The sequence below is a fragment of the Panulirus ornatus genome, chromosome 16 (assembly GCF_036320965.1).
Source record: "Panulirus ornatus isolate Po-2019 chromosome 16, ASM3632096v1, whole genome shotgun sequence".
NCBI classification, from domain to species: Eukaryota; Metazoa; Arthropoda; class Malacostraca; order Decapoda; family Palinuridae; genus Panulirus; species Panulirus ornatus.
This window is the reverse complement of record NC_092239.1, coordinates 35,114,698-35,258,876: the sequence shown is the minus strand read 5'-3', so window position 1 is coordinate 35,258,876 and position 144,179 is coordinate 35,114,698. Positions and strand designations below refer to the sequence as shown.

The following is a 144,179-nucleotide window of genomic DNA, read 5'->3' as shown; positions in this document are numbered from 1 at the left end:
CTCTCTTACCATTTCATTACTTACTCGATCAAACCACCTCACACCACACCTTGTCCTCAAACATTTCACTTCCAAAACATCCACCCTCCTCCGTACAACCCTATCTATAGCCCGTGCCTCACAGCCATTTAACATTGTTGGAACTACTATTACTTCAAGCATACCCATTTTTGCTCACCTAGATAACGTTCTCTCCTTCCACACATTCTTCTTCGCTCCCAAAACTTTCACCCCCTTTCCACCTCATCAGAGTTCCAATGGTTCAGCAAGAACATAGCGTTTTAGCTGGAGGTGGACTGCATCTTGGGATATCATGTAATGGATAATAATGAAGCAGAAAATTCTTAAAGCAACTAATATACACAGACAACATGCACTAAAAAATACTGATACAGTTTAAGACAGCGAGCTGCAAATGTTACAGTTAAGCTGTTAATATATTAGGGAGGTATATTACCAGTACAACCTCCCTGATGTTCCCATCCACTACTTCTATCAAATGCTTTTATCATACTGCTAAAATGCAGGCTAGAGCATTGCACTCACCGAAGGACAATCTTGAGTCATGAAGAATGAATTGTGTCAGTTAAATTTTGTACAGTGTCAATCGTCACAAAGAGAGATTGCATCTTTGTGGGCAGAATGCCAGCAGTCCATGTGTGGGTGAGGTATAAAGAAAAGACAGCTACCTGGGTTGAGGGAGTGTAACTTACAGCCACTTGAAGTGTTGGCTCACTATGCAGCTGTCACTAACCCTCCTGACACCCAGGCAGGTAGTACCAGTAATAAACCTCCCTGGCTGGTGACTGTCTAACAACTGCAGCTTCACAATTAGTAATTACAATTACCATTTATGCTCAGCTGACTGCAGGCTGTATGTGCTAGTTTACCTTGGGGGTACCAGGAGGATAACTCCCTCCTGCAAAAAATCTTCAATAAATATTTTTCTGGACCCAATACTGAAAACTGAACTAGCTGCCATTTACTTTCAGCAGCACAAATGTAAAAAAAAAAAAAAAAAAAAAAAAAAAAAAAAAAATATCTTAGGTTAAGGTGTGTGTGTGATATTCACAAAAACCTTCACAAATATTTTAATGAACATTTCAATAACCAGAATGAATAATCATACATACCGGAGACTATCAACATCTGCCTGAATCTTAGTTTCTTGTTCTTCAAACTCTTCCTTCTTTTTCAAAGTAGCTTTACGTTCCTCCTCAACTACATTTAACAGCTTGAGTAACGCTGATTCAGCTTGCTCATCCTTAAAATCATCTACTCCCATAAATTCTGAAAATATCAATTATCCACTTAATTCCTCTTCCTTGAGCCTGTGGCGCTGATTCTAAAAGCCACTAATCAAAATTTAAAATAAGTACCCATTTTTGTGCCTTACCACAGCATTTTGTTCTAAAGCTAATATATCAGCATCAACTTTTTACCCACTTGACAAGGATGATAGAGATGTTTTATGGGAAGAATTTCTATTGTATGGTGAGGAAGTAACATAATTGAAGCAGTCAGTTTTTCTCATGTGAGTAAGGCATGTGTATGAGTAGAAAAGACAAAGGTGAAGATGTGTCTGTGGCAGGGGTTTGTGATGTCATACTACTGGATTGGGGTAATGAGGGATGTAAATGCAAGTCTTTAAAAGGCAAGTCTACAGTCTGTTGGGGAAGAGAGAAGGCCTTGGAGGTGAGTCAGTTATTGCTTGCTGTTAACACAGCTCGGTGGCATACACTGCAGAAGCTGGTTTCTGAGTAAGGAAAAGAATGTAAGGGTAGAAAGCTGAGTCAATGTGAATAAATGTAAGGTTATTAGGTTTAGAAGTGAAGAGAAACAGGTCGGTACGAGTTTTGGTTTGAATGGAGAAAATCTGGAGAAATTAGAGAGCTATAGACACCAAAGAGATTGCAATGGATGGAACCATGGGAGCTGAAATGAGGTAAAGCACTTGAGGGGGATAAGCTCTTGGGTGCCTTGTATGGATGAAGTCTTTTTCTGTTAACAGCTTTTCTAGATATCACAATGAATTTCATAACATCTTCCCCATTTCATCTCCTTGGTGGTGGAGCTATTATGTCTTTCACAGTGAAAATACTTTTGAACTTGTTATTGAATTCCTTAAACATCCTTACATCAACCTCTCTCCAAATCCCGTATCCTGATTAGTCGCTCCTTTAATTTATGGAAATGTTTTTCATTTTCTTATGCCTTGTCCATAATGTTCTTTTCTATGTTTCTTTCTTCCTCTTTTCTCATTCTTTGCCCTCTTATACCTTGCAACTGCTGGCTCACTAGAGTGCCATTGGTATCTTCACCACCAGACATCTCTAAGCTCCTTTGCTTTTTGACATCTTTTATAAAAACACTCTTTTATCTTTAACCAATTCCTCTGTACTAAAAGCTTGAGGTACCTATGACTTACTAAAGTGTAAATTTCACAGAAACTCTCATCTCAAAGCCCTGGTTCCTAGCTACTAAACTGCATTTCCCAATCTACATTAACACAGAAACTACAAGGGTTTGTGAAGTTTTCACGATTATATCTCGTCTGTTTGTTATCTCAGTTCAACTCCACTTCATTGATGAGCATTACTGGATCACTCTAAAAGGGGTCACAACACAAGTGAAAAACCCCTCTTAGATGAGACTATTTCACTGTCAAAGGATGGGATGGAGTCCAATCTCGAAAAACTACTCACACCAAAATAGTTAATCCTTTTATTGTAGTACTTAAAAGCTGTAAAAGCACTGTAACAGGGGTCAGGGCGTTATGTGCATACAACTTCTGATATCACCAACGCAAATCTTCAATTCATGCCCAGTGCGCTGAAGTGAAACATGGACTTCACAAATATGAAGTGCTTCTTACTTTTCCACATCAGGAGGTTTCAGGGGGGAATGAGTTTGGATGGCAAGAATACATGATGTGTGAAGTAAATGGTTAAGCATTCAAACTGTTGGATGAGGAAAAGTGGCAACAGCCAAGATGAAAAGTAATATGTGTACAGATTGAGGAAAAAGAGGCAGAGCTTGGAAAAATTAAGATTTAGGAAGTTTCTTAAGAAAGTTTAAGAAAACTTAAAGCTTATGAAAGAAGGGAAATCACACTATTTGGATAGAAAAACTCGTTCTTTCATCAAATGGTGATGAATTGGAAGAGAGAGTAAAGAATATAAATTCCTGAACAAAGAAGTCAGAAGAATGGTACATATAGGTTTCAAAAAGAAAATCAAATGAATATTACATCAGAAAAAATGATAATCATCAGAGAACAAAATGTTCTTAATGAAGGTACAGAAAAGGAGAGAGGTATGTCTATGAAGCAAAGTGTATCAGACAAGTTTGGGAAAATGCTGCTAACAAAGGATGAAGTTTGTAAAACAATGAGTATCATAAAGAACGACTTGGAAATGGACTGAGGTAACTTAAATAGAGAATAGAAGGCCTCTTGATCTGTTTTAATTATAGTTGTCTAATTCTAATTCAAAGTATGATAGACAGCTGAGTCATATGAAATAGCAGGAAGGCTCCATTTCAGCCCTCAACATTCTAAAAAAAATGAGAAAGTAATGCAAGCATGGAAATTTATATGAAATATAATGGAAAGGCTAGTTCTTACTGTCAAAGCTATACAACTACAGTGAAATGAATGATATACACTGCAGTGTGCTATGCTATGCAATGGCATGGTTTCAGTTATATGAGTTACTTATACATGTCCATCTAATCAAAGTTTACCATACCTTGGAATGTATATTCTTCAACTATTCCATTCAACATGGCACTTCTTTTTTGTATCTCATTCTTGTGTCTATTATGAGCAGCTTCTAACTCCCCCTGTTGCCTTACAGCTTTTGAAACCTCTCCCTGCTTTTGCTGCACCCCCCTCTCTGCTTCATACATCTGAGATTCCACCTGATGAGTAAATTTACATTAATGTCTAAGTTAATAATAACTGCAACTGTATTTGGACGGGATCAGCATGGTAACTGCAACTGTGCCTAGACTGGTTGCTTCTTCCTGTCCCCATTTAAATTTGAAAATGTGTTTTTTGGTAAGCAGAGATGTCTTATGTTAAATGCAACTATAATCAGCATTGGGAAAAATCCAACTGCGCAAGTTCCACAATAAAGACAATGAAAACATACTCCTTAATTGCCCTGTGCTCTCCCAAAATAATCACACACACATCACCAAAATTGTATGATCCATTATCCTGCCTGCTGGATGTAATGGCTTTCTGTATTGCAGGGACCCCAATGATGAGATTTCTAGAGCAGAAAGGTAAAGTTAAAATACCCCTGGGGAAGAAGGAGAATGAATCCTGCCTATATACTTCTTGCATGACAAAGGAGACTCAGAAAGTAGTGTGTGAGCACTCGCAAATGGGGTTATTACTATTGGATGGATAAAACTGTATTAATACAAAGGTAAGGAAACTAAACATGAGTCAATCTATCTCTGTATAAAAAACAATAAGAATATTTCACAGAAAATATAATTTTTTTTTTTTTTTTTTTTTTTTATACTTTGTCGCTGTCTCCCGCGTTTGCGAGGTAGCGCAAGGAAACAGACGAAAGAAATGGCCCAACCCCCATACACACGTACATACACACGTCCACACACGCAAATATACATACCTACACAGCTTTCCATGGTTTACCCCAGACGCTTCACATGCCTTGATTCAATCCACTGACAGCACGTCAACCCCTGTATACCACATCGCTCCAATTCACTCTATTTCTTGCCCTCCTTTCACCCTCCTGCATGTTCAGGCCCCGATCACACAAAATCTTTTTCACTCCATCTTTCCACCTCCAATTTGGTCTCCCTCTTCTCCTCGTTCCCTCCACCTCCGACACATATATCCTCTTGGTCAATCTTTCCTCACTCATTCTCTCCATGTGCCCAAATCATTTCAAAACACCCTCTTCTGCTCTCTCAACCACGCTCTTTTTATTTCCACACATCTCTCTTACCCTTACGTTACTTACTCGATCAAACCACCTCACACCACACATTGTCCTCAAACATCTCATTTCCAGCACATCCATCCTCCTGCGCACAACTCTATCCATAGCCCACGCCTCGCAACCATACAACATTGTTGGAACCACTATTCCTTCAAACATACCCATTTTTGCTTTCCGAGATAATGTTCTCGACTTCCACACATTTTTCAAGGCTCCCAAAATTTTCGCCCCCTCCCCCACCCTATGATCCACTTCCGCTTCCATGGTTCCATCCGCTGACAGATCCACTCCCAGATATCTAAAACACTTCACTTCCTCCAGTTTTTCTCCATTCAAACTCACCTCCCAATTGACTTGACCCTCAACCCTACTGTACCTAATAACCTTGCTCTTATTCACATTTACTCTTAACTTTCTTCTTCCACACACTTTACCAAACTCAGTCACCAGCTTCTGCAGTTTCTCACATGAATCAGCCACCAGCGCTGTATCATCAGCGAACAACAACTGACTCACTTCCCAAGCTCTCTCATCCCCAACAGACTTCATACTTGCCCCTCTTTCCAGGACTCTTGCATTTACCTCCCTAACAACCCCATCCATAAACAAATTAAACAACCATTGTGCAATAAGATGCAGGCACTTCAACAGCACATTATCATTGCTTTTAATATCATATCCTTCAAGATAATATGAAATTACTATTAATCAGAGTATCTTTAAAACAAAAGCAACAGAATCTTACCCTCTTTTGTTCTGCTTCTTTAAGTGCAAGGTCTCTCTGGAAATCTTCAATCATATGGAAAAGCTCCTCATCTGAACATGATAAATGTTCTGTCAGTGTTGCTCTCAACTCTTCCTGAGTTTTTCTCAGTGAATCTAGCTCATGTTTTTTACCACCTGAAATAGTTGAAAGGAAATCTCTTCTTTCATACTTGTTTGTCATTTCATGCATTAGCAAGGTAGTGCCAGAGAAAGACAATGACACTTGCTCACATCCATTCTCTTGCTTTTAGGTGTAATGCTCCCAACAGAACCTTTTCATGATTTCCCTCAGCTGTGTTAAATGCCCTAGTTCAATCCACTGACAGCAAATCATCTCCTGTGTTATAAAAACTGGTAAAATCATCAAATCCATTTAAAATAACCCTCCACTCAAAGAAACAAAATGGCACCAAAGTGGATGGTAACCATGAATATCCATTACTTTAGACAAGAGCAGTTAAGCACAAAACTTTCAGTACTTTTCCTATCTATCAAATAACGATACTAAAACTATTATGGTAAATATATTGGAAGTAAAATGTTTCAGGGCATTGTGTAGAGTGAGGAAAGTTGATCAAGTAAGAAAGGATATGGTGAGAGATGTCATCATACCACAAATGTGTATGAGAGCTGAAGAGGGTAAGGTGAAATAGTGAACAAACTGCAAGAATGAGTAGGAAGAGGTTAACAAGCAGGATGTATGTGTCAGAGGAGAAGGAACAAAAAAAAAAAAGGAACACCAAACTGGAGATGAAAAAAATGGGGTGACTGTTTTCAGTCCTCATTGCCTAAACATGCAGAAGGGTGAAAGGTGTGCACAGAAAGTTGGATCAAGGTGGTATAGAGGGTGAAATGTGAAGTCAGTCAACTGAATCACAGCAAATGAAGAAGCCTGAGAAAACCACAGAAAGGTCTATGGTGCCTCTTTGTGGATAGAGGGCTATGTTTTCAGAGCATTAAACGTGACAGCAAGAGAATGGAATTGACCAAATGAGGCCCTTGCTTCTCTGTTCCTGACACAATCTCACATAAGCATGCTTCTCTGTTCCTGACACTATCTCACAAAAGCAGGAAACAGTGAAATAGCATGAAAGATAATTCTATGATACAAATCACTATCTACAAAAAAAATGTAGCTAACCTTTTGAAAAGAACAAAATCTGTTGAACAGAATATGTATTATATTAGTCTATATTAACAAGAAACAGGATGTGCTAAAAAACTCACTAAGCTCTCCTCTTATCTGTCCTATATCATCTTCTATATTACATATTTCTTTCAAGCGCTGCAAAATTGGTTCCATTTCTGCTTTCAATTTTTGTTTCTCATTTTTGATATCCGTCTGCTGCCCTTCAGAACTTCTCAAGTCAGATCGTTTACGATTTGCTTCATCTTTCCACTTCTTTAGCTCTACCAAGATATCTTGCATATTTTTTACCTCTGAAAAAAAATGCATCACAAATCTACTTCAGTTTGACATAAAATGGACTGCAATGGTCATAAAAAATATATAGTCTATGCAATCTACATAAAAAGGATAACGTAAGAAAAAAATATGAGTTCTGAAAACTGAAAACCTTTTCTCTCTGAGGTGGTGTCCCATGAACTTGTGATACATTGCCTGGGAATGTGTGGGTCATGACTCCTCCTACCCTTATGATTAGGTAAAGAAGCACTAGCCTCTGCTCACCCTTTACAAATGACCCAAAGGCATTCACAGCAACTAACTCATTGTATGAGCCCAACCTCAGCCATTTAGCTACTGCTATCAGGAGGACAATACTGACCCACCTCCAACCAGCTGCTTGGAGCTCAAAATTCACAAACAGCAGGCATAAACCATAAGCAGTCAAAGTTGATATGGAGAAAAGTTTTCTTTGAAAGATGGGGAAACGCAGAGCAGGGTGGAACAAAAAAAAAATGCCATTGAGCCAACAACTCAAAAGGTAAAAGGTTTTCAATTTCAAAACTTACATTTCTCTCCTCTGCAGTTTATCTTGTCAGCAAGAGAGCATACTCAAATGAGGAATGAGATTTAGAGGAAAACTTTCAGATAAAATCAACTCAAAGGGATAAATATATAGCTTCAGTGATAAATCTGAGGAACACTGAAATCAGATCCTCCTGAAGGAATCCTAAGAGCCACAAAAGGTTCATGCAGAATGCCAGATCTAAGTGCCATTTGACAAAAGATGAAAAATAATTCAATGTTTCCAAATTTTCACCCTCTCAGGAGGGGGCCATCCGAATTTACCTAAGTGTACTAGATTATCTTTTTTTTCTAATTTGACAGATATTTTGTGAAATTTTTTTCAGAACTCATGGATATAATTACTACTTTTCTTCCATTAAACAGACACATGTACATCTATAAATTCGAAATGAAGATTTCTAATAACAACATAAAAGACAAGCACTAAAATTCATGATAAAACATCATATGAAAAGTGTCTGATGTCTGTGAGATAGCAAAAGCTGTACAATATTCATCATTCCACTCTAATCATCAGGGACACACATGGGAATAATGTGTCTACTCTATTTATAAGGGATGCACTCCTACGGAAAATATATCTGTCAATTCTACACACAATAAACCTAAGAGTAACTGGAAAAAATTGGTATTAATTCCAAAAGCCTCCAAAAATTCCCCCTTTTTCACTAAAGTCATTGAAAAAGAAAGAGGTCTCACTAATTTTGCAGACAAAATTTATGCTGGAGCCTTTGTATGGATTACAACTGATCTCTAAGGGGTTTCCTTCTAATTCTTATCTTCCTCCCAATCATAAAGAATACCATAATGCAAATATATAATCCTGAGAGAGCTTTTCTCATTACAGTAATAAAAATAGTAGAATCCCATTACTAAACACGTAAAAGTAAAGTACTCATATGAACAGAATTCTTAGCTGGATTGAAACTTGCAAAATACCTATCATTTTTCTGATGTGGCTTGCAACTTGGCTCTTTATTCCTATGAGTCCACAGGAAGATGAAACACGGTAAGTTCCCAAATGCACTTTCGTTTAATAATCACGTCACCAGTGGAAATACAAGAAATAAATATAACAGTCACTTGATATACAACCAAGAGACATAGCTAGGATGCCATTTGGTAAACAAGTGATTATCCAAATGGAGGTCAGGTGCATTCGAGTCTGGCATCATGCGTATCATAAACTTATTATGTGGACAAGGAAAACTGTTAATAAACTTTATCAACAATAACTAACTGATTCTCCCAAGCTTGTCAGGTAGTGTTAAGTGAAAAATAGCCTCATTTGCACACACTCACTCACTAGCTATCGTGAACTTACAATCCACAGCCATGTTGAACTGAATTACTTTTACATACATCTGCCTCTCCCTCCTCAGGAAAGTAGCAATTCACACTCTTACTTCCTTTTCTCTCAAGGCCCAAAACTTACATCCATACAACACTGCTGAAACTCCTATACTTTCAAAATACCTACTTTGTTCTACAGGTACTGACTTCTCTTCCACATGCTCCCCAATCACCAAGAAATTTATCATTATCATCAAAATGATAACATGAAGGATACAAGAAATAATGAAATGACAATATGCATTCATAGGGTGTAAAGAAGTTTTGTACATACGATAATCTTATCAGATTTCTAATAAATTAGTTCAACTCTACAGAAAAATGGTTTCACTCACTCCCTTTCAAAAGTACTTACTGGCTTTCATTTCTAAGCGTAGTTTCCGTATGGTTTCTAAACATTTAGTGTACTTCGTAGCATTGAATATGGCATCAAACTTTTCTTTCACCTTTTTCCCCTCGTCCAGAGGCCTTAAAAACGAAAAGACATATAACTGTGAATGCTTTCATAACCTGTCAAGAAGCAATCACCAAATTAGAAGCTCCACCACAAGACTACTCATGTCATTTACTATAATGAACAATCTCAGTGAAGGTGTCTTTTTACTGCTTGGTATTACAGGACCAGCATCATCTCATACCATAAATATTCCTGACCAATCAATCATCTACCATACTTTCTACTGGACTGCATCATCTTAAAAGATCTTCATCTGCTGTATGCACTTTTCTAATAATTTCAAACCACATATAATTTTCAACTCTTCATTCTTCGTCTGTTCTTTCAAGTCCTACTAAACAAGATATGTGATAACATTTTACAGCTCTTATTTCTTGCCTATCCTGACTAATATTATCTTAGGTTTCACACCACTCATTTCAGCAGGCTTTGTAAACCCCCATCAATTGTTTCCATTATACACAGCTTTCAGCTTGGCTAGACTTTTTCTCCCTTGCAAGATTCTAATCTTAATTCAGCTTTCCCATTAGCCTTACTGATCTTCATTGCTAATTATATAAACTTATCTATAACTTCCAGTTCATCATCATTCAAACCAACTTTATATACTAAGAGCCCATCTCTTTCAAGGATGAAAAGTTAATTTACATTCACCATTAGCATCCTTTACTTATACAAAATATCAAAGGTAATCATAATTCTCTCCCAATTCATACTCTTATTCAAATAAGAGTAGTATATCCACATGCAACAACTGTAGTACCTTCCACAGTTCAGCAATTTATCATACTTCACCCAACTTCCCTCTCTTCTCAGATATGCCCAATCCATCAAAACATTAAAAAACATTATAGCATTACAAAACCTTGGGAAACACCTACAATTACTTTAAACCATTCACTTATACCAAGATTTTTTTCTCCTATATGCACTACTTCCTTGATAAAAGTATTTAACAGGATTTAACCATCTGTAAAGCACAACTTAAAGAATCAAAACTTTCCAAAAAGCATACCCTTAAGAACCCTCATCTTTCTCATAAAACTTTATCCACTACTTGCTCAGGTACAAAAGACTGGTCTACACATAATTTTCCCCTTCCTAAATTCCCAAGTTCCTCACCACCAAGGGTTCTCTGATCCTCTATATAAGATCAATTACAACCCTACCATACACCTTGGCAACTATGCTACAAAGCCTTATACCTCTATAATTCAATCACTTTTACTTCCTTTACTTCTATGTTATCAAAACAAATAATGCACTTATGCAGTCATCAGGTACAGTCACATTTTCATGCTTCTATGCTCACTTTACAAATCCATTAAAGAGCTCATTCACTTCTATTCTTCATCTGAAATGCCTTTCCCTTTATTACATCTATTCTGCTCTCTCCTGACCTCTAGTCCTATTGTACTAGCAGCCAACATCAATTTCAATATCATCTCCAATTAGTTCTTTAAAATACTCTCGACTTCTTTCTGTGTCCTAAGCATACTTCCAAGCTTGAATTGTGCATATACGGACACAAACAGGAATTTAAAAACGTCAAACAAGGTGTTGTAATGTACATATTTGTGTTATTGTTTTCCACTGCTACCAACCAAGTGCTTCAATGTTACCCTTGGGATATTAGAGAAAGCACTATAACATCATTGCTGCTGTGGCTGTGCATAAAATCCATGGAATTTTTAGAAAATTTCAAGTACAAACTTTTTTGTACTTAATTGCTATTTCCTGTGTTAGTGGGGTTGCACCAAGAACAGATGAAGAAAGGTCACATCTGCTCATATCCATTCTCTAGCTGTCAAGTGCAATGAACCAAAACCACAGCCCCAATCCACAACCAGGCCGTATGCATTTTTCCATGGTTTACATGGCCACTTATCATGCTCTGGTTCAATCCACTGATGGCACATTGAGCTCTATACACCACATCATTCCAATTCAATTTTTCCTGTGCACATCTTTCACTCTCTTGCATGATCAGACCTTGATCACTCAAATCTTTTCACTCCATCCTTCCATCTCCAATTTGGTCTCTCCCTTATTCTTGTTCCCCATCACTTCTGGCACATATATTCTCTTTGTCATCCATTACTCATTCTCTCCATATGTCCTAACCATTTCAGCACACACTATATCAAACCACTTCACACCACATACTGTCATCCAAAATCTTGTTTCCAATACATCCATCCTCCTCTGCACATTCTCATCAAATATGTACAAATTATACATCTACATAAAGTGATATGAATTAACACAAACTTTGATATATAATCGGAGTGTGCTTCTCAGGTCTGGTCAATACACTTACAGAAACAAAAAGAGGCATGCTGTCCAACAGGTTGAATAAGGGTGTGTGAAGCAGTTAAGATAAACTGTGGAGTAGTCTGTAAGGATAAACTGTGGATGGGAAGCTTTAGATTTGGTAATATATACATATCAACTAGAATGCGAATGCTTTTATTTTGTTCCTGATGCCAACTCATTAAAGCAAAAAATGCTATTAGATATAAAAACATAGGTATACCTACAGACAGACACACAAGTAAACACAAATAGTAAATCAATTCATATTCTAATACATAAATAATTTTCTGCAGTTACCTACCAATTTGAATCTTCTTGGTGGCAGAATATGACATTATTCAAGATAGGTTTAGAGACACCCAGTGATGAAACCATCAGTGCCTCAAAGTCTGAGCATTTACTGTGGAGAAAATTAAAGAATAATCAGCTCTTCCAAACAATAAACCACTATATCAGGTTACTTTAAAACATCCAGTAAATCAAGAATTAATGTAAAACAAGCTTTTCAAATAGGCTGTGGTATTGGTGCATTGCACATGACAGCAAGAGGATGGAGGTGAGCAAATGTGGCCTTTCTTCGTCTGTTCCTGGCACTACCTCGCTATCACAGGAAATGGCAGACAAGTATGAAAGGATAAAGTATCTAGTAAAAATATAATACAAAACAGATAACATTACTACACACACACACATACACAAAGGAGACAAACTGCCTGTTGACAAATATTACAATAACATTCAGTTATATGGATAAGAAAATATCAACAAGCTGTTTAAATCCTACAACAAGATAACACCATATTATGCTTCTTAAGTTTGGTTACCAAACTTAAAAAACTTAGTACAAAAAAGAGAGGGTACAGAGAAAGATCCAAAAAGTAATCAAACATCCTATCAGCTGCACCCCACAGCTCATTTACATCCAAAATTCTCTCTCTTAATATGTCTATCAGTTGGTACATAAGCCAGTAACACCTGCTCATCATTAACTCCGGTCAATAACAAATACTCATGTATGTCCTTTTTTCTAAATCAGGTATTCCTAATCACCACTCTTTTTCCAGCACAAAACTCCACAAGCTGTTCATTTTCATTCAAATTGGGTACCCCAGCCCCCCAATGATACCTTCAACTGTAACACCATCTACTCATGTATTCAAATCACCCATCAGTAATACCCACTTGCTCATATAAAAATTGCTAATGCATGCACTTAGTTCCAAAACATTTGCTTCCTTTGCTCACTCCTCTTGCTACCAAGTGCATAAACACTAAGTCATCCACTTCTCAAAATCAATTCTCATTTTCATCCACATCAGTCTGAGGTTTACTTCCTTACACAATTTCCCATTTTTTTGCAACTCCTTTGAGAAAAGAGCTACTCCATCCTTTGCTCTCACCCTCACACTAACTCCAGACTTTACCACAAAGGGCATTCCTACACCATTCTTCTCTGTCCCTTGAGTCTAGTTGCATGCAAAGCCAGAACATCCAGCTTCTTCTCCCCTAACATACAACCTATCCCTCCTCATCCTGATTACATCCACCACCTACAAGTGAACCTAAACAGATTCTAAAGTTGGTCTGATACATGGTGAAATTCAGCCCATGTAAATGAAAAGTGATGAGGGTGAGGCAGACTGAAAAAGGGCTTCAATATCATCACTGAGCAGGAAGTTGACATCATCTCTAACCTGTCTCCCACATAAGAATATATAATTTGTAAAATAATTAGTTATAAACAGCTAGGGAATGAATTGTGGAGTGATATCTTGAGTGAAATATAATACTTTAAGGTTGTTTGGGCATGTGAAAAGAATGCACAACAGGGAGTTTATAGAGAGCATGACAGTTTGATTAAAGAGGTTAGTGAGACCATCTGTGATATAGGGATATAAAGTGGAGGAGTACTGGAAGGAGAGAAATGGGAGAAAATGCTTGGAATGGTACATGCAAGGAAGGCTTGTAAGAAAGATTAAAGGGGTTGGTATGAGAAGATCACCAGAGATATAAGGATATAAAGTGGAAGAGTACTGGATGGAGAAAAAAGGGAGAAAATGCATGGAATGGTACATGCAAGGGATGTTTGTAAGAAAAGGGATAAGTGGAGACTTTTGCCATGCCCACAAACATATACTCATATACATCACCTTGATAAAGTAATTTTACTTCCATCTGAATCAAGCTTTTGGAGAGTAGCATCTAAGGTCCTGCATTCCGGTCTCTTTGCCTTCTGTGTGGCTTCTATAGATCGAGTTGTTACTAATTCTTGTCCTCGAATATCACGAAAAAGCAGCTTGATTTGTCCACGTACCTGGATAAAATGAAAAACATGAGACATACTTTCAGCTTTAACAATATACTTTTCTTTTTAAATTTTATCATCATTTCCTACATTTGTGAGGTAGTGCCGAGAACAGACGAAAAAAGGCTACATTTGCTAACATCCATCCTCTACTGTCATGTGTAATACACTAAAACCATTGCTCCCTATTCACAACATGCTTTATAGACCTTTCTATGGTTTCCCTGGCTGCTTCACATTGCCCTGGTTCAGTCCACTAACAGCATGTTGACCCATGCACCTCATTGTTCCAATTTACTCTATCTTGTGCAAGCCTTTCAGCCTCTTGAATGTTTCATCCCCAGTCTCTCATAACCTTTTTCATTACATCCTTCTATCTACAATTTGGTCTCCCCCTTCTCCTTATTCTCTCCACTTCTTAAACTTATATTCTCTTTGTCAACCTCCCTTCACTCATGCTCTCCGTGTTAAACCTATTCAGCACATCCTCTTCAGTTCTCTCAAACTCACCCTTTTCATTACCATACCTCTTACATTTTTATTACTTACTTGATCAAACCACCTCACACCACATACTGTCATCAAATAATTAATTTCCAGCACATAAACCCTCCTCCACTAATCCTAATCTATAGCTCATGCCTCATACTCACATAACATTGTTGGAAGTACTATGCCTTTAAACATACTAATTTTTGCTCTCTCAGATAACAATCTCTGATACTACCCATTCTTCATTGTTCCCAGAGCCTTCACCTCCTCAACCATCCTATGTATTATCAGACACATGAAACTCTTTATGCCTGGAAAAATTACAAGGTAATCTATTTCCCACAAGGAAATTACAAAATGATATGTAATCATCAATGCTGAATTCAAGTGGTCATCAAATAAAAGCATTAGACTCATAAATCAAATTTACATCGTCCTATGATATACTCACAGTAGCTTCCTTTGCTAACTTTGGGTCATGCACAAAGGAACCTCCTCGACCACATCCTGGAGGCATGTCCCCCGTTGCTATGTATTTAAGTGCTTCAATTATGGTCTGGAAAAACATCAATTATGATGTAAGTAATTTTGGTAAAAGAAAAAAAGGTTTCTGACCCAACACAATTATTTCTAAGCCTAAATCAAGCAACTTAAGGACATTAATATCACACCCTAATCCAGAACTCCACCAACTGAAAATCCTCTATACAAACAAGTGCATCAACCATTTCATTAAAAATGAAAAAAAATATGAACACAAAATAAAGCAGTATCACTTAGTTCAGGCACCACCCCTCCACAGGAAACAGCATTGCCACCCCCAGTGTCAGAGAGGTGCTAGGAAACAGACAAAGAAAGGCCACATCCGCTTACATCCATACATGAAGCTCACGAGCTGTCATGTGTAATGCACCAAAACACCTAATCACATAACATAATTCATGTTTCTTTATCAATTTATTTGCCAGTGATTACTCATGCAAATCTTTGCTCCAACAAGACCATTAGCTCAAATCCTCATTTGTGGCTAGAACTAAGTCTAACATGTTAATATCCTAAGCATGCTTCTCAACAAGCTGTTTTCAAGCATACTTGTGTGGATGAGCTAAATATTGTTCAAAACCATTCATTGTCTATTAGGGACTCTTCAAATGATAAATCATAACTTACTGTCTTTCCACAACCATTCTGACCAAGAATGAGAGTAAGTGGAGAGCAAAATTCAATTCGACGTTTTTCTTCAGGTCCAAAGCTCCGTATACCTTGGATGGACAATTTCTCTATTCGCGACATTTTACTCTTTTTGTGACTTCAGTCTGAAAGGTAAATGCAAGTGGTCAACCTCAAGTTTTTAAACTCAGTGAAATACTGTCGGATTTAAAAGGTATGGTCAATAAAAATAAATAAAGGAGGGCTATGGCAAAGCAACAGCTACTAAATAGAAGCTAGACATACATACATTCCCTTCATTGTACACAGGCATTCAATTGCAGTCTAACTTTATTTGTTATTGAATGGCTGGCATGTGTAGGGACGATAATGAAGGTTTTCTTTCTTGTTTCACTCTACTCATATTTCATACACAGGTATAGCATTTGTGATGAGTAAAAAATGCCCCTAAGAATATCGCAACGCTCACACTAAAAATGGGTTAGAGGGAAACTGGCCAGAATGTGTGGGGAAGTTAATGGTGTTTTAACATTTGGAGATATCCTAGTTCATAACATATCTAATTACCTAACTCCTCCATCACTCAAGAATCATATATACAAAAGATTTGGCACAGCTGCTTAACAGTTTCTTCCATGTAAGTAAAGATCAAACCGAGGGTGGTAAGGAATGGCCTCCAATTTCTGCACATTTCTGATGCTTTTCTTCTTCACTTTCCAAACGTGCATTATGATGATAGTCTTCCACCTCTTTCTCTCCCTCCTTAAGCCATGCTCTTCAACTAAATAATTCTATACATCTACTTACTTATACTTTGAAGGCAAAGAAATGTAGAATATTTTGACAGAACATCTATAAGCAATGAAAAATTCATTTTCTGTACACATTTTTTGTACAGCTGAATTCTAAGATTTCTATGCTTCAAAGCACAATAATAAATGCTAAAATTTCAGCAACTGACAAATTCAGATAGGTAAAATATGCACAATGAATATTGCCGATATCTCTTACTTATCTCTTCCCTAAATAAGAATTAAAGAACTGGCAACCTACTTTCCAAGTGAATGTTTTACAACAACGGATTGCAGTTTGGAAAATAAAACAAGAAAGGTAATACAAGTTTGGCCTATCACTCTTATTCCAATGAGGCGAATGTCAGCAGAGTTTTGAAGCTCTGGAAATAAGTGAGCTTAATTAATGACAAAGCAGGAGAATCACTTGTAGACACTTGACCAATTAGCAGAATGTGTACTTATTCTCCATGTTATTTGAAAGCAATATCAACCTAATTACTTTTAACACATGTGCAGAAACATTTGTTGAATCTGTTGGCATAACCGCTACATAAAGTTTAAAGGTAAGATTTCAGTTGTATCATCAATTCATAACACAGCTTCTACATAAAATTATGAAGCCAAAAAACAGAAAATTTCTTCAAAAGAATGGATCCAAATGCTATTCCACCTGTTTTATATTTTGCAAATAGTAAATCATTAATTCAAAACAAATCTATTATTTTTTTCATAAAAATGTAACTAAAGTATTCTACCTTAAAATGAACCAATTCTGGAACACTTGTTTAACTTTGGAAATACCTCCATGGTATATATCTGGGTTACAAATTAGAAGTTATTACAATTGCCAAAACATTATTTGGAGCATTGCCTTCATCCTAAAATAAAACACAAAGGAAGTTATATACATGATTCTTTTTTAAGATGAAATCAGGGAAACTGCGGAAGTAACAAAAAAAGTAATATAGCCATAGAAATAACCAAAATCTAATACCCTTCACCTAACAGTCTAGACATCTATATTACAATGTTATTGTTGAAATAAACCAGGTACCCCCATGATTTCAATGATATAAGAACTCTCAAATCACTGCAGCCAACACATGATGGCTAGTTGCTCATAACCCACAAGTTCTTAAATGTCGTCCCCAAAAGCTCACTAAGTTAAGCGCTACATTTGCATGATAAATATCAGTGGCTAAAAGTAAGGTGAAGGTTTTCACAGGTTCTGCCAACTTCTTATGTTTTTCATCTCCACATTTTCCCTGACCTTCAATGCACCCCCCCCCCCTATAACTTACTGATCATGTAATAAAACCATGTATTGGTTATTGTACAATAATCTTTCTGTGCAAGAGCATTATCATTGCTTATGCTGGGTGAATTATGGATACATTTCAGGTTAAGGAATAACATACATTACTGATGGCAATCTTTGTACTTTCTACGAAATTAGGCAGGGGATGGGATCTGTGTTTAATATACAGATCCAACACCTGCTGCCTAATAATTAAAGCTCACTATACTGTGTCGCCAGTCTAAATTGCTCCTAAAAGAAAGAAAACCCTTAAAAATGGGTGTCTCCCCAAATACAACTTTTTTTTTTTCTAGTGCCCCTAAATTCAATCATTATCAAAAGTACTCCAGATGCAAAAACAGGCTAATTCTCAAGCATCAACTCGCTTATCATTGCCGTTTAAACATTAGTAAATAAAAGATGTTTTCCTAAATTACACTTTTTGGGAAACATTGTAAAAGGTCTTCTATCACGCCAATCTCAATCTACAGTTTTGCGAAGCTTCAAGGCATTTTCCTCAATGACATTCGACCTAATGGCTTTAAACTACTGAGAGGTCTATAAAACGCAAATGACAACATAAGACATAAAAAGATAAATGTAAAATCTTTTCTTTTTCTCTTACACATCTCGTTCCCTGACTTGTCTTAACGTATATTATCAGGGCCTTACTATGTTTTGCTTTGTTCGGGCATATACACCAGTTTAACAACCCCCAGTGCTAGGAGTCTAAGCCAGGTACCTTGAGTTACCTATTTAACAACCAATATAAATAAAGTACCCCATCCTAACTATTCTAATTGTAAGTAAACAGCAGATATACTTATTAAAGCAACGTCACGTTCCTCAATGTACCACCTGACTTCCCGCCCCAGCAGGGAGACCGACCATTGCCATGTAATGTTTTTTAAATTGTGTTTTGCTAGCTGTGGTCATATCTTTTCATTATTTCACCTCATTCAGCATATCACTTAGTTGATAGAATCATTTTGTATCGCACGGTGCCTTCAGTTATATTACTAAAGTCATTTAAATGAATGATTTGCTTTATTTGGATACATAAAGTTTCCAGTTTGCCATTAAGTCCACGTGCTCCTACTATTGGTTTTTGACGAGTCTAGTACAGACCCTAGCAAATAGCATTTTAATATACCTTATTTATAATCTTACTTTGTCATTTATATCCTATGAAATATACGACTTTAGTAAGAAAATGAGAATTAATCCCACTCTCGTAACTATATTGATATTTTAAGCTCTAACGTGTAAAATATTGATATTTACGGAACAATCATATTTCATCTCAACCCATTAACCTGTGAAACAAGTTTATTTCCCAATAACATTATATGAGGACTGATAGACAAAAACCGAATAGACAGATGCCTGATACCCTGAAATCTTTTAACAGCAGCCTCTTTTTCAAACCATACCTCAAACCATCTCAAATCATTGATAGATACATGCGTGGCCCACATCATTTACATGAGAAATGTTTAACGCACAATAGTAATAATGCCAATGAAAAAATGAGTCTTAGGACGTTGCCTTCTTCATGACAAGTGCTTAAAAAAGAAAGTGTACATCCTTGATATCAAAGTAAGTGGTACCCAAAATTTGCCTGAAAATATCTTTGATTGTAAACTGGACAGAAACATGAGCACAAACATCAACTTATATCATTTTTGTTTAAACTCCCCCCCAACCCCATCTCCTTCCACTGAACTTATGTCATTCATAATTTATTTTGTTCCTGCATGGTCTTCAGAGTACATTCCACCTCCAAGTGGAATAGAAGTAAACCTCAATGGCATCCTATAACTTTCCTCAGGCCATAAAGGACTATGCCTCTCATCAAGCAATGATCCTTCTTGCATATTTTGCTTCCCATTAAAAACCCATACTTTTCCTTAGAAGCATGCCTTAGTATAGCCCATCTAAAAGGGAAACTGGTTAAATCCTTGGAACTATCGGCTCAATGTTCTCACCCCTGCTATCTCGAAAGTCATTAAACTTCAACTGACACTTACAACCCATTCCCTTTTTTCTGATCTTTGATATGGTTTCCCATAGCAAAGTGACTTACCTTTAATCTCCTTTCACAGGAATTTTTGTGAAACCTCCAAAGACTTTTGACAGGATATGGCATATCTTTGTTTTCTAAACTTCCTTAAAGGGAAAGGGGAATCTTATCTCAAGCTTCTTTTAACCTCACACCTAATATACAAATTCAAAATCCATCTGGGTACCAACAGGACTCTGAAACCTTAACGGAAGGCGAGGTTCTTTAAAGTTGAAGAGCTTTTTGATCAAGGAAACATCGCAGCCGAATCAAAAACTACTTTGCTTTAGCCACAACTACAATATCAACCTAAACTAACACTTACTTTGAAACAAACTAAAATTCTGTTGCATTTTATCCAAGTTATTGCATTTGGCTAAATACGAAACCTCTTACATCCAGTTAATGAATCAAGCTAAAGTTCTTTTAATGGTTTAACGCAAGTTGGTAAAGGCAATTGGCAGCTAAACTTTGGGCAGTGAAAAGGACATTATCTTTGGCCTGATCTCATACAGGCCTATACAATGTAGCTAATGTGCACTTCTTTTATCTTTCAACCAAAGATGAATATAGTGCATGGAGTATGTAAGCAGATCACAACACCTAGACATATCCCCAATACCAACGAGAATGGTTAATCATAAAATCAAGATATGTCCCCAACACCAGTGAGAATGGTTGAGGAATAAAAAGAAAATGGGTGACAAGTAGAGGAAAACTATTGGCTTATGTGTAAGTATACAGTTATTACTCAATCTGGAGGTCCAACACCATGAGGATTAGCTAGAAAAAGCACAGAATAATTGCTACTGCTCAAAGACTAAGACAACGGAAACCTTTATAAGGCCTTGTTTCAATCATGTGACTCTACTAATGGCATTTTTAACAACATATACAACTGACAAATGTTTCATACAATATTGTATTTTTTAAAAAAGACTTTTTGTGTCCACTTTTAGCATGATTTTGCTTTGTGAAATCTTACTTTGTGGAATATATCATATCTTAAAAAGAACAAAAAGACAAAGGGATTCAGTAGAATATTAGCATAAAGGAAGAAAAATTATATTAACAATGTTTATTTCAAAAATAATCTTAATGAATACACTCTGTAGGCAATGAATTTTCAATACAACATACACTCTCACTATTAAACATGAGATCGTTTGAGAAAATGTTTGACGTCCTGTATCATTATACAACCTATACCATGTAAAATAAAATTAAATCTGACTTGGTATAGTACATTTATAAATGTTAATGTCAAATAATTTCACAAATAATTCTGAAAGATGTAAACAGTCTACACAGTATAGATCATAATAAAATACGAGTTGGCACATTTATAAATTTCAACATCCAATAATAACAAAAAAAAAAATTCCAGTCTTTTGGATTAACAGTCTTATTGGCCTAATAGCCAGCTGAGTTAGAAGTGAGGTAAAAATACCAATGTATACATGTTTCACATCTAAACTTATGGAAACTTCCCCTGCTTTTGAATACACACAACACTCATATTATGCATGACTCAGAACAAAGTAAACTTTGTATTCTACCACTCAGACAAATCTTAGCTAATGAGCTTCTAACAGATCTTTTTTCATAAAACCCAGATCTGATGTCAATCTTACAAAAGTACGCAGTAATAATGTGCTTCATATAAATGTGGCTGTTACTTTTTCCGTGCGCCCTCATCCTTATCCTTGTCCTTTTGGAGGTTGACATACAACTTTGTAATGTTTTCCTCTGCTTTAAGCCTACCTTGGAATTCTAAACAGCGTCGGGATTGTTCTGAAGCTACTTTGTTCTCCCATAGAGTAAGGAGGTTAACCCCACTGCTGCGCCCCATGGGGGCTAAAGGTGGTGGTGCCGTCCGTCTGCGCTTGCTGTCTGGAATGGTCAAATCTGCTGGTGTATGCTTTGTTCCAGTACTTTGGTTAAATTCAGCTTTCTCTCTCTCTGTCATGTAGTTATATTCATCCAGTTCCTTCAGTGCTTGGTCAATATCAACTTTGTCATCACTTTTGTATTCTGGGGTTGCTATCTTGTTATGGCATTCCATGAAACACTCGAGTACTTTTTCATGAGCTGCAGAATGAAGGTGCAGCTGTAGATACTGTTCTAGTTCAGTCCAAACAGCTCGATATTGGTCCTCTCTTTTCATCCCTTTTCCTCGCTGCCCAGCCATAGGAGATGGTAATGGATCTCCTCGAGCTTCCATATTCATTAAGCTACGAATCACTCGTTTGCATTCACCAGCTTCATCTTCATTAAGTGTGTCTTTCAGCATTAAAGTAGTAAGTGGCTCAATTTGTGGCCCTAAAGTGAAAAGAGAAGTGGAGGAAAGAGTAATGGGCCAATATTTTGTATGCCTGCTTAACTGCTCTCGGTTTCGTTCCAGAGGTGTGGTATTATCATCACTGTCCATTGTAGATTCTGGGTATGGTGCTAATCTGTTTGCTTTGATTAGTTCACCAAAGTCAGGAATTCTATAATCAGTAACTCGTCCACCACATCCTTCACTGATGGAAGGAGGATCTTCTAATATGCTTCTGGAGGTATACATTGTATGTATATAAATATCCCCCCCATGGCAAGCCAGCATGTGAGATATCACTTTGCTTCCTGACTTTCGTGGCATTTCAAGCATAACCCAACGCCCACCAAGCAAGAAGTTTGTCAGGCATGATGATGGTCTGCTATTGACATCAACAGATGTTATTCTATATGCAGAAGAGCAATGCTGGAGTTCTGTGCTGGCATTACTGCGAGGTGTACACCATTTCAATGTCACTGTTTCATAGTCAGTGCCTTCACGATATGTTTTCAGGTGAGCTGTTTCAGCAGGTATCCCCTTAAGAATGGCAGCATGAGCAGCAGCAGGGTGGAACAACTCTACATCATAATTTGCTGATGAACTTGCATTCTGTTCTTCCTTCATGGGTATACCTGTCACAGTTGTGGATGCAAGATCATAGTGTTTCAGTACAAGATTACATAGTTTAGCTGCCAAAGTTGTGCCTCCCTGTATGTTTGTGAGTTCACAGGACATTATGGTGGAAACATCTGGCCAAGACCTTCTTGGTATGGGACAGCCTGAGCCTTCTGGCCATAAGTTCAAAATAACAAGATCACAATGATTAATAGCCATTTGGGTATCAGTTGCTGCAGCAGTTTTGTTCATATGCAAAAGTGCATCATGGAACTTTTCTTTCATTGCTTTTACATCATCTTCAGTTTCTACTTTAGTTACGAGTATAATTCTTCCTTTATTAAGAACTTTTGTAGCATTTTCAGTGAGAGATGTTCTTTTTTCATGCTGAATAGCTGATGGCTCTGTTAGGGCCTCTGTGGCAGCTTTTAGACCTTTTAAAAGATCAGGTTTACTGGAACTTGCACTTTTTGGTGGTCCAAGCATCATGAATGAGTTCATCAAGCTGGTTAGGCTTTGGTCTTCAAGGTTCCAAGATGAGAGTTTGTGAACTGTCTTGTCAACAGCTATAAAGCGGATCAACCTCGATCCTGGGAAGATGTCCCAAACAATCCTGAAAGAAAAAAGTAAATCAATTATATTGCAAAGTGAAGAAAAGTTTATACAGTACATGCATTAATATATCATATACACTTTTCTTTTCTTTCATACTATTCGCCATTTCCCGCATTAGCGAGGTAGAGTTAAGATCAGAGGACTGGACCTTTGAGGGAATATCATCACCTGGCCCCCTTCTCTGTTCCTTGTTTTGGGAAAAAAAAAAAAAAAAAAACGAAAGGGAAGGATTTCCAGCCCCCCAGCTCCCTTCCCTTTTAGTCGCCTTCTACGACACGCAGGAAATATGTGGGAAGTATTCTTTCTCCCCTATCCCCAGGGATAATATACCCTATACTACTGAATTCCAGCCCCAAAAGTCCCTTTTATCCTCATGAGGCTCCTACAGTTGCAACCTCCAATTATGAAGTATTGAGATGCTATGTACATCTATCATCTATGTGCAGAGTGAAAGACATATAAGCAGTAAAAGCTAGAAGTATTCTTTATTATCATTTCTTACATCATGGGCATAAAGGGCCTTGGGATATGCTGAAACAGAGTTTGAAGGGTTGTAGTGATGTGAGATGTCCAGAACATAACCAGGAGGTTGTGACTCATATTTGTCTGATGAGTGTGGTTTCTCATGTGTGGATGTCTGGTGGTATGGAGCTTTCAACTAAGTGGGAAGGTTGGTTGTTCATCTCTCAGGAGCCTCATATGGAAAGAAGGGACTCCTGGAGAAGGAATGTAAGATAAGGTAAGGTAAGGTAAGGTGTGTGTGTGTGTGTGTATATATATATATATATATATATATATATATATATATATATATATATATATATATATATATATATATTTTTTTTTTTCTTTTTTCTTTTAAACTATTCGCCATTTCCCGCGTTAGCGAGGTAGCATTAAGAACAGAGGACTGGGCCTTTGTGGAATATCCTCACCTGGCCCCACTCTGTTCCTTCTTTTGAAAAAAAAAAAAAAAAAAAAAAAAAAAAATATATATATATATATATATATATATATATATATATATATATATATATATATATATAAAGGTAAGGTGGCAACAAAAATGGATGAAGGCAGTACATGTGAATATGTACATGTGTATATATGTATATGTTTGTGTATGTATATGTATGTATATGTGCATGTATGGGCATTTATGTATATATATATATATATATATATATATATATATATATGTGTGTGTATATGAGTGATTAGGCCATTCTTCGTCTGTTTCCTTAAACTACCTCACTGATGCGGAAAACAGTGATTAAGTATAATAAATATATATAAATGTGTGTGTGTGTGTGTGTGTGAGAGTTTATGACTGGATGGGACATTCTTCGTCTGTTTCCTGGCGCTACCTTGTTGACACAAAAAACGGCAATCAAGTATAATAAAAAAATATACATAATTACCCCAGCTGTTACCAGACTCCACCTGCACGAGGTTACACTGCGAGTGAAAAGTTACCTTAGCCAAGGTTATATCTTTGGGGACAAAGTCTTGTCAATGAACTTTTCACTACTAAAGAGTCTACGTTTCCCTGCTACTGGAAGCAGGACAGACTTGGGATGCAAGAGTCTTTAAAAAGGTCCTATGCAGCACTAGGACTCTTTAGAAGAAACTGGTCCTAGGTTTATTATTTCTATGTGCTTTACCTACTTTCCCATTAATCAGCCCCATACTTTCTGATGCACACAATCCTCAGTGTTATCATCTTATTCAATACGGCGGAATAATATATGTCTCAAAGCACACACTGTAACTCTATTAATAATAACACACTAAATATACAAGGCTAGCTACAGTACATAGCTAAACTGGTAATTTATCCAAAATACCTCTAGCAAACAATCAAGAACATACAGTCAAGACACAAGCCACTTTTAGCAAGCTTCCTTTGGTATCATGTAATGCAAAACCATGTAACTTTCACATGTTGACAATAACACTCAAATTAAAGTAAATGTAAGGTGTTAGACGAAGTTATGTGAAGTTTTTTTTATAAATTCTGTTCATTCTAAGATACATTCCACAAACATCTTCATCTCCACTTTTCAGTCCTTCATAACCCTTCCTACAATCATCTTCGTATGATACGATTTCTCTTTCATTACATCTCATCCTTGCCATTTCATACTTCTCCTGATATGTATTATGAGTCTAGTAATACTTCATTTTTTTTTCACCAACTTCTGCAAGTTACTCAAGTGGTGCCCCTAAAGTATATCACTAATAACACCCCCTAAGGAAGCCACGCCCCTAACATTTTGGTAAATTTTACACCTTTTTCCCACTTACTGACCTGCAATATTCTGTGATAGCCTCAACAGCACATGTCCACAAGGACTTGGAGACTGGCAGCAGAGGGATAAGATTCATTAACTGTGACATCGGCTGACTACTGCTACTGCTACAGCCGCCGCCACTCACACTGCGAGACTTGGTGAAGCTGTCCATCTCCAATTTCACACCAGAAGATGCTGTTAATGTGTGGTCCATCACGAACACAGTCTTGTGACTCGTTGGAAATGACATTGTGCTATGGATAACAGTCGTACATGTAATTATTTGATATGAATATTTATATACGAGTAAGTACTGTCATCCAAATGGCCTCAGCACAACACAACTGAGGAAACGTAAACATTGAATGTGAAGCTTTCAACCGAAACTAATGATACAGTCTCGAGTTCAATAAACCCTCACTGATTCATTAGCACTGAAACACCTTTCATTATGAATATTATCTGAAGCTGCATGTCCAGAGGAAGAAAATCCAATACATATTTTTCGATCACTCATAAATCGTTAGATGTACTAATATACAAGCACTCCACAATCATGTACGTCGGTATAGCTTTAAGGAATGATCTTCCACTGTCAAACAATGTCAGACTAAAGATATTCTAAAGAAACATGTAATTTATTTTAGTAGAATAAGTTAGTTGCTAATGATCTTAGCGACGGATTTACATTTTCACCGTGCTAGAAGTGTTCAACTCTGATAGTTTTCAGTCTATGAAATCATTTTACCGTATTTGAATCAATTCTAATTATGAACTCTCTCTCTCTCTCTCTCTCTCTCTCTATATATATATATATATATGTATGTATATATATATATATATATATATATATATATATATATATATATATAATCACTTGATCGCCGTTTTTAGCGTCACCGAGGTAGCGCCAGGAAACAGACGAAGAATGGACCATCCACACTTAAACACACACACACACATATATATATATATATATATATATATATATATATATATATAAACCTCCAACAGCAAGGATCGAACCCGTGACCCCTGTGCAACAGGCGGGAGCATTACTGCTAGGCTATAATTGCCCTGATAGGGTAATGACCTATTCGAATACTATGTACTCGAATACCCTTCGTCTCACGTTGGAGGTTTGTATGTTCTATGAAGGTGCGCGTTCATAATGCACTTTGTTCGTATACATACACAAAAAGATTTTGAGTGATTGGGGCCTGAACATACAGGAGGGTGAGAGGCGTGCAAGAGAGTGAATTGGAACGATGTGGTATACCAGGGTCGACATGCTGTCATTGGACTGAACCAGGGAATGGGAGGTGTATGCAGTAAATCATGGAAAGTATTGTGGGGCCTGGATGTGTATTGGGAGCTGTGGTTTCGGTGCATTACACGACATAGACCGAATGTGAACAAATGTGGCCTTTTTTGTTCGTTTTCCTGGTGTTACCTCGCTGAAGCGGGGGGGGGGGGGGGGTAGCGATTGCTCTTTTCTGTGGGGCAGGGTTGCGCAAGGAATGTATGAAGGCAAACATGAAATGTACATGCGTAAATATGTATATGTCTGTGTATGTATGTATATGTATGTATGTATATATGGGCGTTTATGTATATGTATATATAGGTAGATGGGCCATTCTTCGTCTGTTTCCCGGCACTACCTCGCTTACGCTGGAAATAGCAATTATGATAAATATAAATAAAATAAATATTTATACTTTGCTAAACAATAACAAATTCACCCTTGCAGATGATACCTAAAGTTAAAATCATAAAGTGTTATTGGCATGATAAACAGCACATCAAAAGAAGAAAGTAATCTATGTCTACTTCCATAATTTTCATAACTCCAGATTACACAAAAGCCACAAACTAACCTAACATTTTGGCTTAAAACTCTTTAGAGAATTTTTCTTGTCATTCCACTGATTATCCCACAAACTTTGGATATTAACTGTGGCTTGGTGCTTATATAGAATCTGTGAATGTTTATTTCAGTATAGTTATTTAGTAACCAGCAGCATACTATGGGTTAAGAGGCATGCCACAGAACCTGGTAGTTTGAAGCTTGGGGACATTTACAAGAAATTCTGATTTCTAAAAAGTGATAACTGGGCCAAATGACCTATAAAAGGATGTCCTAAAATGGGAAGATGTGACTTTTGTAACCTTAGGGCCATAAAGTCTTCGGGGAATTGGTAATGAAGACACCAGACTTTCCTTGGGATATCATTGCTTTTATATTGTTACCCTTCATCAGTTGAACTGAAACTTAAGAGCATCAAAACGTATGGACTCTAAGCCGAGCACTCCTTTTTTTGCACAGAATTTGAGGATACTTATTTTTTGTATATCTTGAGCCCTTACAATACAGTACACTTGAAAATTTTGGACTGGATATATTGACAGAATATGAAACTGGTAGTGGTGGGGTTATTACCCTGGATCTACGGTAGGGTAAAAGCCTGAGCTGCTCTTACTGTCAAAACCTACTTTATTCCATTTCAAATGTACAACATAAACCCAACTCCACACTTTATCATTACACAATACACTAGTTGCTTTTTGCTTTGTTAATGAGTTCAATGCTGTCTTAGGAAATTTTTTTTGAGAAAGTTATATAAAAGTTAGAAAAGGATAAGAGTTTTATAACTTGCAGGGTGCATTCCTAATGTTAGCACAAATATAAATGTAAAAATGATGCACTTTACTTATAAAAGGTACCTAATAGATTATCATACACCTGTTTGGGTCCTACACAACAGTATGGTAGTAACAGACTTAAAAAACACAAATGAAGGCCCATGGCCATTGAATCATTCAACAATCAGAGAGAACTAGATTTATTCAGCACTGAGGCTAAGATACTTGAAATTAGTTTTGTATGACTGAAATTTCTGCTTGTCAATTCAGATAATGTTGTCTCTACAGAAGAGTTAAATATATATATACCAATGGGCATAAGTAATACATTTGCTAATGACCAATCATGTTAACTTCAGGGCCAGGCTTGACTTCCAATGAAAAACCCAACATTCATAAGATGCTTGTACCATGGATGACAGCAATCAGCCAAATTGAAACTGCAAGACAAGATTACATGAATGATATGTTTTCTAATGGATATCTGCTGCATTTTTTCAGCTTTCCTTTCAAAGTTGCTACTCAAGTGTTGGGGATTTCTGGGTACTGAGGTGGAAATTATAAATGCAAAACCTTTCCATTTAGAGACTCAACAGGCTCATCGAGCTTTTTTTATTAATTTCATATAAAAAAGTTAAATACAGCATCAAGTATTTCACTGAAGAGGTCATGGCACAATTCACAAAAATATACACAATTGCCTTGATAAAAAAAAATTGCATTACATTAAACGGCACTTATACAACACATTAGTCTTTTACAACATAATTTGTACTTGATTGTAAAAAATACTATGTATATATCTCAGCAGGAGAACACAACCAGAATCAAAACAAATTTATGACTGGTACTTACTAATGTTCAATTAGTATTAAAAATTACTTTGGTTGCATGTAATGATGCAAGTGATTAGGTATTGTATAATATGGAATACCAGGGTTTTCCAGCCTTGCATCTGGCTGTCTCAAGTTCTGACTTATGTCTGTGGGGATTCCCTGGTAGTGAAGTTCAGCAGCTACACGATGATCTGTTGTAGGAAGACTTCGCAAGTCTGCTGGTACCGGCATGGAGTCATTTTTTACTTCATTCCTAACATCAGTTCTACCATCTGGATGAGCAGGTCTGAAATTTGACATATTTACTGTCCTTAACTCTACCAGCGATGTGCGAGACCTGTCCTGAGGAACATCCTGCCTGTACTCTGGTCTCATATCTTGACGTATGAGATCTGGCCGTTGCAATGGTTGTTGAAGTTCTTGTCTAACCATTTCCTGTCGTACCAACTCCTGAGGAGGTATGTCATTCCTCTGCATACCTAAAAGCTGATTGTGCAGATCTGGTCTATTTTCTTGTGATGGTGTGGACAGGGCACTATGTGGGGTTTGGGATGGTGCTGGTGATTGTGCTGCCTTCTTCATTTCTTTTTTTAATTTCTGCTGTTGGAGTTCATCTTGTACCTTCTGAATGTAATCTAACTTTTGTTCATGAGCTACTTGATGTGCTTCTAAGCTGTGAACAGAACTTGGATCATGTAAAGGATCAGGCTGAAATTCATTTCTCAAGTCAGGTCTTGATTCTATTATCATGTCCATCTGAACAGCTGATTCCAGTTCTGAAAACTCATCAAATAACCGTCCACCTTGCTGCTGTAAGTAACGCCTTAGCACCTGACATGCAAAGACTGCTTCACAAACATTTGGTGCTGGAGTAACATCATCTACTGTGGACTCATTGGGTGGATTTGACTGATGAGTTTTGTTGCCAGGGGCATTAAACATATTTGAATAGTGAGGATACTGAACTACATTGGTAATCATTCCTGGATGAGAGTTGAAAGTCTGGGCTGGTGTCTCTTCTTGTTCATCCAGGTCTTGTCCATCATCAGAATTTAAAAAAGCTTCAAAGTCTTGCTGGCTAATTCCTGGTGGAGCACTTACCTGATCACTGACATTCAAAGCATCTACATCCTTACTGAGTCCTGCTTTCACAACTCCTTTCACTATGGTCTCAGGACTAACATGCCTCCATGCCTTATATATCATAAAAACTGCATCCAGTGCAGATACACACTGATTTACTGATGGTGGAGTCAAAATACTGTGGCTGAACATATTAGTATGGGCCATTTGTTCATTTGCCTGTGTCTTTGCCATAATATGTTTAAACTGCTGGTGCCGATACAAGGCCTTAAATGTATAAATGATCCCCAGACGTAATGGTTGTAAAACTGTTGCTGTACCTGGAGGGAAGAATGTCACACTTATATTGAACAAGTGTAAATTTTCTGGATGATGTGGTGCCTTATTCAAAAGTACTACTACTTTTTTTCTCTTTGAGCGGAGTTCACGATCCCATTCTCGTAACCATGACGAAAAGAAGTCTAACGTAATGGCAGATTTGGGATGATGATGGAAAGATGCAGGTAGAGTTAGAGAATTAAGTGACTGTGCTCTGCCTATAACTACAGCAGGTCTACGTTCTGTGCCAGCGAGGTTGCAAGCTAGTATGACAGACATTTTCTCACTTCCAACAAAAGCCCCATGTCCTAATGTTTCAGGTAAGGAATTATATGCCAGGACAGTTTCATCCACAACCCACACATTTTGAAGTGGATATTCCTTGGTTGCCTTGGTAAACATGTATCTTCTCCAGTGATTCCCAACCTTTGTGACAGATGGAGCTCCATCTTTGTCTTTGAATGTTTTAAGAGTGACTCCATTTCTGTCTTTCCATCTTCCTAACCAACCAGTGGAAGGCTTAAACTCTATACCCATCTCATTACCAATTGATTTAGCCTTTTCCATAAGAATAGGGCCAGATATTGGAAGGTCTTCTTTTTTAGCTTCCTTATACCAGTCTACAAGTTTTTGCTCCAAAACACCAGCCTTCCCAAGTCTACATCGCTTGCGGTCAGGAGTGGCAAACCTGTTCCACTGAGCCATTATGGCATCCTTAGTTTTCATGATCCTGGAAACCTGACTCTGACTGACACGAAACATGGAGGCAATCTTCCCCTGAGGTACTTTGGGTTCATGGTCAAGCATTTCCAGGACCTGTAGGAATAAAAAGTACAAATGAATAAACACATATGTTAAAAGAATACATCTGTTTAGAGAACAGGATGAGTAAAAAATAAAACTAATAGAAATGCATAACCATCTTATTATAAAATCATATAGTTTCAAAAATAACAAAACTCAGTATCAAGTTTCAAGAATAACTTAAAGGAGTAAAGCTCAAACACTTTCTCACCCTATAGCATTTGCCTACCTTAACCTTAGCACCAAGTGTGAGGTCCTGTCTTCTCTTTCTCATAAAGGTGAAAGCTGTTGCTACCTGTGTATCACTGTAAGCCAGATTCCTTTTCACTCTTCCCTTTTTCTTTATCTGAAAGAAAATAAAGGTTATGAAACTGAAAATTCATTTCTAAAAATCACATCCACTCATAACCAAACAAACAATGTCCAACTAGTAGATATACAACACAACAAAACTAACAATTTATGGGGAGTAAACTAAAGTAATCGGGTTCAGAAATTCAAAGACAAAAGTTTCTGAAAATAATAAGGAAATATGGTAGGAACTGGGATGTAAGTTTAAAAGCAAAATAAACTGGGATTGGGGAGGAAGACTTGAAAAGCAGTGACAAAGTATAATAATAATAATAATATATATAGCTTACTGGGGGGTCCTGATCCATATCACAGCAAACAAACTAGATAAAGTCTCTCTATATGTCCTTACAGAGTGTCCAGCAATGCTTGATATATCAACTGAAATGCTGTCAGTTACTCTAGACATTTCATACTCAAGATACTAAGAATGTTGGTACTTTCTTGAATTGTGATACATGGTAAGCCTTGTATGAAAAAGATTCAAAAAAAGAATTTTTTCTAATGTATAATAGAGTTTTCACCTTTGTCAGAATATTTATATACTCTTTTACTTATCATGCAATTTTTGCTGATTGCATGGCAAAATACTATTAGATTTGTACCTCAAGAACTGGCAAAGTACGTTTCACTTTTTATTCCACCTGCTGGAGGTCTGCCCAAGAACAAAAGACTGTCTTTCGCATGACATAGTTTGTGTACATTAACTATCTATCTATATCTCCGCCACCTGTTCCACTCTGAAACTCCCTCAAGGGGGTAACCACAGCAACAGTCTCCATAACTAGTAAACTCTAGTGCAGCTTCTTAGCCTTTAGTGCCTGACCCTTAAGAGGCCACTGGCAGAGGGCAAGTCTAGTTCAGTGTTTGGTGAGGCTCAATGCATCTGCTACATTATCATCTTACACTCTTACATGATAGATCAACAGTTGTTTATCATTCTTCATATTATACAAAACATGAAAAGACTACAATCCATAAAAATTGGAATGGGTTTTCCTAACCCTATCAAGTAAACATGAAAGTTTATGAAACTCAAAATCATAGCTAAAGTTTCCTTCTCAACAGTACTATAATACAAGAGGAGGAACTAAAGATGAAAAATGCCTCCTCCTCATCTGAGTCTTATCTTGCAGTATATATTATAGTGAACCCTCCTGTTTAAGATGGTGGCCACTCAAATCAAGTCATCCAAATTCCTGAAGAGTTTAGACGGCATTAATGGAATTAAAATGCTATGGCAATGCCCCCAAAATCTTGGCTATCAAATTATCCTACTTTGAGATACAAAATAATTTTGTACACAATACTCAAATTCAAAGTACCATACAGTAAAAGATATTTTTTTTTTTTTTTTTTTTGCTTTGTCGCTGTCTCCCGCGTTTGCGAGGTAGCACAAGGAAACAGACGAAAGAAATGGCCCAACCCACCCCCATACACATGTATATACATACGTCCACACATGCAAATATACATACCTACACAGCTTTCCATGGTTTACCCCAGACGCTTCACATGCCCTGATTCAATCCACTGACAGCACGTCAACCCCAGTATACCACATCGATCCAATTCACTCTATTCCTTGCCCTCCTTTCACCCTCCTGCATGTTCAGGCCCCAATCACACAAAATCTTTTTCACTCCATCTTTCCACCTCCAATTTGGTCTCCCACTTCTCCTCATTCCCTCCACCTCCGACACATATATCCTCTTGGTCGATCTTTCCTCACTCATTCTCTCCATGTGCCCAAACCATTTCAAAACACCCTCTTCTGCTCTCTCAACCACGCTCTTTTTATTTCCACACATCTCTATTACCCTTACGTTACTTACTCGATCAAACCACCTCACACCACACATTGTCCTCAAACATCTCATTTCCAGCACATCCATCCTCCTGCGCACAACTCTATCCATAGCCCACGCCTCGCAACCATACAACATTGTTGGAACCACTATTCCTTCAAACATACCCATTTTTGCTTTCCGAGATAATGTTCTCGACTTCCACACATTCTTCAAGGCTCCCAGGATTTTCGCCCCCTCCCCCACCCTATGATCCACTTCCGCTTCCATGGTTCCATCCGCTGCCAGATCCACTCCCAGATATCTAAAACACTTTACTTCCTCCAGTTTTTCTCCATTCAAACTTACCTCCCAATTGACTTGACCCTCAACCCTACTGTACCTAATAACCTTGCTCTTATTCACATTTACTCTTAACTTTCTTCTTTCACACACTTTACCAAACTCAGTCACCAGCTTCTGCAGTTTCTCACATGAATCAGCCACCAGCGCTGTATCATTAGCGAACAACAACTGACTCACTTCCCAAGCTCTCTCATCCCCAACAGACTTCATACTTGCCCCTCATTCCAAAACTCTTGCATTCACCTCCCTAACAACCCCATCCATAAACATATTAAACAACCATGGAGACATCACACACCCCTGCTGCAAACCTACATTCACTGAGAACCAATCACTTTCCTCTCTTCCTACACGTACACATGCCTTACATCCTCGATAAAAACTTTTCACTGCTTCTAACAACTTGCCTCCCACACCATATATTGTTAATACCTTCCACAGAGCATCTCTATCAACTCTATCATATGCCTTCTCCAGATCCATAAATGCTACATACAAATCCATTTGCTTTTCTAAGTATTTCTCATACATTCTTCAAAGCAAACAATATACAATATCTTATCAACAACATTAGTAATTATAATAATAATAAAAACTATCATTATAGGGTTGAGAGGGATGGGCTACAGATAAGGGTAGCAGAAGAGGGTGAGAATGAAATGTGTTTACATATTTATTACAGCCTCTAAAGTAAGTGAAGCCATATCAATATGTCTACTGGGAATATTTAAGATACTGAAGGGAGTGCAGGGCATATGGTTAGCACTCAATGAGAAATTAGAAATGCTTATGAAGTCTGACAACGGTAATCAAGTCATGGCCACAGCTTGCATACCTAAAGAAAATCTAGGTAATTATTAACCTTAATAACCTTGCCCACTTTTAACCAGAAAAATACTTGGAAGACCATGCAGGAAAAAACATAGGAGAGCGTAATGGCTCACTGAAAGGAGGAAGTGTAGGAATAGGATCATATGTGGTAGTTAAAAGAAAAGAAGGTACTACTAAGAAAGATCTACCGCTTGAGGATTTAGCTAGAGGCATCAGACCGAAAAAGTGGAGGAAAGGTTGCTGCACATTAGTTATCAACACTGCTTTTGGTTGAAGACCAAGAGGATTTTTTCTTTTAATGAAATGTCAGTTAAAGAAAATGTCAAATCACCACACTCTTTTTATGAATGCATACTGGACTTATTAGAGAATAGCTCTGCAATGAATCCAAACAGAAATGAAGAAAGAATGAGATCTGGAAAGGCAAAGAGTTTCAAGGCCTGATATGCTCTGTCTCTGATGTGACAGGTATCATACAGATAGCTATCAAACCATGCCTCACGTTGGGTGTTTATGTAATTGGTTTCAGACCATTGGGGGGGGGGGGGGGGGGGGGGGGGGCACTTGGACCATCACTAGTAGACAGGTAGGGACATGCCAATTTTTATGCTATACACTGAAACCCTTGCATAGAGAATTTCGGGATAAGGATGTGAATAGAGGAGTGCCTCATGGAGAGTAAAAAAGTTGAAGGGTGTAAACCTGAGCAAAGTAATAGAATTATTGAGCCAAATTGTTACAAAGTTTGGAAATTCACATTCTTTGGGGTAAGCAACAAGCATTTTTGTAAGCACAAATGCACCATTTGGAATGGAAGTGATGGTAGATGTTAAAAGACTGTCGTAAGAGATTTGAAAGTGAAGAAGGCGGACTTCTGTTCATGACTGAAATCATACAGAAAAAAAATTACAAAGAGTAAACTACAGAAATATATATAGTATCATTGCAACAGTTGGTCTCGGAGTGATAAAAACCACAATTCTGCACAAGGATATTCTTCAGATGGGAAAGATGGAGCCACAGAGCGTTCAGCTGATTCCACGAGTAATGAAATGAGATTCTATTGTATAACATCCACACACATGGGCACCTTAGTTTTGCTACGTCTTGTTTTTTTCTTCTGTTCTTGCAGTTCTGGTGCCTCCTCATCCTCTTCAGCATCTTCCACTTGCTGTTCACTCATTTCCAGTGACAGACAGGATTCTGCATACTGACACACAACTGTCTGCTCCTCCACGCTATCCTGTGGAGGTTGTATTACAGCTTCAGGCTGGGTCGAGTGCTGTATCGCTGGAGCCTCTGATATTAACTCCAAGGCCATGTTGCCATATGGCTGAGGATCCATCACTCATGTGCAGTGTACAATCATCGTTGCCTGTAAGAGATATACAATATTTTTTAATAATGCTTTGGGGAAAAACTAACTCTAAACCTTTTTACCTATCTCTCATTATTTACCCATTACCATGTAAACTATATTTTCCTATCTAACATCTTTAATTCCACTCCTATTTTTCACATGGGAGGACTCATCTGAATACTGTCTCTTAGTTCACACAAGTATGTCCCTAATCCATGTCTAGGTCTGGATCATCTGCGAGCCAATATGACTGAATATCAATATACATTCCTACCTTTACAGTATTAAGCAAGAATTTGACAGGTTCATTAAAAAAAAAAAAAATGAATATCAATAAAGATAAATATTGGCTGCTAGGGTGAGGTTTTCAAATATTTTCTAAATGTTTTACAAACTTTCACATTAATTGACCAGACACTTTCCCTGATATAACCCTTATTAATATTACCTTATCTAATGCCATAAATGAAACTAAAAGTCTCCAATGTTGTGAGTGAATTGTCTATATACTACATTCCCGCTGTGGACCAAAAGTCATTCGATATCCAAAACTAATTTGATGTGTAGGTAAACTAGTAATCTAATAGGTATTGTATACAATGCTAAAGATACACCTCACAACGGCTTTCAAATAATGACCATAATATTAATACATTAACCAAACAATATGAAAATTACGATAAATATTCCTCGATGGGGGACCGTGTGTATTTTACAAGGAATATGATGATTCTAGACACTTACTTTCAAGATTATGAACCCCATGATCTTTAAAATTTTCGCCACAATAACATTATCTAAAAACGCAAAATGAAATAAAATACCCAAAATCACGCTCCGCCACTCAATTTACTCTCAACACATTATCACTGCAGTACAGTATTACTCATTATCTAGAGATTCACATCGCATGACTAAAGTACTACTATACCATCTTCTCTAACTGCACTGAGAGACATATTGACAGGGAATGGTACTGAAGACGGTAGAGAAGAAAGGGCGAGGTGGGCGGTCGGTCGCCTTACAACCCAACGTCTCCTGTCAAACTCGCTTATTGGAATCATGTCAACCTACGTCAACAGAGAACGATAGAACTACAAAAACAAATAGGCAACTATAGAGCAAGATGGGTTCAAACCACAAAAATAGAATATGGAACAAAACACGAAGGTTTAAGTGGAAAACAGAAAATCTTACTTTGGCATAAGTCGGGCGGGGGTCCAGGAGCCAGGGTCGAGTCTCTCCAATATGGCGCACAGTAAACAAAGGTATACTATCTACATTCTGAAATACGTCTCTGACTTTGCCACTAACACCTGTATGATTAATAAACCACAAATAATTCATATATCAACGATGAGCCCATAATACTAGTAAGTATTTGTATTCTAAGTAAACCAGGTAATGATGCACAGTTATTCTCCTTTTGCGATCTCTGCAGTTTGAGCTTTAACTTAAATTGATTTTAATAGGGGCCCATATTAGAATATTTCACACAATAAAGCATATAATAAGAACAACGGAGCTTCAAAGGTGACACAAAAAGGTATGAGACTTGTTTCCATAGAGGACGACAAAAAAACCAAGTTTGATTGAGACAAGATGGCAAGGTAAAAGTAACTTCAAATGCATAATGATTTTGAGAGAGCGTGAAAAAACGGTGCAACAAATACAATTTAAGATAAAAGATACCACAAAGCGCTGCGCGAGGAAAACTGAAAAAAAGACAACCCACGGGATTAATGGTACATGAACACAGCAATTAACCACAAAGAATAGATAGCATTTGTAAAACACCTCAGTAAATTGAGCCGAGATAAGCATTACCCAAAGACTTGGAATACATTTGACCCACAGAAAAATCGCTCTACAGATGAATTTTGTCAAATATCACCTCCACCCTTATCGAGATACTGAAGTTGACGTGAAAGTTATGAAATATAGCCTCTGGAAGAATCTACCTAGTTAAACGTTTCATGAAGAATGAAGTGTTAGATGAGGTTGTTAAACTGTGCAGTTCTACATACCAATATTAGGGCCAATACTTGGTATATAAGGTAGTGGATTTTTCGGAGTATTCAAGCCTAGTCTGGACGTCATCGATAGTTTCTAATTACTAATTGTAAAACTATGAAACCCTTCAGGTGTTCATGATAATTCAAAGACCATACACGCTCTAACTGTATATGTGACTAAGAACCCTGTTTTAACAAGATGATCCTCATAACTATAGAGGGATAACATTCCTCTCTTGCCTGGTTAAGCCATTTACTTCGCCTAATTGGTATATAGAAAGCACAGTAATTCTTACTGAAGAGTGGGTAGGGTTCAAGTACTACTGTGCCTTTGATTCTCAAGAGGTACAAAGTTAATTCATAATATAAACTTGGATATGACCTAATTGACGTTTGTTTGGATCATGTTCATAGAGAAATTACCTTTGATGATAGTGATATGTTTGCTAAAGATACAAACAACCAGGTTACCCAAGCAAGGTGTAGTGTCTCCGTACTGAACAAGACGGAGAATAATTGCGCTGAAGGTGACGCCCTGCATTCACATGGTTTTCCTTCCAAACATTACACCCTAAACATGGTTTGAATAGGTGTCTGACCTGACTTACTGGTCAGGTCAAACGCATCTTTACTAAACCATGGCCTCGGGCCTGACTTGTACGGTTCAGGTCAAAGGCCAGGTGTTTCGAGTGCAGTGAAGAACACAGCGCAATGAAAATGGCATTTATCCTCAAATAAGGCTCAGGTGAAAGGCGTGTGGTGAATAGCATGACGTTAAGACGTTAGTAGTTGGGGAAAACTACCATGGACTTTCTCAAGTCTGTCTGAGAGATGCATGCTACAGGAAGAGTTTATCGTCCCGCCTTATGGTAGTCTCCGGTAATAGTAACGTTACTGGAGTTGACTTGTACCTGTGACAGATGGGTGCCTGTACCAAAACACTAGACCCCAGGTCATATTTCATGGGTGGGTTTGAATTTACGTTTTCCAAACGATAGGCTAAATTTCCTGTTTGTGAAACAAAGCTCCACAGTGATAAAATACGCTGTTTTCTGTTGATCAGCTTCATTGATGGCTAATTATATATCTCTGATCAAGACTATGCTTATGTAATAAAGATATGAGAAGTGCTTTGACAGGTTTGGTGGACACCAGTGTTTATGGTAAGAATAACGTTATAAAAATACAAGGTCACTATCTTGTCGCATGTGACCTATTAATTCGACGAAGACACCCTTTACATCAAAGGTCTGGACTCATTGCTAATGACAATATAGGAAAAGCTGCAAAATTCATAAGTAGTCAAAGTTAAAACAATGTAAAAAGACAAGGAGTCAAGGAGCCTGTCATCAAAAATATAAATGGGAAGTTGTCTCTCCCCGGCCCTGGAACTGTCGCCAGAGTACCTCTTTCAGCTCATTAGAGTTGATCAAAGGGTCGTTGCAAGGGAGCTTTCTAGGTCAATAAAGCTGAGAGAGATGTCGCCTGAGTAGCCACTCACTCTGTTAATCTAGAATGGTCACCAATGCATCCCTTCTAGGTAACAGAACTGATCAAGAGGTTACTGCTTAAGTAACCCCTCTACGTCACCAGAAGTGATCGAGAGCTCGTTGCCAGAGTAACCCTTTATGTTTACCAAAGCTGATCTTAATTTCATACAAATATTTTAAATTTACATTAATTAACCGAACTTACCTAATGTTAATAAAAACTCTCCGAATCACTCTCCACTGCCAACTGAATTGTCTTTACACTCCAATCCCAGTGTCAAACAAAAATTACTCAATATCCAAGTCTAGTTTCCTATGTAGGTAAACATGTAATTTAACAAGTACTGTTTACATTGCTATAGATGCAACGCCCTTCTTGGTCTAAAGGAAAAATCAAATGGTCGTCACCATTATAGCCCCTCTAGGTTACCACAACTAATGAAATCATTGCCTACTTGTTCATCAAAATTGATGAAAAGGTAGCCGTCAAAGTGGCCTTTCCGGGTCACCAGAACTGATCACGAGGTCATTACCAAGGTTGTCCTGGGTTACCAGAATAACTGTGTATCCTTTCTGGATTTCCCAAAGTAATGCAGAGGTGGTCGTCAGTGTTGTCTCCCCCACCCCCACAACCGTGTCACTATAACTGGTCAAGTGGTAGTCGCCAGTATATAACCTTTCTAGGTGTCCAGAGCACATAAAGATATGGTTGTCAATACAGCCTTCCTGTCACAGGAGATAGCCATGTGATTGTCAGGCAGAAATGACCTTCTAAGTCATCATACTTTAACAAAAAAATTTTGTCAGCTGGGTCTTTTTACTGGCTTGTTGACAGTAGTCTCTTCTACCAAATTCGGCAATTCATTCTTGAAATATTGTTTAGTCTTCATTAATGAAGTAAATTTGTAGGGAAAAACATGCCCTAAATAATTAAATGGCAATCTTGGATGAAAGAATGAAGTAAATGAAAGTAGAGATTAATTAGGGTTCCACAGGTTTTGGAAGATTGACCTTTAAAGGCAGAAAGATTACTGGAAGAAAGGAAGAAGATAATTAAAAAATTTAGTCATTTCAGCAAAGGAGGTATCATAATAGTCAGTCCATGAGTCCAGCCTTCATAGAGAATATGTGAGAAGCAGCAACCAAAATTGAGCCTCAGGCACAAGGATACATGCAGACAACTTACAAAAATGTCCAAAACAATGCAATACCTGCAAAAACAGCAGCAACATTGCAGTATATGGAAATGTATGGTTGAAGAAATATGATATCAGGAGTAACAAAAGGCTTTTGATTCCATTCTGGTTGATACAGAGGTGGAGGAAGAGTCATCTCAAATGTGTGAGTTCTACTCTATTTTGGGTGAATAAAACCCAAATCCATGAAGATAAGAAGCAACTGTTCACAAGGAAAATAACAGTAGTACCTTTACAACATATTCCCAGCTTTTGAGGTGTTTTTTTTACGCTGATTGTTTATCCTCTCCTTCTATCCTCAATAGCCATGCATGTAACAAGTGCTGCCTCATCCTCTCCCACATTCACCAGTACTTCAAAATATTCTTTCCATCATCCTTTCACTTCCTCCTTTGGATTCAACAACTCCCCTTCCTTAATTCCTACATTAACATTTCCACTCTTACATCCTCTCTTTTTCCTTTTCCACCTCCTTCCAGTACAATATCTTATTTTTCAATGACTTTCTTCAAAAATCATGTACATTTTCTCTACTTTCCTCTATCAGTTTCATAACATTCCACTTACACATCTTGTATTCTTCCCTCCTCTTCTGTTGAACAGGTTAATGCCTTTTAAGCAATCTACCATGCACCTTTTTTTTCTCTTCCACAGCATTTCTAGTCTCATCTGTCCACCATGATTTTTTAATTCTTATATCTCACAACCTTGTACCCGACTACTAATTCTACAACTCTTAACAGTCTTTCTCTAAAAATCTCAAACACCTCATTCATAGACAAATGTATTCCTACATTTATGGCATTTTCATTTAAACTTTCAGTCACCCTCTTTTAATGCACCTCTTTGCATTCTTTCTCATTTATCTTCTCACTTTCCAATGATTTTACCTCTCCATTCTTCCTTACACTATAACTCCACTTCTCCCTGATCCTCATCCCTACAAGAACTACAAAATGGTAGTCTCCAAAGGATCCTCTCACAACTCTTGCATCTAGCACGGCCTTTCTCAACCTTTCATCCACCGCCACATGGTCAGTCAAACCCTTTTGCTCTTCTTTCATCATTTCTCATCCATGTACACCTGTGGATCACCTTATGCTGAAAAAATATGAATCCATTCTCATTTACTCCAAGTGCCCCCCATTTACCAAATATTTCACTAATCGCACCACACTTCACATTCATATTCATGTCATCCATGAAAACCACCTTTCTCTTTTTCAAAACCACTTATAGTCATTCAAATTTCTCCAGAAATACTTCACTTCATCCTTACCATGCATGGTCTTCAAATTTACAAGCACATATATGCATACCCATGCATACTTCACAATGCCAACATTTTGTTTCATCTACATTACTCTTGATTCATTCCATCCATCATGCTCCGTAACAACCTCCCATACTCTTGGTGATTGCACAAATGCACATTCTTCCAGAAGATTTCCTCTTCCCCGATAATTTTCATTCATTCCCATCCATACCACTCCTTCCATGCCCTCCCATAACTTGCATTTATCATTTTCTCACTTATTCTCTCCATTTGTACAAACCATTTCAACACCTTCAGCTCCCTCAATCACATTCTTCTTATTACCTGTTTATTATGTGATCAAATCAACACACCACATATTTCTTATTACCACACTTGTCTTACATTTTACTACTTACATGATCAAAGCACCTCACACCAGATACTGTCCTCCATCATTCAACTTACAACACATCCATCCTCCTCCATACATCCTCGTTCACAGCTTATGCCTTGCATCCATGCAACATCATTCAGCCTACTATGCTATACTGCTATATTACACCTTCAAACATTCCCATTTTTGCCCTCCCAGATAATGATCTGTTTCCATACATTCCACAATCCTCCCAGAACCTTCACCCCCTTCATTCACCCAATGATTCATTTCTGCCTCCACAGTTCCATTTCATATATATAGGAAAGTGATTGGTTCCCAGTGAATTTCGGTTTGCAGCAGAGGTGAGTGATGTCTCCATGGTTGTTCAATTTGTCTATGGATGGGGAGGTGAATGCAAGAGTTTTGGAGAGAGGGGCAAGTATGCAGTATGTTGTGGATGATAGGGCTTGGGAACTGAGTCAGTTGTTGTTCGCTGATGATAGAGCACTGGTGGCTGATACGAGTGAGAAACTACAGAAATTGGTGACTGATTTGGTAAAGTGTGTGAAAGAAGAAAGTTGAGAGTAAATGTGAATAAGAGCAAAGTAATTAGGTTCAGCAGGGTTGAGGGACAAGTTAATTGGGAGGTAAGTTTGAAAGGAGAAAAAATGGAGGAAGTGAAGTGTTTCAGATATCTGGGAGTGGACCTTGCAGCAAATGGAACTGAAACCACAGCTCCCTTTCCACATCCAGGCCCCAATTTGCTGCAACTGAAACCACAGCTCCCTTTCCACATCCAGGCCCCAGAGACCTTTCCATGCCCTGGTTCAATCCACTGATGGCATGTTGACCCCGGTATACCACATCTTTCCAATTTACTCTATTTCTTGCATGCCTTTCACCCTCCAGTATGTTCAGGCCCCAATCACTCAAAATCTTTTTCACTCCGTCCTTCCACCTCCAATTTGGTCTCCCGCTTCTCCTTCTTCCCTCCACCTCTGACACATATATCCTCTTAGTCAATCTTTTCTCACTCATTCTCTCCATGTGACCAAACCTTTAATACATCCTCTTCTGCTCTCTCAACCACACTCTTTTTATTACCACACATCTCTCTTACCCTTTCATTAATTACTTGATCAAACCACCTCACACCACACATTGTCCTCAAACATCTCATTTCTAATACATCCACCCTCCTCCGTACAACCCTACCTATGGCCCATGCCTCACAACCATACAATATTGTTGTGAGGCATACCCATTTTTGCTCTCCAAGATAACATTCTTGCCTTCCACACATTCTTCAACGCTCCCAAAACCTTCACCTCCTCCCCCCACCCTGTGACTCACTTCCACTTCCATGGTTCCATCCGCTGCTAAATCCACTCCCAAATATCTAAAACACTTCACTTCCTCCAGTTTTTCCACATTCAAACTTACCTCCCAACTGACTTGTCCCTTAATCCTACTGAATCTAATAACCTTGCTCTTATTCACATTTTCTCACCCAAATCAGCCACCAGCCCTGTATCATCAGCAAACAACAGTTGACTCACTTCCCAAGCCCTCTCATCTACAACAGACTGCATACTTGCCCCTCTCTCCAAAATCTTGCATTCACTTCCCTAACAACCCCATCCATAAACAAATGAAACAACCATGAAGACATCATGCATCCTTGCTGCAAACCAACATTCACAGGGAACTAATCACTTTCCTCTCTTCCTACATGTACACATGCCTTACATCCTCAATAAAAACTTTTCACTGCTTCTAGCAACTTACCTCCCACACCATATACTCTTAATACCATCCACAGAGCATCTCTATCAACTCTATCATATGCCATCTCCAGATCCATAAATGCTACATACAAATCCATCTGTTTTTCTAAGTATTTCTCACATGCATTCTTCAAAGCAAACACCTGATCCACACATCCTCTAACACTTCTGAAACCACACTGCTCTTCCCCAATCTGATGCTCTGTACATGCCTTCGCCCTCTCAATCAATACCCTCCCATATAATTTCCCAGGAATACTCAACAAACTTATACCTCTGTAATCTGAATACTGACCTTTACCTCCTTTGCCTTTGTACGATGGCATTATGCATGCATTCCGCCAATCCTCAGGCACTTCACCAAGAACCATACATACACTGAATATCCTCACCAACCAATCAACAACAGTCATCCCCTTTTTTTAATAAATTCCACAGCAATACCATCCAAACCCAGTGCCTTGCCGGCTTTCATCTTCCGCAAAACTTTCACCACTTCTCTGTTTACCAAATCATTCTCCCTGACCCTCTCACTTTGCACACCACCTTGACCAAAACACCCCATGTCTGCCACTCTATCATCAAACACATTCAACAAACCTTCAAAATACTCATTCCATCTCCCTCTTAACTTCACCACTACTTGTTATTACCTCCCCATTTGCCCACTTCACCGACGTTCCCATTTGTTCTCTTGTCTTATGCACTTTATTTACCTCCATGCAAATCTTTTTATTCTCCCTAAAACTTAATGATACTCTCTCACCTCCAACTCTCACTTACCCTTTTTCACCTCTTGCACCACCATTTAATTGAATTTCAGCAGTGCTTCCATGGCAAATGAGTATCACAGCAATCCAATGCCCTCCATGTACACCATATGTAACTTTTTGATTTCAAGACAAAAATATGAAGTGGAGTGGGATACTTTATCAATCATATAACCTAAATACAATAATCAAAAGGAAAAGTTACTGAAGAAAAGTGCATATTATAATTATGGTATTTAAGTTATAGAAAAACATTCTTCTATTTACACTTCTACGTTATTGTGGAACACTTGCATCTTATCAACTAAATCCTTTGACAATGGCTTAGAGTCATTCAAGAAAAACAAAATTACAATCTCAAGCAAAACAATATATTGTAATAAAGAATACTTATCAATCACATGTATTATTCACTTACTAAGTAAACATTGTATAATCAAGATACATGACTAGTGCAAGAAACTTTGTGGTCCTATTTCATGCAATATAACAAATATTTCATGAAAAACTCAAGAATCTTAAAAAACAATCAGCAACATGCCTATCTTCAACATGTAGTGACTTCATAAGTTGAGTGTCTCATGTAACGAGATAACCAAAATATACCATATAGCAAAGCAACCATCAAACACTTTATTGCATGAAACTCACACCCCTGAATACATTTTTGCTTCCTTATCTATAAATGATAATAAAAAATGGAATGACAAATCTGAAATACTTCAGCTTAGGTACACAGAAATCAACAAACATTTCAAACTGGCACTTTGTTCACATAAGAATTTATCTAATTTCCTGTTTAGATTGACTGATCAAGTGTTTCTGATTACTGTAAAGGGTGTTATACTTACCAATGAACAGGGTGTAGAATGGTCAAATGAGAAGTAAAAGTTCATAACAGTATCAGGGTGAAAAAGATTGACATATGTAAAATGTCTGGAACCATATTGTTTCAACTTCTTTTCCCATTTTACAAGATGTGTGGTAATGTATTAGTCTACAGATTTTAGCAGTTGTGTTCAAAGGGACTAAAGCCCTACTATGTGGCCTGGAGTGGCATACTTGGTTTGGTGGTTGGAGGTGTGGATGTAGATGATAGCAGTTATAAGTGTAATACAGGGAAGGAGAGTTAAGCAGATTTGAGGGATTTTGTTGGCACGTTTTGCTGTGTGACCAGGAGTGGTTGAAGAGATCTTTGTGTACTTGGATAGTAACTGGGCTGAGGTGTTTTATATGGAAGTTTGATCTGTTGTCAGGGCTTGTTGCAGGAGAGTTATCTAAGGTTTTAATTGAGTGGAGTGTCATCGAGTGTTAAGGATAATACATTCTTTGTAGGTTTTTCATGACTGTCCTGTTCTGCTCAGTCATCTGTTCCTGATGGTACCTCACAATGGCAGGAAACAGCGAATAAATATAAAAGATTGGGGCCTGAACATGCAGGAGGGTGAGAGGCATGCAAGGAATAGAGTGAATTGGAATGGTGTGGTATACTGGGGTAAACTTGCTGTCAATGGACTGAACCAAGGAATAAGAAACCTATGGGGTAAACCAAGGAAAGGTATGTGGAGCTTGGATGTGGATTGCAAGCTATGGTTTCTGTGCATTACACATGACAGCTAGAGACTGAGTGTGATTGAATGTGGCCATTTTTGTCTATCTTCCTGGTGCTACCTTGCTGATGCAGGGGGTGGCGATGCTGTTTCCTGTAGGGCAGGGTGGCGGCAAGAATGGATGAAGGTGAGCAAGTACGAATGTGTGCATGTGTATATATGTCTGTGTATGAGTATGTCTATGTTGAAATGTATATGTATGTGTATCTATACATGTGTGCATATGAGTGGATAGGTCTTTCTTCATTTGTTTCCTGGTGCTCTCACTGACGCGGAAAACGGCGATCAAGTATAATAATAACAATAATAACAAAAAATAAACATATATATATATATATATACATATATATATCACTAAGTTTTAAGTAGCAATGTTTGTTGCTTTTACTGTTGAGGGAAAATTAAATGTTTTATCTTTAAAGATATACAAATATCAAAATAAAAAATTTACAAAATACTTGAAAGAAATAAAACTGCTAAAGGCCTTTTAATTCTGGCTGGCCTCTAAAGAACCTGACTAAAGAATTTCAGTGATCCTTGAGGCTGTATTTCATGCAATCTCAAATAGGATAACAAATCTATACATCACCTTGCTGGATAGAATAATGATAATGTGTGTACTACTTAATCCAATTTCAATGGCATCTTCTAACCAACATATATTATCTTAAACTACATTTGCTCAGAAATTCGTAAAACTACAAAACACCTTTTGAATCTTAGTGAATCTACCTATCTCAGATTGCTTATTCAATGAAGATCAAAAAATAAAAGTTTAATATGGGATAAAAATAACTTACCTCCTTTTTTTTTTAATACTTGATTGCCATTTTCCAAATTAGTGAGGAAGCATGAGGAACAGACAAAGGGCTCCATCCACTCACATTCACATCACACAACCAAGTTATCTTCATATTCTGAGTTGAAATAAGGTGACATAATTCATTGGACAAATTAGTTTAACACCCTGTACAACCCTATAAGTTAGTGTAACAGATTGCAGGCTTTTGATATTTTTTGCCAGGTCCACATAAACCTAAGTGATGGTGCTTTTACAGTCATGTATTGGTACCCTGAGCACAATGACAACAATGGCCCTATTATCTCAATAAAAGCAGTGAGTAATGATGTTAACTTAAAGAAATAATCAACAAACATGAAATTTCAAAATTTAAAAGAAGTCAGTATATCTGGATGCTAAACCTCTTGACATAATGGGAAAAATCAGGAGATTTCTGGCTCAAACCATACTCTCTGATTACTAATATAGCTGCTTACTTTAAAAACATACAGAATTAGAATTCATTCTTATGAATGTATAACCTGTAGGTAATATGATGGGAAGAAGAGCTTACAGACAGCAGCCATAAATTCTCTTACTGCCATAGGTCCTAAATGTGCATCCTTTACAGACCCATACAAAACTCTCTAATCACTACAATACTACCTAATCAATTACATAATTTCATTAGTATGCAGGTCTTAACGGCTGATTCATATTTTGTAATAATCTACAACACAGGTAATGGAGAGAAATGTTTTCTTCCATGCACACAAGATATTATCAGTACAGTTTAGCATGTAGTTCTTTCAACCCTGCATGTGCAGGGAGTAAATGCTTTATCTAGTTCTGAGGCCTATGTAAATGTGCACTGCAAAGTCTTTTAATAAACTCCCCACTACTCTACCCATCAACTACTTTGTAAACAGACATTAGCACATTATGCTGAAGAGTAAAAACTGATTTTTTCCCTATACTGTACCCTACGCAATAATGAGTAGATAGGGTATCAACTATATGGTGCTAGTTGATATCAACAGTACATACACCATTTTTGAAAATATAACAACCTTATTCTGTAAATGGGGATATCATTCAAGATACCAGGGACCAATTTTTCCCTAACATAACAATGTCATTCAAGGTTTGCTTTTTTGTATGGAATTCAGGAACCTAACCCTATAAACTAACTGCAGTCAACTCTTACTGTTTATTCACATACAGCAATGCTAACAGATAAAATGTGCAAGTGAACATATATCTAGTTCACATGCCTCTGACACAATCCAAAACAAATGACATAAATATTGGCAAATAAACCAATGAGACCTAATCTGTCAATCTCATTCTGCCTTGAATATTCTATGAATGCAAAAGCCACAAAATTTCCTATACATTTTAAAGTTGTGCACCATATTGGGTTGAAGGTGTAAATATGTTATTAGGTGCTGTATGGTCAACAACAAGTTCTGTGGGTAACGCTGTCATTCTTTATGGTTCCTGCCACTGCTGTGGATCCTGACAATTTGACTCATCAACTCTGCATATGTCAAAGTACCACCTCATCAACTCAGCAAAATAACATAAAATTCTCACAATCTGACTCATCAACTCTGCATACATCAAAGTACCACCTCAGCAAAATAAAACATTTGCAGTGCAGTGCAACATAATAAGTCATTATTAAGTCATAGTGGAAAAAAAAAAGTCAAAACTAATACATATCATAAATGGCAAAATGCCAAGGGCATACTCCAATAAAGTTCTCTGCCTTTTCACATACAATAACTGAAGCACACTATTTTACAGGAAGATTGCCATATCAATGCCTCATTGGTCCAAGGTTATCTATATTTTAAGATTTATAACCACCTATTTCCTATGACTAAAATGGATAGCTCATAGCAAAATCTTTGCATATTTTACCCAACAAACATCAAATACAATGCTGTTGGATCTCTTACCACATCAACAGAAACACATCATCAACTTTTATATACTGCTTATCATAAAATCTTTTTTACAAGTTGCTCTTGTATTCTCATCATGGATCTATTACATTGGTTGTTGCGTAAAGAAATCTTACAAGAAGCATATTTATAATCTTGAACATATGTACAATTCTCATTCAGCAGAATCTACGCAACAAACAATACTGTTATTACAGCAAGGCTTCAACTTATGACAAGGTTATGTTCTTATATACTCAGTTGTAAGTCAAATCCATTGTAAATTGAACTATTGAAACCCATTTCAAAATGTCTATTTTTCCAACCCAAAATATTTCCCCAATGTAACTGTTAAGGATGGATTATACTGTACCTGATGCAACTTAGCATACCACCAGTATACTGTGCCACCTGTACCTGTAACAACTTAATGATATGCCTATACTTATTGTGGTTGCAGTAAATAAAGGGGTAGTGGTGAACATAAACAAATGTATTTTCCCACGTGATGGAATACAAATCAAATGGCAATTAGCTGTGATACAATTAAAATAAGCATAATAAGTACAAATATGCCCAAAAATATGGTGACAAAATTTATCTTAAACTATCACTTTAAACATAAAAACTAAACGTTGACTTTATATAATCAGTCACAAGTTGAAGTACAGTGTCATAAGTTGATACAAAGTAATCTAATTCTTAACGGTAGAACTTTAGAAAAGTCGTAAACAGAAGTATGGTAACTTGAAGCCTTGCTGTACGTTTAGTTTTGTAAGGGCATATTCAAAATGGTGATGCAGCCAGATCTTCCAAATTTCAAATATATTTGTAAACTTTATGGCAATGTGTTACTTTGCAACTTCATATATATATATATATATATATATATATATATATATATATATATATATATATATATATATATATATATATGTAACAGAAGATCCATGTATAATCACTAAATCATTCAGACATCATGCATTCTAATGGCATAAGTCCAACATCAATGTCTGAAATACAAACTAAAAAATTCTTTGTGCTCAGTTTGATTTAAGTTATAAGCAAAGTTCATGCTTTCCTGCTTTGCTTCAAAGGAACAAGCATGGGAAAACTACGAAGAGCAACATCAAGAAACTTACATTTGACAAAAAAAGAAAAAATATAGCAAAAAAATGCAACTTCTCGAATGAGAGTGGAAAAGATTTTTCACTAAGCAAACCAGTATATGGTATGTAACTAACTGATACTAATATGAAGTCTACCTCAAACAAACTTGATATCTGTTAGTAAATCTTTAATGTCCATGATAATGTACTAAAGATCTTCTACTTCTCTTTGCATAGCAAATACAGTATGCAGATTAATCCCTTAACTAATAGTGATATATGTTCTATACTTGAACTACTTAATACTTACAGTATTTAACAGTACCAAGCATTACTGGAATCTGCCTCCTTGTGGTTATGCCATGAGTGATAAGTTACCCTTGCCAAGGCTGCATAATCAGAGTACAATCTCATCAAAGAACTTCTCACTCCAAAGGAGTCCATCCTTTCCCTACTACTAATAGCAATGCAAACTTGAAGCTGCAGGAACAGGGGTCCTAAAGGTTCTATGATGATAATATACAATAATATAGAGAGATATTTACAATTACTGTAAATATCATTAAAAAGTTGAATAAAGCACTTAACAATTAAACATATACTGCCACAAATAAGGATTATCATTTTCATTACAATGGGAAGGTGTGGCCGAGTGTTAACATGATAAAGACAGTACTGGGTATGCATTGATTCACCTACATATGCAGCAATCAAAAGGTTAGGAAGAGTGCAGCCAAAGCATTCCAAAATACCAATTATTACATGTATCCCTACAATCATTAAGTCACTTTAACCACACATACTTCTACAATAAAAACATTTCACAAGAATCATAAATATCACGATCATAAATACAACCACTGTTCTAACACCACAAATTATCATTATCTATTTTTCACCACAATCTTCATATCCCACATATTCCCAATGTCTACAAAAAAGTCCCAAGGCTTTTAAACTTCTTTAAAAAGATCTCTTTTACCTCCATCACCATCAAGACCTTCATAGTTAAGTACCACACATTCCTATGATCCTCATAATTATGCAAACATCAAGAAAAACTTCCAGTCAACTGATCCTTTCAGCAATTAGTTCTGACATACAAATGGACTGCCTGATATAAGTTAGTATAGGAGGACATTATTTCAATACAGTAAATTCAAGGATGCATATATACATCAAATCCACGTAGGCCATGGGTACTGGTAGGTGTATGAGTACACTACGTATAGTGGTGAAAGAGTTAAAACAGTCCTTCCATCATTACAATTATAATAATATGCACATTGCCAAGTCATATGTGATCAAGTACAGAAAATGTTTACTCTTCAATACTCTTTTGCCTAATTATCACGGTTATTCTACTTGCTTTGTCAACCATACCTTCTTCAAGGTGAAAAGACAACCAAATGACTGCTTGATCAATGTCACATCTGCTTTGTGTCATATGTAAATATCGATTCACTGAAACTATACTTCAGCAATGTGGCCTATATATGAAATACCTCCCAATGTATTCCATGATCCACATACCTACAAGGTAAAGATATCCTTATTCACAAGTTTATCTGCTGTAATACTGACAAAACAGTTTTCAATTATTCTAGATACTTAGATCAATGAGCAGATGTACAATGTTAAAAAAAGGGAGCAAAACTGGGTAAATATAAGGTTGGTGGAGACAAAAACATCTACAATTTTATAACTGATGCACTGAAGAAAGTGGGTTATGATAATGAGGAAAAATGCCATCATATCAAAATGCTAAAATTCTTCATCTTGTACTATCTTCAGTTGTATATCATTTATTTCTGAATGTACTGCAAAAATAAAATCATACAAATGTTAAACTAAATATGCATAAAGAGCAGTCCAGAAACTGAGTGGACTGTTTAGCAGGCCATTAAGAGCCATAATATTTAAAACCAAAAAGAACCATTATATCTGATATCAAGCTAACTGTATTATCACATTATCTTACCTATCTGGAATTAAATTACAATTCCATAATCAGAATAAATAATGATCACTTACTACCTCAATTATCTGGAAACCTTATTCAACCAATTCATCAAATAAGGGCATGTGGTAAACATGAATATAGATTTTAAAATACATTAACAGAAACATGACTTAAGGTTAATAATATACCTAACATTTTTGTTTTTTGAATGATTAATTCCTTACTTGCTTCATCAGCAATCCGAAGATAATGACTAGACCTAGAAATCTAGTTTTAAGTACAGTACACTCTTTACTAATCTCAAATCAACTAAAAGGATATCTAATGCATTTGCAGAAACTACAATAAAGCTGCTTTAAAAAATTGCATTTCAAAAAAGTAATAATCATGAAAATATCTTAAATGCATTCAAAATGTGCACTTGCCAAATCCATATGCTGGGATGATGTCTAAGCCAATCAGCTTATGTTGTCAGTGGCAGAGGAATACAGCAAGGTCACTAACAACCTTCCCACATCTTTTAAGGTCGGTCTATACCAACTCCTGTGCATAGCTACACTCATACTACTTTACACTATAGAGATTCTTGTGTTACCAGTGATTGTGGGTCCATCTCTACAAATGTCCAATTAGGTACGCAAGAAGGTTAGTCTTTTATTCATTATCAAGTTTATTTACTGACTATTTACAAGTTTCCATTAATTTTAATCATACTGTAAGGAACAGTGATATAAATAAGTATTATGTACATATCATTAACCTTCAAGGGATTCAAACCATGCTGCAACTTTTTACGGTTTAATGACTCTAGCCATGCTTGACCAGTTTATGGTACTGGGATTCTAGTTGTACTTGAAATGTTAGCTTCTTTCCACCCTCCTTTAGACTGGCAGTCAAGTATTCATCATTATATACAGATGCCTCATGTCACAAGCAACAATAATAGCACCTGAAAAATTCCTGAAGTGTCAGTTACTCACTTAACAAGATGGTGGTTGTATGGGTGATGGTGTTAGTACTCTGGCCATTTCTGCTTGGTTTGCCTCTCCCTTCACTTTTAAACTGAAAGGCATGTTATCAGTAAGAAGGGATGCCTTATGTCACCAGCAACCATGATTATTACTACCAGGAAAGAATCCTACAGTGTCAGTTACTCATATAACACGATGAAGGGAAGGTACAACCCTAGTATATGCACTCAGTATGCCCAAGGCAATTTACAGAAAGCCTTTGAAGCACTAATGATAGCAATGATAATTTGATGGATGCTGAACAGTTAGTACTGGGAAAAGTCCTCTGCACTTTGGTTCTACAATGACAATGGCAGGGAAGACATGAAGATGGAAGTCAACAAATGTTAACAAACCACCAATAAGCTGTGTGTGCAACCTGTCAATCTTAATTTATGAATAAGGATAATATCAATTTATCCTGTTTTTTCCTTTTACAACTTCTCTTGATATTTCCTATTAAGTGATGAGACAAGAATAATCTTTATTTTCTTTATATTAAATTCCATCCTTGGAATCTACGTAAATTTCCTTGGCTCCATTCTTTACTTTATAAGAATACACGATTGACTTTTCCATCTCTTTATAGTGTACATCATCACATTCATTTTTATGGCTGTCATCATTCACCATTTAACAATTTGCATGTGTCCAGAAACAAAAATGAGAGGATGATAAAGAGTGTACTGTACAGTGAGTGGTACTCCTTTAGTAAGAATTAGTGTTGAAAACCAAGATGCATGTTTATTGAATAAATGGGGATAATGACTGCTTTAAACACTTCAACAGTTACTTAAAATATTCATACAAAAACCAAAAACCACATTTCTCTTAGATAAAAAAGTCTGATTCAAGTCTATTTGCAAAACAAAAGAACTTTTCACATAATGATGACTGATACTGCCACTTAAATTGCTGCATGTTTACCTAATGATGATCGATACTACCACATGTGTGGTTGAACGTTTATTACAAAAGCAGAGCATAACTGTATGATATCAATTATTGGTTAGGAAAAGGCATGATAAACATGTAGCAAAGCTATTCATCCAAACTAATATCTCCCATTTTCATACTCAGTCGCTATTAGGTTTAGTCAATCACAAATGACTTCAAGTTGTTGAATAATTTCTATCAATAAATCACTAAAAATGGATTTGTATAAAACCTTTTTCAGATCACTATATGCTGTAAAACTTATGCACTTAAACTAATCTCTAGAAAATATGTAAACTACCTTTTTCCAACATAATGATACCATCACAAATGAATTTTAAGATGAACAGCTTTACCTTACAAAATTTCCCACAAGCATATGTATAAAATGCACCATGACTAATCTGTAGCAAATGCATAAATAATATCTTTACCCATACTAATTTTAAGATAATCTTCAGACTGCACTACATTTCAATCGAACTGGATCAGATCCCTTCCCACCAAGTGCTGTGAAGGACTCAATACTTGTTGATACCAAACAATCGAACCATGTGAAATTGAGGTAGTTTGGGAATGAGTACCAACAGCAGAGTTGCAAAGTTGATGGCAAAGTGATTGAATTCATACTTGGTGTAAAAGCTGGTGAGAAGAAATCTGGAAGATAATCAAATTAATGCAATTAGTAAAGTCAGATGAGAAGAGCCGAGAGTATACATTAAGGACACTTCTTTGAAAAGATCTGTGATATGAGAAAAACAGTAAATCCACAAAACTTAGCCAAGTTAAATTTGACAATAAAATATTCAACATTAAATTCATTATGGATAGCAACATCTATCACTTTTGGACTTAATAAGCAATACAATACAGTTGCCTGAAATGGATACCAAAATAAATTAAGGGTACTTGGAGCTGAGGAAGTCAGATACAAGAAGTGACACAAAGGTACAAGAATGAATGGGAGATGTGCATCCAGTCCACAAGTACTGCTCTCTTGTCCTCAAATTAACACTTGACAACACAACTTGCACAACCTTTTACTCTCCAATCAAGTTTTTCCTTCCCTGTACTTAAAAATCGTGGCAGCACATCTTCTTCTAGATCATCTGGATTATCAGAATGGCACCACCGATTAGAGTGGGCTGGAAGGTTCCTGTGGTCCTGAAGGGCATCGTGTTACCCCTCTCCTTTAGACACAGCTCGCAGACCTGGTTCTTACTACAGTATATTCATTCTGCAACATTTGTGGTCTCAAATATGACCTTCCCTCTATAGAATGCCGTTCATCCACTTCCTCCCTCGATTCTCTCTGATCATACAAGAAATGTCTATGGAAGTATTCTCTTCGATCATTCAAGAGATGTCTGTGGAAGTAAGAGGTGTGGTGCAGTAGGATTGAAATAACTAACCAGGATGTGCTGAAATAGTTCGACACATGGAGGAAATGAGTAAAGAATGACTGATTAAGAGAACCTACATGTAAGATGTGGAGAGAGGATGTGGCCGGGAAAATCAAGGGGCTGGAATGGAGTGAACGAGACTTGGCTTATCTATGCCTGAATATTCAAGGTGAGGAACGTATGGCGCAGAAGTGCATCTAGTCACATTTTAGTTTGTCTGTTAGGGTAAGAATTCTAATTCTGCAGAAATTTACGAGTGCTCAGGGATATTGCACACCAAAAATTAGCATTTTTTCATGTTCTCTCTAGTAACAAAAATATAGCAGGATATATACCACACAAACTTTCAAATGCTTCGTTTTGACATACCAATAAGAAAATCTGAGGTTTCCTGGGATTGGAGAGCTTTTTGAAATGGCTTGCTGGAATGCAAATGGGTATATATATAACGTTTTGGGCACCATCAGGCTAGGTGAACGTATCAGGTCTGCGCTGTCTATACAATGAACTGAACAAGGGCAAGACCAAAGCCAAACTACCGGAAAAAACATCACGCATGGAAGCCTGCCTGCACGATGCGCTCACCGAACCAAAAGGATAGAAGCAAATTTACCTGCATCACCAGCTGCCAACCAGCCCCTATAGGCACTTTCGTGTGAGGATCACAGGAGCGACCGCAACAGCAGTTACCTCCCCAAGATACCCATATGACAAATAAGTGTAACAACAAACTTAACAAGAAATGATGACGCAGTAAGAAGTTTGGACGTCCGGAACACTGCGCAGGCGCCACTGCACCTCTGCCAGCCTTAGGGAGGGAAAATGACTCTCTAAAAACCAACACGGAAATTTCTGAAGAATTTTTCACAAGAAGATTTACAGAAGTACGGTCGAAACCTAAGTTTTTGGCAGAAAGAGTTCTGGGTGACCAAGGAAATGCTGAGTAAATAATGGAAAAGTCGTAAGCAGAGCAGCCTCAACTGATAATAAAGTGGCCATGGTGGTCAAGACGTTGGGTATGCACTAATCAAGATGACGGGTGACAAAGAGAAAGTTATAAAGAAGCTTTGAATCGAAAGACCTTGAAACGGTTGTGCTTAACGAAGAATTTGAAAATGGCATACAACACAATCACCCAACTGCCGCAGAGGATCATGGTACAGCGATGCCCGACGCTCCGGAAGGTGCCATTCACGGATTCGCCTCCCTCACACCACACTTAGCCACAGAGATGTCTTCTCATACGTAATGAAAACTCAGGTAAGTTTCGCATCAAATCAAGGTAAAAATTCTGCTATCAGAACTATAAAGGGGACCAATGTTGATCTTTAAGTTATTGGGTATTGGGAAAACTACATTAGACCCCTTGCAGATGTTTTATGCATTGTGGTATAAATATCCTATGCGATGTTATTCCAGATATCATACTGGATAATCTTCGTTCACTGATCAGAGAAGTAAATAACAAAGATATGAAAATTCTCGTGGGAGCTCGTGCTTATATTGCTGGCCCAAAATACGCAAGCAAAAGTTGCTGATTTTAATGAACACTTGAAAACTTGGAGTGAACCAACTCTGTCCCAGTAATTCAGACTAATCCAGCCTTCAGGCATGGGGTAGGTGGATTATGCAAGGAAATGCACCACGATCCACCCTCAACCGATTTGGTATCATTCGGTTGCTAAACTCTATTTATAATGTTTTCAATTCATTCTGCACTCCAATTGGCATAAACTAAAACGTGTTTATTTCTCTCCCCGAGAAGATAGACACACGAATCCCTCAACAACCTACAACAATGGCCACATAACGACTTTAATGAGGCAATGGCGACTTGGGGCGGATGAATAGAGCCCGCCCCTTCCACGACACCACCCACCCCCCCAGGGTCAGCTGATACAACCACCCGCGAGGAATAAGACCATTTGCCTTACGGTTAACATCCTCATGAGAAATGTTATTCAATGAAATACAATACAAGGCATTAATATTTAAAGTAAACTGTGTTGATTTTCTCAACCAACGGACAAACTGTAGGTCTGAGCACAAATTACAATGTAACACGCTAGGCCTCACAAGATGTCTTTGTCAAAGGAAGCAGTCGAAGAAGTTTAGGCCGACGAATCTACCGACTTCATAAAAAACAAAATTATAATAAGAGCACATTAAAGCCCAGAGCCTCCCTAGTAATCTAGACGATATTAAACATCTGATTAATGACAGAGACAGGAATGTACTATGGCCTGTATCCAAGAACCGTACGACGGGCGGTGGACTTTGGGAGGGCGACGAACCTTCACATTGTTGTAATCAAGAACGTGGTAAATGCGACGCAGGTCGACGCCAGATTGGCTGGCTGGTATGGAACGTTGCAAAGGTGGCCTTCGCTATGAAACTTTACGAAGGAAAATAATCGTTAACAATTACATATTTCAAATCTTTAAAAATTATTCATGCATTAAACACATCCGAAAATATTTTATGCTAAAGAGATGGGAAATCGAGTAAAAGTTACAAGGAAATATTTCTTCGAGATTGGTGCGAGTCTTACCGCTACTTGAGAATGTTTTTGGCACTCCACAGGTTCCAGCTACATGATGGCCAGGTCACCCACTTTTGGATTCCCAGCCATGTCGGGAATGAGGGAAATGAGATCATAGACAAGTCATATCAGCCTCTCGTTTCACCACCGTAGGCATGCATGTTCCAGTAAGCCTGAGGCAAACCAAGAACCGCATAAATATAGCATGACTCCGCACGGACTTCCTCCATGACTTTAAACACTGGTCCATTTCTGACAACTGGTACCTGATTCATACTAGCTTTATACCATAATAACACTGAAAAGGTTATAGCTTGAGTTTTCTTTTGGTAAACTTTTCTTTCACTGAAATGGAGTAAAATACACATAAAATGGAGTAAAAATAAGCATTTTTTTAAAGGAGAAAAAAAGCTTAGTACACAAAAACAAACAAGATCCAAAGTGTTTTGGAGTCCTTGCAACATTATTTCACACATTACAACCAATTTTCCCGAAATCTCTCATTCTAGGAGCAGTGCAAGTAGTTTCACTCATACAAAAAAAAAAACAGAAATTTGACTATATCATTGATTCAAGAAAGGGGAAATTACAGCAACATTCACTTACAAGACTATAGGAATGATTGTGAAAAATTTACGAGTTGTGGTGAACTGTTGGCCATAATCAATCTGCTCCCATGCAGTCATCAGTCGAGACTTTCCCTGATCTAATAACTGCCAAGGAGTCCCTTTGATCTGATGAAGGAACAAGTAATTCGCCTGAAAAAGAGAAAAAGTTACATAATTAACTATCTTCTGATCACAAACAGGAGAGGTGAAAAGGAACTTAGAAGATTTCGAGGTCAAATGGATGTGCAAGAAAAAAAAAAAAAAAAAAAGGTAATCTGGAAGAGTAGGAGGATGTAAGGGCGAGTACCAAAGATAAAAAGGACTGATGGTAAAGAGAATGAATGAATGTTGAGGGGTAATAGTTAAGTGTGGGTAAAAATGGATGGACAAAGCTATGGGATATATTGGTATTAAAGGGATGTCATGATAGAGGAATCATCAACAGTGTGCAAAGGTCAAGGTGTTTATAGGAGGCTCTGTGGGAACCAAGCTGCCACGCAAGGTATAACTGGAAACAGGTGGCACTTGCCAGCCCAGGATCATTCCAACATGAGTTCGAGGTCAGCCTACACTTAAACCAGGTGTTCATCCCTTCCTCAGGAGTGGTCAATAACTCGAAGACTGGCTAATGTTGGTGTGTGTATGTGTGTACACATACACATAAGTAAAGACAAGGTATATATACAAGAGATTTAAAGACGGCAACACAAGTTTAAAAAGCTGTATATCAGATTTCAAAAGATGGGGACCCATGAATGTAGGTCTCATTCCCCATACTGTTAAAGTATGAAATTACGAATAGAAAATGAGACAGATTTTGACAACCTACAAAGACATTTAGACAAAGGTGAAGTTCAAATTGACCAAATGAAATGAGCTGAAGATGTAATACAGTGAAAAGAGGCTTCGTTATCATTACTGTCTTCTAATACATAAATATTGGATGATCATAAGTTTGACATTTTGACTTGTACGCTGAACAAAATCCTCTCAGTATTTTTACAGATATTATCACTATTACTGAACAGAATCCTTCCAGTTTTGTGTCAGTAGTTGAGGCTCTATGAGAACGTTATATGATGGCAAACATAAATTCTGCTAACTGTCTATTATGAAAAGTAAAGTTAACAAAATTGAAGTAGTACTGTTCAAGATATCGAAAACAATGAGGATAAAAAAAGGACAAATCATATCCAATCTCATTCATATTCAAATCAAGTCATAAATACTCACTAAATTGTGTATAACATTTGTGAGTGTCCAAGCTGTCGGTATGGAAATCAGTGGGATGGAGAGAAGAAAAAGGTGTAATCCCAAGACTCCTGCCAAGTAAGACAGCCATGCCCCCCGGCTGCTGTGCCATGAGGAGTTGGGATTTACTTCTCCGTGGCCTCCGGACAACATTTCTATATCCTATGCCTGTAGAGCGGTAGAAGGGTAAAAAGGGTCACTACCTGGAAAAAAAAAAAAAAATTCCACCTATTATGAACATGGATTATCATTTTCTAACAGCTACTCTCATAATGTAAGCCTCATCCCAAATGCAGAAGCAAGGGTGATTTTTTATTTTTGTAAGTGATTCACTGACTTTCACATTAATTAACCCAACATACTCCTTGATTGTCACAGTACTTTCCATTATCATTTATGTATTCTTTTACAGGAAAATTAATGCTCCAGGTAATGCAGTGCCAGTTTGAATCACTTCTAAAATGTGTAAGGACTCCATTTTCAGTTTTACCCACAACAGTCTATAATTCACTTCCTTACAATATCGCACACTCCCAAAACTCCAGCTTCAGGAATAGTGTTACTCCTTCTTTAGTTCTTGTCCTCTCACCAACCCCTGACTTTACTCCTAAGACACCTTCAAACTATTCTTCCCCTTTACCCTTGAACTGTTTCACTCAGAGGTTAAACATCCACGTTTCTTTCTTCAAACATACTACCTACCTCTCCTTTCTTCAGATCTTGGTTACGCACACACAAATTCAGACACCCAAGTCTGAGCCTTTGAGGAGGATGAACATTCCCCTCCTCGCTCCTTCTTCCGTTTCCTCTTTTAGAAATTGAGGTACAAGAAGATAGTTTCCAGCCCCTTTATATGGGAACATTGGTGAAGGAGGCCAAAGAAGTGATAACAGGTAGTGATGAAGTGAGGAGGTGGAATGAGTATTATGGGCTGATTGTCAAATGTGTTTGATAATAGAGTGGCAAATGTTGGGTGTTTTAGTATGCAAAGTAAGGGAGTCACGGAGAGTGGTTTGGTAGAGAAATGAGGTGGTGAGAGCCTTCCGTAAGATTTCGGTTCAAAGGTGATGCTTGTGCTTATTCCAAGATCAACACACCTATTGAACACCTCAAGAACCTGAGTATCCAAACTTTGATGTTATGTGGCTCAAGGTCTGTCTCCCTACTACCATACTCTTCCTCTTTTTTGCCCATTGCTCTTCTAACTGTACAAAATCTTCATTCCTTCTTCGACTTTCTGAATTCCTGCCATGAAACAGCGACATCCTCTTTCCCGCAAGGCGAGATCCTCTACATCTGGGATTTCAAGGTTCACAACAGGGAATGGTTGAATTCCTCCCATACAGATGGTGGAGAGTTTGAAGCCCACTTGTTCTCAACTGACAATGATTTAGAGCAAATAATATCTCCCACCCTGTATTCCTGACTGTTGTGACCACTCTCCTAATATTCCGGATTTGTTTTTCACGTCTAGCCCATCCCGCTGTAAATACACATTCTCGCCCCCAATTGCTTCATCTGATCACACTCTCATAAACTTATCTATTCTAATGGCACCGTCCCCTCCAGCTTCCCCTTTTAAGCGTAAATACTTGCACCTCAACAAAGCTGACTGGAATAAGTCACGTAAATTCTTTTCTGACTTTCCATGGGTAAATTAGTCTCTTATGTTGTGATCCTTCTGTGTCAGGCAAACGCATAGAAGTTATTCTTGCGTGAATGGAAGTATTCATCCCCTCTTCCTGCAGGTAAGGGATCAGGAATATTGGGCTTGGGAAAACTCTCCTTCCTCTGGCTCCCAGTCAGCTTTTATCGCTGCCCGTAATGAATGCAAACACATTATTCTTGTGGCGAAGCGACATTTTATTCAAAAGAAGTGCGATAACCTCTCTTCGACATCCACTGATAAGTCTTTCTGGTCTTCAGCTAAGGGCATCTCTAACAACTTCTGTCGCTCTATCTTCTCTTCAGTTTCTCGCTCTGATGGTAATATAGCTGTCTCTCCCGTACCCAGAGCAACTCTCTGGCTCACGTTTCCCCTCTAACCCCACCTTGGATGACTCTTAACATCTTCACTCCCTGATGCTCCTCTTAATAATCCTATGCTCCTTCAAGTAATCTCTTTTCGGACTCTCCGAAAAGCACTTCTTTCTTTGGACACAAGCAAGGCTTATGGTCCTTATGGCATCGATCCCCAAATACTGAAAGGGTGTGCCTCTGAACTTGCACCTGTGCTTACTCGTCTGTTCCATTTGTTTAAAAACCAAAACTTTTCCTTCTCCTTGGAAGCATGCACTGATACAGCCCATCCCAACAAAGGGTGACCGTTCTGACCCCTCTTACTACCATCCTATTGCTTCACATCTACCATTTCCAGTCTTTGAATACCTCCTCAACTCCCATATACTTAAACACTTCGAAAATCATTCTTCTCTCTGATCACCAGTATGGCTTCTGTAAGGCAAGATCCACTGGTGATATCCTTTCCTATCTTACTAATGTCTGCTCATCATCCCTGAAAGATTTTGGGAGTCACTGTAGTTGCTCTTGACATATCTAGGGCTTCTGACAGGGTGTGGCATCGGGGTGTCATCTCTAAGCTCCCCTCTTTTGGCCTCCCTCCCCCACTTTACTCCTTCATATTAGCCTTCGTTCTGGCCAGTCTACCTCTATGGTTGTTGATGGATTAGCCTCTATCCTTTTCTCCATCAACAGCAGTGAGCCTCTACTCTTTTCTCTATCAACAGCAGTGTCCCTCAAGGTTCTGTCCTGTCCCCTCCATTTTTTCTCCTATTTTTTCAACGATTTCCTCTCTTCAAAAACAATCTAGTGCACTCATTCACTGATGACTTAACACTGCATTCACACACGTCCTTCTATTCTGCTCCTCTCACTTGATCTGCATCTTGTCTTGACACGGCCTCTTTAATAAACTCAGACTTGGACAAGATATCTCAGTGGGGGTACACAAAATCTTAAGTCTAGTGCCTCCAAGACCCAGGTTCTATCCATCTCTTTATCGAAAACTCCTCACAATTCTCGTCTCTCCTTCACTCAATGAACATACTTGGCATTACATTTAGACACCCCAGTCTGAGCCTTCGAGGAGGATGGGCACTCTACGCATGACTCCTTCTATATCCCCTTTTATTCTCCCTAAAATTTAATAATACTCTCTCACCCTAACTCTCATTTGCCTTCTTTTTCACCTCTTGCACCTTTCTTTTGACCTTCTGCCTCTTTCTTCTACACATCTCCCAGTCATTCGCACTACTTCCTGCAAAAAATCATCCAAACGCCTCTCTCTTCTCTTTCACAAACAATCTTACTTCTTCATCCAACCACTCACTACCCTTTCTAATCTGACCTCATCCCACCTTTCTCATGCCACAAGCATCTTTTGTGCAAGCCATCACTCCTTCCCTAAATACATCCCATTCCTCCCCCACTCCCCTTACATCATTTGCTCTCACCCTTTACTCAGTCTCTCCTGGCACTTCCTCACATAAGTCTCCTTTGCAAGCTCACTTACTCTCACTGCTCTCTTCATCCCAACATTCTCTGTTCTTTTCTCAAAACCTCTACAAATCTTCACCATTGCCTCCACAAGATAAAGATCAGACATCCCTCCAGTTGCCCCTCTCAGCACATTAACATCCAAAAGTCTCTATTTCACGTGCCTATCAATCAACATGTAATCCAATAATGCTCTTTGGCCATCTCTCCTACTTACATACGTATACTTATGTATTTTTTCTTTCTTTCTTTCAAACTATTCGCCATTTCCCGCATTAGCGAGGTAGCGTTAAGAACAGAGGACTGGGCCTTTGAGGGAATACCCTCACCTGGCCCAATTCTCTGTTCCTTCTTTTGGAAAATTAAAAAAAAACGAGAGGGGAGGATTTCCAGCCCCCCGCTCCCTCCCCTTTTAGTCGCCTTCTATGACATGCAGGGAATACGTGGGAAGTATTCTTTCTCCCCTATCCCCAGGGAATTTATATATTTTTCTTTTTCCGGTCTCCCGCGTTTGCGAGGCAGCGCAAGGAAACAGACGAAAGAAACGGCCCAACCCACCCCCACACACATGTACATACACACGTATATTATACTTTGTATTTTAACTTTCAAAAAGGGGAAACAGAAGGAGGAGTCACGCGGGGAGTGCACATCCTCCTCCAAGGCTCAGACTGGGGTGTCTAAATGTGTGTGGATGTAACCAAGATGAGAAAAAAGGAGAGATAGGTAGTATGTTTGAGGAAAGAAACCTGGATGTTTTGGCTCTGAGTGAAATGAAGCTTAAGGGTAAAGGGGAAGAGTGGTTTGGGAATGTTTTGGGAGTAAAGTCAGGGGTTGGTGAGAGGACAAGAGCATGGGAAGGAGTAGCACTACTCATGAAAGTGGAGTGGTGGGAGTATGTGACAGAGTGTAAGAAAGTAAACTCGAGATTGATATGGGCAAAACTGAAAGTGGACGGAGATGGGTGATTATTGGTGCATATGTACCTGGGCATGAGAAGACAGATCATGAGAGGCAAGTGTTTTGGGAGCAGCTGAGTGAGTATGTTAGTAGTTTTGATGCATGAGACCTGGTTATAGTGATGGGTGATTTGAATGCAAAGGTTAGTAATGTGGCAATTGAGGGAATAATTGGTGTACATGGGGTGTTCAGTGTTGTAAATGGAAATGGTGAAGAGCTTGAAGATTTGTGTACTGAAAAAGGACTGGTGATTGGGAATACCTGGTTTAAAAAGAGAGATATACATACGTATACATATGTAAGTACGAGAGATGGCCAGAGAGCACTATTGGATCATGTGTTTATTGATAGGCATGTGAGAGAAAGACTTTTGGATGTTAATGTGCTGAGAGGTGCAACTGGAGGGATGTCTGATCATTATCTGGTGGAGGCATCATTATCTTGTGGAGGCGAAGGGGAAGATTTGTAGAGGTTTTCAAAAAAGAAGAGAGAATGTTGGGGTGAAGAGAGTGGTGAGAGTAAGTGAGCTTGGGAAGGATACTTGTGTGAGGAAGTACCAAGAGAGACTGAGTGCAGAATGAAAAAAGGTGAGAGCAAAGGATGTAAGGGGAGTGGGGGAGGAATGGGATGTATTTAGGGAAGCAGTGATGGCTTCGCAAAAGATGCTTGTGGCATGAGAAACATGGGAGGTGGGCAGATTAGAAAGGGCAGTGAGTGGTGGGATGAAAAAGTAAGATTATTAGTGAAAGAGAAGAGAGAGGCATTTGGACAAGTTTTGCAAGGAAATAGTGCAAATGACTGGGAATTGTATAAAAGAAAGAGGCAGGAGGTCAAGAGAAAGGTGCAAGGGGTGAAAAAGAGGGCAAATGAGAGTTAGGGTGAGAGAGTATCATCAAATTTTACGGACAATCAAAAGATGTTTTGAAAGGAGGTAAATAAAGTGCGTAAGACAAGAACAAATGGGAACATCGGTGAAGGGGGCAAATGAAGTGATAACAAGTAGTGGTGATGTGAGAAGATGGAGTGAGGATTTTGAAGGTTTGTTGAATGTGTTAGATGATAGAGTGGCAGATATAGGGTGTTTTGGCCAAGGTGGTGTACGATGTGATAGGGTTAGGGGGAATGATTTGGTACACAGAAAAGACAGTAAAACCTTTGCGGAAGATGAAAGCCAGCAAGGTAGCAGGTGTGGATGGTATTGCACTGGAATTCATTAGAAAAGGGAGTGACTGTATTGTTGACTGGTTGGTAAGGATATTTAGCGTTTGTATCACTCATGGTGTGGTGCCTGAGGATTGGCGGAATGCATGCATAGTGCCATTGTACAAAGGCAAAGGGGATAAGGGTGAGTGGACAAACTACAAAGGTATAAGTTTGTTGAGTATTCCTGGGAAATTATATGGGAGGGTATTGATTGAGAGGGTGAAAGCATGTACAGAGCATCAGATTGGGGAAGAGCAGTGTGGTTTCAGAAGTGGTAGAGGATGTGTGAATCAGGTGTCTACTTTGAACAATGTATGCAAGAAATACTCAGAAAAGCAAATGGATTTATATGTGGCATTTATGAATCTGGAGAAGGCATATGATGGAGTTAACAGAGATGCTCTGTGGAAGCTATTAAGTGTATATGGTGTGGGAGGCACATTCGTTCACACTCAGTCTCTAGCTGTCATGTATAATGCACCAACACCACAGCTCCCTTTCCACATCCAGGCCCCACAAAACTTTCCATGGCTTACCCCAGATGTTTCACATGCCCTGGTTTAATCCATTGGCAGCACGTCGACCCCAGTATACCACATCGTTCCAATTCACTCTATTCCTTGCATACCTTTCACCCTCCTGCGTGTTCAGGCCCTGATGGCTCAAAATCTTTTTCACTCCATCCTTCCACCTCCAATTTGGTCTCCCACTTCTCCTCGTTCCCTCCACATCCAATTTGGTCTCCCACTTCTCATTCCCTCCACCTTTGACACATATATCGTCTTGGTCAATCTTTCCTCACTCACTCTCTCCATGTGACCAAACCATTTCAAAACACCCACTTCTGCTCTCTCAACCACACTCTTTTTATTACCAAACGTCTCTCTTACCCTTTCATTACTTACTCGATCAAACCACCTCACACCACATATTGTCCTCAAACGTCTCATTTCCAACACATCCACCCTCCTCTGCACAACCCTATCTATTGCCCATGCCTCACAACCATATAACATTGTTGGAACCACAATTCTTCAAACATACCCATTTTTGCTTTCCGAGATAACGTTCTCGTCTTCTACACATTCTTCAACACTCCCAGAACCTTTGCCCCCTCCCCCACCCTGTGACTCACTTCCACTTCCACGGTTCCATCCAGTGCCAAATCCACTACCAGATATCTAAAACACTTCACTTCCTCCAGTTTTTCTCCATTCAAATTTACCTCCCAATTGTCTTGTCCTTCAACCCTACTGTACCTACTGTAGTGAAAGCTTTGCGGAAGATGAAAGCCAGCAATGTAGAGGGTTTGGATGGTATTGCTGTGGAATTTATTAAAAAGGGGGGGGGGGTGACTGTGTTGATGACTGGTTGGTGAGGATATTCAATATATGTATAGTTCATGGTGATGTGCCTGAAGATTGGTGGAATGCATGTATAGTGCCATTGTACAGAGGCAAAGGGGATTAGGGTGAGTGTTCAAATTACAGAGGTATAAGTTTGTTGAGTATTCCTGGGAAATTATATGGAAGGGTATTGATTGAGAGGGTGAAGGCATGTATAGAGCATCAGATTGGGGAGGAGCAGTGTGGTTTCAGAAGTGGTAGAGGACGTGTGGATCAGGTGTTTGCTCTGAAGGATGTATGTGAGAAATACTTAGAAAAGCAGATGGATTTGCATGCATACTTATGTATATATATTTTTTCAAACAAGGTATTCCCAATCACCAGTCCTTTTTCAGCACAAAAATCTACAAGCTCTTCACCATTTCCATTTACAACACTGAACACCCCCATGCACACCAATTATACCCTCAACTTCCACATTACTCACCTTTGCATTCAAATCACCCATCACTATAACCCGGTCTTGTGCATCAAAGATGCTAACACACACAATCAGCTGCTCCCAAAACACTTGCCTCTCATGATCTTTCCTCTCAGGACCAGGTGCATAGGCACCAATAATCAACCCTCTCTCTCCATCCACTTTCAGTTTTACCCATATCAATCAAGAGTTTACTTTCTTACACCCTATCACATACTCAAACAACTCCTGCTTCAGGAGTAGTGCTACTCCTTCCTTTGCTCTTGTCATCAACCCTTGACTTTACTCCCAAGACATTCCCAAACCACTCTTCCACTTTACCCTTGAGCTTCGTTTCACTCAGAGCCAAAACATCCAGGTTCCTTTCCTCAAACATACTTCCTATCTCCTTTTTCTCATCTTGTTTACATCCATACAAATTTAGACACCCCAGTCTGAGCCTTCAAGGAGGATGAGCACATCCTGCATGACTCCTTTTTGTTTCCCCTTTTATTCTCCCATCTTTTCATTCTCCCTAAAATTTAATGATACTCTCTGACCCCAACTCTCATATGCCCTCTTTTTCACCTCTTGCACTTTTCTCTTGACCTGCCTCTTTCTTCTATACATCTCCCAGTCATTCGCACTACTTCCCTGCAAAAATCATCCAAACACCTCTCTCTTCTCGTCCACTAACAATCTTACTTCTTCATCCCACCACTCACTACCCTTTCTAATCTGCCTATCTCCCACCTTTCTCATGCCACAAGCATCTTTTGTGCAAGCCATCACTGCTTCCCTAAATATATCCTATTCCTTCCCCACTCCCCTTACATCATCTGCTCTCTCTTTTTTCCATTCAGCACTCAATCTCTCCTGGTACTTCCTCACACAAGTCTCCTTTCCAAGCTTACTTACTCTCACCACTCTCTTCACCACAACATTCTCTGTTCTTTCCTGAAAACTCCTACAAATCTTCACCTTCGCCTTCACAAAATAATGATCAGACATCCCTCCAGTTGCCCCTCTCGGCACATTAACATCAAAAAGTCTCTTTCACAGGCCTATCAAACAACATGTAATCCAATAACGCTCTTTGGCCATCTCTCTTACTCACATGCGTATACTTATGTATATCTCTTTATAAACTAGGTATTTCCAATCACCAGTCCTTTTTCAGCACAAAAATCTACAAGCTCTTCACCATTTCCATTTCCAACACTGAACACCCCATGTACACCAATCATACCCTCAACTGCCACATAACTCACCTTTGAATTCAAATCATCCATCACTATAACCTGGTCTCGTGCATCAAAGATGCTCACACTCACTCAGTTGCTTCTAAAACACTTGCCTCTCATGATCTTTCTTCTCAGGACCAGGTGCATAAGTACCAATAATCACCCATCTCTCTCCATCCCCTTTCAGTTTTACACATATCAATCTAGAGTTTACATTCTTACACTCTATCACATACTCAAACAACTCCTGCTTCAGTAGTGCTACTCCTTTGCTCTTGTCCTTTCACCAACCCCTGACTTAACTCCTAAGACATTCCCAAACCATTCTTCCCCTTTACCCTTGAGCTTCATTTCACTCAGAGCCAAAACATCCAGGTTCCTTTCCTCAAACATACTTCCTATCTCCTTTTTTCTCATCTTGGTTACATCCACACACATTTAGACACCCCAGTCTGAGCCTTCGAGGAGGATGAGCATTCCCCGCATGTCTCCTTCTGTTTCCCCTTTTATTCTCCTTAGAATTTAATGATTCTCTCACCCCAACTCTAATCTGCCCTCTTTTTCACCTCTTGTGCCTTTCTCTTGACCTCTTGCTGCTTTCTTTTATACATCTCCCAGTCATTTGCACTACTTTCCTGCAAATACTGTCCAAATGCCTCTCTCTTCTCTTTTACTAACAACATTACTCCTTTATCCCACCTCTCACTACTCTTTCTAATCTGCCCACCTCCCACCTTTCTCATGCCACATGCATCTTTTGTGCAAGCCATCAATGTTTACCTAAATACATCCCATTTCTCACCCACTCCTCTCACGTCATTTGCTCTCACCTTTTGCCATTCTACCCTCAATCTCTCCTGATACTTCCTCACACAAGTCTCCTTTCCAAGCTCACTTACTTTCACCTTTCTCTTCACCCCAACATTCTCTCTTCTTTTCTGGAAACCCCTACAATTCTTCATCTTCGCCTCCACAAGATAGTGATCAGACATCCCTCCAGCTGCCCCTCTCAGCACATTAACATCCAAAAGTCTCTCTTTTACACACCTATCAATTGACAGGTAAACCAATATCACCCTTTGACCATCTCTCCTACTCACATATGTATACTTAAGCATATCTCTTTTTAAACCAGGTATTCCCAATCATCAGTCCTTTTTCAGCACACAAACCCACAAGTTCTTCACCAATTCCATTTACAACACTGAACATCCCATGTACACTAATTATACCCTCAACTGCCACATTACTCACATTCGCGCTTAAATCACCCATCACATAACCTGGTCTCGTGCATCAAAGCTGCTAACACACTCACTCAGCTGTTCCCAAAACACTTGCCTCTCATGATCTTTCTTATAATGACCAGATGCATATGCACCAATAATCACCCATCTCTCTCCATCATCTTTTAGTCGCATCAATCTATAATTCACTTTCTTACACTCTATCACATACTCCCACAACTCCAACTTCAGGAGTAGTGCTACTCCTTCCTTAGCTCTTGTCCTCTCGCTAACCCCTGACTTTACTCCCAAGACATTCCCAAACTGCTCTTCCCCTCTACCCTTGAGTTGCTTTTCACTCAGAGCCAAAACATCCAGGTTTCTTCAAACATACTACCTACCTCTCCTTTCTTCTCATCTTGGTTACATCCACACACTTTCAGACACCCCAATCAGAGCCTTCGAGGAGGATGAGTACTCTCTGCTCGACTCCTTCTTCTCTTATCCTTTTTAGAAATCAAAATACAGGGGGAGGGGTTTCCAGCCCCTCCACACCCGACCCCTTTAGTCGCCTTCTGCAACACACAGGGAATATGAGGGAAGTATTCTTTCTCCCCTATCCTCAGGGATAGGGGAGGTGTGGTAATAAAAAAATGGTTGATTGAGAAAACCGAAGAGCTTGTGCTGAAATGCTTTAGGCATATGGAGAGAATGAATGACAAAAGGTTGACAACAAAGATATATGTGTTAGAAGTGGAAAGAACAAGGAGAACAGAGAGACCAAACTGGAGAAGGAAGGATGGAGTGAAAATTATTTTGAATGACTAGAGCCTGATCATGCAGGACGGTGATAGGTGTACCCAGGGCAGAGTGAGGTTGAATGATGTGGTATACTGGGGGTTGACTTGCTCTCAATGGACTGAACCAGGGAACGTGAAGTACCTAGGATAAACTATTGAAAGGCCTGTAAGGTTAGAGAATGTACATGAACGTATGAGGTCTTTCTTCGTCTGTTCTTAGCACTAACATGAGAAATGGCAGTGGAGTATGAAAATATAATATATATTTTTCATCATATAACCTTTTTTCCTTTACAAGTCAGGTCTACAAACACTTATGGAACCCTGACTTCTTTTATTTTCACCCGCGATAGTCTTCATTGGGAAATAGTTTGCCTGTGCCATGTCAGTCTCTATGATAAAAAAAATGCTGTGTAGAAGGGATACTGTTGCGTTGATAAGCAATGATTTTAAAGCAACAAAGCAGTGTATGAAAACTTAAAACAGTGTTTTAGGATAATGTATTCATCCAACCTGATCATGAATACTACATAAAACTTTGGTTACCACACAACCGGAAGGATAAGGCTCATCAAGATAATGTCTAATGTAGAGCCACCAAACTCTGCAAAGGGCTGTGAGGGAAAGACAAAGACTTTGAAGCTATAATCACATGGGAGAAGATGGATACAAAAGGAAATAATGACAGACTTACAAGATATTTAGGTGAAAACTGAAATGATATCATGCAAGTTCAGGATTTATAAAGACAGAATTTCTATTGTTACAAGATTGTAAGTGAATGGGGAATCGGTAGTCTACCTCATCACGTTACAGATACAAACAGCACAAACAGATTTAAAGCCACACTCCCAACGTAACTGCCAAACATGGATAGTACTTTAGGCTGGCCCCCATATAAACCCATGAGTCCTTGGGTGCAAGTGGAAATGTAATACATGAATGTCAGTGTATAGAGCTCACCTACACTTACGTATACACGTTTACATAAACATTTAGTAACTTCATCATATATAGATACAGAATCATACCAACATTACACAAAAATACAATAAATAACCTTACTGTTATCCTGTTATTTGCGCGCAAATTATTCTTGCACTGGAACCTTGGGAATCATAAGTACACACTGTACACAAGACTCGGGTAGCGGTGGAGAGGGTTCAAAGTGCGCCCCAGGAGATCAAACTCCTCTTCACCGCCTAAAAAGTATTGGATTGCATTTTTGGATCGTTAGATTGTCTTAAATGGTAATATAGAGAGCTTGAACGCTATATAAAGAATCAAAATTTCTTATTTGTTGGAAGAGAGGGTTGGGGCGCAGGTTACCGAATCGGACTCCTTTTCCTGGCTCTCCACTTGATGCCCGCAAATACTACGATTTTTGTGACATTTTCGGTACAGATGCCAACTGAAAACAATACTTCTCATTAGTCATTCTCGTTATGTATTCGTGTTGGTAACTTTTGCTAGAGCTGCTCATATGTTGACAATAATTAAGTAGATAAATGTTACTTGCGCAAGATTGCTAGAGGGAAGTCACACAACGTACGAACAGGCGGAATGTCCTCGTTTGTCCGAATCCAAGGATGAAGGAATTTCTCATGATCCATTTGTCTATTAATCAAATACAGTTTAGAGTTGCCTAAAAATTATGAAAAAAATTTACCTCCGGTTATGTTTTGTATAGATTATATAAGTGAATTATCGGTGTCGGTTTACTTCTTATTTTTTTAATTGCTCAAGACAACCTTGAGAGTTGGAACACAACGAGGTGCTCACGGATTATACCGTCCGTGGCAGACTCTCGCCCCTCCACTAAATTTTGTGATTCCGACATGAATTGGTGGACTGCTTCGATGGGGAGGACGTGCAGATGACCTGGGCAAACTGTGTGTGGTATTAGAGGTCCTAATAGTGCGTCAGAGTGGCTCTGGCCACAGATTCTTATGAAGACTTAGAATATGATGTCTTCTCAGAGGCAAAGCTTTGTCAGTGAGAGTGTTACAAACGGCCAGAGAAAAAGGTTTTCGTCGGGTTCACCGGATTGTCCTCACTTGCAAAAGAAAATTTGCCGACAGACAGACATGATGGAGAGTCAAAAACTAGCCAATTTTTCAGTTGCTCCGAATGGTGTTAGTAAAAGCACGGTCCTTGGCAAGAAGCAAGGGTCCGAGAAGAAGGTTTTGGCCATCAAGAATTTCAAAGGTAAGACATTTACAAGCTTATGGAATGATGCTTAACGTGAGGAATAGAATGATAGTTATGCTGTCGTCGATCATGAATTCCATGCAGTATTGCTGAGTGAGAAACTTCCATCAGCTGTTGTCAATGTAGGGTGTCCATGTCATTTTTTCGCATTGAGCAATATATGGTCTCGGAGTCGTGGAAATCTTTCATTTTGCTTGATGATATGAGATCAAGAAATAGTCCAGTGTTATAAGGTAGTTTTTGTAATAATTTTTTGGCTCTTAAGGTAATACAGGTACCTCCAGATGACTTTTTCCTCCTTCTCAGGTATGATGTACATCTGTGTGTTTTAGAACATTTCTTCGTTATGTTTTACTCTACAGTACAAGTCTAGTTTAGCACCGCATCGTTATTAAGTTTAGATATTGATTGGTACTGCTTTGCAAAGGTTGATTAAGAATGACAGTGTTGTATGGGAACATTGTTAATCTTCAGTATTTGATAAGGCAGTGTTGGTTAAGGGTATGAAGGTCAAGGAAAATTAGAGTTAGTAGGAAATTTATATTGTTGATTCATCGGTTTACCACTGTATCATCATTATCTGTGAATATTGATTGATTTTGTTTTGCTATGTTTGTTTGGTGTTCAGAGAATACAACAGCAGTTTTTGAGGATGATTTGGAGCATTATATTTTACTGTACAATATTAGATTGAGTGATAATAGTGATGTTTACATATATTAGAAAATTTGGGTTTGATATGAAGATATCTTAGGCATGACACTTATGAAATATTAACACATCCTAAATACACCTTAGCAGCTGAAACATACCAATATTGAATTGGTTGCTCTTGTCTTCTGATGGTTGATATCTAGCACCATTTGCACGGTGCTCAGTTATGGATGTAATCAATATATCACATAGAGAATTGAACATCAGGATAAGATTTTGCTGTTAGGGAAGTTAAGTAAGGCTTTCATTGGGTCTGTTGAGGTTTTACAGGTGTATGACTGTACCATGATTACACTCATCTCAGCCCATGTAGATCTTGGTGTACCTACCTTTTGTTCACTATTTATGAACGGCGTGCTTTACCAGTGCTAGTTTTATTTATTTTTTTATTTATGTTTCATTGTATAACATGGCACAGGTGTGAGGAACAGGTGTGATGATGGGTATCCTCACATGGATAGCATGTACATGAGAGAGTGTTGATATATCATGCAAAGTATTTCATTATACTGAATGTGGACCTAATGTTTTCTGTTCCTTGACTCAGAAATGGTCCTAAGATTCTAAGAAGAGGAAAAATGCTATTGAGATGTTAAATAGATGAATGTGATTGATCCATACTGTGATGATTATTTTCTGTCCTTCCATAAGTGATAAGTTATTAGGGGGAAGAGCAATGAAGGGTAGGGGAAGTGTGAGGGTAAGTAACATACAAAGATGAAACATTTGTGTAAATCAGTAGCACCTATGAAAACCTCACCTTATTTCTAACTAGGAGTAAGTGTTCTATGTCTTCAATATGGATGTTGCATCTTGGACATGAGGTCTCATGGTATGTTAAATCATTGCTTGTAATGTTGTTGAGATGGATGGTGACCAGATCTGAGACAAGATAGTGTAACTTACATGACCTAGGGGTTTACGACTGGGTTGAGAGAGTGGTTGTTTTTATTGCTAATTGGGTTATTCATGTGCGTTAATGATTTTCATTTTCATGTTGATTGGGTGATGAGGGATCTGTGAGTTAAGGTTGCCAATATATGAAGCAGGTATGAGTTCCTAGTTTCTACTCTGAGGTTGATGGTTTGTTGTGGTATGTTTGAAAGAAAAGTGGTTTCGTACTGTTGCAAATATGAGTGCCAAGCTTAGCTATTAAAGATTGTCCTGAAGTGTTTTCATTTTGTTTTAATTTTTTGAATGTTTGTTTGCTCAAGAGCCATAGACTGTTCTGAGAGCTAAATTTCTGGTGGTATATAGTTTTGTTGTTTGCTTTTGACAGGATGGATGACTAGGAAGCTGGGGGTGTAGTATAAGGTGGAGCAGATGAACTATTTGTAGGGATATTAAGGGAGTCTTTCTGTAGTCCAAAACTAGTGCCATTAAGTGTTCTTCGGATGTATAATTTTAGTTTGTTTATGACCTGTGCATACGTTTATGGTGTGGAGAGTGAATATGGTATGTGATTCATAGTATGATTGGAGTTGTGATAGGTGGTAGATGTTGACCTCTTAGATTGATATGAGGGTGAATTTTTATTTATAACTACCTGGAGTGAAGAGAGTGATGATAAATTTCTTTAGAAATGCAGATGTGCTGTTTTGGGTGAGTCAGTATTCTATTTGTGTGATGTGTTGCATGTTTGTCATTACTTGGGTAGTGGCATTATTTGGATGTGATTGATGAGTCGTCTGCACATGACAGGACTTTCACAATATTCATTTACCTATTAGTACAGTATGAGGAGAGTTCTACTTTCTATGAGCCTTAGCTGAACCTTTTGTGTTATCAAGTAGCTGTTTAAACCTTTTTGACTGCTTGCATTAACATTTTCTGTGGTTGATTTGTTCCAAACATATGCTACACTTACTTGTATTTTATTTTATTTTTTTTAGAATTGGGAGCTATAATCACTGCAAAAGTCCACATCAAGGCTGGGCCTTTATTAGAATATAAAAAGGTTGATGAAAGGGAAAAAGAAGAGACAAGGAAAAGTATGAGATTTGGAGGAAGTGACGACTCTGTTTCTTAAAAAGTACCATGTCATAGTTATTCAGAAAGAAATGAAATGGTAGAGAGTTTCATAGCTTTGAGGGGAAAGAAATGTCAGAATGACACCCTTGAGTTGCCACTGGCTACACAGTTATCATGTGATATAGCACTTGTCTGAGTATTGCGTGGTCTAGCTTTTTAACATCCTTTTTTAATCATATTCTTGTCTAGTTTCTTGCTGTGGTCTTTGGTTGTTCTGGTACTGCATGTTTTGAAAAACTAGATACTTTCAACATCATCCAGATGATTTAGAGAATTGAAGGCTGATTTCATGTCACCCTTCTCTCCCTGCTCCTCATGATGGGCAGTTTTGTAACAAGCCCAGTGCTTCAGGTATAATCTTGGTTGCTCTCTCGACATTCCTGATCAGGTCTTTGTATGGTACTTCTATAAGTGTTGTGACCAGACATAGCTTACAAAACATATCAGTATTTGTTTATTTCAATGCAGTTTTTTAGTTGGCAACAGAAACTCTCATTGATCTAATAATTAGTAACTGGTAACAGACAAGGCAGAGTTAACCCCAAGGTCTTATCCACCGATTTTTGTGATGTATTTCCCATAGTTAGTAGTTACGCGGAAGCCTTCTTTCACTGTGTTCCATTCTCATTACTTTGCACTTTATTGGATTCAGTGTCTTCAGTTATGTGACTAATTTTAGAGTTTGTCCAGGTTTCCCCTACCTAACCATGCTTGCAGATGATGCAAAGGTCTTGAGAGAAATAAGGAATGAAAACAAATGCATTGTTATGCATTTGTTTTCATTCTTTATTTCTCTCAAGACCTTTGTATCATCTGCAAGCATGGTTAGGTAGGAGTCCAGGCTGTTAGGCAAGTCATTCGCATACACCAGAAATAGCATTTTGCCCAAGATCAAGCTCAGTGGTGTGCCATTTGTGACTGTATCCCTTTTCGTGGATGCACTTCTTGTTCCTTACACTTATGAAATAAGTGAAGTGTAAATTGCAAAAACTAAATGGCAAGATTTAAACTGATTTTGAGAAGCATTGCATTTCCAGCTCGTGAGCACTTATCAAAGAAATCAAGTTGTATTTATTTATCTTTATCTGTGCATTATTATTTAAAGGGATAGTAAGAATCCCCATGTTTCCAGTTTGTTAACACTGATCAAGAACATCAAATATAATGATTTTTTTTGCATTTATGCATTATGATACATGATACATCCTATATCTTGACATTATAACTTGCATAGATTACTAAATGATGATGAGAGCAAGTAAAAAGGTCTGTGATGCAGAGGAATCAGCAGCTGGGCAGCAGCCATCGTTGTTTATTTGTGAGGTTTTATGCAGTCACTATGTGGAAGCAGCATCTTATGGGACTTGGTTGCCACTTCTTGGTTCAGTGAGGGTTGGGAAACTTCATGGGATACAGAAACTGTGTTTTGACAGCAGTGGGCATTAGTTGTATTTCAAGGAGAGAAGGAATGTTGTCTGTTATGATATTTGTAAGTTGTAGTGTAAGGGTTCAGAAAGACAGGTGTTCATTCCACGTAGTCCACTTGCGGGCATTGGATTTTCACCTTGGCAGTAACTGTATGTGTAAGTGAAGCCTCTAAATTTAGCAGCTCCAAAAATTGGTGCAAATGGTTCATGATAAGTTTGGGGAGTAAGAAATAGGTTTATAAGCAGTGAGGACTTAGAGATAAGTTATTTAGGTAAGTTCATTTTGCATGCTTTGAGTGCATGTTTGTGGCAGACTGGGAAGGCCAGCCTTTCCAAGCACTTATGCTGCGTGTTTATTTCCTTTAGTTTTCCCTTCACAATTTTTCTTTCAGTTCCTTATTGTACATGGTGTGCTTTTGAATAAATGTACTCCATTTATAGTGTGTTTTTATATCCTTGGAAGTTTTGTTCATATTCCAAAACCTTGAATGATAATTAGCTCCATTATTCCATTACTGTTTAGTGAGAAATGAATAAACAAGTGAGTAAGCCTTCAGATTGCCCAGGGTTCTTTTAGGTTATCACTGTTGACATATTAAGCTCTGGCACATGACCAAGAACACCTGGATTTCCATATTCTTTGCACAGAATATGGGAAGAAATATAGCAAGAAAAGTTTTTACAGCTTCAAAACCTATTTATCTTGGAATAACATGTTCTTTTACCCTACAGCATTTATTTTGTTACTGTAGTTTTTTCATGAATTGGTTTAATCATGATACACCATGATTTATTTTTATGCAGACTTCTCCTGCCATTAAGATGATAAAGGTATTTACATATTTTACAGTGCACAACCAGCCTGCTGTTGACCACATATCGGAATCATGGCGGTTTTTAAGAGAAGCAGTAGTTGCCATTCAGGAATCAAGAAAGTTGAGAGATAATCTCACACAAGAGGACCTTTACCGCTATGTAGATAACCTTATTACACAACGTCCTCCAGCACTACTCTATGCTGACCTTCGAGGTAAGTTCCTAAAGTGACGAACACGACATTAGTGTTTATATGCAACCTTCTTTTAGCATGGCTTGCAGTACTGCTGTATGCTGATCATTAAAGTGGGTTGTTACACAGATTATATGCCTTCTTTTTATCTTTTTTTAAGGTTTTTCTTTAGCATGGGCCTGACAAGGGTGTGTGCACTTCAGGTGATTGTTGGCATTGTTGGTGTCTGCATTTGCATATATATTTTTTCAAGATAAGAGTTGTTCTTCATTCCTTAGAACATTTATTTCAGGATGGAAACCCTCATAATTAAGTTCACAGTCTTAAAATAAGTACATAAAACCTCACAAATTGTAGCTAGCCGTCTGGGCCCATGATATATATGATGATGTTATTGGCTTGTAAATATGGAAAACTACCCCTGTACCATTATTCCTCTTGGAGACTCCTGTTATCATATCTTCATGTAATGTCATATAGTTAGCAATGGATACTCATGACCTGTTCAGTTGCAAGACCTAAATCCTACCAAGTAAGGGGGTACTTCCTACCTGGTTGTCGGGAGGGTTAGTGACGGCTGCCTAGTGAGCCACCATTTAATGGTTGTCAGTTTGCACTCCTCTGACCCAGGTAGCTGTCTTTTCTTTCTGTCTCACCCACATTTGGACTGCTGGCACTCTTTCCACTCGCATACAGTCTCCCCTTGTTGCATATAACACTTGACAACACTGAACTCATGCAACTTATTCATCATAACTCTAGATTTTCTTGTGCGCACTATGTGCTATCTCTGCCTGTTGGCAAAATGTTAGGAGCAATAGGTAGAAGTATTAGGTAGGAACATTAGACATGAACACTAGGTAGAAGTAATAGGTGTGAGCATTTGGTAACCTAACAGTCTAGAAAAAACATTGGGATGAAGTGGGGTTGAATTTTCAGGTGATTCATAAACTATCAGCTAAAGAGCAGATAGTAAGGCTGAGAGAAAGAGTTATAAAGGATGATAAACTTTGGAATAGTCTGTGAGGATGATAGACTTTGTTTTTGTGGTAGTAGGCATGACAGCTCGAGATTAGATGAGTGCAAATGAGGCTGTTTGTCTCGTTATACCAAGATTGATAATTATGATAATCATCCTTCTTATGCATAGCATTTTTGTTGTCATATACTTCATTTACACTCAGCTTTATTGATGATTTTTCAGATCTGACAGAGAAGCATATTAAATCTCGGTTGAATCAGTTCCTGAGTGGAACCAGTGATCGCTTGACATTCTTACGTCAATTAAATGACTGCTGGACACACCACTGTCACCAGATGAAGATGGTTTGTAATATCTTTCTGGCTCTTGACAGAGGCTACGTGCTACAGAATGCTCAGGTTTCTTCCATATGGTAAGGGGTTGCAGTACTTAGATTTTTTTTAATCTACTGAAAGATTATCCTTGAGAATCATATTTACATAAGTATAAATGATTGTGATATCTATACCTGTTTTTTGTAAACTTTAAGATGGGCTGTGCTGAACAATACTATGAATGCTCCCAGGAATGCTCAGGCCCAGAATTCATGATTTCACTTGTAATTTTTTTTCCCCTCTGTCAATTTGTAATCCAATAATGCCTGCTGATCATCTTTCCTACTCACATAATAAACTTTTTGAACCAGATATTCATAGTCACCAGTCCTTTTTCAGCACACAACTCCACAAGCTGTTCACCATTTCCATTCATAATACTGAATACCTCGTGCCCCCAATTGTACCCCTCAGTTGCCATATCAAACACCTTCATGTTCAAATCTCTCATAAGTAATACCTAGTTTCTTGCATCAGAACTGCTGAAGCATTTACTCAGCTGCTCCCAGAACACTTGCCTCATGATCTTTCTTCTCATGGCCAGGTGCATAAGCACTAGCAATCACCAGTCTCTTGCCATCCTCTTTCATTTTTCCCCACATCAGTCTAGAACACCTCCTTATTCTCTTTCACACCATCCTACAACTCCTACTTCAAGAGTAGTGCTGCTCCTTCCATAACTGTTGTTCTCTCACCCACACCTGACCACTCGAAAGACATTTTGAAACCACTCTGCCTCTTTACCCTTGAGGTTTGTTTCACTCATAGCCAGAACATTCAGGTTTCTTTCCTCAGACATAGTGCCTATCTCTCCTATCATCTCATCTTGCTTGGCTCCTTCTACTGTTCCATCTTTTGGATATTGAAATACAAAAAGGGAATGGTTTCCGGCCCCTACTACCACCCTCTTTAGGCCCCTCTTCAGCTTGCTGGGAATACGAAGGTAGAAATCTCTCTACTGTACCCCAGGGATTCCATTTGTTTTTTCATACTTGATTGCCATTTCCCTCCTTAGGAAGGGAGCTCTATCAGATTTATTAGGTATATAGATCTTTTGAGTTTATTAAGAAAGTTGCAAAAGATAATATTTTTATATCTGATTGCCTTTTCAGTGTAAGCTAGTTAGGTTCAGGAACAAATGAACAGTGACTCTATTTAAACAAATTGATGGGAGAGTACGTGGAGGATATTGTGTAAAGAAAATGTGAGAAGGGACATGGATTCAGTGGGAGGGGAAGGATAAGATAGGAAATCATCATGAATAGAATTTGAAAGACAATTTTCTCGGACAAAATTTTCGTGTTTTTAATTTGATTTTTTTTATATGCTTTATTTTTGTGCATTTTTGCTTTCCTTAGCCTTGTTCTTGCTAATTTCTAATGTCTTAACACCCAATACTTTTACTGGTGTCCTGATTTCTGGACTGCAATATCATGTAAGTCTGGTTACCTAATTGTCCACAGCATTTTTACTATCCCGGTATCATTATTAATTTGCCTCAGGTGACTGTTTATTATGTTCAACTGACAGCACATCAGAATATTCTCATGTTTACTTATAATAATTTTTGGTGGCGGAATTCATGTATTTACTTTTCTTGCTATTTTGGCCAACAATCTAAATCACTTGTGGTTTTTAACCTTTGAGTAGCATTGCCTCATCTCCTAGACTGCAATATTTTGCCTCTTCTCTTAGGTACTTCAGTCTTTTGTATAACCTAATTAGGATATTTCCATTATGACTAGCCTACATACTTTATATACAACTATCTATATATCCCTTACACTCTTAAGGGAGTAACCACATCAAAAAAGTCTCCTTAATTGGTGAACTCTAATGTCTCATTCATGCACATTGTGTCATTTTGTTTTACACACTTTCATCTCTTAAGGGCACTTTTTCAAGATATTTTGCTTTTTTAGATATAATGGTTCTGTTCTTGTTTACAGAAGATATAGGCATTGCTCTTCCAGTGCTCATTCAATGTGCACTTTTTTTTTAATGCCTTCATTTTGTTGGTTCATTTTATAGTTTTTTTTTTTTTTATCACTGCCACTTCTCATTCTTTTAGAGTTATTTTGGTATGGATATAATTAATTGTACAATCTTGGCTTTTTCTTGTGTTTTGGTCAGTACTTGCTACTTGCCAGTGCAAAAAGAGACAGAGATGGAAAGGAAGAAAAAAAAAGAAGTGAAGGTTGTATGGAAAGAAAGGGACCTCCTAAAGTTAATGTTTATAAGTTCACTAATTTCAAATGTTCATGTGATATAAAGTACTGTTATGTCAGCTACTTATTTTTATTGAATTTCAATCCTAAGGTATTGGTTGGGAAAACTAACTTTTATGCAGATATATAGTACACAGTTTCCTATTTGATATCAGGGGCTTTTGTGTTACTTGTCATTTGCTCTGGAATGACTTAATCTCTTACTTATTTGCATGCAGTATGGTTAAGATGTTTAATATTCACAGGGACATGGGTCTGGAATTATTCCGGCAACATATTTTAGAGGAAGTAGTTGTAGAAAATCGATGTGTTGATGGTTTACTAATGATGATAGAAAAAGAACGATCAGGAGAGACTATCGACAGATCACTTGTCAAATCCCTTCTCAGAATGCTGTCTTCGCTACAAGTATATCATAAAGTATTTGAAAACAAGTAAGTCTTTATGGATTGTGTTGCAGGTGTTATTTCTTACTACTTTGCAGTTGGTATCATCACATGGGTTACATGCTAAATTAGTTTTGTTTATTTTCAGTCTTTAAGTGTATCCTGTCTTACTTATACTTGTTTTATAGTCATGGAGCCCCATAATTTGAACTTTACAGTTTTACAAATTGTTTGTTTGTGCTGGGTGCATTATCCATATCTTCATTCATTTTATTACATAAATCAACAACTCATACTTTTTTTGTTTTTAAGTGTATCCTATCATGCTTTTCCTTGTTTTATAACCATGGGGCCCCATATTTTGAACTTCTATACTATTTTTCGAACTGTTTATGTATGCTGTGTGCATTATCCGTATCTTCAGTCATTTTATTACATTAATCAACAACTCATACTGTAAAGAAAGCACTTTCCCACAACTCTCTTAGCTAGTTTATTGCCCAGTTCCATGCCATTGTGAAAGCTTTGTGGTTGATGATATATGGAAGAGTGGCTAGAATGGATGGGATTGCAGTTGAATTTCTTAAGAAAGAGGTGAAAGTATTGCTTATTGGTTATTCAGGATTTTCAGTTTATGTATGCACCAAGTTGAGGTGCATGAGGACTGGCAGAAAGCCTACATAATACCAGCATATAAAGGCAGGGAGTGAAAGTGAAATCATGAATTACAGAGGTACAAGTCCTTACAGTATTGTATATAAGTTTTACGAGACTGTGGAGGAACAGTGTGGTTTCATGAGTGGCATAGAATGTGTGAACCAGGTGTTTGATATGAAAATATTGTGTGAGAAATACTTAGCAAAAGAGGAGGATTTATTTGTGGCATTTATTGATTAGGAGAAAGCATGTGGTAGGATTGTCAGTGATGCTTTGTGTAGGATGTGAAGAATATATGATGTGGGAGGAAGGTTCCCGGATTCAGTTTGGAATTTTTACTGGGAGATTGTGGCACATGTGTGAGAAGGAAGTGAGAGGGTTAGTGGTTCCAAGGGAAGATGGATTTGTTTCAGGGGTATATGATGTCACCATAACTGTTTAATCTTATGTTGAGGTGGTGAAGGTCATGGAGAGAGGGACAGGTCCACAGTATGCTGGGGGTGGGAGGGGTGTAGGAGATGAGCTAATTCCTGTTTGTGGATGATATGGTTTAAGTGGTGGTTTCAAAAGTTGCAGAGTCTGGTATGTGCATTTAGGAGTGTTTGAAAGGGGGAAGTTAAGTTTTAACCTGACCAAAAGTAAGGGAATGGGGTTTAGTAGGGGTACAAGACACATCTGTCTGTATGTAATTTTGAATGGAGAGTGTGTGGAGGATGTAAAGTGCTCTAGATACCAAGGAGTGGACGTGACAGCAGTGGGTTGGCAGTGGGGTCAAAGTTCGTGGGTGCAATGACGATTATGTGGAAGGGAGGAAAGCTGCTAGAAGCTGTGAGGAGTGTAAGGCATGTGAGCAAGTAGGAAGGGAGGAAAGCTGCGAGAAGCTGTGAGGAATGTAAGGCATGTGAGCAAGTAGGAAGGGAGGAAAGCTGCTAGAAGCTGTGAGGAGTGTAAGGCATGTGAGCAAGTAGGAAGGGAGGAGGAGGAGTGAGACCTGCAGAAGATGAGTCTGTATCAAGAGTGTATGATATTACCATAGATATGTATTTATTTATGGATGAGTGGACAGGGAAGAAAGTACAATGGGTTTTGAGAGGAGTGGGCCTACACTATGTTGAGGGTAGGGATGTCTGGAAGGTGAGTCATTTGTTGTTTGCAGGTGAATGGATCTAATGGTAGATTCAAATGAGAGTCTGCAGAAGGTTGTGTCCAATTTTGGGAGACTGATGAAAGGATAAAGCTGAAAGATAATGTGAATAAAAGTGAGTGATAGGTTATTAAATGCAAGTTGAAGTGCTGCGAATTTTACTGAATGCCTGCAATTTTCCACACACTAGATTTTTGGTGTTTGCAGATGTTGAGTGTCAAATTTAGGACATTGGAATGCATTACTCATGATACTATTGTTACATCTAAAGGATTCCTCTTGATTTTGTTCCTACTTTATCTTGACAAGTGCCTAAAGGCCAGAGTCCATGATTCATCATTTGGAGGATTGGTAAAGGATTTGTCATGAGTTCTGAGCAATTATTTCTCCATTAGTTAAGAGCTCTTCATGTTTTTATCCTTAACATTTTTCCATGGTGGTGTCAATTGTAACTAGTTTAGAGAACCCTAATGAGTGTTTGTTTTGGAAAATTTAACATAGTTTAAAAGATATCAGAATCATAGGAAGTTGATAAGGCATTATGCTAATATCTATATATCTATACCTCTGATTCCTGTTTCCTTTGAAAACTTCCTCATGGGATGGTCATGACAAAAGAATCTCCATAGCTGGTGATTTCCATTGCTGGTTTTTAGCCTTTAGTGCCTCACTCTTAGCAGGCCACTGATGGAGGGCAACTCTGGCACTGTGTTTTCAGAGGCTTCTACCTTATGTTCCAACCTGCTACTTCTGCCTTCTGCTCCTGCCTAACATTCCTACCTATTCTACCTAATGCTCCTGCCTGTTGTTCCTACCTTCTACTTCTGTCTGTTTCTCCTATCATTTTCCCGAAAGGCTAGGCTAATGTGTAAGTGCAGGAAAATCTAGTGTTACGAAGAATGAGTTTGTGTTCAGTGTTGTCAAGCGTTATTTGTAACATAACATTTTATGTGGACAGAATGCCAGCAGTCCCCGTGTGGGTGAGGCAGAAAGAAAATATTTTATGTGGACAGAATGCCAGCAGTCCTCGTGTGGGTGAGGCAGAAAGAATAGACACCTGTGTAGGTCAGAGGAGTGTAACTTGACAATCACTGAAATGCTGGCTTATTATGTAATAGTGACTAACCCTCCACATACCCAGACAGGTATTGCTGGGGATATACATCCCTGGTCAGTGACTGCCAACTAGGCACTACCTTATGCTGATATTTAGAATATGATGAATACCAGTGTTATGAAGAGAGTATAAATAGATTAATTCAATGACTCTTTGTTTTCAGATTTTTGGTGGCCACAGAACAACTTTATCTACGTGAGGGTCAAAGACTCACACAGGACCGAGATGTTCCTCAGTACCTCCTACATGTTGACAAGAGACTTACTGAGGAAAATAACAGAGTTCTACATTATCTCGATATGTCTACTAAGTAAGCTTATACTTCATTTACAATAGGAATATTAGTGGTAAGTTGTTTAGATGTCTTTTGATGTTAAGATGTAAACATTTTTAAGAAAGGAGAGGTGACAGAGATGTCAGTGTGCTTATTAAAACAGCTCTCATGCTGTTGATTTTTTTTTTTAGTGACTGACATAGTACAGGTAAGAATTGCTCAAATCATTGCCATTTCTGATGAAAAGAAAATACAGGATAAGAGAAAGAATGAAAAAATTAATCAGAGCTTCTCTTTTAATTATAGGCCTGACTTTTTATGCATAAAAAGTCAGGCCTATAATTAAAAGAGAAGCTCTGATTAATTTTTTCATTCTTTCTCTTATCCTGTATTTTCTTTTCATCAGAAATGGCAATGATTAGAGCAATTCTTACCTGTACCATGTCAGTCACTAAATAATGATAATGATTTAGAGGCCAGTTTGGAGGTGAAAAGAACTTTTTGCAGTTTATGGGATAAATCTGTATTTATGTTTACCTCACAGACGGCAGTTGATATATTGTGTGGAGAAGCAGCTCTTAAGTGAACACAAAACCCTCCTACTACAGAAGGGGTTAGACTCTCTTCTTGATCAGAACCGCCGTCACGACCTTTCTCTGTTATATAATCTTTTTGCCCGCATAAAGGGAGGACTGGATGACCTTTGTACCCACTTCAATGCATATATTAAGGTAAGTGTTGGTTAAAGTTGATAGTTATGCATGCTTACTTTTTCAGTGTGTTCATTTTTAAGACTCAGTTCCTGCACCTAAAGCAGAATTGCCTTTGGTGATTTTTTACTGTATTCACACATTAGCAAATACTAATTCAAGAAATGAAGAACTGGTGTTTATAATAAGACAGAGTAATTGCAGAATATTTGCTAGGAATGTGAATGTTTTGTATTAAAAGCGGTATTAGACTGCTTGTAAGTAAAGAACAAGGTGGATTTTAGAAGGTAACAGGATATGTTTCCATATTTTTACATTTCAAAGTTAATGGAGAAAGTTTTAGAGAAAAAGGAATAAGCTATATGCTTTACTGATGGATTTAGAATTTATTCATACTTGAACGCCATTTTCTGTGTTAGCGAGGTAGTACCACGAACAGACAAGGAAAAGCTGCACCTGCTCTCATCCATTCTCTATCTGTCATGTTTAGTGCACTGAAAGCACAACCTCCTATGCACACCCAGGGCCCACAGGCCTTTCCATGGCTTACCCCAGCCATTTCACATGCCCTGGTTCTGGTCATTGACTTCATGTTGATTCCCATATAGCATATTGTTCTACTACACCCTCTTGCATGCTCAGACCTTAATCACTCGCAATCTTTTTTGCTTCATCCTTCTATCTCATTTGGTTTCTCCCTTCTCCTTGTTCCCTCCACACATATATCCTCTTTGTCGACCTTTCCTCACTCATTCTTTTCATATGTCCAAACCATTTCAGTGTACCCTCTTCATCTCCTTTAACCTTATTTTTTTTTATTGCACCTCTATCTTGCCCTTTTATTACTTGTACAATCAAGTCAACTTTCACTTGGAACCACTCACTCTCCTCTTTTCCTATTCATACACATAACAAAAACTTCTTATTGCTTTTAGGAGCTTTCCTCCTGCAGTCAAAAAGAAACTTTCTGCCATTAATGAGTGAAATAGTTCAAGCAGCATGCAACAGTCAAGTGATTGCCATATTAACAATCTCTTAAGGTTCACTCAGAATTCTTCTCTTCATATCTTCAGAAAAATATATAATAGACATCAAATGGCTTTACAAAATTTTTGCTGAGGTTGTTTGGGATATCTCTTATGGTTAAGAAAATTGTTTCCAAGATGATGCTAAGCATGTTTCATATCGTATATCCCACCCTGGGAATGAGAGGAATATAACCAGTAAAAGGAAAAGGAATGTGTGGCGGAAAGAATGTGCATTTTCTAGATAAAATGTTTTTTGGTATGACTCCTGACAGTTCTTTTTGTATGTTATGAAAAATTTTCTGACATGTAAAGAAACTTGTTCTTGTATACAGTATATAAATTTTTAGTATATTAGGTTGTGTTGTAAGTAATCCTTACTACTATTTTTCCTAATCTACTAAGTAATGTTAAAGCTGATCATTTATTTTCAGTCATATGGGAAGACAATTGTGATTAATCCTGAGAAAGACAAAGGGATGGTACAAGAGCTGCTTGACTTTAAGGACAAGATGGATGGTATTGTTACTGAATGCTTCAACAACAGTGATAAGTTTGTCCTAGCCTTAAAGGAAGCATTTGAACATTTTATAAATCAGAGACTCAACAAGCCAGCCGAACTAATAGGTATGTCATACAAGAGGGACATAGACACATTGATGAATTGATTGCACTTGTGTACTTATGCTTTAAATCTCTGAATAGATCATCTCAATTAGTATAATCTTTCAGCCATTCTTTAAAGTGTTAAACTCCTTGTTTATATATTCATGTACTATTTGAATATTTGGAAAGTCCTTCCTTAACGCTGTTAAAACAGAATTATGATGAGTAAGTACATTGATGATGTATAGTCAGAAGACAAATTGAAGTAATAAGGGGTAAAAGTACTACCTTTTTACAGCATTTCAAGTGAGAGGCTCTTCCCAGATGTGTTTTTCAGACTGCTTCGACTCCCCTTGACCTGGATTAATTCAGAATATACTAATTTTCCCAAATGTATGGTATCATTCATATTTGTCATGATTATTGTAGTGCAGGCACTGAGAGCAGCCATCGATTTGCAAAAGATTAAGCTTTAGGTTGAAGAAGTGATGATATGGAAGGTTTTATATTGCTATTGATTAAGGTTTGGGTGAGAGAATCATGGTCTATCTATTTCTCAAGTGCCTGTTCTCCCCAGGAACTCTCATCAAGGGAGTGGCTTATGGCAAAAGAGTCTCAACTTACCTGTAGCTTTACATACCTCCTTCACATACACCGATCCATGCATTCTTTTTCCATTTCTCTCCCTTCAGTACTCTCCCATTTTGTTTCTTCATGTTATGGGTGGTCTTCCTCTCACAGCTTGCTATTTTACACTCTCCTCATAAACTCCCCATCTTGCATTCTTTCCACATGCCCTAACCATCTTAAAAGTATAACATTTCTTTCACTATACCACTCTACTTCATTTTCTTTGCATTCCATGCTAAACCAAATCTCTCCTACAACCCCATATCACTTTGTTCTCTCCATCTAGTCATATCACATACCATCTGTCTCTCTATCTCTATCTCTGATGCCCGCTCCTCAGGGAACTCCCATTAAGGGGTTGGGTATGGCAAAAGAATCTTATCTCTGTCTGTACATGCTTGCCTTGTTTACTTCATGCTCCTTTCAAGTAACTCATTTCCACAGCCTGGGTTCTTGACCTCTGTGACTCACTCCATGTCCATGTTTCGATTGCATAGGCCTGGGTCGAGAGGACTGTGTTGTCCCTCAGTCCTTTCTTTGCTTCCATACCTATAGTTCTACTCTTGATTGTTCTGTTAAGAGACCTAGTGACTCTTTTACCCAGTACTGCTCCTTCCCTTATCTCTCCTTCCGTATCACCAAACTTGCCCAGGTAGTTGGGGAGATAGGGAGCGTTACATGATAGAAGAGTCAATGGGTCCTTTGAATGAATAATGAAGGATAGAGGTGTAAGTATGGAGGCAAAGAGAGTCTTTCTCTCCCTTTATCTATAACACAATTTATTACTCTTACTTCCCTCATTCTATAGGGCTATTCAAAATCTATGCTTTATCTCTGTTTCCTTTTTACTTGCATTTGCATTCAATTGCCAGGGTCTACTCACATCATAAATGACACAGCCTTTTTCAACTCCTCTTCATTCTCGGCACACAGCACAGTATCATCTGCACACAGGCTTGTCACTAGCCAACATATCTCACCACCATCGTTCATCTCTACACCCCTTCTCCCTGGTTTTGCTTTCATCTCTCTTATCACTCCATCCATATGTATATGTTAAAAAGTCATGGTGACATCACACAGCCCTGCCTTACTCCTGCATGGATACCAAAACTATTGTTCAACTCTTTATCTACCCTTACATATGCATTTGCTATACTATAGAAGACTTTCACGCCATCAAGTATTTGAACTTTTACTGCATGTATCCTTAACACATCCCATAAAGTAATCCTCTCACCTGTGTCCTACCTTTTCTCTTGATCCTTTAAAGCTACATACTGCATCTTACCTTTTGCTAGATTCTTTTCCACAGTCATTCTCAGTGCAAAAATCTGGTCCACCCACTCATACCTTTCTTAAGACTCCCTTGCTCCTCACTTATTCTGCATTCATTCACTTCTTTTGTTCTTATCAGTCAACACTTGCATACACTTTTTGTGGTCTGCTAAACACTTATTCCCCTGTGATTGCTTTATACACCCTTAGTGCCTTTTCCTTTGAGTAAAGAAACAGTGATAGCTTTCATTCAGTCCTCAAGCACTACCCTCTGCTTCTATACTAAATTACATATCAAATGCATCCACTCCATCACAATTTCTACTCTAACATTTCAACGGTGATACCATCCACTCCAGGTGCCTTTGCTACCTTCAACCTCATTATTGCCCATTTTATCCTCTTCTTGCTATAGGCCACTGCTTATGTAGTTGGTAAAAGTTGGCAGTTCTGTTAAGATGGTGTAATTCATGTTGGAGAGAATGCACAGAAGTTGCAGAATACCACTGTGAAATAGAGAATTTACATGAAAACAGTGTGGTTATATATACAGGCAAAATTGTCACATTAGGAAAATGCAAATCACAATGTGAACTGTTTGATAGCGCATGAAAGTATCAGTAGAATTTACTAGATATTTGTTACATCCATTAGAAATATAGTACTGGATGGTGAAATATTTTACATGTATTGGAGTTAGTATATTATTGGTGCAGTTTGGAATTTTTTTTAGAAGGATGATGTAGCATGTTTTGATGATTACTTTTATAAAAGTAGCTGGATACTTCCATTTTATGAGACCCACACAGGGAGGAAATTGTTGTGAAGTAGGTGGACAAAATTAGGAATAGATATTTAATAGTTTCATTTTTCTAAAAAGTGGTCTGTGAAGGACTGTATATTGAGGATATTCAGTCATTTAGAGATAAGTGTAGGGAGCTTTGAATAATTACTAATACGTGAAAGTAATTGTAGGGGAAACCAAATATGAGGTGGCAGGACATTAAAGTAATATGTGTTTAGGAAAAGTACAACTGTAGATGAATGAAGTGTGTTGTGAGTGTTAGGCATATTGGTTGCTGTTTGGGTTGACATGAGTTGACAAAGTTAGGGTGTGTGTGCCAGAAGAAATTTGAGAGTAATTGTGAAGAGAAGTAAGGTGATGAGATGATACAGGATGGTTTGAGAGTAAGTCTAGTTGGGGAGAACCTAGAGAAAGTGGAATGCTTATATTCGTGGGAGTTAACTTGGCAGTGGATGGAATTGTGGAGGCTGAAGTAATTCATGAGGTAGTTTATGGGGCTAAGGTCCTCGGTGCATTGAGGAGTATGTGGAAGAAGTCTGTTAGGACAAAAATGGATATATGTAAAGATAATGTATTCCCAGCAGTTTTGTATGGATGTGAGGCTTGGGTGCTAATGCAAAAGAATGGAAGAGGATATATTTTGAAAATGAATTGGCTGAAGATGAGGAAGGTCACTCATGTAAGGAATGACATTGTCCAAAACAGGTGTTGTGAAGTGACTCTTGATAGGAAGTCTTTTACTTTTGTATTGGAATAGATTTTTTTTCCGCAGCCAAGTTTGTTGATGGTAAGCTACGTGCTGGTAACAAAGAAGCAACTGAAGATGAACTAGAGCGACTCCTAGATAAGATTATGGTTCTGTTTAGATTTATTCATGGCAAGGATGTTTTTGAAGCATTCTACAAGAAGGTATGTTTCAAATTTTTTATGTGATACACTAACAATACTTTTTTTACTTAATTACTTTTCATGCTGTACTTCGTTCTTTCTTTCTTTCATACATATTTGCCAATTCCCACATTAGCACACTATCTGGTGATTCCTGTAAGTTGCATTAACCAAGGACACATCTCCAGTGTTAAGTAGGAGTAGGTGTGCTGATCTTACATTGTTAAAATGGCATGGTTTTTGATCTTCTTTTTTGCCCTTTTCTGGTGATAGAAAGCTCTCATTCAAGATTGCTTCATCGGCTGAGATAGCTTTTTATTGTGAAGGATATAGACTTTGTTAATGAAGAGAGACAATAAAAGTCTTCAAATGTTGAGATTAGTGCAAAAGTTACCATGGATGCATACCATTTGGCAGGTAGCTTTCACCCCTGACTGTGATGGAAATTATATGAAAAGAATCAGATTATTGAAGCATAAAGTGATTTTAAGAAACAAAAAGTCCTTAATGATTTAGGTTTTGACCTTTTTCTTATGTAATTGGTGGATTGCCATCATTAGAAAACAGTTTTGCAAGTGTGAAATATAGGAAGTTCCAAGAAATGAGACTGCGTTCTTGTTGATTAAAGAGATGACTGTACAGTATGAAGTAACCAGGGTAAATATGTAGCAGACTATGTCTCCTTTTGATTACACTGTGGGTGAAAAGTCACTTTTGTCATGGCTGTAACATCATCAATTGAAAGAAGGAAGTAAAGACTCATGTAGGAAACTCATTCCAGAAGAGTCCATCAGTTTCCTGCTTCAGCTTTTATTGTATCCTTGAAGCTGCATGAGCTGATAAAGGTGGTCCTGGGGTTACATATGTATTGTGATTTGATAATATTGCGCATTTTCAGCCCTCGTCAGACAAAACCCCTGGGATGTAAGTTGGCCTTGACGTGGCCCCAGGGCTTCCCACTAACAACTTACAGTTTTCAGTATTATTATTCTGTATGTATCAATCACCTTGAGTTAATTATATAATAGAATTTGCATAAGGATTTTAGTAATACAAAGGTGTGAATTGTATTGGACTTTATGCTCATTTGAAATTTAGAGGTCTCTTGGGACATTGAATTCTAAGATGAGAGTATAATAAGCTTTACTGGAAGTGGGGGCTGGAAGTCCTTTCCTCCTGTATTATTACTGTACAGAGATAAGGAACAGAGGAAGGAGCAAAGTGAAGCTTTTCCTCAGTCTCAATATCTTCCTGACACTATATCACGAAGGTGGAGAACAGTGAACAGATATAGAAAAAAATTACCATTATTGATTCAGAATAAAGTTGATATTGGAAAAGTAATGGAATGTACTATTCTATATGCATATAAGAGTGAGCATCTAATCTATCTTAAACTTCTTCCAAATTGATATCATCATTCTTGAGGCCCACAGGAATGTTTTATCTAACGAAGGCTGAAAGTGCTGGTTATTTATATTAGATGACTCAGCCACTTTGGAGGCTCTGGCATAGGCCCATCTGTTATCCCCAGTGCAGTGGCTGTTGGTTACTTGCTTGTAAAGTTTGTAGAAAATTGTGATTGGTGATATTTTTTATCATATTTTTTACATGTTTTTGTCAATAAATGATTGTTCTATTGCATATACACTAATAAAAGTATTTTCTTACTTTTTCTGTTCATGTTTTATCTTTTTTTTTTTTTCATAGATTGACTGTAAATCAGGAATGGGTTTGTGTGATGGTATAGAAGTCCTAGCAGTGTTGACTGAATGTAAGGCATGAGCCTCAGGTCATAAAGTATGTTAGGGAGTAGATGAAATGGAAATGAAATGTTTGAGGATGATATGTGATGTGTAGAGAGTTGATTGAAGATGAAATGATGGTGTTCGACTGACGTATGGTAGTAAAAAGAGTATGAGAGAGTTTAGGAGGGTATGTTGATTTGGATTGGAATGAGAGGAAAGCATGGGGAAAGGTTGACTAAAAGGGTAAAAAAATTGGAAGTGGATGTAATAGTTTGAAGGGGAAAGCTAAGCAGGAGGTGGAAGGATGGAGTGAAAGATACACTGAATGATTGCAGCCTGAACTTGTAGGAGGGTGTGAGGTGTGCATGGGAAAGAGCTAATTGGAAAGATGTGGTATACATGGAACAACTTACTTTCAAGAGGCTGAACCATAGAAATGTCTGTTGGGCTTTGCTGTGGATATTGGGGATTCTGTATGAGGCATGCATGAGATAGAGGGAACTGGAGGAATGTTCAATACAAAGGATAATGTGCTGTCAGTGGGCTTGGCCATTCATAGGGGGCTGTGTTTTTAGTGCATTATACATGGCAGCTAGAAAGTGGATATAAGCATGTTAGGCCATTCTTTTTCATACTTTTTGCTCCATTTGTGTATAAAAGTCCACATCGAGGCCAGGCATTAATTGAAATACAAAAAAAGGTTAAAGAGGAGAAATAAAGAAAAAAGACTACTAATGTTATAAAGATATTTGAGAAAAAGGAAAATCTCCTTTTTACAAATGACAGATCATAGCTTTTGGAAAACACATTAGGGAGTAAAGAGTTCCAAAGCTTCACAGTGTAGAGAAGTGGTCAAGTTATATCATGAAATAGTCTGTGGAGCTCGGCTGTGGATGTTGGGCATTGGTGTCAGTGGTTTTAGTACATTATACATGATGGCAAGGGAATGGATATATGGTAATTTTGCCTTTGTTTATTTTTGATACTGTCTCATTTAAGAATAGAAAAGCAATTAGATACAAAGATGGAATTTATATAAAAGAAACAATATAAGCACCATATGGGTGAATATTTGTTGTGATATTGTGTGAGTAGAATGTGTGTATACATCATCCAGATTGTATTTGATTGTGAATTTCTTTATTTAAGGACCTGGCTAAACGTTTGCTAGTTGGCAAGTCTGCAAGTGTAGATGCGGAGAAAAGTATGCTGAGTAAGCTCAAGCAAGAATGTGGTCCTGGCTTCACTAGCAAACTAGAAGGCATGTTTAAAGACATGGAACTATCCAAAGACATAATGCTAGCCTTTAAACAGGTGAGATTTGTGTAGATATAGCCATGAAAATTGTGTAAGGATTGTATGAATAAGGATTCTTTATGCTGATGATAAATTTTCTAACATGCTCCTTTTGAAGTCAGATTGATGGTATGTATTGAGGTTTTGACTAGTTGAGAACATTACAGAACTCATCCCTTTTGAAAGTTAGCCATTACAGACAGAGCTGTAAGCTAGATAAAGTAAGCAAGCATATTATATATATTTGAATGCAAACTTATCCTTTAAACAAAGATTTTCTTAGCTTTGTTAATGTACATGTGTTTTTCTAGGTACAAGGAATACATATCATCAAAGTGTTAGGTTCTGCCACAGCTTTACAATTTAAGGATATGTGGATTAGTTTTAAGGGCAAGCAGGGTGTGTAGAATAGTAAATGCCTTGGCATATGTATTTTCCGCAAAGTTAACTAGTTCCTTATGAAAGAATCATGCAATTGTTTTGTTATTACTGTTTGATCGCTTTTTCAGGACATCACTCATTTCACACCTTTTTATCCAGAGATGCTTAGAATGGATTGACAGTTGTAAGGCCATAAAAAACAATGATGCAATTACAGGCCGTCAAGGGTCGATCTGGCTTTGGTTCAAATACTGGTTGGGACAGTTGGTCTGTAGCCAACCCATCTCTTTATCCTCCCCTCAGAGTTGGTCGATGAATTGGGCACCTGGTTTAGGCTAGGATATATAAATGAATTGTGACATGGGTTATGCTGATGAAGATACAGCAAAGATCTTAGTAAGTTTTTTTAGCATGTTTTGAAAAACTACTAGTATAAAGGTTGTGATAGAAGGCCTTATTGGTCCATCAGCTTCTTAAAGCCAGATATTATCCAGACCATGTCATCTGGATGTAACTTGGTGATCTCTTAGAGAAAGAAGTGATGTTAGGCTTTGTTAATGGTGTTTATGTAACTTTCCCACTGAATTTGAATATCATCATACAGTGCCTCAGTTGAGGAAGCTGAAGGACTTGGTTCAAAATGATGTATAGCAGAGTTGGTAACCAGCCTCTGTACTTTGATATTTGGCTCAAGATGGGTTTCCTTGGGGATGAGGAACTAGAAAACTGATACATGTGAATAGACTAATGAATTTTCCCTTGAGTAGTGGTGAGCCTGACTTCCAATGGGAAAGTTTGGAGCGTGAGGTGAATGCAGCTGTACTTGGAGATCCACTGTGTTGTTTTCATAAAATTCACCATGCAACACTAGCTTAGTACATGGGTATCTGATTCACGGGTTTTCTAAGGTGTTAAGAAAGTGGATCACACATGTATCTATGTAGTGTGATTGGGACAGTTGATCCAGCTCACAATATATGATAGAAGCAGTTGGATGGGTAAGTGTATTTAGAGGTGATTTGGGAGGCTGGATGCTCTTGATACACACATTGGAATGGTAACAGAAGCAGTGATAACAGTTAGATAGATAGAATGGTTTTATAGTTTTCACACTATATATTTTTTTCTCAGCAGCTTTCTAGGCTTCTGTAGACACATTAACCACATATGAATATTTTCAGAATTCGCAGATAGGCAGCACGCCGATGGAGCTCAATGTAAATATTCTAACAATGGGTTATTGGCCAAACTATCCATTAATGGAAGTAAATATGCCACTGGAGATGGTCAATTATCAGCAGATTTTCACAAAATTTTACCTAGCTAAACACAGCAACAGAAAATTGCAGGTTAGTTAATTCACTTCAGAAGTTTTAGATGTAAAAGATGGGAAGAGTTGCCCAATATAAGCAATGTAAACTTATTTGAAAAAATTTTCACGCTTCCAGATATGTTTTTAATCCATGTGAATTATTTGTATCTCTGCTAACTAAAGGGAATATTACACTTTTATCACATATAATTTTTCTCTCGTTTCCACTGCTCTTTGCTGGTTGTGTATATTTTGTGGTACAACCAGAAGGCAACTACTTTACCTTTTACTTTAATCCATGCTTTGTGCTCTTTGTCAAAATCAATGAATTTCTGGTTTCTATACCCATGGACCAAATGAAAATAGTTTGTGAGTGATTCACAAACTTTATAACAAAATGTTATGATGTCAAAGTTCCTGTATAAATGGAGCATCTTTCCTGAGTTCTTCTCTACCTAGGTTTTTTACAGATTACATTTATTATCTGCCGTGTAGTTATTGGTACACTTAAATGATGCAAACTGTTGATAGTGTCAGATACATGATAACCATACCTTTATAGAATGCACTCTTGTAGTCAATAAAGGCTTAATATGATTTGCCTTTCGTCGTAGTAAAGTAGTTAGATTTTACAGTATAGTGTTAGATTCTTAAAGAGTGCAGAGCATTTCTTAAGTTGTGGTAAGGCATAAGTTTTTCTTCTCTTTGTTTGTTAAGATGTATTTGTACATGGAAGTTAGCTCCAAGTAACAGATAAAGGAACCCTTAACTTCAGTCAAACTCATTATATTATATACAGTATTTTGGGATTTACTTTAAACCCATAGCAACAACCTGGACTCCAGAAGAGAGAAGGAGAGGTCTTGGCTAACACACAACTTTCTTTCCACTTAACCTTGAGCCATACATACAAAAATAAAAAATTCCTTACTAACCAATCATCAACACTGTTATCCTCTTTCTTGAGAAATTCAACTGCAGTCCCCCCCAAAAAAAAAAAATCCTTATTAACCAATTATCAACACTGTTATCGTCTTTCTTGAGAAATTCAACTGCAGTCCCATTCACTTCAGCAACTTTGTCACATATCGACTTGAACAAGGCTTTTATAACCTCTTCTGTTTGCACAAAACCACTTGCCATGATCCCAATTTCTATACCTCCATGCCTCAAACAACCCACATCCTTGCCCTATCATCTTTAGGATACTCGCTCCATTTCCTGTTCATCTTTTCTTTCTTTGTTATCTCTTCCCCTGTGCTCCCTTTTGTTCCCTTGTTCTCCATCACTGTTCACCTCTGTCCAAAACATTTTCCTATTTTGAAGTTTGTAGATCCTCTGTCACGCCAGCTCCCTCAACTCTGCTATCTTTTTCAGCCCTAGCACTTTCCTCTCGATCCTCTTCTGTTTCATCTAGTGCATCTCCCAATCACTTCTACTCCTTTGCTGGTAATTCCCGTACACCTCTCTTATCTCTTTCATTAACAACTTAGCTTTCTTGTAACCCAACTTGCTACTCTCTCACACGCTCACGTCCCATCTTCCACATGCCATACACTTCTTTCACTCATGTAAGCACTGATATCACTCCTTACCCAGTCCCCTGATTTTGCCATTCTTCCCCCAGTTCCTTTGGAAATTTCTTCACACAAGCCTCTTTACCAAATTCATTCTTTTTTGCCACCCTTTTCTCATCCCTATTATTTGCTCTTTTCCTAAAGCCTCTAGACTTTCACCCATGTTTCCACCAAGAAGTGATCAGACATTGCACCACCTGCCCCACTCAGTGCATGTTCATCCAAAAGTCTCTCTTAGCAAGCTGTCAGATAGTACTAAGTTCAGTAAGTCTTGCTCACAGTTAACTCCACTCACAGCATTTACTAATTTTTACTACCCTTTTTATACTGGGTATTCCCATTCATCTGTCATTTTTCACACACAACCTCAAGCTGTTCACCATTTTCAGTCACACTGGATACCCCAAGCTTCCAGTTATGTCTTCAACTGCTTTATCTCCCACTCCATCATTCAAGTCCCCCATAACTAGTACTTGATCCGTCACATCCAAATTCAAATTTATTGTTGCACTTGCTTCTCTTCCTCATTCCTCTCACTACCAGGTGAATAGACACTTATAGGAACCTACCTCTCATTATTCACTTTCCTTTTCTTTCACTTTAGCGTGGGGTGGGGCTCACTTATACTTTTGTACACATTTGTACAACAACTTTGGCAAAAATGCCACTCAATCCTTTGTTCTTACCCTAACACTTGCCTGAGATTTTATTCCTTCTCTTTGAGTTTATTTTCACTCAGATGGGCCAGAAACATCCAGTTTTCTCTCCTCAGACATACTGTCTGTCTCTCCCATGTTCTCATCCAAGTTCTGTCCACACATTCAGACACCCTGTCCTTATCCTGTAAATAGGATGACCAGTCTTCGCTTGGATCCTTCTGTTCATTTTTTTTATTTGTCTTCTTTGACACCCAGGAAATATTAGGATAGTCTCCTTTCTACCCTGTCCCCAGTATATTGAATTATATTTCAAATAATTTCATCACTGAGATGTTTGGTCATTGGTATGGGTTTTAAGTGAGCAAGTATGTTCCATAGGCCATATGTATGCATTTTTAATCTTTCATAAAACTGAAATGAATGTTTCTTCTTTATTTGCTGTTTCTTCATCCATATAAGATTAATAATTTTCTTGTACCTTCATTTTTAGTGGCAGCCAACGCTAGGCCACTGTGTTCTGAAAGCAGCGTTTCCTCAGGGTGCTAAGGAATTACAGGTATCACTCTTTCAAGCTCTAGTATTGCTGCTTTTTAATAAAGCAGACTCACTCTCATTAGCTGAAATAACTGCTGGGACAAATATTGAGGTAAGTTCAACCAAAATGATCATTCATGTTTGTACTCTTGCTAAAGGATGTGCTTGAACCTCATAAAGCACATGTGTGATGAAGACTTTGGCTGAAACATTTCTATTATTATTATTTTGCTTTGTTGCTGTCTGCCCCGTTAGCGAGGTAGCGCAAGGAAACAGACAAAAGAATGGCTCAACCCACCCACATACACATGTATATACATACACGTCCACACACACAAATATACATACCTATACATCTCAACGTATACATATATATACACACCTAGACATATACATATATACACATTTCTAAGGTGTTAAATTCCTATACACTTTCACCATCCTCAATTGATTCCTTAAGGTAAAGAACAGCCTTTTTTATACAGAATTCTTCCACCCATGGTCCTACATTAAACCTGACTTAGGTAGTGAGGAAAGATAAAATGTAGTTGTCCATATCCAGAACTGTGCTTCTTTATCTCCATCTTTTTGTTATAATAATTTGCTGTTTGCAGCCTTGTAAGGCAATACCAGGAACAGATAAAGAATGTCATCATTTGTTTACATCCACTAGACCCCATATCCTCAGCCATGCTGCACAGATCTCCTCTATGATGTCTACTGACCACTGTATATACCCTGGTTCAACCTGTTGACAGTACATCACACCTCTGAATCAAAATGCTCGAATTTGCTCTGTCCCAAACACACTACTCACTCTCCTGCATATTCAGGCCCCGATGATGCAAAGCCTCTTTCACTCCATTCTTTCAATACCCTTTCAGTCTTACCTTCCTCCTTGCTCCACCCATTTCTTTTACATATCCTGTTAATCATCCTCTCTTCACCCTCACCATATGTCCAAACTGTTTCAGTACATCCTCTACAGCTCTCTTAGTGGTACTCAGCCTTCTACCACACCTCTCAAAATAACTTTCATTTCCTCCATGATCAACTGTGCTTTCATTATATATTATCCTCAAGTATTTAGTTTCCTGCATATCCACGTTCTTAACATCTTTATGTGTTTAGGGCCCAAAATCACACCCATACAGCATTATTAGGACTACTGGAACAGTAGAGTTACCCATCTTTACCCCCCTTGCATTCAATTACCTTTTTCCAAACACAATATTGCTCTTAGGACGTTTGCTCCCATCCCTCTGGTTCACCTCTGCTCCTGTAGTAGTTCTATCTGCTTCTATGTCCACTCCCATGTATCTTGCAGATTTTTTTTTTTTTTTTTTTTTTTTTTTATACTTTGTCGCTGTCTCCCGCGTTTGCGAGGTATAAAAAAAAAAAAAAAAAAAAAAATCTGCAAGATACATGGGAGTGGACATAGAAGCAGATAGAACTACTACAGGAGCAGAGGTGAACCAGAGGGATGGGAGCAAACGTCCTAAGAGCAATATTGTGTTTGGAAAATACAGATACTCTCCATTTAAACTAATACTGACAAACTTCTCTCTTCCCAGCTTTTCCTCATTACTTTGCTTTTTTTTCACATTTTCCTTCCTCATTCTCCATGACTTTGTTGCCAGCATGTAAAATTCCTCGCTCAAGTTTGTTACTAGAGCTGTGTCATCTGTAAATAACATTTAACTCACTTCCCTGGCCCCCCAACACCAACAGACTGATAGACTGATTTTTTTTTATATTTCTTTCTTTCAAACTATTCGCCATTTCCTGCATTAGCAAGGTAGCGTTAAGAACAGAGGACTGGGCCTCTGAGGGAATATCCTCACCTGGCCCCCTTCTCTGTTCCTTCTTTTGGAAAATTAAAAAAAAAACAAGAGGGGAGGATTTCCAGCCCCCCGCTCCCTCCCCTTTTAGTCGCCTTCTACGACATGCAGGGAATACGTGGGAAGATTATGTAAATCTAAACCCATGTGTAATGCCACACATTCTATAGTTTTTGATGAATGTCTTATTGACTTTTACAAACTATAAAGTTAAGACCAGAGAGGTCTCTTACTTACTGGTACCTCCCACCTGGGTACTGGGTGGTTAAGTGATGGCAGTGTAGTGAGCCAGCACTTCAGTGTTTGACAAGTGCTCCATTGCCCCAGTTAGCTGTCTTTCCCTTCTGCCTCACCCTCATGTGGACTGCTGGCATTCTGTTCTCAAACATACAATATCTCCTTGTCAAACTTATCTCTTGACAGCACTTGCCATACAATTCATTCTTTTGTCAAACTTACCACTTGGCAGCACTTGCCACACAATTCATTCTTCCTGAAGTTAGATTTTTCTGTGGTGAGTGCTGTGTGCTAGGCCTGCCTTTGGGCAAAATGGTAGGAGCTGTTGATAGAAGCATTAGGTAGGAACATTAGAAAGGAGCATTAGGTAAAAGTAGTTGGTTGGAATATTAGATGGGATCTTCAGGTAGGAGCTTCTGAAAACACTATGCTAGAGTTGCTATCTGCCAGTGGCCTGTTAAGGGTGAAGCATTAAAGGCTAAGGAGTATCAGTGGAGTTCCCCAGTTACGGAGACTTTATTGCCTTGGGCACCCCTCTGAGGGAGTCCCAAAGAGAGCAGGCATCTGAGATATCGATACATAAACAGTTAGCTAAGCTTGTAAAATGTATAATGTATTAGGGTGTTCCAGATATACAAATCCAGCATATACTTAAGAACATTGTGGTGCATATTCATGTTTAAGCCAAGTCCTTGGGCAGTATTGCTATTATATCTAAAGATTTTATTGCTTCTTTACTTTATATAAGAACAAAATTTCTTGAATTATTTAATAGTAGGTAGTAGCTGGTAGGCAGCCATCGACCAGTATTACTCACGTGGGTATTGGGAGGGTTCATGGCAACTGTATTTTGAGCCAGCACTTCATTGGTTGTCAAGTTGCACTCCTCAGACCCAGGGAGCTGTCTTTCTCACCTACACATGGACTTCTGGAATTCTGTCCATAAACATACAGTCTCTTTTTGTCACACGTAGTACTTGACAACACTTAACTCACACAGCTCAATCTTCATAACTCTAGTTACTGCAGTGAGTGATGTGTGCTACCCCTTGCATTTTGACAGAATGGTAGGAACAGTAAGGTAGAAGTAGTATGTAGGAACATTAAGCAGAAGTATTAGATAGAAGTAGTTGGTAGGAACATTTGGCTGGAGCATTAAGTAGAAGTAGTAGGTTAGAACATTTAGGTAGACATATTAGGTAAAAGTAGTAAGAGCATTACTAAGTAGCCTTTGGAAATGCTGTGTCATAGTTGATTTCTGCCAGTGGCCTGTTAAGGGTGAGGCACTAAATGCTAAGAAGTGACATTGGAGTTCAGATGTCATGGAGACTCTTTTGCTATAGTTTTCCCATTAATAGAGTTTCCAAAAGGAACAGGCCTCAGAAATATAGATAGATAGCACCTTTTGACTTTTTAGGTATTTGTTAATTGTTGATTACATCATCATTTTATTTTATCTCAGGATGGAGAGCTTCGTCGCACTTTGCAGTCTTTGGCTTGTGGTAAAGCAAGAGTTCTCCAGAAGACACCACGGAGTAAGGATGTCAATGATGAAGACAAATTTATCTACAACAAAGACTTTACTAATCAGTTATTCCGCATCAGAATTAATCAGATCCAGATGAAGGAGACGGTAAGATAAAAGGATATAGATTTCTTATGAGCCTGAGTCACTAGAAGGATGAAAATCAGAAATATGATGTTGAAGTACATGCAGATGAAAGAATTTGTGCTGGATAAAGTAGAAAATAAGATTACTTATTTCTGATTTTTAGCAGCAGTGATATTTTGTTGAACCACTAAATAGCAGTGGTTTATTTTCTGACAATGGCCTCATGCGTGACAGCATTTTATAGTTTTGGAGGAGCTTTTTGTATTGTGTGAGAAGGTTATCTATATTCATGCTTGTATAGCTCAAAGTGAGTTGCTTGAGGACTGCCAGAATGCATGTATAGTGCCCTTCTGTAAAGGCAAGAGGAAATTGAATAAATACTCGAATTAGTGGGGAAGAAGTATCCTGAGTGTACCAGTTATAGTATGTGGGAGAGTGGTGATTGAGGGTGGTGGCATGAACAGAACATTGACTGGAAAGGAGTATTGTGCCTTAATCCCCCCCTCAGTTGGGGGGGTAGAGGTTGTATAGACCAGGTGTTTGCTTTGAGGAATTTGTATGAGAAATACTTTAGAGAAAGAGTAAATTGTATGAAATTCTATGGATCAGGATAAAGCTAATGGAAGGGTTAAAGGGAGGTCTTGTGGATGGTGATACTGGGGAAATTTATGTGATAGATGGAAAGTTACTGAATGCAGTTAAGAGATTTTACCAGAAGAGTTAACGTGCACAAGTAAGGGAGGAGGTTAAGTGGTTCCCAATTAATATGGGTTTCTTTCAGGGATGTGCGATGTCACCATGGTTGTTTATTCTTTATGTATGAGGTGAAGCGGAGTTGAATGCAGAGAGTAAAAGTGGGGATGCCTTTCACCCTCCTGCATATTCAAGCCTTGGTCTTTCAGAACCTTTTTCACTCCATCCTTCTTTCTCCAAATTGGTCTCCCCATTCTCCTTGTTCCTTCCTCTTTTGACACGTATATCGTCTTTGTCAACCTTTTCTCACTCATTCTTTCCATATGTCCAAACCATTTTAATACACCTTGTTCTGCTCTCTTTACCCCATTCTTTTTATTACCATACCTCTCTTATCCTTTTATTACTTAGTCAAACCAACTCACACCACATATTGTCCTCATACATTTAATTTCCAACACATCCTCCCTCTGCTGCACAACCCTATCTATACTCCACGTCACACAGCTATATAATATTGTTGGGATTGCTATTCCTTCAGACATGCCCATTTTTGCTCTCTGAGATAACGTTTTGTCTTTCCATACATTCTTAAACACTCCCAGAACTTCACCCCCTACCATACCCAATAGTTCATTTCTGCTTCTACAGTTCCATTTGCTGTCATGTCCACTCCCTGATGTCTAAGACACTTCACTGCCTCCAATTTTTTTACCATTCAAACTTACATCCCAACTAACATGGAAGTATTATTGGACTTTGCCTGTAAGTGGTTACATTATGAATTAGATGTCACCTTCAGTGAGGCTGTATTATTATCGGTGTTTCAAAAGGAGCACAGACTCCTTGAGAACCTTCTCTCTCCAAAGGAAGCCATTAATTTGATTTCAGAGTGAGGAGCAACAGCAGACCGAGGAGCGAGTGTTTCAGGACCGACAGTATCAGATTGATGCTGCCATTGTCCGAATCATGAAGATGAGGAAGGTTCTACCTCATAATCTTCTTATTACTGAACTCTACAACCAGCTGAAATTTCCTGTTAAGGTATTATCATCTTATTAGATAGTTTTCTATCTGTTGGCATTCTGTATTTTATTTTCTGCCATACTGCAGGATAGCTTTAAATTTTGTATATACCTGTTCCTTTACTCAAACCTTTGTCATACGATAGATGAGTTATCCCATTCACAACACCTTTCTTGTATGTCATTATCCTCTTTCATTGTTCTTGTGTTTTAGTTTAGATGCCTTATATTGTGATGCCATATCTTTCATATAATTTGAACAGAGCATTATGTACATAAATAAATGGAACAATATCATTTTCATCCAGAAATGTACATTAAATTAAGAGGAATTGTTTCTTTTACTGAAAGTAAATGACTGTAATTGGCCACATACTCATGTAGCTTCCTACCATGATGATTTAGTTACTCTTTCTTAGATGATTTTTGGATGATGATGATGCATGGTATATCTATTCAGCTGTATTGTTAGGTGGGTAGTGACAAATATGGGTAAGATATGGAGTCATACATCCTAGTGGCAATTCATAGTAAGCTGCAAGATACCAAAGCCAAGATCATGGCATAGATCACTTTACTATCCAGCACCATGGTCCTGGCTAATAGCAAAGAAAGGGTTAACGATTACAAGGAAATCAATAGCACCAGTCATTGAGTAGTGGGATATCTACATCATTGGGCAGTTTATGGCCACTTCAGCTGAATTTTAAAGGCTGAATTAGGAATTTTTGTCCAGGAGAAAATGCAGTAGTATCTGTTTTCTTGTTGAAATTACATTGACAAGTGTAAAGAAAAAGCCTCTATTCATGGGAGCTATTTTTTTCAGCCTGCCGACCTGAAGAAGAGGATAGAATCTTTGATTGACCGTGACTACATGGAACGAGATAAGGATAACCCCAACACATACAACTATGTGGCATAATTACCACTGTGTAGAGTACTCTTGGTATCCTTGTGATATTTCTATTTCAGTATAAATTTAATTTTTCCTCTGACATTGTAATTGTCGGTGATAGGAGTCGGGAGCTACAGAATTGTGATATATACTGTGCATCACAGAACATAAAACTTTGTAGACTGTTTCGCTGACATGTCCCCAGGCGCCATGAGACTATTATATTCATTGCAGCAGGTCATTGCCATAGGAAAACTTTCTCGTCATTGACAAGTTCATCATTACTGAATAGGAGGCCTTTATCAGTCAACAGACATAGTCTGAAAAGCTTCCCACTGCCCCATTGTGTATGTCATCATGTATAGTGAGAAGTGATAGGCCCTGTTAAATTTTTTCATCAAAAAAAGATTGCCACATGAATTTCAGTTCTTTCATTCATAGGACCACAGTACATGATTACCTTGTGTATCAGTTTCAGGTGTCTCAGTCCAGAGTAAATGAGGATTAATTCCTTTTATTTGCTTATGATTATTTGCCCATTTTGGCTTTATCCATAATGGTCATCTAAACTGAATAAGCAGACTTGGATGACAGTCCTGTGAAGGTCAAGTGAGGTATACAAGTACAATTAGTGCAACAGGTTGCACATGCTTTAAGCTTCACAGCTGAATGTAAATCTTCATGAATATGCTATTGGTGCAAGTTCAAAAGTATTTAAAATCTGGGAAAATTTTGAGTTGCATCATCTGCAATAGTGAAATATTGTATTATGAAATTTTTGCAGAGGAAGTTCAGTCGGGTATTATCTGTTGACCCTAAATTATTTGTGTGTGCTTAACCATGGCTCCATCATGATAATGTAGATTATTAAAAACTTTTTCTAGATTTCTGTATTGGCAAGAACTATTAGACTGCCTTTTTTTTTCCACTGTTGAAATCAAGCTTGGCTACTTTACCAGAGTCCATAAGTAAAGAAATCGTGCAGTTCTGAATATTAATTAGACCTTGTTACACCTGTTGGGACTTACTGCTAGAAAGAGTGGCAATGATCTAACTTGTATTTCTGTAGCCTTTCATTTCTGTAGTCAGTAAATCATTGTAACTCTCAACCACTGTGCTTGATATAAAGCAACACTGCAGTGGTCGTGAGCCATCATCCTCATCTTGCACCGATCCATGGAGGCATTGACAGTGCTTGAGCCATCATTAACCCTTCAAATATTATAACAAAAGTTTCTTTTTATTTCCTCATTGGACATCTGTACAGAGGAACTTGTTTAGGCTTTTGGATATTAAGACTGCAAACTACTTCAGAAACACTTAATTTGTTATCTAATCAATATGCCAGTTGTGTATGGAATCCCAGTTATGCTTTTAGAACAGTCACGAAGTTTTTCATTTGTTTTTATACTTGATGTTATTTTTCTTCTTTCATAACACATGACATTAAGGTTTTCCTTAGATTTGGTATGAAATAATTAGCTACTGAAATGCATCAGTATATGTTATTTGTGTATCATATAAATAAAAACAGGCATATTTGTGAGTTGGCATTTGGTAGGAGGGTTCAGATGAAGTTGATGGAGCTGATTGCATAAAAATACTTAAACTTAGGAACAGTTATGCAAGAATAGAATACCTGCAGTACTTTTGAAGTGCTATATTGAGTTTCCCAGACCACTGTTAAAATGATTTTGAACACTGGGTAGATATTTATCAGTATTTCCCAAAAATGATTTTACCAAAAAATAGGGAGGTTTTATGTTAGGGAGGAAGCGCTGCACCGATCACATTACTTGAAACCTTGCTCGAAATATTAATATTTTCATATTTCGTAAGGAGAGTTATTAATCATGTAGACATCAATTATCATAGTATTAATTGCTACTTTCAGTCTTTATATGGTTATATTAAGCAAGGTCTTGTGCACTATGGTGTACATGAATACGTGGCCTTCATTATGGAAAGCTTTGAGCTTTAAAATCTTACTGTCATGCTTATCCAAGGAATAGTCCATAGGAAACATAACCAATGAAGTTTTAGGTGCACTAGGTTGAAATATTGGGCTATTTTTTTTCTAATACTATCCAACCCTGCCAGGTGTATATGCTGGCTGCATACATATCACAGAAAGAAACCATACACTATAGTAAGACTTTACACCATAATGGGTTGAGGCAACTTAAAAAAGTTCAATAACTTACTGAGGTTTATTTATTTTGAACACATACATTTAAAAACAATTACAACATTTGTATTTGTGGCTTTCGTATCATGTTGTTTCACAAGAGAATGGCACGTCATACTTTCACACCAAAACAAATTTCATGGGATGAAATTCTTTGTACTAGATACATTTAATTGTCTCTGTGTTTTACTGATGAAAAAGTAAATTTGAGTAATTGTAATAAGATAGCTGTACTTATACTCGAGTAAAAATTTATATTTGAAAAAGTTAGAGTTGATATATCACAATGAAATCAGATGTTTGATTCAGAACAGTTGATGACCTTGGATGATTTCCGTTGCTGCTCTTTGTTGATTTTCTCGTAAATGATGTTGCTTAAACAGAGGCTATATGTCCAAACCTCACTTTGCCAAACTCTTAGTACTAGTTATATTCCAATTTACAAGAATATAAAATTAAATGAACTTATCAACTGTCGGGTTAATAATCAGGGCTTTGTTTATGATGTAGTAGTTACAGTGTGTATATACTGTTGTACATCACTCGAGAAAGGTATTGAATTCAAGTTTTTAAGCACTGTTGCTCATTATTTCAGGGTTGGATACCTTTATTGTGTGTCATCAAACAGTGTGCTTCTTTTAATTTACTGTATTATTTATTTTTCATTCTTGAAATAAAATATAAAGTACCCATAAAAATGAATAACTAGATGAGGCAGCAACCAACTTTAAGCATATCACAAAGTTTGCTTGATTCCTGGAGATCTGATTTAGGAATGATAGCACTGCATCACCTTTATCCAATATGATAATGAGGATTATTTGATAAACTCTTGCCTACTGTGGGTTTAAGTCCTGGTAGTTTATTAATTGATTAATTGAAATTTAGGAAGACCGAAATACAAAAATTGTGGAGGAAGTCAAATAATCACAGAGATAGAAGGGATTGAAATGATCCAGAAGTGCTTTGAAGGAAGGTACCTTGATGTCTCCGAGAACTAGATGGATTGAAAAGGAAAGTTCTGCTGAAAGTATAAGCAGAATAAGTTTAGCTCCTGATGTATGGTTAACAAGATATGGTAATAGAAAGCACTAGTAAAATTTTGTCACTCATCAGATCTTTAAGGTGAATGTGATTGTTTAGAATGTTTTGGAAAAGGCTTGTGTGTAGTATATAGTATGCATTGACATGAAAATACAGGTAGAGATTGAGTTTTGAATATGTATACTGTGAGAAGAAAGTTACCTAAGGTAGTGGTAATACATGTTGGGAATAACAATGTATGGCATAAATGAAAATGTTATGCTACAAGTAATATTAGAGAAAACATGATAGGATTATCAGTATATGGCATAAATGAAAATGTTATGCTATAAGTAACATTAAAAGAATTAGTTATTCTAAAGATATGGGGATCATGGGACTTATTTTGAGAAAGGCTGCTTATTTTTAGTTCCATGATACTGGTTAGTAAGAATTCTGATCTTTATATAGATTGTACTTGCTATATTCTTGGGTAGCAAGTCTACCCCTTGGGAGTTGGATGTCCTTACCCTTAAACTGCATGCATGATTGAGTATGGGAACCCCAGTTTTGGAAGACGTATTCCCACAAGAGGTACATGGCTATATCACTTGATCCAACCGATGTAAATGGGATTTGAGTTGATAGATAGGTTATTGCTCACTTCTTTTTACAAGGCAGTTTTATAACTCTTCTTTTGATGTAAATGTTATTCACTTTGGTAAGAAATATTAAAACAAACCAGGACTAACTTGGCAGAATGGCAATTTCTAATATATTTTTCTTTAAAAGTTATCGTACATATCATATATCAAACTCAACTATAATGCTGTATAATGAGAACAATTCAATAGACAAAAGTAAAAGATATACATATTCACAATGATCTTGTGTTAATCTTATGCAGTTATTAAATTTTTTTTTTTGTAATTGTGTTGGAATATTTTGTTTGAAAATGGTTAAGTATGTTTTGTCCCTGCTGTAGCTGTTTGAGACATTTTATGATATGAGTATGTCTGATAGATGTGTACTTACATGTATGTGTACATGTCTCAGTGTAAAGTTGTTAGTTAAAGTTTCATTCAACAGCCAATAAAGGGTCAGTAATTTGGAAAGTTTACTAAGATATTGAGATGGAATCGGCATTAGGGTATAAGCAGGGTGGGTGATATTTTCTTAAAACTGCTCTCTTATACTGCTATTTCTATTACTGAATATCTGAAAGTTAGACAACCTCACAGTAACTGTAATGACAGCCATATGCCAAAACATTAATATTTTTAGATCGCAAAGACTGGGTTTTGGGGCAGTGAAAGTAAGCCTGTGAGTCTACATGTATGTGCACATAGTTCCAGGTAGAGCTTTTGCCGTATGGATACAATGTGAACTGGCACCTGGATGCCACAGCAGCTGCTTCACAACCAGATGGTATTCAGCTGTGTATCTTGTTCACTTTAATTGATAAATATTTGCTACAGTACAGTTTAAAGCTGTTGCTTCAGTTTTGTTCCAGGGAAGCTATCGTATTTGGGTATTGAAAGAAATTCAAAAGTCTGTTAAAAACAGAATTTGTAATTTACTCAGATTTCTCCCAAATACATAGTACACAATTGATCAGTTAATGTTGAACTGAGAAAACTTCTAATAATCTTTATGCAGTGTTCAGTTTCAGTTAGGTAATATCCTCTGAGGTGAAGTTTTTCTGTAATCCAGAGCCTAAACATTAAAGAACAATCATATGTGCTCATGCCATTCATGCCATGCCATACTGCTTTTACATAGGATTGTTCACATCCTGTAGGTTAGGGAATCAAGCATTTTCCATGCACCACAGTACCCTATGAATTTATTTACCCTTTAAAAAATGTTTAACCATTTCTGTACATAAAAGTGCAAAACATAGAATGGAGAAGGATTGTTAAGAAGTCAAAGCAAATGATGTCAGAAGGAGCAACCTTTGTCCAAGTGTAGTATTTATTCATGATCATTGGTTAATTGCCCATTAGACTACCATATTTAGTCTGCATTTATTCTCACTTACATTGGGCATGCATTCGTTCTCTTGCATTCTTTAACATAATCTGATATTTCATTACTCATGAGATGAGATAGCCGCTCTACTGCTTTTGGCCTCTCTTTCGAAATCTTATGTCCTGAGCATTACTGGACCTCTTTACCCCTTACCCCTCACCTATTTATTTTCAGAGCCTGATCATCCATATTTTTGTCATTCATCGCAGCAAGTGTCTCCCTGTTTTTGGTCCTGGTTACAGCTACATACATTCAGACACCCCCAGCTGAGTCTACGAGGCAAGATCCTTGTTTGGCTCTTTATTTTATTCCTTTATTTAGGAAGTGATGATAATAGCATTGTTCCTCTGTTAAAGAAGTGATGATAATAGCATACTTGCATTAACCATAAACTACTGAACAACAGACGCTGACAACACATTAAGCTTTCACATAAAACACTTCAGATCAGTTGCATTGTGTTACCAGACTCAGCCTACTTGTGGTTATACCACATGTGAAGTTACCCCTGGGAAATTTTAATCATCAATGGATGAAAAGGAATACAATTTGACAAGGAACTTCCCACTTGAAAGGAGTCTGTCATATCCCCATTACTGATTGTAGTGCATCCTTGAAGCTACGGGAGCTCCATGAAAGATGTGATGAGGTTATATGAGTAAAAATTAAACCACAACAGAATCCCAAACCTTTGAAAACTTGCCAGCATAGTGTGCTTGATAAAGCCCTCTACACCAACCAACTCCCATTTTTATTATTGCCCATTATAACCTGTTATAATTCAAAGCATCATGAAAAACTGATCCATAATGAAATTGACTAAAATATCCCTCTTTCACTAAGGCTCTTCACTACCAGTCTGCTCTCAAGCCTCGCCTAACACAGATGGCTTCAACCAACCATGACCCCAATCCAGCACATTATTAGTCAAGGTAGATAAGCAGAGCATTTGATACTGTCCCAAAGTTACCTTTACATGAAAGATAAAAGACCATCTTCCATGAAAAATGACAAAATATGGGTAGCCAGCTTCATAACTGGCTGTCAAGTCAGAGTTGATCACAAGGGCTTTATCTCTTAAAAAGAATCCTTAACTTCAACTTAAGTGGGTTTCCCTAGGAATTAGTTGTCTCCTTCAGCTTCTTCCTACATGACCTACCATCACCTGAAGACAAAAGTTGAAAATCCTGTCATATGCACTACAGAATCACATAACAGCACCATGATGCTGCTTAGGTTGCAACAGGTATGCATTGCTCATAATGCAGTTGGAACACAGGCTTATGTGGAGAAGATATGCATTCCCACAGATATCCATTGCTATTCTCTTGACCTGAGACATGGATCCAGCCTGCACCCATCCCTGAATAGTCAACTGTTCTCACTAAACAAAATTCCAGTCATGCTATGAATCACAAACAATACACTCTACATTCAATTTACACACGTCAATCTTCAACGCAATTGTTCTAAGTCAACAATTGTTTGAAGTACCCTTAGCATACTTCCTGGTACCAGTTTTGGACAGGAGGGGCAATCCCATGGTGTTCTCTACAAACACTCATCTGCTGCACCCTGAATGGTGTCTACTGTACCTTATCAGGGTTGTGAGCCAAAGTGGAGCACTCAGCAATTACTGAGTGCCTTATGGTGACAAACATTCATGACATGCATTAGACAAAGGTTCTTCCAATAGTCATGTGTCGATATGATTGGAACTATGTTTTTCTGCTGCAAAGAGCTATGCCTTTCCCTCCCTAACCACTTTATGACCAACCATCAACTCCCACTTGGAAATTGGGAGTTCACCTACTGCTTTATGCTTTGGTAACCTGTACAAAAAGGTTCCTCCAATCCCAGCTAACATTACATTAACAGAACACACGTACTGTAATGACTCAACAGTTGCCCTCCCAACTCAGTCCTAGGCTTCACTAACTGGACGTGCACCCATCTGAAGCTACACTCGCCAGACATGTTTTGATGCAGCTCCTAATTCTAAATAATCAATCAAACCCCAGGCATGTGAGGCTTGTGCTTTCTTTTCTCTGATATGAACACCACATACATTATAAAACTCAGTTAAACGTAGGATCTCTTCATGCCCAAGATCGTGTGACACTTGATGCTTTTACTCCTCAGTTGTCCTACACCTTCCCCACGTAGGCATGCACTCAACATTACCTCAATTCATGACCTGTGGTCTGGCCTGGTGGACAAGGTCAGTTTCCTAAGCACTGTTGGAGCCTCATAGGATAGGTTCCAGGGGCTGAAAAATAAGTACTTGCAATAAAAATTGATTTTAAGGCCATGCTTAGAATATACAAATAGAGCACTGGTAACGCTATCAGCTTGGAAAATGTGTAAATTTGATATCTCCTCTGCCCGTTGCAGTCATATTGATTGTTGTCTTTTTCGAGAATACTTATTTGTTGAGGAAGCAGACTCGTAGCTTAAAGAAATTGAATGACATCCTTCATATACATTATTTTTAGAATTGTCTGAAGTTTAAGAATTCAGCATTTATAGACAGGAAAAAATTAATAGTATTCATTTCAGTACAGTATTCATAGAAATGCAAAAGTCTAAAACATTAATGTTAAGATTTTTCAGTTAGGTAGTAAAGTTTTAAAATGACTTTAGTAAAGAATAAGCTCTGCATGTGGAATGTATGCTAGAACTGATGTGTAATTGCAGATTCATCCATCAGACAGTATCCTGGTGACAAACCTTTTATCTTGATTGATAGCTTTTTAAATCATGATAGTTATTATGTTATGCCATGTAAATTATAATAAATTTTGATGATAGATACAACTAATGCAGCCAACATAATGAAAGCTCATTTGCTGAGGCATATCTTTAGTTTCATATTTTTATACTGGTTAAATGGAAAAATTTTGGAAAATATGGTGTCATGTAAGAATTTTAGAACCCACACATGTACATGCATAATTGTTAAGGTAATGCGAGAAGTAAGGAAGGAGGGTTGTATTATCTTGCAAAGGGATGTAGAGGCTCCAGAATTGGGTGGACATGTTTAATGAATTTCATTTTGGAAAAAATATAAAGTTATGTAGAACAGGACTTATGAAGTGATTGAGGGGAACCATAGTTCTGTGGTAGAGTCTGATTTTGGTACATTATACATGATAGAGTGGATATATAAATTAGGCTTTTGTTTGTCTGTTCCTATCAGTGCTACATTAAGGGAGGAGAAGCACTTGTGTATGAAACAAAAAATTACAGATAAGACAGCGAGAGAAAGCCTCAAAATGAATATAATGTAGGAGGAAGCAAGCTATATGAATTTGTGTTGGAGGGTCTTAAAGAGGTCGACACCATACCAGACTCTTACCAGAGCACCATCTTAGGAGAGTTATGGAAACAATTGTTGAATGGCAAGTATTCAGACTTTGATTAAGGAAATGAGTGACATGATGCTCAGTGAGCTGTATACAGTTTGAAGTAAACCTAAATTGGAATGCTCATCAACTCACTTTTTGAAACACTAGATAACAGAGGAGGCCCAGAGGAGGGTTTGAAAGTGGTCCTTGAATTAAGATAAATGAGTTAAAGGGAGAGGTTCGAGGCTATAAATTTGGATATCATTGAAAAGAGAAGAGTAAGAGAGGGTTGGTACTCAAAGCTATTGAATGAGTTTCAGAAAGTCTACAGTGAAGAGTTTTTCATGAGATTTAAAGATAGAACAACCGTTGGACATCAAAAGATTAAATAAGTTGAAAAAGATATCTGTACTTTTTTAGTATGAGAGTAGCACATCGCTGAGTAAGATAAACGATGTGAATTTAGTCCTTGCAAGGGTTCAAGAAGCTGTATGATTGTGAAATTTAGATATGTTTCTATGAGAGTAGAACTTTCATACTTTACAAGCAGATAGGTAATTACACAAAAAAGTTATTCTTTCCTGCGTTTATTTGATAAGCAGTTATGTTATTTAACAAGTGATAGGCACATGCATCTCCCAGAATTCTTACATATGCACATATTTTGGCGTGAAAGATTCGACAACACTGATCATTTGTTTAAGCATTCTGCATGTTACTTTGACAGTGGATCATTTACTCTACTTCTTGGAATCATACTAAGAAAAAAAATCAATAGCAAATATGCTAACAACTATAGGGTTAAATGTTAATATAAAGAGTGAAAGAAAGGAGAAAATAATGAAATACAAAAGTAAGTTGTAAGAAGTGACTGCTTAACAGATTCTGAAAGAATTGCTATGTAGATATTACTATTAGTAGGCAAGATTACAAGGAAAGTATATAATTTTTTTTTGCCTATATTTTTGTGGTTGTGACAGAAAAGGCTGTGTATGGTTTAATGTTAAATTGGGAATACTTGCAAATTTTTTTGCTCCTTCTTTGGGTTATATTAGATTCAGTTATGCGAAATTTCATGGCATGATTGAAATGACAAGATTAGTTTACTTGACAATTTCATTCATGGCTTTACCTAATGTGCATCCTTGTTGCAAGCATTAGATGAGAGGTTTATCAGTGTTTCTGTTACAGGGTACTGCACCATTCATCTTTTACAGGGGTGTTGTAAAAGCAGTAAACTAATAAAAGGATAATAAGCACAGTTTTCCATACCATCATTAAGTATATTGTAAAGAATGAGGACTGATATATATATATATATATATATATATATATATATATATATATATATATATAGCAACATCATTATTCATTTTTGGAACTGTTTATGTATTAACTTAGTATGTTGAATAGAGTAATAACATTCTGTCCTCTAGATATTCCATTGAAGTGGAAAACATTTTCAAGGTATTTTCTTTTTTTTGCAGCCAGAACATTTTATTCCTCTCTTAGAATTGTCATTAGCTTCAGTCCATCATCATGAAGATGAGAGTAACATTAAGTAGCTTTGTGTCGACTAATATTTTTTTTTTTGTCTTCACTTGAAAATAAGATTGCCACAAAAAATAATACCGATGCACTGACATGAGTAGACTAAAATGTTGTGCGTGTGTACTGCTGTTCTTTTAACATCTTTCATACTCTAAACAGTATGTGAAATATTCAGTCTGGAAATAAAGAGTGCATACTTATACCATTATTATTATTGTTATTATGTAGCCCTAGGATCCCATTTATAGGGTTCCTGCAGCTTCAGTACTGCACTCCATGTAGGTACAAGGTATGTTGGACTCTATTAAAGTGAGAAGTTTCTCTGTGACTTAAATCACTTTTTATGCGCCGAATGTACAGAGTCTGCTAACCCTTGCAATCGTATGTGTATGAATTATTATTATTATTATTTTTATTATTTCATTGTTGTTGTTGTTACATATTCGCCATTTCCCGCATTAGCGAAGCAGCATTCTAGAGCAGATGACGGACCCTTAGAGGGAAAACTCCTCACTTCTTTGTACCTTCTTTTGGGAAATTAAAACTGGAAGGGAGGATTTCCAGCCCTCCCTCTCCTGCCCCTTTTAGTCGCCTTCTCTGACACACGTGGAATATGTGGGAAGTACTCTTTCTCCCCTATTATTTTTATTAATATTATTATTATTATTTTGTTATGAAATGCCTGTGAGTGAATGAGACAATTTCTTTGTTCCTGGCGCTACTTAACTAATGTGGAAAATGTTGAAGTATGAAAAAAATTTATAATTATTCATATTATTATTATTATTATTATTATTATTATTATTATTATTATTATTATTATTTAAGTAAAACTAGGACATTCTTCAACCCAAAGTAGAGAAGTGGAGTCCATTGGAGTGAGGAGATCCTCAACAAGACTTGTCAACTGATGCTGATGCAGTCTATTCGAAGGTAACTTCGCTGCATGACATTATACCATGAATGGAAAGTTATTTTCGGCTAGGCTGTATCACTGTTAGTAAATCAAAAAGAGTACAATCTCATCAACGAACTTTTAACTTCAAAGTAGGCCATCGTTTTAACTTGCTGATTGTAGTGCAGCACTGAAGCTTCAGAATCCCCATTAAAGGGTCCTGAGGTTGCATAACAGAAAGGTAAGGTATATATATATATGTATATATATATATACCTGAGCCAGGTACTCATTTTATCAACCAGTCCCTAGGGGTGGATGAACAGTTGGGCATAACAGAAAAGTAAGATATATATATCCTACCCTGAGCCAGGTACTCATTTTATCAACCAACCCCTAGGGTTGAATGAACAGGTGGGTTGACTGTACTGACTGCCGGAACAAGGATTCGAACCTATGTGATCAACCCTGGCCGGCCCGTGAATGCGTCACGGTCGGAAACGATAACAGATACACCACAGGACTTTAGGTGGGATTGTCTATCAAAGTGACATTTCTCTGGAGTAATGCTATTTTTTCTTGCGAATGACCGTGTTTATATATATATATATATATATATATATATATATATATATATATATATATATATATATATATATATATAAAACAAAGCTCCAACCAAACAGGGCATAACATTTGACATGACAGCCACACCCCACACCAACTAAACTCCCTTGGAACACCTACTAGCCACTTCTGATTGAAAAGAAGTCCCATTTTATTTTCTACAGACAATTTATTTGCTTCAGCCTAAACTATGCCTCACCTGCCTGGTCAGCTAATCTATCTAGAGCAAGTATAACAGATGCAGGACACGCAAAATAGATCGCTTTGAACAAGTTGCCTAGCAAATGTGAATAGCCAACTCCACCACCAAATATATTTCCAATACGGTCACTTAGATTTGCTTGACACCCTTCTTTGCAACAAAACTAGACCCCTCCCACCCTAATCAATCAATCCCCAAGTATGAGTAAAAAGCCTTACCCATATTTCACAATTTAACATCCTATACTTTTGATCTCCCCCAACGAACAGCATTGATAAAGTTGTATAGACTAATGATTTCACCGACAAGTATACACACGTCCTTCCATTCCAGTTTCAAACTGTTGTATCAGATGTACACTCATTCGAAACTAAAGTCACCAGTCATGTATGAGTTACGCTTTCTCTATCGCTACACACAAACACATGCAGTATAGAAGAATACCCATAATTTTAAGGTCTAACTAACATAATGAATGTATTGAATGCTTATTCATTTGTCCTGCAATCACCCCACACTGAGAATTACGCAACACCACCACGTTTCTTGACTATATCCCTAAGCCATTTGATAAGATCAGCGTCCTTATCACTGCAAGTGCCCCAGAGACGGGGATCCTGGGGTTAGAAAGTAATGTATGCAGGCAAAACGTCCCCTTGGGAAACGAAGAATATTAGCCTATCCTAGGCCTAGTGACGTGAATAGTCTATGCTGTAGTTAACACTGGTTTTGATTTTAGACAGAAGCGATGTATACATTTTAAACCCCACCAGTACGAGACGCTTGTGCCTAATCCTTCGGAGATGATTACACTCATTTCCCCCCCTCATTTGCCTTTCTTTGCCCCACAAAATTCATATGGTAGTTTGTCTTCTCGTCTTTATCCACTGATATATAAAACTCTGCATTTGTCACTATTAAACTTTAATTTGTTTCTTGTGAACCCATCCTTGCTATTGCCTGCAGACGACAGTTTCTCATGTGGCTGATTTCCCAGTTTAAGGATCTTTTACAAGTTTTGCATTCTTACAACGCGGCCTAATCAGTCTATATATATATATATATATATATATATATATATATATATATATATATATATATATATATATATATACGGTCAGTCAACCAAATTCTCGAGCTACCGAAGGACAACCTCATCTATATTATGGGAAAACTTTTGCTGGTAATTTTTGATCGAATGTTCTCTGAGAATTTTTTAAGGTTGTCCTCGACTGTTGTACATGTATGCTGATTATGAATGAAGCAGATTTTGTAAGCCATGAACGATTGCGTAGATAAAACCATGCTAAGAAGCGTTGAGGAGAATGTTGGTAACGTGAAATGATTTTGTCGTCATAAATGACGGTTTCCACACACTGTTCTCCAGACAACGGAAGCCTAGTTTTGGTTTAGTCTGTGGTGAGCAAATTGCTGATCTTGTGATCATAAGGGGAACTTATGTATTGAAGATCTTTATATCTTTCATGAAAAGGTATTATCACAGTTACAATGCCTTAGTTTATGTTACGTGTGTGGAATTCCATCATTTTTCATGTGTCTTACCTGATGATTAATATGAATTTAATCTACCCGAACGCCACAAGTTCAGCTTTCTCATCGCACAAGTAATAAGCAACATATAAACCAATACTTGAGAGATATTTTACCCTATACAGGAAATCATGCGAAATTCATGAGGTAATGGTATATATATGGCTTTAATAAACTGAATAGTGTCAGAGAGTTTCGTTTCTCTCTCGGTGTCCCATGCGGTTGAGAAAAACATAGATGAACAATAGACTTAGCATGGAAGTATTTACCCACAAGAGTTGATTATATTAGGATTCAATTTACATACAACTAAGAATGAAGTTGATCACGATGCTAAGCTTGGGGGGAGGGGAGACGTTCTTTGGTCTGCATGCAGAGAAAAAAATATATAAAGCAAATCAACGGGTATATAATTTTAAGATAAACTTCATATATTATGAAGGAAGATTTCCACGTTTGAGCATTTCTTAGTTGTTTTCGTAGATTTAGTGAATTCTTGCCTGTAAATTGATTGATAGATATTATTTTCTACTGTCATACATTAGATAAAAAGTGTAGGTTAAGAACATTTAGATGATACTGCAAAAATGTATTTAGGGCACAATAACTAGGGTGAGAAATACTAATCAATCATTTACAGCTAAACTGTTTTATTCAGCTTTATTGTTTTATGAGTGGATAAAGTAACATAATTTATTGAGACAGTTGTACAGGGGTATTTTATTTTTGCCATCCACCAGAAAGTAGTATGGAGACACGGGATCTTAAAACGGGGTGGCTGTTACTTGGCAAGCACTTGTTCCTCTGTCAGATGTTCTTGTCAATAAACTTTGATGGAAATCTTGAGTTTTATAACCAGAACGACCTATTGTAAACTGGCTCGATGTTATTCCATTGACTTTTGGCACAGTTCAGAGCTACTAGTATTTAATACTTGTCCTTTTAGAGTTGGATGTAAGGCGGGTGAGAGTATGATAGTATGACACGTATGTCTGTCTCCCGTGGATCACCATTGGGAACATCCAACGATCAAGAATGTCAAAAACAACGATTCCTAAGACCATCATGACTCAGGGCCCACAGAGTGGATTTTTTTTTTCAGGGGATGCAAAGTTTCTTTTGGGCGCCCCCTTCCCCCTTCCCTTCCCTTCTCCATCAATCATCTTGTTTTTATCCACTACGGTTTTATGCCATGAGCTGCAAGGTCAAAAATGGTATGGAAAAATGGGAAAGGGGTGGAATAAGGTGCTCTGTTCATATTCTGCATTTTCTGAGATTCAAGGAAATTCCAAGGTCTCCTTTTAGGCCCCTGGGCCAAGGATACGATGAAACCCCTCTACACCGCCATCCCTCTCAGAATACCCTGCCATCACCTGAGTAATCATCACGAGAGGTTCAGCTTACGGATAACCACTGTGCGTGAGGTGGATTATAGTTTAGGGGCACCACTCACGGAGGGGGGACCCAACAGACGCATGGCTCTGTCGCTAAGAAAGACCAACAGGAGAGAGAGAAAGGCTTACATGAGGGAGGAGAGTCTAAGACCATAAACCGAGGTGAAATACTAAGGAACAACATCTGAAGATCAATGTCTGAGCAGTAACTAAAGTATTTCTCTAAGCGGCAGAACCCTTCGTTCCCTAAGCAGTTCTCTCCATCACCTAATCTCCATTTCTCTGAAGTAATGAACACCCTGTATCTACAGTGCTACGTGATCGCAAATAATTATCCACAGTTCACAATGAGTGAATTAAGGCTACGATTTCGGCAAATATGGCCGCTTGCTCATCTGTTCGATTATCTATTGAGATGGTTTATACTCTTAAAGAACAGGTTTGATAACATTGGTTACTTTTTTTTTTTTTTTTTTTTTTAGAAAAAAGCCTTATCACACCTGTATATCAGCAGAAGTTAAATATATCCCAAAGTGTAGCTTCCGCTGAGGTTGGAGAATGACAGGGTTCTGGTGTGGGATTCCTTCCTTTCCCGTGCAGAGCGAGTCTCCTGCATATATCCTCTTCTGTACGCGAACCATAAAAGGCAAAATGTAGCCTAATTCATTAGATAGCTCAGGTAATATTCATCTTAAGAGCTAGTCTTGTTCCCAGCCATTTCTAAAGTCGAGAAATATCTCAAGAGGGCGCTAACTTCGCCAGCAGTACCTTGCGCCGCTGGGTTAACAACGCTGCAGGAAGCTATCGACTGACGTCAGTACGTATTTTGTGAAATTCAATTGCAAATAAATGATAACGGGGAGTAACCCGTTTAGTTTAGGGTTTAATCTTAATTCCCAGAGACAGTTTGGATGTAATTATCCTGGGGGGAACTTGAACGAACACTTCCCTTTATTGGATCAGCTTATAGTCCAAAGTAATTATGTGATGACTTAAAAATTAACCATAGAATCAACGTACGATTGAAATCCTTCTGACCTCAGCCAACTTAGATTAAAGTACGACTTAATTTTGATTACAGTAATTATGTACATTTAGATCTCATTATCCCTAAATAAATCAAACCCAAGAAGATAAAGTCGCTAGTTTGTAGCGGGTTGACAGAACTCCATGATGGTGTAATCAAATTGATATCAAACTCCGCCCCTCTCGGGGAACTAGCCATTACGGCGGTACTGGAACTCGCCACTGGTGACGTACAGGGCCCCAGTGGCGCTATCAAACTGCTATCATTGGTCAATCATGAGGGATCAAACTCCGCCTCCCATGATAGCCACGCCTTAACCCGCCAATATTGGCTGAGACACGCGCATCCCATTGGCTGCCAAGCAGTCGACGGGTTATTTTCCAACAATTTGAAAGACATTCCTATTCAGAATGCTGTATTCTATATATGTCCTTTACCAATCATGAGAGAACGCAGTTTTCAATGCGTAGTATATTGTTAGAGACAATATTGAGCATATAATGACTAGTAATAACTTGGGTATAACCTGTTTACGTTGGTGACGTCTGGCAGCGCAGCCAGGCCAGGACTCATCCTAGCGATTCCCTCAGTTGAATTCCGTAGTCCGTCAGAGACAGTGCGAGTGTTTTGCTAATCCAAATAGTACGTTTGTTCCCAGAAATCCGTCAAGATTCGGGTCAAAAACAGAGAGCCCGTTCCCGTGTACCAGATGGAGCACCCGGAAATCGAGGATGACGGTCGGATGGTAAGTCGCTCCCTCAACTTTTGACGTAGACGGACAACACTGCGTTAGGATGACAATCTTCCCGACCGGGTTTGTTTTGATGTTGCGGGAGGTGGGGGGCCGCTCACGTGGGTTTGGGCGGTGGGTTCGTCTTCAGATGTGGTTCATGGCGTTGGCATGGCCTGAAAATACCCTCAAGGAATGGCATATTTGCCTCCAGTGCTTCATGGTAAATACTTCGTATCAACAAATGTCATTTGGTGAAGACGAGCTGGGTTACCAGTAGACCCCAACGTTATGACGTGATATCAAAGATGACGTTATTTTGTTCCATCTTAACGTGACTGTAAGAAATCACGTCATCTCGTACTTTAAAGAGAACTGGGTAATCAGGAAGCAGATCCTCTGGTGCGATATTTTTCAGACCGAATCTCTCTCTATCCCTCTCGGCGAAGTGCACGACAGTGGCATATCTGTTGATAGTGAACGTATCTATGTGTATATATCATAGGCACAGGGTAGAGACAATGGGGGTGTTGCAAGATAGCGTGGATTGCTACTTTTGAGACGAGGCTCTGTGATCAGTTCTATTGCTCAGCGGAATTAGAACTTTCAGTACTACGACTTTATCTAACCTAAAGTCAACTTAGAATGGCACCTAACGCTGTGAAAGTAATTCAAAACACCGGTGTAACGTAATTATGAAACAAGACAAATTACCTTACGTGTAGCCAAGTAAGGGTAATTGATAAAGTGCTTTATGCTTTATTCGAGTTACTGACGGAGTATTGTGCGTATAACCAAATAAAAGTGATTAGTGAAATGTTTTATATTCATATTTCAGCCAGACGATTTATTTTCTTAGATGGCCTTAAACAATGTCTTTTGAATGAAGTGCCTTTGAGTAAAATGAAAGAAAAATATGCCATAGACGAAATTTAGATAATTCTTCTTGAAAATGCCTTTCTTTTTTTCTTTTGGCAAGGCTTCCACAGCATACATGCCACAGAATGTAAGCCTAGAACCTTCTAACATGAATACCACAGGGAAAATTCCAAAGTGTCCACAGATACCATCTTTCGTCGACCCCGAGGTAAACGCCAGATTCGCCTCAGAGCCAGCCCACCGCCGCTACGTTACCATTGGAGTACTTCTGGCTGCACCGTCAGGTTGTATGGCGGATCATCCTAAGGGGAGGGGAAGAGTCGTGGGTTTGTTGTCCTCCTGTCGCGGGTGACGGCGGTCATCGACCAGCTCGGTTGTGGTCAGCAGTGCCACAAGGCCTCCTCCCCCTCCGCCTTATATGACCGTACGTGTCTTTAAAACCAGAGGGCCAGACAGCGACTGTCCTCACAGTGCCACGGGCAGTATTCCCGGCATATTACAATGGTGCCGTTCTTTGATAACAGTTCCATAACGTTGTTGGGTCATCCACGGCCATAAGCGCTCCCACAACCACAACCTGGCACTGACCTCAAGCTTCCAGTGCGTTACTAGGAAGCGCAACAGATTCCACACTGGAAGACTGTTTCATCGTAGTTGGTTCAAAGACCTGGGTTGGCGTGGCTTACACACACACACACACACACACACACACACACACACACACACACACAGACACAGACACACACACACAGACACACACACACACATCCTGCCACAACACAGATCCTGCATGTTACGTCGCCCCGGCGGCAGGAGCTGTGCCACCGCTAGAGAGTCGTCAGTTCATCCTGGCAGAGTCTCAATAGCCACTGCGGAGGGAAGTGTACTTTGAGCCAGATTATCCCCGACATCGTTATCAGTAAAGGTTAAGCTTCATGTGCCAGAGTGAAGTTGCTTTCGCCTCTGTTTGCCGGATTGCTGCAGCCAAGGTTTCCTCAAAGCCCCATCAGCTTCCCTCAACCATCACACGTCTCGTCAGCAGACGGGATGTCTTATAGAACGGCGGAGATCATCACTTGGCTCCGGTGCTCCCAGGCGCCCCTGATCTGAGACCATGAAAATTGTCGCAGGGCACAGTGCCAGAGAGACTGTCGTCAGACAGGGTGCCACAAACTGGTGTGCCGGCTACAGTGTCTCTTGCGTTGTCTTCAGGGGGAGTACAGGCAGGTGAGGCCAGTAGAGAACATCGCTGAGATCAGTGTTCTCCCCTCCCTTCATCACTTCACCCTTATCTTCGTTAGCTCTTTGTTGCCGTGCCTCCCTCTCCTATTCGTCTCTTATCTGCTCCATTCTTTTTTTTTTTCTTCTTCTACAAACGAGTGCTTAGATGATGTATTTGCGTAGAGGAGCTGAACTGAAGAATGGTTAAGAGAGCCTGGTACTGTCTACCCATGGATCGGCGTGTCCCTGTCTGAGGTTCCTCAGGTGGAGCTGAGACGGCTTCTGGTGTCAGCCGACAGCGACGGGGCCCGTGTTTCGGACCCCCGCAACATTTTTTTTTCCCTCGTGCGTGTCCCAGTCCTCCTCAGGCCACATGGTTCGTGTCCACGAGAGGAAGAGTCAGGTAGAATTACTGTCGTGGGTATATGAATATTTGGCTGCATCGCATCCCCTAATAATCTTCGACTCTAAATCAGGGATTTGTGGATGAAGAGTGCGCGTGTGTGGCGTGTATCCTTCGGCGGTCTGTCTCTACGGTAACGGGTGGATTAGCAGGTGTAAGGTCACTTCTCGTGAGTGAGTGATGTTCATATTACTTCAGGGTGTGTCGATGAGATGTGATCATCCCTGTCTGTGCCACCCGCGTCATGCCACAGGCCCGCCCCTATGTCATCTGTGTCACGTAACCTGCCTCTTTAGCTGTGTCAAGCGTCAGTCCTGCCTGTGTCACGCCACAGTCCTGCCTCCACGTCACCCCAGACTTGCCTCTGTGCCACACCACAGTCTTACGAGAAGTGGACATTTCATCGCTGTCCAGGGAGGAGAACTCGATATGTCTTCGCTTTCCAGGAATGAGACAAGAAGCTGGAACGTGTGTGGTGCCTGTAGGTGCCCACGGTGACTTTCTTTTGTCGACTCCGTCCACAGATGAATGGGACTCGCAACCCTGAGTTATACAGGGACACTAAAGTCAATCGCATTTTGTGGTCCGAGTCTACTCTTCCCTCGCTCCTGCAGGGACGCCTTGCCGGTATTTATCACTGTGGTTCCGACAGTCGTCCGTCCCTCTGATGGAAAAGCCAGATCGGACTTCGGCAGCGTCCTCCTCAGTCCCTGGAGCAAGACGGTGCCGTAACCCATAGGTATGATGACCTGGACTTTGACCCGACTATGAGATTACACCATCTTACCCAAGGGTCGTAGTACTGTCGTGCTCAGGGATAGCGTAATGCTCGAGTGTCGTGCCGTCCATCTCCAAGGATTTTCACCTTGCGTTCCAGGACAAAGATACCTGTGGGTACACACGAAACTGCTGTTGTACACATTCAGTCTCATGGTACTTATGCGGGGAGCCAATGAACTGCAGTATTGACCCGCTCCTATGTGTGTTATACTGGCCTCCGTAGACCTCATGACTCGTGTTAGTGTTTGAGACAAGTGTTAGAAGAGGCGGCCTAGCTCAGACAGCAACCCAGGTGCTCACTTGCCCGCTATTGCATTACATCAGCGGCGGGACGCGCTCCCCTCTCGCTGACTGCCTCTGCATTTGTCTCGAAGCCTCCACTAGTTCGAAGCGGAAACGTCTCGAGTCGATGGATGAACCATGGGGCTTCGGGTGTGCTTCATTTGCACCCAGATGCCACAGCTCCTCTGCACATCAGAAACGAAGATTGATGGCAGTAATACAAACATGCAGAGCAGCTCAATGTCCCTATGTAATGATGACATCGCTGATTCATTCAACGCTGCTGGGGTCAGTGGGAAGAAGATGGGGAAATTGTCTTCATCTGAATATGTAGAGACAAGAGAGGACAAGGAGAAGAGCGGGAGTCGTCTTCAGTTGATTGTATCTTACGAACGTTGGAGGACAGCCCGTTGCACTGGGGAAGAGGCTCAAAGTATCGCCAGTGGCAGCCAGTGTCACCAGGAGTGCCCACGAGCTATCCTCAGGAGACACCTCTCCTACCTCCGCACTACGTCGCTGTGAGGGTCAGTAGTGAGTCGGGCTGCCAGTGTAACCTTAAGCACGACGGTACGACCCTTCTGTATGGTTCCCAACTGTCGTGCTTTCGTGTTCAAGATTATGTATATGCAGGCGGGTCTACCTACCTCGACATGACCCCTCATTGACGTGAACGCTTTGAAATCAAGGGAAAAAAAGAGGAGTTTGATGCGTTCAACTTGGAATGTCCGATAAAAACGCCAGCGATAAAGATTTATGGCAGGTGCAGAGCCAGAGGTTATGCTGGCGGAAGGGTCTTGCCGTTTATCCTCGATGTATACACACATATCTGTCTCTCTGGGAAGTTCCTGGGCTCTGCCTGTAGGTGGTGACATCGTGAGCAAAAAGAGGTCGTTTTTGCTGAGGATGCTGCATGAAGCGCATTAGCCGTAGAAATCCCATATATATATATATATATATATATATATATATATATATATATATATATATATATATATATATATATCTATATATGATTGATTTCGTATGTGTGTCTTTTATTTTCTTAGGCTGTAATTTTTGTGATGTATTAGCCACATGTATATATGGTTAGTTGCTCCTGGCCAAATTTTCGTTTCAGAAAATTCCCACCTCAGAGACAGAGATCCATGACCTGGATTTGTCCCTTTCAAGCTTACATCTGACGGTGTATGCCCTTAGGTATGACGACCTGGCGCTTGATCAGACCTCTGTGGGCCAGACCAGAGGCTACGTCCTCCAAACCAGAGTTCGCACCCTCTGGCTCAGGAGGTGTCGTTCTGGGACAGTGCAAAGTTCAAGATCTTTGTTTTAAGTGCGGGATCGCCTCCTCCTTCCATATCGTTCATCGTCAGACCGAATCGAGCCTTTGAGGAACGTGCCCCAGTCCAGTCAGAAGTTTCGTAAATACCCGGCCATTGGTTCACTGAGGTCCGGTCTACATGGCCGATTCCATATTCAGAGAAGGAAGGACCTACTTCAAAATGGGGTGATATTAAGCTTGTGGTGTAGCGGTTAGCGTTCCCGACCGTGACGCATTCACGGGCCGCCCAGGGTCGAAGCGCATAGGTTCGAATCCTGGTCGCGGCAGTCGGTCTACCGTCAACCCAGCTGTTCATCCACCTCTAGGGGTTGGTCAGTAAAATGGGTACTGGTTCAGGCTACGGTATATAAATATATATATATATATATATATATATATATATATATATATATATATATATATATATATATATATATATGTTTATCCCTGGGGATAGGGGATTAAGAATACTTCCCACGTATTCCCTGCGTGTCGTAGAAGGCGACTAAAAGGGGAGGGAGCGGGGGGCTGGAAATCCTCCCCTCTCGTTTTTTTTTTTTTAATTTTCCAAAAGAAGGAACGGAGAATTGGGCCAGGTGAGGGTATTCCCTCAAAGGCCCAGTCCTCTGTTCTTAATGCTACCTCGCTAACGCGGGAAATGGCGAATAGTTTAAAAGAAGAAAGAAAAAATATATATATATGTTATACATATATGCCACATCCCGCGTTAGCGAGGTTGCATCAAGAACAGAGAACCGGGCCTTTGAGGGGAAAATCCTCACTTGGCCCCCTTCTCTGCTGCTCCTTTTGGAAAAGTAAAGACTGGAGCGGAGGATTTTCACCCTCCCGCTCCCATCCCTTTTAGTCGCCTTCTACGACAGGCAGGATATACGTGGGAAATATTATTTCTCCCTTATCCTTAGGGATGATATATATATATATATATATATATATATATATATATATATATATATATATATATATATATATATATATATACATATATATATATAACATTAAGGAGATGGCCTTATTAAGGGCCCCGGGTGCTTGTGCCGTCTCACCTTATATAAAATATTCTTAGGCACCATGATGGGAGGGGCATGACACCGCCATTACAGGAACGACCCAACGTCGCGGTTGGCATCTGACGAGGGCTTCGGCTTCTTCAGGTTGGTCTTTCATCTGACGCTAAGGAGGTTTGGTACCTCAATCCTGTCGCTGGGTATAGTGTCGTCCTTCCCCTCTGCCGACCGCTGTTAGGGCGAGGTCCCGTGACGCCCCCTTGCAGCGGTGGAAGAGGCCGAGACGTGAGGCAGGAGATGCCATCGCCAAAGTCTGACCTGAACCCTATAGTCACCTGCTGCACGGACTGTTATGAATGTCTCCCGCGTAATGGCGGGAAAGAAGAGAGAAAGAGAGGAAGGGTGTGTGCAGGTGAGGGGGGGGGGAGAGGGGCCAGAGAGAGAGAGAGAGAGAGAGAGAGAGACAGAGAGAGAGAGAGAGAGAGAGAGAGAGAGAGAGAGAGAGAGAGAGAGAGCACTGGACGATGACGTTTTAATGGTGTTTCCTTTGTGCGTCGTGCTGCTGCTGGTGGCGTCGTCAGCAGCTCCGTCGGGTCTCACCGTCGCGGGTGGCGGCGGCGAGCGGCGATGTGCCGTAAGTTGAAAGATTAGTTCAGTTTAATCAGGTTATTCGCCGGAGGAACCAGTTCGGTAATTATAATAAATGTGGGCCTGAGATGCTCGCTCCATGGACGCCGGCCGAAGGAGCAGGTGTTCGCTGCCTCCATGTTGCGCCTGGAGAGAAGAAAAAAAAAAAAAATGAACTGGTATGGACAGCAGCTGGGATTAATGTCTAGCGTTCGATCATACTCAAAATCAGGTCATGAATATTAATGGATGAGCCGTTTTGTTAAAGCAACGGATTTGTTTTGATTAGGGCTTAAATGCGAGAGAAGTGGCGGGAGAGGAGACATATAGAGCACCCAGGGTGTGCCGGGTCCTGAGCTGAGGGTTCCTGGTCGTCGCTGTAGAAGGTCGTCAAGTTGATCATCGCTGGGTTCTGGCGGGAATGGTATACCTGGCCGCTCACCAGGGGGGCCTCAAAGGGGAACCGAACCCAGGATTTTGTAATAAGAAGGACCAGGAGCTCCGCCTTTTGGTAATAAAAGGATTCTAAATGAAGCAAAAATGTTATCATCGTGAAGTGCTTTCTGTATGAATCGCCCACTGGAGACGAGAGTCTAATTCGCGGAAAGATGCCACAAGGAAGGAATGTATGGGACGTGTTTGTGGAAAACTGTGTGCGTCAGGTTGTGGTCACAGCGACCGGTGGACGAAGGGGTGACCGAATGTGTGTGTGTGTGTGTGTGTGTGTGTGTGTGTGTGTGTGTGTGTGTGTTGAGGAGAGAGGCGTCCGTCGGTCCGCTCGCTCGTGTCCTTTGTCCCACACTTGGTGCAGTTGTGTGAGGTTCATAAGGTAGTCGTGTTTCTCTGCCTCTTTCTCACATACATACGTACATGATCCCAGAATCAGAAGCGATAGAACCAAAAGTGTTTTATACACACACACACACACACACACACACACATATATATATATATATATATATATATATATATATATATATATATATATATATATATATATATATATATATATATATATACGAATATAGTGCATATGAACGCGCACTTTCATAGAACACGTATTACCCACCCTCCAACAGCTAGGACTCGAACCCAAGACATTCTGCGTGGTAGTCGGGAACGCTAACAGCTCATCTATGATCCTGGGTTCGAGTCCTGGCTGTTGGAGGTTGTTTTATGATAAGTGTATATATATATATATATATATATATATATATATATATATATATATATATATATATATATATATATAAAGTAGCACTTCCTTTCCTTTCTAATATCTTCAAATGCTGTGTAGTGTGGATTCGTAATCGTGGGCCATGAAATTCAAAATGCTGATAACTTGGACATGACAAGGAATGTAACGACATACATGTCAGAATAGCGACTTCGGTAACGGAGTAGAAAATCTCGGACGGTGGTGCGTTGCGACGGTAGTAAAAAGCTGGCCATGAATCTTTATGAACAAATTGTCATCGAAGAACTGACTTGGCAGCGGGAGTTTTTAGGTATAACATTAAGTCATCAAATTCGAAAGAATTCCACAACGGAGGAATTTTCTTGTATCTTTTTTAATGGTTTTTCGAGCCCCTGTATATATATATATATATATATATATATATATATATATATATATATATATATATATATATATATATATATATACATATATGTAGATTATTGTTATTAGTTGTTGCGCTTGGAACGAGGTATTCTCAAAAGATGACTGTGAGCTTAAGAGGTTAAATACCCGCGGTTGGTTCATTCTTCTGTTCCTGGCTGATGCCGGACTGTTCCAGGTGTTATAGCTTGGTGAGGTAGTAGATTTAGCGAGGGCCTCTGGTGACCATTGTCTTAGGGCTGAAGTTAGCAAGGCTCCGGCTGACCAGTATCTTAAGGCTGTGACCAACGGGGCTGCTGGGTGACCAGTTTGGGTAACGCTGGTGGCAGTGGGGCTGGTGATGACCTGTGTTGGGTTAGGTCGTGACCGGGGATGGTGAAGGCTGTCGCTTGGTGTCTGCTGAACCCAGTCCTTCACAGGTCGTCACGATGGACGGACAGCCGGTGTCTGGAACAGCAGGTCCCGCTGAGGAACTCCTGTAGAGGAAGGCAGCGAGGAGGATCCTTGTGACGGTAGGGAGGGTAGGTTCCTGAGGTCGAGGCTAAGGGCAGCGAGGAGGACCCTGGTGATGGTAGGGAGGGCAGGTTCCTAAGGTTGAGCCAGAGGGCGAGGTTGTGGTCAGCATTGTGCCCGTCGCCGCCTCTCACAGGTATTGTGTCAGCGTGCGGCTGTGATGCCTCAGTCAGCGTCGACCCGTCGAAACAATATTGATCCTCCTGATCGGGAGTTGTGGGAGGGGCGTCAGGAAGGTCGACCACAAGCTGGACTAGCCAGGGAGAGTGACCCGTAGGGGCCGTGTGGGATAGTGCCCTTCTGCCTGGCTAATGGGGCCCTTAAATCACCGAGCAGAGAGTCGCCAGACCGCAGAAGGTCCTGCCTCGCTGGGGCCTCGTCCAGGTTCTTCCTGGGACCTGCAGGATACCCAGGACCTGCCTCGCTGGGCCCTCCATCCAGGTTTTTTCTGGTACCTGCAGGATGTCCAGGTCCTGCCTCGCTTGGCCCTCCATCCAGGTCCTTCCTGGGACCTGCAGGGTACCCAGGACCTGCCTCGCTGGGCCCTCCATCCAGGTCCTTCCTGGGACCTGCAGGACACACAGGACCTGCCTCGCTGGGCCCTCCGTCCATACGTTACTCTCACTAAGCTCCCCTTGCTGTGTAGTTGTACCATCCAATATATATATATATATATATATATATATATATATATATATATATATATATATATATATATATATATATATATATATTCCTTTCTTACCACAGGGAAATGAAACACGATAAGTTCCCAAGTGCACTTTCATGTAATTATCACATCATCAGGGGGAGATACAAGCAAGAATCGTAACAGTCAGTTGATATACGGCGAAGAGACGTGGTAAGAAGGGAAGTTTGTTGATCACGCGCTCAATTGTGATCCCTTCCAGTTTCTAAGGTGTCATTTGATGTTTTGCAGGAGTGTGAAGATCGGGGTGAGGGCTGCGTTGCCAGGCTGCAGGAGGAGGGAGGGCGCGACAGTCCCCTCAAGCCGGACATGAGCGTGGTGGAAGGTGAGGACATCCTGGCCAAGCTGCGGGAGCAGGTGTCGTCTGCCACGCTGCTGGCCAACCCCCACCACCACCACGACGCCGCCGCCCTCCTCCTCCCCTCACACTCTCCCAACAACAACAACAACAACAACAACAATAACAACAATAACAACAACGTCCACAGCCTGTACGACCGCCTCCACAGCCTTCTTCAAGCTAAGAAAAAGATAGAGGTGAGTTGACACACACACACACACACACACACGTCTTTTCCGTAATCTTAGTCGCAAGGAGAGCCGGGAGAGTAGAGCTGAAGGGTCAGGTCAAAGGTTAGAATTTAGTGTGTTTACAAATTCCTGATAGGAGTATGGACAGAACTGATGCACTATCGCTACCTCGCGCGGGAGGTGAGGGGGATTCCATTTCATGTGCGGCGGGGTGGCGACGGGAATGGATGAAGGCAGCAAGTATGAATATGTACAAGTGTATATATGTATATGTCTGTGTATGTATATGTGTGTATACGTTGAAATGTATAGGTATGATGTATATGTGGGTGGGTTGGGCCATTCTTTCGTCTGGTTCCTTGCGCTACCTCGCTAACGCGGGAGACAGCGACTAAGTATATACATATATATATATATATATATATATATATATATATATATATATATATATATATATATATATATATACATATATATATATATATATATATATATATATATATATATATATATATATATATATATATATATGAGATAACGCTAGCTTCCAAGAATGATAATTACGACGTCGATGGAAAATCAGCTTTTGGGAAGCAATTTTTCGTGATGTATATCATGTATGGCTTTCAGGATAGAGTGGAGGATATATAGTTATAACCAACGTGTGCATGTCATTATAGGATTGTAATGTAGCGTTCTGAAGCAATAACTGACAGTGAGTGAAATCTAGCTAAGAGGTAAAGGTAGGAGAAAGCGCTTATGCAGTGTTGAAATCTAACCAGGCCCGAATTGAGAGGAGATGGGAGAGGGAAAGCCATAAAGAAAGATCTTTCAGAATTCCCGAGAGAGAGAGAGAGAGAGAGAGAGAGAGAGAGAGAGAGAGAGAGAGAGAGAGAGAGAGAGAGAGGAGAAGCTGACCAGAGGTGAGTGACATAAAAACGAAGGTCATCAGTGGATTTATAAGCTTCGGATCCAACCATTGTCCTTAGTGTAGTATAGTGAGCTGAGAAGGACGGATCATTGCCTTTGTAACGTTACTGTTTACCCTGCAGGAGGACGGTGAGGGTGACGAGGACTCGCGGGACCTGGTGCTCCGGGCGGAGGCGCTACACCGACAGCGGGAGTCTCTCCTGTCATCACCACAAGCGCTCATGAACGCCATGAGAGGCGGCGGTCCGCCGTCGCTGGTGCCGCCGGGGCCACACCTGCCCTTCATCCCGAGCACGGTCGGCCTCCCGCCCACCTCTCAGATGCCGCCCACTCCCGGCTCGGCAGGTTCACGTGACTCGTCCGGGAACGGAACCCGTACGCCATCACACACGCCCGAGCCACACCAGAGTCACCAGTCCTGGAGCTTCGAGGAGCAGTTCAAACAGGTGAGCACCTTCAAGATTCTCCTCATAACCCATGACTGTAGCATACCTGTCCCTCATGGTCATCAAGGCGAACCATGTGTTGAAGTTATGCGAGTGTGTGTATGTAGGCAAGTGCTTGTGTACGTCCGTAAGTGCGGTCGTGATTTAGATTGCAAGCAGAGGCCTGAAACCTGACGCTTGGAAGGTAATCGGATCATACAAGAGGTCAGAATCTAAGGGGACGTTGATGGCTTTCAATAGGAGAACCAGCCAGTATCTGCAGCTTTGAGTTGTGACAACCGGAAGCTCTGTAGTTATCAGAAATACCAGTAAGTTGAAATGTCTGAGGCTTAGGGGAGAGGCAAGTGAACCACAAGCATGACCTGTGACCTCGCGCAACTCTCCCACCTCACGCACGCTGTTGCGTCTCCCTCCCACCTGCCTCGTCTGTGATCGCTGTACCTAATTTGTCCGAGAACTAGTAGTTAGGAAGTTGAATACCCGTTGTTCTGCGTAACTCGTGAAGACAAAGCGTGTTTCATTTTGGCGTTATGCTGCTGTGAGGCAGACTGCGTGTTTCAATACATAGTTTGTCTAGTTACCTTCGTATCACTTTTATCAAATAAACTTCTACTATCTAGAGTTGGTTCGATTACATTATCTGATAATATTCCATTATCTGATAATGTTTCTAGAGGGCATCTATCGAGGCGGCCGTCATGAACCATTGGTGACTGAAGCCGCGCTCGAGGTGCGCAGGGAAGGGTGTGGTGCAGAGAAGACCCCAGGTGCGAGGTCCTAGACTCCTGAGTGAGCGGATGTGCAGGGGAGAGTGTGGCGCATCAGCCTAGCAGGTAGACTGAAACGCCGCACAAGTGGACGGTACTTGTCGATCCTGGTGTCTGGACCAGACACCTCACAGGTAGAGGGATTCGACCCTGGTAACTGAACCAAACACCTCACAGATGGAGGGAGGGGTTGCTTGTCGACCCTGGTAGCTAGACCCTCACAGGTGGAGAAGCACGTCGACTCCGTCAGCTGGACGAGACGCCTCACAGGTGGAGAGGTGCATCCTGCTTGCTGAGGATGGCCACCCGCCTCAGGGCGCTGGTATGTGTCAGCGGAGCTCCATCATCATAATGAGTCACACTGATGAGCATCGTTAAGCACACCTTGGTGATCTCCTCGTGACCAGCCCATCTTCAGAGAGGCTCCCGGTGATGGACGCCTTTGGAATGGTGACCCGGCGACGGCGACCACATCGTCATGACCCAATATGGACGACCTGTGACCTCGCGCAACTCTCCCGCCTCACGCACGCTATTGCGTCTCCCTCCCACCTGCCTCGGCTGTGACCGCTGTACCTAATCTGTCCGAGAATTAGTATGCTGCTGCTGCTGCTGGTGGTGGTGGTTCACAGTAAGACGTCGGTGGATAGAAACATTTAGAAAGGAGACAGTCCATCACACCATTACCTTTCGAGAGTGTGGGAAAGTTGCTTGTCTCGTCGGATCGTTCAAAGCGAGACCCACATGGGAATACGAGGGCGAGTTCGACCTCACCAAAATGACAAGGTTACCCATGACTTCGTAGGTAGGACCGGGCTGCGTGCCCATCCCCTATGGTGCCTTACTACAAACCTGTCAGCTTTTAGGTTGATGCCACTGTCACTCGATGTTGTACCGTGTCCTCTTGGCCATCTTACTGACCACGAATCGTCTTTACTCGTGTCCTGACTGCCTTTCTCGCTTCTACTTGTGCTCCTAAAGTCCTCGCCCTTCCTTCGCGTTGGCCGGCTACTGTAGGTAGAGCATTAAGCTGCCTGGCCAAGTCTCACCGTTCAGTGGTAAGCCTAGCGTGAGTTTTCTGTTCCACAAACCTGCCGTCAGTTCTCACTCGTTCCCATTCCACCGTTTTGCGATCGTGTCACCGCCTCGTTTCACTCTGCCACCTTCCGTCATCAGCGAGGCATTAGGTGGGGCGGACTGCCTTGGACCCAGACACCTCTCTGCTAATGGCAAAGGACCTGGTAGATCTCTGGGTCTCCGGCCGCCTACAGCCACCACCCTCCCGTATCCAGGCGACCGCCCCAGCGACAGGGTTCACTCCTGGAGGAGTCGTGGCCCCCACAGCGACCACAAGAGCAGGTGCTGCGTGCATCCGTGATGTGTTATTGTCTATTGTTGGTGCCTCCTCCGCTGCCGTCTTGGCAACCACACAGGGGTGTTTAAAACCACCAGCTCTACCTTGACGCCCCACTAGGGTGGGGTCGCGTCTCACGAGGGTTTCCTCGTATGTAACCCTCATTCCCGATGACTCCATATCGTGGCTCTGTGTTCCGCATTCTTATCACCCGTGAAACCTGTAATGCTACTTGGCGGTTTGGTTACTTTGTCAGAGAAGCAGTGTTGAGTCGTTGATGATTATCCTGTCCATAAAGAAGAAGGGGAGGTATTCAAACTGTGTAGAGACAGTGCCTTTCTCAGCAGAGAGAGAGAGAGAGAGAGAGAGAGAGAGAGAGAGAGAGAGAGAGAGAGAGAGAGAGAGAGAGAGAGAGAGAGCGGAACCCGGCAGAATGATTACACGCTGCAGTTGCTTTCTACAAGTAACGTGGGTTCAGTGCGTGACATTGTGCTCAGGTGTTCTCCATCGTACCGTCCTTAGATTTGTTGGCATACGCCTTACATTTTCCTTCTTGTTTCATACCTTGTTGCATTACTCTCTCTCTCTCTCTCTCTCTCTCTCTCTCTCTCTCTCTCTCTCTCTCTCTCTCTCTCTCTCTCTCTCTCTCTCTTTCTCTCTCTCTCTCATAATGAAACACGAAGATCTGAGCGCTTTCGTGATAATTCATGACTCCTTTTCCCAATGGCCACCAGCATATATATATATATATATATATATATATATATATATATATATATATATATATATATATATATCAGTAGTGCTGGAGTCAGGGGGCCACTGGGGGTCATGACCCCAGCGGCCTGGCCCTGACCTCAGCAGCAGCAGCAGCAGCAGTCTTATCAGGGTAATATTCACCACCAACTACCTCGACGATTTATAGCCAACGGCCGCCAGGGACAAAAGCGCTAATGACTCGGACGATGATAAGGTCTGCGGCGGTGACGGACGGTCGGCCGGCGGACATGGCCCCGTGTCCAGCTTCGGGTCTACTGGCCAGGCGGACGTGGCCCCGTGTCCAGCTCCGGGTCTACTGACCAGGCGGACGTGGCCCCGTGTCCAGCTCCAGGTCTACTGGCCAGGCGGACGTGGCCCCGTGTCCAGCTCCAGGTCTACTGGCCAGGCGGACGTGGCCCCGTGTCCAGCTTCAGGTCTACTGGCCAGGCGGACGTGGCCCCGTGTCCAGTTCCGGGTCTCCTGGCCAGGCGGACGTGGCTCCGTGTCCAGCTCCGGGTCTCCTGGCCAGGCGGACGTGGCCCAGTGTCCAGTTCCGGGTCCCCTGGCCAGGCGGACGTGGCTCGGTGTCCAGCTCCGGGTCTCCTGGCCAGGCGGACGTGGCCCCGTGTCCAGCTCCAGGTCTACTGGCCAGGTGGATACAGGTTCTTGTCTAACCTTGGTCCTGCAGGCCAGGCGGACGTGGCTTCCTGCCCAGACAGGGTTCTGCTGGTCTCGTGTTTGCCTTCTGCAGGTTACTGCGGGGTCCTTCGCTAACCCTTGTTTGCCTGGTCCGTCCCTTCGGGTCTCTGGTCTGGTCCTCTCCTGGTCCGCCCGTCAGAGGTCTTTGATCTAGTCTCTACCCGGATCTACTCCTCAGGCCTCTAGCCCCAGCTCCTCCTCATCCAGCTGTAGCCAGTGACATCTATAACTCATCCCCGAAAACCAGACAGGCTGTGCAGTGTTGTGCATGTGGATCGTTTTCATTCTTAGTCAACAGGTGATGCCTCTCCTTACTGGAGAGCCCTTCCAGTTCAAGGCGCAGTGGCAGAAGTCGCCTCTCAGCCAACGTTTGGGTGATCTACGTCACAGTTGTTCTGGTTGATAGGCTGTCTTGGAATAACATCTTCCTCACATAGACTTCCCTCCACTTTTATTCACCTCTGAATTTGTCTCTGGACTTCCTTCAAGCGCGGGTGTTGGAAGATTCAGGCACAGTTTAAAGAGTCACTTCCAAGTAGGCTGCTGTACGACCAGGGACAATTAAGGGAGTCACTTCCAGCAGAACTGTTAGACGAGCAAGGACAGTTAACAGCGTCACTTCCAGCAGGACTGTTGGACGACCAGGACAGTTTATGAAGTCTCTGGGCGACTTTCTTCAGATTTTGTTGACTCTGGGTTGGCAGTCACTCTTCATCATTTTCTTTATCATCATCTTTTGTTATCATTTTCCAGTGTAACTGTTTTCTTGTTTGGTTCCTTTTATTTTTTTCAAACTCAGCCCATGAAGATTTCTCATTGGTATTCGCCACATGAATCATATCTAGGAAAGATAAATACAGAGAGCAAATGAGAACGAACGGTACAGCAGAATCCGTATTATACTCAGGTGCTGCTGAAGACTAATGTCCTCAATAAAATTTCCACCCCTCTTGCCTACCAGTTGCCCTCATTTGCTCTCTTCCTTCCGCCTATCTCCTCCTGAGCCTTCACTATGCCTCTCCTCCATAAGTTATCACCCTGGTAGTTTATCTACTTCCTTTCTGATTATCTTTTCCACTGCTTTGTTACATCATGTCTTCAGTCCTCCATAATCTCTCTCTCTCTCTCTCTCTCTCTCTCTCTCTCTCTCTCTCTCTCTCTCTCTCTCTCTCTCTCTCTCTCTCTCTCTCTCTCTCTCTCTCTCTCTCTCTTTCTTCCCTTAGAAGTGTCCTCGCGTTTCCCCTCCCTCCTTCCCTCCCTTCCTTCCCCTTGGTTCTATCCTCAGCCTCCACACATGAGTCATCGCTGTCGCTTGTGGGTGATTGAGATCAGACCCTGCCATGACCTGAAGATGAACACCTCGCTTGACCCTGCATCGCTTCCTCTTTCTCAACAACCCTCCAGTACCTTACATCGCCTCCTCCTCCTCCTCCTCCACAACCCTCCTGTAATATGTAGATCACCCGCTGGTCAGGCTGGAACAAATCTTTCACAAGAGGTTATGATCATTGATCCTTTGGTCTAGAAGGTGGGGTCATATTGAGCGTTCCATCCTACGTAAACTATTGACGTTCTCTACTAGGGAGTACATGGGAAGGATAGATGACAGGAGACCTGATGGTTCATGATGAGGTCATGGGTAGTTATTTGTTATATAGATAGGAGAGTCACGTGGGTTCTGTGATGTAAGTAAAAACAGGAAGGGGAAAAAAATAGGACAGAAAGAACGGTCAAAAATTGGTTGTAAATAGTTAACCCATTTGAGTACGATGGGTCGCCCTGTGGGTATGATAACCTTATCTTTTGACCTGATTCTTGAGTGTCAGGTCAAAGGCCAGTCCATCTTACCTTAAGGGTCGTACCGTCTGTGTTTAGAGGGCGTGACGATGGTGCTAGTCAGATGCAAGGGGCATTACACGATCATCCAACACCAGAGACCCCGCCAGGGTTCACGGATTTGTCATTTTTGTCCGACCTTGTCACGGTACATAGGCCTAGTGGGGCAGGGTCGAGGCGCCAGGGTGTGTCATGGGATGTCATTCGTTATGACGTAAGACACACGTCACGGCTACCCACTCCGCCATTATATGTAGACGACGACTGCCAGTGTCACCAGACTGTCACCGGTGACCCTCCGCCATTTCTATCGCGGTTTCATTACGTCATATCAAATCATTGGCCCCGCCCCAGCCCCGGCCGCGGCCGCTGATTGGCGGGAACCATTTGATTGTCCTCGGATCTCCGCGCCGCTGATTGGCGGAGGCTGCGTGATTGTCCACGGATCAACAGATCCTGATTGGTAGATCTTCGGTCGACCGTCTATGTCCGCTCTTCTGATTGGCATGGTGATGTTTTAGGCCACTCTGCAGGCCGCTACCATGGCCTACCATTGTGCCATGAACGAAGAAGCACCGAGAACTGATGGTGAATACAGCCAACCATGGGGAAAAAAGCTGGATTTAATGTAATTGCTGACGGTGGGGAAACGCGAGACGCAAGTGTCTTTGTGGCCATGGCAGGGGGGAAAAGGGAGCCTCAAATGTTGTTTGTTCTGAGGTTTTAAGGTGATTTTCGCGTCGTTGCGTAAGTTACACTAATCTTACAAGCTACAGGTAAGTTACAGTGCCCTGTATTGTGTCCCGTATGATACTTTTGGTGTATCTTTTTTTTTTACCTCGTCCCCACTCCTCTTGAGCACGATGGCACGGATCCTTAAGCACGACAGTACGACCCTTGGTCATGTTGGCCTGGGGGGCCTTCCTCCTGACCCATTGTGTACAAGGGCACCACCCCCGCCTCCAACCTCTCCTCACGTCATCATCTTCATTCCATCACCACTCCTCACTCCATCACCATCCTCTCCCCCTCTCCACTTTCATTCTGTCATCCCTTCACTCCATCACTTCACCTTGTAGCCGAATCGTGCCCCTGGCAGTCGAAACTGTTGATTAATCTCTGATCATTATAGAAGACCAGAATTGTCTGTGAAACTGTGAAATAATCAGTAGAACGATGAGGACTGAGCTCGGATTATAAGTGTGAATTTTAATCTAAGCTTACGAGAAAGGGGTTGTATGAGGGGCTGGTAGGTACTGATCGAAAGCTTTAGCTTAGAATACCGCGGAGGCGTGCAGCATTGTATTGTACCGGATGCTGGGATGGAGGAACTGCAAGGTGGAATGAAGACGCAGGAGAGCCGTTGGATGAAAATGGACTTTGGAATGAAAGAAATAATGAATCATCCTGAAAATGGTGATGATTGGAGGCACGTAAGGAAGAATGTTAGCTCTCAGGTTGAAAATTTAGGAAGATGGTGCACGAGAATGAAAAGAAAAATGAGTTATGATTTTAGGAAAAAGAATTAATGAAATCCTAAGGGATGATAACAGGTTACTTTGGGAACGAGGTAGATAAACGTATACAGAAAGTCCGTGTGGAGATTGAGGGAACATGGGGTACCTGGGAATAACAGATAACAGAAGACCTGATGGTCCATGTCGAGGTTATCTACGGTCATGAGTTTTGTCATATAAACAGCATAGTGAAGCAGGAGTAGTGTGGTAAGGGACAAATCCAGGAGGTTACCTCAAATAGCACGAAGAGGGTTGTTGTTATGGGGGTGGAAGGAGCACTTTATAGATCCCCAGGGAACTGTTTGGGTTGAAATAGCGATATGTTAGTGTTGTAGGATTGGAGATGGGTAGAATGCAGGATAAGTGTAGGGAGAGGAAGATATTACAAATCATGTGGGGTCTGGGGATGGTGGTTGGTAAGAAGTGGAAGAGTTTTGAAGTGATGGAGAGCGAAGGTGTCTTGACAACTGAGGAAATCTGGAGGTAGTGTGTGTCTGTGTGTGTGCGTGTGTGTGTGTATGGCGGCGTGGGAAAGCTGGGCTCCCTGGAGGCGTGTGACCACAGTACCGTATGACAGGCTCTACTAAATGGTTGGCAGCAGATGGCTGTCGGCCCAAGGTTATGGTGGGTGTCGGCCACCTGCATTTCCGGGCGTAAGACGTTGGACATCATGCATTGTGAACCACTCGAGTGTGATGGTACGCTCCTCGAGGGCGACGGTATGGTCCTTGAGCGTGATGGTGCGACTCATTTTACCACGACGGTAGGGCCCTTGAGGGCGACTGTACGTTTCTTGAGCGCTACGGTGTGACTCCCTTGGGTATGATGATGGACGGTAAAGGTCGGGTCAGAGGTTAGACAGTCATGCGCAAGGGTCGTACCGTTGTGCTCAAGAGATTAAGGACGGGATAGACGCAATGGAAGGCACGTTCTCCAGTGGGTGTGATAGGGTCATGGTTCTTCAGGTACAGTTGAGTGGAAAGACGAAGACCGATCACAAATCGCGTCGTCTGAGACCTGACGTTAAGAGTAAAGAATCAAGGGATCGAGACTCCGAGATAATACATACATTAGTGGGATTTCAATAGTGAAACAGAGAGAAGGAGTGCGCGTTAGTGGGGTGTGGTGGCAACAGATGGCTGGGTGACCAAGGAAGCACAGAGGGAGGGAGTCAATATGCGAAGCTAAAGGGAAGCTTAATAGCGTCCCCTGACCTCAGTTGATGACACCTCAACAGAGTACAGGAAACCAATGCAATTATCATCATTACGTAAACCCAGGACTACTTTTCCGTGGGGCTCCTGTCAGCTTCGAGGACTGCCCTCTCCACGTAGCGTACGGGTAGGTCGTTTAGGGCTTGGAGGTCCTCGAAGACCCTGAACTCTTTCCCGTCTATTGACGACAATAGAACCTCAGCGATGTTGCCGCTTGCAGGCAGAGTCCGGGAACACCTAGAACTGAATTATTTGAATAGATAATTTAATGTAATTAAAATGATTACAGAAATGGCTGATCCGCTCTTACGTCCACATCCGCCTCACGGAACAGCAGAATTGTTTTGCTTCTGGCGACCGAGCGGCTGGCAGGGAGGTGTCCAACTGCTGGAGGCTGAGGGCTGGGAGATCATCCCGACCACGGCTCCCAGAGGGTCGATCCTGAGGATAAACCCGAGTGTGTTGACAACAGGGATTAGGGGGAATTATGGGAAGGACACAACTTGTTGGTAACTTGGACGTTAATGGATTACAAGCCGTCGTAATAACCAGGACTCGTATTTGTCATATTTTTCTTTTCCTTTTTGTTCCCCGACGAGACGCCTCTTGCGGATGTACTCTCCTGCAGGAGAGAGGTACTCCCGCAAGTAATATAAGGGTGCGAAGACCTGAAACGAGAGAATGTTGGAAAAGAAATAAGAGTTTTGTACATCATTTGCTGCTTCATTAATCGCCTCGGTAGCAGCCACGATGCAGGCCACACTGTCCTCGTATACCGGCCCTACTATCAACCGGTAGGCGTTTGACGTGACCCTGAGATGGGGATAGGGTCAGGTCAGACAGAGGTCAGGCCATCATACCCAAAGGTCGTCAGGACGTGCTGAAGGATGAGACTCTCAGGGATGGTGCTACTTGACTCGGGTGAGTCACGTCACTGCCTTGGAGTCACTGAGGTCACCAGTCCTACTTCCCTGGACAGTACTAGTCCACGAGGCGATGTTCCCTACGTTAGCCCATCGTTCATCCTTGTATCTGCCTACAGGGCGTGAGGGGAGTCCTACACTCGTGGGAAATCATGTGTGTGTGATCCCGACGAATCTGCAGAGGACAAACCAAACACCCCTGAGAGACAGTCTTACGCGCAGTCCTCTGTCTGCTGACTTACCCAATGGGCCATATGACGTCAGGACGGCCGACCTCCTCATTAATTCATTTACATAAGGTAGAGAGCTGGAGGCAGGTAGCGCCAACCATTTGATGTGTGCGCTGTAGTGTGCGCGTTTATTTCTTTTTAAGTTGAAGGTCCCGTATCACAGGGCGAAAGACCTCATGAAGCCAAGTCGTAAATGGAATAAGAAAGGGGTAATATGATAGAAATTTAGAGAAGAGGAATAGTACCTGAGAGTTTTGGAGGAAGTGGAGAACTTACGTTCCAAAACGGTTCAGTTGGGAGGTGTTCGGAAAGGCATGAAGGATGCAGAGAGTTCCAAAGCTTATCGGTGATGGGAAAGGGCAAGGTGGTAGGTACCTGGAAAGATGATGATAAGGTAAAGAGCTCCTAAAATTAGCTCCGTAGGGAAAGACGGTAGGTGTTAGGAAAGACGTGAGAAGGTGAAGAGTTCCAAAGCTTAGCGGAAAAAGGAAAGAAACAGATATTACAAAGGCACACACTTAGAGTTGCCAACGGCCACACAGTGAAACAAACAAAATGTGGCTTAGTCAAATGAGTGTTTCATCTTTGCTTACACGTGTTGTAGGTGTACGTATATATAGTACATATGTTATTGATGTATGTATGTATAGTACATATTTTGGCTAGTATGTGTCCTGTGTACCAGGACACTCATGCGTGTGTCTCTGTGTATCATACTCTCGTCCTAATGTCCAAAATGATTTCTTTTTTGTCGCGTCCATGACGTGGGCGGCTTGGGCTATCGTGTGGTGTTCCTGTGGGTGGTTGTGGGCGTCTGCAGTGTTCCAATAAACTATGATATCCCACACACGGCAGGTCCCTCCTGGCGGCGCGGTGGGTCCGCTTTGGATATGATGGCCTCACTGGCCTTTATTGCCGCCTGAGACTTGCTGTAATGGTCTCCCGGGCAAGCAGTGATGACCGTAAATTCTCGAAATCTACCAGGGAACTGCCACTGATGAAGTTATTTTCATTTGTTTACGAGGTCATATTCTTGACAGCGCTTCCGGCCCGTGGGAGAGGGTGGGTGTGATGGGGGCGTCCCGTCCCCCCCGCTGTCCGTGTGAGCGCTGCGGGGGCTGGGGTAGGGGGTCGAAGACTGGCGGACGACCCGCTAAGGAGGCGCAACGCTCCTACCTCGCAGCCAGCCAAGAGCCGACGACGACGCCTTCCTCGGGCGGCTTCGCACGTGACCACTGGGGATCTCTGGGGGCGTGTGATGCTGGGGCATGGGGTCGGCCGGGTCTGTCAGCCAGGGGCGCCATGAGTGACTCTCCCGCCGCTCATGACTCTTCCATAACCCCTGGCCTTCTCCACGCACGGCCTCTGAGCACCTCCTTCTCCAGGAGAACGTTTGATTGTGGACATATATGATTGTACCGCTGCCCTCCACGCATTTTCTTAATGCCAAGCGTTCATTATCCTTCGCAAATATTCTATTGGGAGTAACTTGGGAACAAATTATGCCATTAGGGCGACACGCCCTCACGGTCTGGTGGAGGGGGAGGTTAACGCCCGCTAAGGGGTATAGCAAACACCGCTCGTGACCAACCGAGCAGATCCTGCTAGGATTATGGCAACACTAGTTTGGCATTACCCCGGGAACTGGTCTGGTAATCGTAAACTTCTTCACCTCTGTTCTTGTGCGTAGCCTTAAACGCGA

General features: G+C 39.6%; 6 protein-coding genes across 12 annotated transcripts in view; 2 read left to right on the top strand and 4 right to left on the bottom strand.

Moving 5' to 3' along the window:
* Positions 1-18,825, bottom strand: part of LOC139754248 (DNA repair protein RAD50-like) — a 54,705-nt gene extending 35,880 nt beyond the window's left edge. The window contains exons 1-10 of the mRNA XM_071671578.1: positions 18,748-18,825; positions 15,834-15,979; positions 15,115-15,219; positions 14,017-14,180; positions 12,168-12,266; positions 9,449-9,561; positions 6,975-7,187; positions 5,728-5,882; positions 3,750-3,921; positions 1,134-1,290 (exon numbers count right to left, since the gene is read on the bottom strand). Of these exons, the coding sequence (XP_071527679.1) occupies positions 1,134-1,290; positions 3,750-3,921; positions 5,728-5,882; positions 6,975-7,187; positions 9,449-9,561; positions 12,168-12,266; positions 14,017-14,180; positions 15,115-15,219; positions 15,834-15,956 (1,301 nt within the window). The 5' untranslated portion in view covers positions 15,957-15,979; positions 18,748-18,825. The remainder of the gene's footprint in view (positions 1-1,133; positions 1,291-3,749; positions 3,922-5,727; positions 5,883-6,974; positions 7,188-9,448; positions 9,562-12,167; positions 12,267-14,016; positions 14,181-15,114; positions 15,220-15,833; positions 15,980-18,747) is intronic.
* Positions 18,826-21,049: 2,224 nt separating this feature from the next.
* On the bottom strand, positions 21,050-26,212 carry asun (integrator complex subunit 13 asun). The gene is made up of 2 exons (XM_071671576.1): positions 25,848-26,212; positions 21,050-23,534 (listed from the first exon to the last, which is right to left on the bottom strand). Exons 1-2 carry the CDS (start codon positions 26,078-26,080, stop codon positions 21,662-21,664), a joined length of 2,106 nt encoding a protein of 701 aa, XP_071527677.1. The 5' UTR covers positions 26,081-26,212; the 3' UTR covers positions 21,050-21,661.
* Positions 26,213-29,056: 2,844 nt separating this feature from the next.
* LOC139754244 (uncharacterized) lies at positions 29,057-37,546 on the bottom strand. Of its 2 annotated transcripts, none has more exons than XM_071671568.1 (4): positions 37,410-37,546; positions 35,943-36,227; positions 31,747-31,863; positions 29,057-31,529 (listed from the first exon to the last, which is right to left on the bottom strand). In XM_071671568.1, exons 2-4 carry the CDS (start codon positions 36,195-36,197, stop codon positions 29,355-29,357), a joined length of 2,547 nt encoding a protein of 848 aa, XP_071527669.1. In that variant the 5' UTR covers positions 36,198-36,227; positions 37,410-37,546; the 3' UTR covers positions 29,057-29,354. The 2 variants fall into 2 exon arrangements, with proteins under 2 accessions (XP_071527669.1, XP_071527670.1); XM_071671569.1 differs by lacking the exon at positions 37,410-37,546 and adding an exon at positions 37,144-37,264.
* Positions 37,547-45,325: 7,779 nt separating this feature from the next.
* On the bottom strand, positions 45,326-72,242 carry ORMDL (Orosomucoid 1-like). 4 transcript variants are annotated; one of them, XM_071671572.1, is made up of 4 exons: positions 72,087-72,242; positions 60,249-60,469; positions 59,014-59,165; positions 45,326-55,119 (listed from the first exon to the last, which is right to left on the bottom strand). In XM_071671572.1, exons 2-4 carry the CDS (start codon positions 60,417-60,419, stop codon positions 54,984-54,986), a joined length of 459 nt encoding a protein of 152 aa, XP_071527673.1. In that variant the 5' UTR covers positions 60,420-60,469; positions 72,087-72,242; the 3' UTR covers positions 45,326-54,983. The 4 variants fall into 4 exon arrangements, with proteins under 4 accessions (XP_071527673.1, XP_071527675.1, XP_071527674.1 ...); XM_071671574.1 differs by having other exon boundaries at positions 60,249-60,434; positions 72,087-72,224; XM_071671573.1 differs by having other exon boundaries at positions 72,082-72,223.
* A 314-nt stretch (positions 72,243-72,556) lies between these two features.
* Positions 72,557-115,669, top strand: Cul4 (cullin 4). The gene is made up of 14 exons (XM_071671570.1): positions 72,557-73,229; positions 78,255-78,434; positions 79,618-79,807; positions 82,243-82,431; positions 85,465-85,611; positions 86,120-86,306; positions 87,745-87,937; positions 91,402-91,538; positions 94,415-94,579; positions 96,124-96,291; positions 98,981-99,136; positions 102,565-102,735; positions 104,299-104,451; positions 105,259-115,669. The coding sequence occupies exons 1-14, from the start codon at positions 72,986-72,988 to the stop codon at positions 105,352-105,354; spliced, it is 2,376 nt and encodes a 791-aa protein (XP_071527671.1). The 5' UTR covers positions 72,557-72,985; the 3' UTR covers positions 105,355-115,669.
* A 6,096-nt stretch (positions 115,670-121,765) lies between these two features.
* Positions 121,766-144,179, top strand: part of LOC139754242 (AT-rich interactive domain-containing protein 3A-like) — a 141,195-nt gene continuing 118,781 nt past the window's right edge. For all 3 annotated transcript variants that reach the window (XM_071671567.1, XM_071671566.1, XM_071671565.1), the window contains exons 1-3: positions 121,766-121,908; positions 131,503-131,808; positions 132,855-133,178. In XM_071671567.1, the coding sequence (XP_071527668.1) occupies positions 121,873-121,908; positions 131,503-131,808; positions 132,855-133,178 (666 nt within the window). In that variant the 5' untranslated portion in view covers positions 121,766-121,872. The remainder of the gene's footprint in view (positions 121,909-131,502; positions 131,809-132,854; positions 133,179-144,179) is intronic.

Coding starts and splice junctions, on each gene's coding strand:
- Cul4 (XM_071671570.1), top strand. CDS start 72,986: ATGATGTCTTCTCAGAGGCAAAGCTTTGTCAGTGAGAGTGTTACAAAC. Junction 87,938..91,401: donor CAAGCCAGCCGAACTAATAG/GTATGTCATACA, acceptor TTTTTTCCGCAG/CCAAGTTTGTTGATGGTAAG. Junction 99,137..102,564: donor CTGCTGGGACAAATATTGAG/GTAAGTTCAACC, acceptor ATTTTATCTCAG/GATGGAGAGCTTCGTCGCAC.
- LOC139754244 (XM_071671568.1), bottom strand. CDS start 36,197: ATGGATCCTCAGCCATATGGCAACATGGCCTTGGAGTTAATATCAGAG. Junction 31,864..35,942: donor CAAGACGTAGCAAAACTAAG/GTGCCCATGTGT, acceptor ATTTTCTTTCAG/ATAAAGAAAAAGGGAAGAGT. Junction 31,530..31,746: donor CACTTGGTGCTAAGGTTAAG/GTAGGCAAATGC, acceptor TTATTCCTACAG/GTCCTGGAAATGCTTGACCA.
- ORMDL (XM_071671572.1), bottom strand. CDS start 60,419: ATGTTGTCCGGAGGCCACGGAGAAGTAAATCCCAACTCCTCATGGCAC. Junction 59,166..60,248: donor CAAATGTTATACACAATTTA/GTGAGTATTTAT, acceptor TCTCTTTTTCAG/GCGAATTACTTGTTCCTTCA. Junction 55,120..59,013: donor ACAATCATTCCTATAGTCTT/GTAAGTGAATGT, acceptor ATTATCTTCCAG/ATTTCTTCTCACCAGCTTTT.
- asun (XM_071671576.1), bottom strand. CDS start 26,080: ATGTCATTTCCAACGAGTCACAAGACTGTGTTCGTGATGGACCACACA. Junction 23,535..25,847: donor GCTATCACAGAATATTGCAG/GTCAGTAAGTGG, acceptor TTTTTCTTTCAG/GATTGTTTGGGACATCTTCC.